Source organism: Lagenorhynchus albirostris, chromosome 17 (assembly GCF_949774975.1).
Source record: "Lagenorhynchus albirostris chromosome 17, mLagAlb1.1, whole genome shotgun sequence".
NCBI lineage: Eukaryota > Metazoa > Chordata > Mammalia > Artiodactyla > Delphinidae > Lagenorhynchus > Lagenorhynchus albirostris.
In genome coordinates this window covers 17,945,026-18,071,468 of record NC_083111.1, presented here as the reverse complement: position 1 = coordinate 18,071,468, position 126,443 = coordinate 17,945,026, and the positions used below count along the sequence as shown (strand labels likewise).

At 42.7% G+C, this 126,443-nt stretch overlaps 1 protein-coding gene across 2 annotated transcripts; it reads left to right on the top strand.

Annotated features, from left to right (window-relative positions):
* The first annotated feature begins 28,381 nt into the window (after positions 1–28,381).
* Positions 28,382–108,445, top strand: JPH1 (junctophilin 1). 2 transcript variants are annotated; one of them, XM_060127449.1, is made up of 6 exons: positions 28,382–28,971; positions 33,564–34,323; positions 88,580–88,698; positions 98,492–99,132; positions 105,873–105,969; positions 106,414–108,445. In XM_060127449.1, exons 1-5 carry the CDS (start codon positions 28,593–28,595, stop codon positions 105,951–105,953), a joined length of 1,980 nt encoding a protein of 659 aa, XP_059983432.1. In that variant the 5' UTR covers positions 28,382–28,592; the 3' UTR covers positions 105,954–105,969; positions 106,414–108,445. The 2 variants fall into 2 exon arrangements, with proteins under 2 accessions (XP_059983432.1, XP_059983431.1); XM_060127448.1 differs by having other exon boundaries at positions 28,383–28,971; positions 106,417–108,445.
* Positions 108,446–126,443: the final 17,998 nt, after the last annotated feature.

Genomic DNA, 126,443 nt, shown 5'->3' with positions numbered 1-126,443 from the left:
ACAAGTATAGTTGATTTACAATGTTGTGTTAGTTTCAGGTGTACAGCAAAGTGATTCAGTTATACATATATATATGTATATGTATATATACATATATATATGTATTCTTTTTCATATTCTTTTCCATTATGGTTTATTACAGGATACTGAATATAGTTCCCTGTGCTATACAGTAGGACCTTGCTGTTTATCCATTCTATATATAATAGTTTGCATCTGCTAATTAAACACAGAATTTTTAGAGCAGAACGACTTGGGTTCATTTCCTAGTTTTTCAATTTTCACGATTTTTGAAGTAGAGATAATTCTATTTCCCCCCATAAGGTTTTTGTGAGAAATAAATAACTAAATACAATGTTAAGCACTCAAAACAGCCTAGCATGTTGTAGACACTCCATATTATGCACAAGTTCAGTTGCCTTATAAACGTTCTCTTTATAATCATGGCCAAAATCATAATTTTATGCTAATCTAGTTGTTACTATTCACCTCTCAAAATTTAACGTAATAGTAAATTAGCAAAATTTCTCTTTCAGTAAATATGTATTAATATGACCATGAAATGAATGCTTGTATAATTCATCCAGCAAATGTTTATTGAGTACCTACTGTGTTCCAAGCATTGTACTGGGCCCTGGTAATACAAAGTTGTATAAGACCTGATACCTGGCACCCAAGATATGTCTGGTGGCAGAGACAACAAAATAAACAGACAACCACAGTGGAGATGAGAACTCTCAGTCTTAGAGTAAACAGAGGTACTAAGAGAAAAGAGAGGTAGGCATCCAACTCAGGTCAAAAAAGGCCCCCTAGAAGAGACAAAATTCTCATGAGGTCCTTCCTGCCTTTTACAACACTTTATTTGTTGCTCTCTCTAATTCTTGTATAATTTTTAAAGATTTTTATAGTGTCTCTTTATACCCTTAAGTTAATTCAAATGCCACAGCAGAAGTGATCCTTACCAAATTTGTTTTCTATCAGTTCACTCTTCCGAATAGAAGAGGAAAAAGCAAAATTGTGACATCAATCAGAGTGGGGTTTAAATTCTAGCTCCACCCTTAACCTGACCTCTCCTGAGCCTTCACTTCATCATGTGCAACATATAGGCATATAAAAATATATGATTGACATGGGCATTCGGTGAGGGACTGTGTATAAAGCACTTAGCACATTGCCTGAAAAACAGCAGTTGATTAAAGGATATGTGGAAAAGCCCCTCCGTGACTTTAACAGGGCATCATATCACACTTGCTGCTCTCTCTTTAGGCCTCAGAATGTTTACAACTACTGCATAATCCTCCTCTCCCATTCCTCTTCACAAGAACTTCATTTTTAATTCTCTAACTTCAGATTCCAATGTATACTATCCATTCCCTTTCCTTAATGTGCTCGATCACCTCAATATCTGAATAAATCCAATATTCTTGTTAGGTCCTCTGTCACTTGCAGCTGAAAGAGTCCTGACAATAAAGCCCGGGTCTATCAAACACTGAGCACTTTCTCCATCACATATTCCCAGCAGCCAAGCCATATAGGAATCAATGAATTGACTGATTACTGAATTGGTGTTTAACATTAAGTATTCATATATGTCCTTGGAAGTACAAATGCATACAGAGCTTCTGAAAGGAAAATTATCAATATGCATCAATAACCTTGAAAGTGGGCACAACTTCTATTAACTCCTCTCTTTGCAATTTAACTAAGGAAATAACTGCAGCAAATTCTGGTCCTAAATATCTATTTTCCCCTTCTTCAGTGGTGATAGAAATTCTAGCCAAGCACATGGCTGCTGAGAAGAAAAACTGCATTTCCCAGGCTCCGTTGTAGATAAATGTGGCATGTGACTATTTGCTAACAAATGGGATGTAATGGACATGCCAAAGGGCAAATCCTGGGAATCTTCCTGAAGGAGGAGGCAGTTGGCCTTGTGCCTCTTCTTCATCCCATCCTCCATCCTGCTACCAGGAGGCTGGATGCTGACTTGCATTTTGACGAATGGGGCCACACCCCAGGGATGGCGAGCCCTGAGCTGTCCTTGGGACGTTGGGAAGCAGAACCACCACATGAACCTCAGTCTGCAAACCTGCAAACTTCTACCTGAAAAAGAGATAAAGCATCTTTTTTAAGCCACTGTTATTTGGTGCTTTTCGGGTGCTATTATCTTAACCTATCCTCCCTAATACATCAACCTTGTAAAATATAGGTGGCCTTTATTTCTTTATGCTTCTATATTCTGTAATTTTTCTATAATGAATATGTGCCACTTTTACTTCTTAAATATTTGAACATTAGAATGTTATTAAATAGATGGGATAAGGAAACACGTTGGTGTTTTGTTTTGTTTTGAAATCACGATAGGGATAAAAATAGAACTGCTATATCTACTTCGATTGATCCGTAATCTCTGTTATTTTCCACCCTCATAAAAGCCACTCTTACGTGATATAAAAGCCTTATTATCCATTCACATGTTTATTCAGAGCTTCTACTAAATTTTGTGTGTGTTCTGTAGTGATGTGTCTTTGTACATCAATCACATTAGATTGCAGGCTCCGGGACAACAGGAGCCAGAGCCAGGTCAATTTATTTCTTCAGTATGCTTTTGTTGAGCTCTACCTGTCCCAGAAACAGTCCTAGATGAAGAACATAGGGAGTTAAAAGTCACAGTCACTGGGAACTCAAGTGTGGAGGTAGAAAAATGAGATTTCAACACAGTGTGGTAATTGCTTTGATATGTAAGAGATTATGACGGGATTATAGAGAAAGGCACCTAACATAGATAGGCTTCCCAGAAGAGGTGATGATCGTAACCCTAACTGGTACCGTACTAGAGCAATTACCAATCTACCCACTGCTGCCACTGGCTCACACTGCCTCGAGAGTGCTGATGGTTAAATTTGCAGAAATTTTGCAAGCTGGATATTCAACACAGCCATTATTAAAAATTAAATAAAATTAAATTGCATTTAAGAAGTTATTTTTAAAATAAAGCTAGCAAATACTCAAAACATCACTTTCAAATTATTTTGCTATGTTTACCATTATCTATACTCTTGAGTTTATTTATGTCTATTATATTTGTAGGATGGAAATCATATATAGGGGTGGGTGCATCTCTTCCTATCTCCCTGTTCAGTGATATCATGTTAGTAGCTTAAAATTGGCTGTGGCAGGAGTGTTTACACTATGGAAATTGACCAGTGCTATCTACCGTGTGTTTTGGGTTTTTTCTGGAGAGTTGGTTGTTAAATATTTACCAGCACACCATTGAATGTATGTATGTTATTTAGTATTCAAAAAATTGTCTTGACGGTGACGATGATCAGGAGAACTGGGGGTAAATTCGTGCTTAAGTTTGTATGTTCATCTCGTTTTGGTACCTTTTCCTGTCCCAACCAGCTTCAGTTCTCTTTCCTTCCCCATTTCTCAGACCCCACTATCCTTATTTCCTTTTCAGTCTCTTCACTCTTTTTAGGAAGAAAAGAAATGTGCACACATCTATCTGCCCACTGTTAAACACTGAGCATTTTCTCTAGCACATCCTCCCAGCAGCAGAACCATGAGCCAGTAAACACTGAATGAATCGATTATTGCATTAGTGTTTAATATTAATAGTACCGTATAAGCAAAAGGCATAATGTAGAATTTTCACATCTAAAACTCACTGACCACTTTCTTACGGTCTCATCTGATCCTCATGATAGCCTGTGAGGTAACTACCGTCCATCATGACTGAGTGACTGGTCCAAAATCCTAGAGCTAGTAAGTGAAAGAGCTACATTCAAACATGACTTTTTTTTTTTTTTCCTGCGGCACGCGGGCCTCTCACTGTTGTGGCCTCTCTCCAGTTGCGGAGCACAGGCTCTGGACGCGCAGGCTCAGCGGCCATGGCTCACGGGCCCAGCCGCTCCACGGCATGTGGGATCTTCCCGGACCGGGGTGCGAACCCGTGTCCCCTTCATCGGCAGGCGGACTCCCAACCACTGCGCCACCAGGGAAGCCCCAAATATGACTTTTCTGACTACTAGTCAAGTATTACTTTCTACAACACTGCTAGCTTTACACCAAAGAGACAAAGTTGGACTTTCAAGCTTTACACAGCCTAGGGAAAATATAGCCACTTTCTTAAAAAGTAGTCCACATAGATACTTCTATTGGAACACAAACTACCATATCAAACTACTGCTTATATGTCTTTCTTGTGTATTAGACTCTGAGCCTCTTGAGGTCAAAGACCCCATATTATTCATTTTAGTATCCCCAAGAATCCAAAATAGTGCTTGGCAAAGTGAGAGAGAGGCATGGACATATATACACTACCAAACGTAAAACAGATAGCTAGCGGGAAGCAGCCGCATAGCGCAGGGAGATCAGCTCGGTGCTCTGTGACCACCTAGAGGGGTGGGATAGGGAGAGTGGGAAGGAGGGAGATGCAAGAGGGAAGAGATATGGGAACATATGTATATGAATAACTGATTCACTTTGTTATAAAGCAGAAACTAACACACCATTGTAAAGCACTTATACCCCAATAAAGATGTTAAAAAATAATAGTGCTTGGTACACAAAAGATGTTCCAAAACTGCTTATTAATTGAGAAAAAGAGTAGATAAACACCACCAACAACAAGAGCAACAGCAAACAATGACAACAACAACAATAGTAATAATAAATTATAGCCTATTTAGCCCACTGCTCTAGAAATTCTATGTGTAAAGGTAATTTTATTTGACAAAATGTGATACTTACAAACCTGGACTGTGGATCATGGCTCATTAACTTGACTGTTTTTTATGTTCATTTTTATTGAAATTCTTTATTCATTTAAGTGTTTCTGAGTGAATGAAGTTAAAATGGATTTGATTGATATTGTGAAATAACAGATCACATACGCTCTCTGAGCCTGAGTCAACTTACCTATAATTATGGTTAAAATCTACCAGATATGCTGGATACACAGATATAGCTAGTTTGGGAAAATTCTCCGAGCTAAACAATTATGATTTGTGCACTTTCCTTTATGTCTTATGCTTCTGTCAACTTTTAATTTATCATATAGATCTGTTATAGCTGAATGATGTATATGTTTATGAGTTATCATTACATAAAGTCCTATTACTTATATTATCTATTTTGACAGGTATTTGGTAATTCTTTTTTTTTGTATTTTTTTAATGCATGTCAACTAAGCCAGAGATCTTGAAACCTTTTGACAAATTGAAATACTCTAGGTTTCTGGTTTTTTTAAGTACTTTTATGAATGACCACAAGAGGTCTCTATCTTTTTAAGAATAATCAATCCCCTGCCTTTTTTTTTTCTCTTGACAAATTAGAAAACAGAAATGGTGATATTCTCCAGAGAATATATTTAACTAATTAAGCTATCTAGTTCAAAACCAAATTTTCCAAAATTAGGGAAAAACATCTTATACATATGTAAAACAAAACAAAACAACACAGAATATCTCCACTTCTCCTTCTCCAGCAACATTAATACTAAGGACCCAGAAGCTATTTGACCTGCTCTGCCTGACGCAGGCCGGTTATCTGACCCATGTGAATTGCATAAGATTTGTAACTGGTATATACATAAGAAAAAAGGGGAGAGGTCCTTATTTAGAAATTACTTTTGAGAATTTTTACCTCCAATGTGAACAATTCCTGTTATCTGATATTCTCAAGCATCTACAAAACTAATTATCCCATTGAATAAGACAAAAGATAGCTCCTCAAATATCAATACACTGATTTGTTTAAAACAATTGCGATGGTTTCAACTAGTTTACCAGGGCTCTAATCAACTTGCCTTCTATACCTATCACTGTGCTTCTCAAAGTGTGGTCCCCTGACAAGCAGATCAATATCACCTGGGAACTTGTTAGAAATGCACATTCTACTCCGAAGGTGGAGCCCAGCCGTGGTGTTTTTAAAAGCCCTCCAGGTCTTTCTGATGCACGTTAAGTCTGAGAACTATCAATTTAGTGTATAACTGATGAACCATCTCAACTCTCAGTCCCTAGTTTGCCACATCTGTAAAATTGGTAGAGCAGAATAGTGCATGAAAGCCAAAGGCTGACTTATGGTATCTGGAAGAAAAGGTTAAATAATTTGGAACCACTTCCACAAAATAGCCGGGTAAAACCCCATGGTGCCAAGCCACCAGTTAGAGTTTACAGGCGCAAGATGCCAAGACTCCTTCGCTTTCCCCTCAGAAAATGTAGCTTACTCTCTGCAGGCTTCTAGGCAAAAGCCTCAATAACCTTAGAATGGCCCAGACTTGCTTTTGAAACTCCAAAATGCATCCCAGAGCAAAGAGTCATATTTAATACCAAGTGCAACTTACTAATTCAGGAGACTCTCACTGTGAGGTTACTGTAAACTTATAGTAATTTTATTCATTTCCTAGTTTCTCGAAGAATCACTACTAACGTTGACGATGAACTAAACTCTCTATTTTTTAGTAGAGAATTCACTTTGAGCCGTATTTCTGGTGGAAAGGATTTGACATATCTGTCCACCCACTCTTACCCATCTCGACTGGTGTACATTTCAGAATAAATACATGAATGGTGGACATTTCAGAATAAATTCATGAATATGGACCAGTATACAGTTAAAACAAGGACGCCTTTGCACTACACGGTTGCTAATATTTTTTGAAGTGTTTACTGTGTACCGGGAACTATTTTGAAGACTTGATATGTGGATTCTGTTTTAACACTTGCAAAATCCCTTAAGGCAGGGAGATATATCATCCCTGTCTTATAGATGAGATATTGAGGCACAGAGAGTTCAGGAAATTTCCCAAACTCACACTAATAAGTAAGTGTCAAAACGGGGGCTTAGCCCCACATGTTCATTTCTGGACTTCAGGCTGTGCTCACTGGAGTACATCACTAAAAGAATACTTTGGTGATTACATTAATATTATGCGAGTATCACTTATGGGGACAAAAGAAAGTAAGGAGGAAAAAAAGGAGTCGCTTCTCAGTATGCTCTACTGGTATATGAATAATAGCCTAACATTTCTTTCATTCATGTTACAATAATAAAGAGATCTATTCATAAATGTTTGATGAAAGCCTCTAGGATATTTAGATGTGAAAAAAGTGTATTCCACAGAGAATACTTATTGCTTATGTCTGAAACTGCAGCTTTTGATTAGTTATGTCTCCTAAAGTTAATGTTTTCCTACTAATTTACAGTATGCTTATGTACCAATCACCCGTTCATCATAACCACAGAATTGCCATTCTCTCGGTGGAGGATACCTTTTTCTTCCTGTTTCCCAATAAATGATCCAAGTAGTTTTCCAGGACACCTTCTTTTATCACTTTCTTTTTATGTTTAAAGGAATCTTTCCAGGGATTTAAGATCATTTGGCATTTAGCCTGGTAATTCAAATTAGAATATTTAATAATGCATTGGAATTTCTTCTTCCAATGTCCTTGCTTTTGTGTTCTTTTAGTCACTAAATAATAAGCAGAGAAGTTAATTTATGCCTGCATTGTCCCTGGCCACATGAGAAAAATGGCATTAAAACTCAGAATCATAAGCTTTAAAGAAAGAAAATGCTAATGTTTCAAGGATTGTTCTAAGTCAGATTTTGCTGTGTGAATGTATAAATAGGACAAGATAAGGTTCTGGGCAGCAGCAGATACCAGGCACCAAACAGTCATCTCTGTTCCTTTGGCACCAACTTCAACACTCTGGCATGATTTTTCTTCTTAACCACCCAACGCCACCAGGGATGTCGAGAGAACAAACACGAGAGCTAGTGCTATAAAAACTACTTCATTTATCTTGTTGGTCTTAATAAGATCCTAAAGAAGCATAATAGTGACAATAAAACACAGTGCTGAAGTTTACATTCCGATACGAAAGTCCAAAGCAACATTTCCTTTCCTTTTTTATGTGCTGTATTTTCCGAATGAAAGCAATACTGTGATCCATGGAGAAAAGATTCATTTAAATCCTAAGCATGTAACTGAAAGCGTGGAATCGAATCTGTACCTGTTAAAGCTACATGAGGAAGACAGGTGACACGTGGCCACAGTGAACCTGTTTCCAGTGACCCCCTGTGTGACATTGGGAACTGGCTGGAGAGACCAAGTGAACCACAGAGATCTAGAGAGAAGGAGCTGGGCTTTATAAGAAATTATATCCTTTTAGAGCAGGGAACTTTAGCAGAAAAAGGAAAACCGGTCAAATTCAGGTGATGCTTTGGTTTTCGAAACATGGAAAAAAGTCAGGCACACATATATGAGCTTAAACTGATTTCAGCCTAGAAGACGACTGCTGTATGCAAGGTATGAACATGTAAAAGCCCAATTTGGCCAATTCCACGTGGCAAAAGAATGTAAAGATGGTAAATCCACAACCACCCAGAGACGTGGCCGTAAATTATATGAAATTGAAATGTGTCTGAAAAGGGACACAGGAAGATGAAGCACTCGGAATCACAGAAATGGTGAGCGCCCAGGGGGGCTCGTCTGCAAAGGGAGACTTGAGGAGGTTTGAAGGGAGGGAGATGCCACTTCCTCCAAGACCTCCCGGAGCAGAGGTGCTGATTCTGTACAATGAAGGGGCTGAAATCCTATGGGCCCCGCTTGAAACTGATGACCAACGAGAGCCCTCTTTTTCACCTGCCTCCTTACGCATGTGCCTTGATGGCTGGCTGTGACAGCGGCAGATAACAGCAAGTTCTCAGGCAGACATGCAGGGAAGTTCTGGGCTCAGCTCTGCAGAGCCCTGAGCCAGCTGTCAGGAAAGCCGAGTTAGAATGGACCCCCCTGTGGCCAGAAGGGTGCCTTCGCTCTGCGGTGGGATTTGTGCCCCCCTTCTTTGCGTGCTAAGTCACAGCTCCAAAATGAAGCCGCTCCGTCAGCATCAACTTCTGTGCAGGTTTCCTCCAAACCCCTGAGCCAGCCTCCCCTAGCCAGCAGGCGTTGGGTGCCGCAAATGTGATCCTGTCTGTCGTTTCGTCCTCAGCAGAAGAGCGACATGACCATATTTATTGCTGTTGCTATTCTGGGGGCTGGGTGACGTTTTTCTCCCCTTGTGGCTGAGCACTGCCCGTTCATCTTTCACCACGCCCTCCAAGTCTGCAAGGCTAAAACCAGTGATACAAATAGATTCTATCAGGAGGAAAGTTAAAACGAGAAGTTCTGCAGTATTCCCAAATCTATTCGCTTATGCCTTGAAAAGCTATACGTTCTGTGGTCCTGTATTTTAAATGTGTACTGTTAGCACCACACTATTATCATAAACTGCTACTGGTGGTATCTTTGCTAAGGAAAGAAAACATGGACGGGCGGGGGGCAGGGCGGCGGTGACAATCTGGCTGATAAACACGGCTTGGAAATTTGGCAAATGTTGAGTTTTCCACTGTTGAGTGTTGGGAGTGTCCAAATGTTACCAGAACACTTGAAGCTTTTCGCTTGCTTCATACTCTTCCTTACTAAGACACTCCTCTTTTGTGACGCGAAAGGGACTAAATGACAAGCCACAGAAACTCCTATTAAGGATACAATGGTGCAGGGGCACAGGTGACACGGCTCCTAGAAAGTAACTGTATACAGACTTTCTAAATGAAGAACTTAGATACATAAATAACTAATTACCACATGCGTTACACGCTGCACCACGTGAGAGGGATTCTGACTCTACCACGGACCCCTGTGCGTTACCGAGTGGTCAGATCTTCGCCATAGCTTGTAATCACTCCGCGTTCGCGCTCACCTGGCGGATCGTCTGCGCTTGGCAGGAGTTATGTCTCTAGCTTTGCAAAAGTGACTTCAGATTCCATGAGCCCTGCTGCAATTCCACTCTGTAACATACAAGGCAGCAGAACATTCTAGAGGAGGCAGTGGGTTGCAGAGGTGGGCGCATGGGCTCCGGAGCCCGCTGCCGGGGTTTGTCCCGGCTAGCCAGCTGTGGGACTTCTATAAGCCTCCCTTTCCTCTGCAAAATGAGGACGATAACAGGAACCTCCTCCCAGGGGATTGTGAGAATTAACTGGGGAAACAATATATGTAAACACAGTTAGAGAAACGAAAAGGTTGAGAACAGGAGGCTTGCTGTCATCTTCGAGCAGGGACATTTAACCTCCCTCCAGCATGCTTCCTTTGCCTCAACTGTAGTTGGTCTTCAAACTGTTCACTCTCAAAATCACTATAGGCAATTGTGCTGCAGACTCAGAGGTTTCTGGCTGTCTGCCTGGGAAATACGTTTCCAGTATCCAGGGGGATATTTAAAGTGCACTCTCAGCTGGCAGCTCAGCTGATTTTCACCTGAAATGTCCGTAAACTATAGAAGTATTTCAGTAAAGGGCCTTACAACAAGGCCTAGTTCTTCCTGTTAAGAAAGTGATATATATAAGTACATATCACAACGATGGCTTTTTTGCCCTGGTATGGTTTTGGTCTTTCTTCCCTCTTTTCGGTTGCGTATTTCTGTACCATCACACCTCAGATGTGTAACAATGGAACTGTTTTATTTCTCTAGGACCAAAATTAACAGCTCTAGAGACTCATTTCCACTGATAGTGGAAAAACTCTTAATTTCGTCCCTTTCAGGGTAACTCAGCCACTCTAATAGAATACAGATCTCTTTGGGGGAAATATTCAGTCACTCTTCTCTTTCCCTCTGGTGGTGGTAGGGAGGGTGGGGAATGGATCTAATTTTCTGGTGGTTTACAATTCACCTGACCTCAAGAGAGGGGGTTTGAAAACAATCCCCTGGTCCTCAATAGTCTCCCCTGAGATGTCTTGTCCAGCTGGATCTTCGAAACTTGACCCCTGGCCTTTCTGCATGTGCTGAAGGTTTCAGAGCTGGCCAGTCCTTCCAGCATCAGGCATGGGCAGCATGTGGCCATCCAACCCTCCCCCGCTATGCTGACTCTGTCTTTGCTCTGACTGATCCTCTGAAATTCAACCACACCTTCCCAACCAGTCCCTGCCTTTGTAACACCCATCCAAAGCCTTACCTCTCACCACACCAAGGAAACCCACGAGCAGTCCACCTGCTCAAAATCCTCAACAATATCAAGTCAGGAGAACTCATCTCTCGCTTCCTCCGTATTTCAAGCCCCAAGCCCCAGAGCTAGTGAGACCTAGGAGGCCTGTTGTAGCTAATGTTCCCCAGGAAACCGCCTTTGAGATGCGCCTATAAAAGGTTTTTTGGCAAATGTTCTCCAGAACAACACTTGTAAGGGAATGAGGGAAGCTGGGTGAGCAGAGAGAGAAGTTACTACTGCCATGCATTTGCAAAGAAGCTGATAGTACTGGGAGCTCTGGAAGTGGGAGGGCATTTCAGAGTTGTTCCAATAGAGGCAAGGGGTCTAGACCTTTCTATCCCCAACAATGGACCAGTCATTGGATATATGCTGCCTTAGGGAGTTCTTTTGGCCTTGGGCTAGGAGGGCTTCTTTGGCGAAGGGCGATGCTTGGAGATGGACTCAGCTGCAAGGCGTCGGCCGCCAGGACTCACAGCAGCCGGGGAACGAGTACCTGACCCAGGAGGGGTATCTGGGCAGCACATCAATGTCCACTGCACCGCCATCTCAGGCCGCCTGCCCAAATATCCACTCCAGCCTCTCTATCCTAACGTGGCTGTCCTGTGTTGCTTCCAACTGTTTGATGAGGTGTTGCCATCCTTCTCCCCAGATGTCCAAGAGGGAAGTAGAATATGCAGTCCTTCCGCCCTCAGATTCTCTGTGTATCTGGGGATATGTCTGGGAATTTTTATTCCCACTCATCCTCTCCCAGACCCCTCTAAACTGCTCTGACGTCATAGCCTACATCCTCTCTAATCCATGTTCCACCGTAAAAACCCTGTGTTAAGTCTCCAACTGATGGCTTTGGGGAACCCGACAAATCATTTCTTTTTCTTTGCAAAGCCTGAATCTTACAAATATTTGCCTTGGCATCTCGTATACCTTTTCTTACGTAAAATTTGTTTTCAAGCTGGAAGTTTCCAGTTTAGTCCTTTGTACCTTGCCCACCCCTCTCCCTGGAGTAATGGATATTATTGATGGATGGAAGACTAGTGACACCTTGGAACAGTAAAACTTAACTTTAGTTGACATTTCATATAGATTAACCTGATCAACTTACAATGATAGACGACGTGATATTCTACCTTATCAGAAAATGCACACTTCTTTTCCTGGCTGCTCTTCGTGTTTGGTAAATTATACAAACTGTTGAGAGCTCTCAGTTTTACAGAGCCCCCACTCACACTTCTTTGAGAGCCGCTCTTTATATGCCTGAGGTCAGGGCTCAGGTCTCCCAGTGCTCTTAATATTTTCTTCCCACACCCCATAGGTCTGTGCACCTGACTTGGGAGGCTAGTGCTATAAGCCTTTTTCAGCCAATTGACCAGAAACATCTGGGAGGCAGAGGCATCTCAGTCATCTCTTTCTAATCTTGTCTGTCCTGAGTACCATAGCAGGAACCACAGGGACTTGTGACCACACCCAAGCTGGTCTCTCCTTTCACTCAAATCTTAATGATCCCTCTTGACCCTACCAAACCTTAGATTCCAGTGATCCCTTTTTAGAATGTTAGAAGGAACAATTTATCCTGTCTCCATGGCTCTATGGGAGAAGGAATAGTGCCCTTTTTTCTCCTCTAGGAAGTCTCTGGGAATAATCTGCTCTCATATTTAGAACTATTTTCCAAACAAAAGTCCACACACTTACGGGAGTTCACCTATGTATTCTAAGGGGTCTGGTAATTTCCTCTAGATTTTTCATCTCTGTGGAGTGTCACTTGATTTTGGTGGCTAATCTTGTGTTTATGTTCAAGCAGACTTTGCCATTGAGTCTTTCTACTTTAATTGTTTCTGACTAATGAGAAGAGAGGCAGATCTAATACGTAAATGATGTATATCCACCAAGCAATAGGCAAATGTTATACCAGCACTCTGTACAAAGAAAGACTTCCTAAGAAATCCTATAGAGGAGTCCTCAGTGGCATCCAGCAGGATGCATTTGCTGAATCAGGAGAAGCTGTGCCTCCGTGGGCAGTGCCATAACTTTTTTAAATGCAAGCAGCAATTTTATTTCATCAAAACGTCATGTCACACTAAATTCAGGTTGTTAATTTCAAAATTACCGGTTTTCAATTTATGTTGGTTTTATGTTGTAAATAAATTATAAGCATACAGAGATATACCTTATCTGATGGTTTATATATTTAAGTGCATATATACAAAGAATGTATACTTAAATATTTATAAAATGATTGAACCCACCATGGGCAAGAAGTCTGGATAAATGTTTGTTTTTCTTCAAAAGCTATCTGTGCATTTTTCAAGTTTGAAAAACACTATTCTGTAGCAGAGGGGGTCATATCTTGCTTCAGGGTGTGTATCAGAATCAATCAGGAGGGGCTGGTATTTAACACCCTTTTTATATTTTCTTTCCAATACTACACTTCTTCCTCATTTCATTTCTCTGCCCTACCCCCAGCTATGGGGGAAGTGCCTAGACAATCATCATTTCTTATGAGCTCTTAGAATAAGAACACAACCACATCCTGGTGCCTGCCTCCCTCCCCACCATCACCTCTTACCAAGATCCTCTCCCTTGCTCAATAAATCCAAACACACTGTCCTGTTTTCAGTTACTTCTATGTGCCAAGCTGTTTCTACCTCAGAGTTGTTTCCTCTTCTCCAGCTGATCTCCTCCTTACTTTCCAGGGCATCTCCTACTCATCCTTCAGAGCTTAGCTTACCTGTCACTTTATTGTAAATAATCCGAAAGTTCATATGGAACCACAAAAGACCCCGAATTGCCAAAGCAATCTTTAGAAAAAAGAACAGAGCTTGAAGTATCACACTCCCTGACTTCAGACTATACTACAAAGCTACAATAATCAAAACAGCATGGTACTGGCACAAAAACAGACACATAGGTCAATGCAACAGAATAGAGAGCCCAGAAATAAACCCACACACCTATGGTCAATTATTCTATGACAAAGGAGGCAAGAGTATACAGTGTAGAAAAGACACTCTCTTAAATAAGTGGTGTGGAGAAAACTGGACAGCTACATGTAAAAGAATGCAATTAGAACATTCTCTAACACTATATACAAAAATAAACTCAAAATGGATTAAAGACCTGAATATAAGACTGAACACTATAAAACTCCCTGAGGAAAACATAGGCAGAACACTCTTTGATGTAAATCACAGCAATATTTTGGAGGGATCTGTCTCCTCAAGTAAAGGAAATAAAAGCAAAAGTAAACAAATGGGGCCTAATTTGCTTAAAAGCTTTTGCACAGCAAAGGAAATCATTGACAAAACAAAAAGACAATCTACTGAATAGGAGAAAATGTTTGCAAATAATATGACCAATAAGGGATTACTATCAAATATATATAAACAGCCCATACAACTCAACATCAAAAAATCAAACAACCCAGTTAAAACATGGGGAGAAGAACTGAATAGACATTTTTCCAAAGAGGAAATGCAGATGGTTAACAGGCACATGAAAAGATGCTCAACATCGCTAATCATCAAGGAAATGCAAATCAAAAGAATGAAATTCTGCCATTTGCACAATATGGATGGACCTAGAGAGTATTATTCTTAGTGAAATAAGTCAGACAGAGAAAGACATAACTCTTAGAATGATGGATGGATGGATGGATGGATGGATAAATGGATGGATGCATGGGTAGTTGGCTGGCTGGCTGGATGGATGGGGAGGCCTTTCCTGACCTTGCAATCTAAACAAAAGTGTCCCTTGACATCCTTTTTTATAGCACTAATTTTTCTTCTATAGCACAGCAATTTGCAATGATATATTGATTTATTATCTATCCCCTGTAGTAATCTGTAAATTCCATGAGGGCAGGTCATTAATGACTTCATACTCGTTATAGGGCATTCCATTTAGAAGACACTCGCTATATATATGTTGAGTCAATGGACAAAAGGAAATCCTGAAGACCACATTCTTATCACTAAAATAGCTATAAAGAGGGAGAATAGACCTTTCCTAACATTTTGAAGTCTTTTAATTATTGGATTACATTCACCTGGTGCATTCCAAAGAAATGATAAATTTTAGGAAAAATAACGTGGCCTTTGAGATGAAAGAGACTCACAAACTGAAAAAGCACTTGCATATAGTTTCCTCAGACACCAATCAAAGACAAGACATATGCCATTATCAATATAAAAGTGACTCTAAAGGCTACAGATTATTTTAGTTACTTCTTGGACGGAATAGCTCTTAAGATGTATATAATTCAGCAGTCAACAAGCATTTACTCAGAATAGTAGAGCGTTAATGTCATTTATCTGACATTATTTTTAAAAATCTAGAAGTAGTCGTCCCAGGATCATGGATACATTCTCCTGCTATGTATTCAACTCTAAGCCCCTCCTATCTCAATACTGCTCTAAACCCCCAGGAGTGATGGACAAGAAAAGCAGCTAATCCAGGTGCCCCTAATCGGGAGCAGGGGGCAGGCCTGTGTGCCTGGCCGCCATAGTGCCCAGCTAGTCCAGGGCACTGGACTAATTTGCCAGCAGGATCAAGGCTACAATTCTAAACTACTGAAAACCTCAGGAGCTGGGGCTAGTGGTACTTTGCTGTGTGGTAACCCTAAACTCAGGCCTTATGCCCTGTCACTTATCCAAGATGGGTGAAAGAGATAGACCTCTCAAGGCCAGTGATCTCTAAAGACAGCACAACTCCCTGAGTTCACACTCCAGAGACACTGAGGAAGGAATGGAGACTTAACAAGTCCACCAACTGATTTGGTCTAGAGTTATCAGATTTCTATTAAGTTCTGGATTTCAAGGTCACCTCATTAACAGCTTCTTTTATTGCATAAGTATTCACTATCTATTGTACACTTATCCTTAGCAAGCATGCTCTTACACAGCACTTTTGAATTTCGACTTTTTTGTTTGTTTGTTTTGCGGTGCGCGGGCCTCTCACTGCTGTGGCCTTTCCCGTTGAGGAACACAGGCTCCGGACGCACAGGCTCAGCGGCCATGGCTCACGGGCCCAGCCGCTCCACGGCATGTGGGATCCTCCCAGACCGGGGCACGAACCCGTGTCCCCTGCATCGGCAGGCGGACTCTCAACCACTGTGCCACCAGGGAAGCCCTGAATTTTGACTTTTAAAGGATGAGAAGGATACAGTTTATAATTATTAAAGCACTTTGAGAGAGAATTCATGTGAGAAAGAAATATTAGGATCACTAGTATCAGGCAACTTTGAAATTATTTTATCAGTTTATGGAATCTAAGTTAGCCTACATGAGGCTACACAGCCCTACAGTAATGTTTCCCTGAAGACTCAGAGTATTTATTAAAATCACAGATTCCTGAGCCCCAACTCAAACCCACTGAATCAGAATTCACCATGGGAGTAACCTGGGCATGCGTATATATAACAAGTGCCCCTAGTGTTTGTCATCAGGGGATTTTTGGAAGTCACCCTACAGAAATGATTCTTCATCAGAAATATACTAGGGGCACTTCCCTGGTAACTTATGTACAGCAGTGAGTGGACCTGATAAACTTAAGGACCCCCTAAAATTTAGTCTCGCAGTTGGAAGAAGACAGTCTGGGTGATCTAGATGGCCTGAGTGATTTCTAACTCACCAACTGATTGAATAATTCATAGCCTCTCTACCTGAGTGTGACAGAGTGGACATTTAGAAACTGCCAGCTATATACTGTTGTCAGTCCCGCCATGTTTGACGCACCACCATTTCCTTCCTGAATGTTACAGCCTAGGCTAAATTATGCCTCGTTTCCACACCTCAGATCCATACTAAATATTCCTTTAGTACAAATACTTCATCAGAGTGCAGGTAAGAATCTCTTGTTGAGCATTTTCAAAAGATGCTTGTCCAGGTTTAACCCTCCCCTGGCAAAATCTCTGAGAGAGGCCCCATCACATACGTTCCCCAGAGATCCTAATGTATTTCTGTTTTCTTTTTTTTTTTTCTTTTGCGGCTGCACTGGGTCTTCATTGCTGTGTGTGGGCTTTCTCTAGTTGCAGCGAGCGAGGGCCACTCCTTGTTGCCGTGCGCGGGCTTTTCATCGTGGTAGCCTTTGGGTCACAATGCAGATCTGAGACCTGTGAAAGGAAGGAGGGAAGGAAGGAGGGCTGGGTAGAGGAAACACAGACTGCAGAATAGCTCTAAGAAAGTTCCAGCCAGGTCAGTGGGGAGCACAGAAAACATAACCTGTCAGAGGAGGCCTGTGTTGAGAAGGCATGAATCAGCTCTAGCAATCCCACTGTGCTGAGCTATTGGCTGGAGACAGTCTAGGTAGAGTCCTGGGTTTTCGGTGCCCCTTCCATGGAGGTCATTGACATGTAGCACAAAACTCTTTACACGTTCCCATAGATTCATCCACATGCGTCTACTCTGAACCTCCATGTCTCCCATCTTCCAGTCCTTTCCCTTCCAGGCCTCTGACCAGATGGCCAGGCTGTTGGCCATTGCCCAGAAATCTACATATTTTCCCACCTTTCACATAAAATAGGTGACCAGGTTCACCACTCACAGCTCTGCCCCTTGGAAAGATTTTCCCTCTCTGCATACTTTCAAGACCACTCCTGAGTGTGGCTGTAATGCAGCCTCCACTCATTTTCAGCTTCATCCACATAATAGCCTGTCTATCCATAAACCAAGTGCAGGCTTTTCTTCCTCTTTAGCTGGTAATCTTCCCATAGGTAAGAGCTGGGGAAGGGGTGCTAGTGCAATTCTAGGGGACATGGGGCTCTGGACCACCTGTTCTTGCAGCTTACTTGTGTCCTCTGGTTCTGCTCGGCTTGACCCTGGATATACCATGTTCATCTTACAATAGACTGCTTCTGGGTCTGTACAACTTTGTTTTGGCAGGTTCTACAGGACCCAACTCATCATAGGAAATTCTAAAGTAACAGTCATTTGGGGTCCCATGGTCAAGCAGTCGTGTGTTGTTTTTTTTTTGCCAAAGTCAAGGAACTGATTCTCAGAAGCTCTATATTCTCTTCTGCAGACGCTATGGCCTTGCTTCAGATCTCCACAGACCTGCACTGTGATTCTTCCACTGGGGCCTGCCACAATCTTCCTATCATATCTTTTCTCACCACTGACACCAGACGCCAGCACCAAAAGATCTGCCTGATCATATGGCCCAAGAGGCAGGGCCGCTTGCCTGGGCCTCCTGCAAAACTCTTTCCAGCTCTGAGCCCTCTCAAAGCTGCCAGCCTTCCACCCATGTCGCTCAGCATATAGGCTGGAGCAGTTTGTAAGTGTGGTGTTGCTTCCAGAATCCAAGAGGCCTACTGGGTCCTCTGCTTTTTGTTGTTGTTGTTGTATATCAGAGGCCACGAGATGCAGCGATTTGCCTTTTACTTTGGAGGGGATGTCCCAGGGTAGAGCATGGCCTTGACTGCAAACACCACCACAGATCTGAAGTCGCCACAGCTGGAGGCTCTCCGCCAAGTACCCTCCTCGCCGCAGGTTCTCTTGGAGGGAGATCTCAGCAGTGCACCCCTGCAGCCTCCCCATGGGGTGTTTCCCCTTCTCAGTAAGCTTTAAAAAGCGCTTGCTATGTGAAAGTAGTAAATGAGATGCAAGCGATAACAAACATTCTAGAGTGTGTTTAAGGAAAGGAAGAGGAATTTAAGCTGTATTTGGAATGCAGTCAGTATCTGAAGAATCCTCCAGGGCTCTAAGGTGTGTGTGCTGAGGTGATATGTGGATTGGGACAGCAGCGCTTGGCAAGGATACAACAGTCCCCAATGTCGCTCAGTTAGAGGGAAGCCTTTCCTATTATTGGCCATTGTTTCAAATCCCATTCCAGGTCTCTTGGTACCATTCATTCCCCAATTATAATTTGCGTTTCTTTACTGCCTAATAATGGATTTGTTTTTTTCTCTCCTTCAGCTATCAGTCACTTGGCAACTCCTTACTCCTTAGTTGTGCTTTCAGCAATATTGTGCACCTCCCTTCTTGGTTAAAAAAACATTTTTTATTGAGCTATAGTTGATTTACAATGTTGTGCTAGATTCCGGTGTACAGCAAAGTGATTCCGTTATACATATATATGTATTCTTTTTCATATTCTTTTTAATTATGTTATTTCAAGATATTGAATATATTTTCCTGTGCTTTGCAGTAGGACCTTCTTGTTTATTTTATATATAGTAGTGTGTATATGTTAATCCAATCTCCTAACTTACCCCTCCCCCCCTTTCCCTTTAGGGAAGTTTGTTTCTATGTCCGTGTTTCCGTTTTGTAAATAAGTCCATTTGCATCATATTTTAGATTCCACATATAAGTGATATATGATATTTGTCTTTCTCTGTCTGACTTACTTCATTGAGTATGATAATCCCTAGGTCCATCCATGTTGCTGCAAATGAAATTATTTCATTCTTTTTTATGGCTGAGTAATATTCCATTGTATATATGTGCCACATCTTCCTTATCCATTCACCTGTTGATGGACATTTAGGTTGCTTCCATGTCTTGTCTATTGTAAATAGTGCTGCTATGAACATTGGGGTGCACGTATCTTTTTGAATTTTAGTTTTGTCTGGATATATGCCCAGGAGTGGGATTGCTGGATCACATGGTAACTCCATTTTTAGTTTTTTAAGGAACCTCCATACTGTTCTCCATCGCGGCTGCACCAATTTACATTCCCACCAACAGTGTAAGAGGGTTCCTTTTTCTCTACACCCTCTCCAGCATTTTTATCATTTGTGGACTTTTTTAATGACGGCCATTCTGACCAGTGTGAGGTGATACCTCATTGTGTTTTTGATTTGCATTTCTCTAATAATTAGCGATGTGGAGCATCTTTTCATGTGTCTATCGGCCATCTGTGTGCCCTCTTTCAAGAAATGTCTATTTAGATCTTCTGCCCATATTTTGATTGGGCTGTTTGGTTTTTGTTATTGAGTTATATGAACTATTTGTATATTTTGGAAACTAAGCCCTTGTTGGTCGTATCATTTGCAAAGACTTTCTCCCAGTCCATAGGTTGTCTCTTCACTTTATGGTTTCCTTTGCTGTGCAAAAGCTTTTAAGTTTGATTAGGTCCCATTTGTTTATTTTTGCTTTTATTTCTAGTGCTGTCTTAGGAAACTGACCTAAGAAAACATTGCTACAACTTATGTCAGAGAATCTTTTGCCTATGTTCTCTTCTAGAAGTTTTATAGTGTCCTTGTCTTATATTTAAGTCTTTAGGCCATTTTGAGTTTATTTTTGTGCATGGTGTGAGGGAGTGTTTTAACTTCATTGATTTACATGTAGCTCTCCAGTTTTCCCAATACCAGTTGCTGAAGAGACTGTCTTTTCTCCATTGTATATTCTTGCTTCCTTTGTCGAAGATTAATTGACCTTAGGTGTGGGGGTTTATTTCTGGGCGTTCTATTCTGGTCCATTGAGCCATATGTCTGTTTTTGTGCCAATACCATGCTGTTTTGATTACTGTAGCTTTGTGGTATTATTGTCTGATGTCTCAGAGTGTAAAGCCTCCAGCTTTGTACTTTTTCCTCAGGACTGCTTTGGCAATTTGGCTGGGTCTTTTGTGATTCCATATAAATTTTAGGATTATTTGTTCTAGTTTTGTGAGAAATGTCATGGGTAATTTGATTGGGATCACATTAAATCTGTAGATTGCTTTGGGTAGTAAGGCCATTTTAACAATATTAATTCTTCCAATCCAAGAGCATGTGGTCTCCTTCCATTTCTTTAAATCATCTTCAATTTCCTTTATCAATGTTTTCTAGTTCTCAGCATATATGTCTTTCACCTCCTTGGTCAGGTTTATTCCTGAGTATTTTATTTTTTTGATGCAATTCTAAAAGAGATTTCTTTTTTTTTACTTTCCCTTCCTGATATTTCATTGTTAGTGTAAAGAAATGCAACCAATTTCTGTATGTTTATCTTGTATCCTGCTACCTTGCTGAATTCATTTATTACTTCTAGTAGTTTTTGTGTGGAGTCTTCAGGGTTTTCTATGTATAGTGTCATGTATTCTGCATATGACAATTTTACTCCTTCCCTTCCAATTCACGTACACTTAATTTCTTTTTATCATCTGATTGCTGTGGCTAGGACTTTTAATACTATGTCGGATAGAGGTGGTGAGAGTGGGCATCCTTATCTTGTTCCAGATTTTAGTGGGAAGGTTTTTAACTTTTCACCATTGAGTATTATGTTGGCTGTGGGTTTGTTATAAATAGCTTTTATTACGTTGAGATACGTTCCCTCTATACCCACTTTGGAAAGAGTCGAGTCTTTATCATGAATGGATGTTGATGTACTGCCCTTCTCTATTCAACCTTTCTAGGAAATGGTTATCCCATCAATTTTCACAACTTTTACCATCTTAATAGCAACACTCCCAAGTATGTTTTTATAGTCCCTTGCCCCCACCCCCAATTTGTGTTATTTAAAATTCTGAGTTGCCTTTCATCCATATTTTCAGAATAAAGCATTATGATTTTCACTGTTGCATGAGAGAGATGAACTCATCCTCTTTTCTCCTTCAATTCCAGGGACGTCTTTTCCAGGAGGTCTCCTCTATTCTCCCAATCACAGTCATGAATTCCCCTCATTCCTTCCCTCTGTACAGTGTCTCTTAAGAAGACCATCCCTTTAGAGATATCTGGAAGGATGCACCTTCTACATTATCCACAAAGCTAGACAGTACGCCCATGATTCCTGAGAATCGTTTCAACTATAGCAGCCCACAAAACTACTCTATCCTCTGAACCCTTATCACACTTGGTGCTTGTTTACTACTTATAGTTGTCTCCCTTGCACTTTTATTATTTTTCGTTTTTATCTCCTGCCTCTTTAGGTATGTTTTATACCCTTAAGAGCAAGGTCTGAGCTACTTCTCTGTCTCCAAACCTAACCGAGTCATCGTATATACAAGTGCATAGATATACGTACACACACACATATACACACACATAGAAATATATTTTACGGTTTGCTTCAGGTACTAGGTCTTCAATGCACAGACCTAGTACCTGAAACAGTCTACTCTGTGTCTTCAAGCTTACTATCTCTTTTAAGTCTCCCTTTAACCTGTCATTCACCTTTTTCATTGTTAGAACTTTTCTGAAAGCCCCCGTGAGCCTCATCATTGGACACATATGCTAAGTCTAGGGGACCACTGCTCATTAAAAAGAGCAGGCAGAGAGCCACAAGGGACAAGTCATGGGAAGAAACCAAAGACCTGCCCTTGAGACTTAAATAAGGCTCAGCTGGTGTTTTTATATCAGAATTAGACTATTTCTAAATTAGACTCTTGGGCCCTAGGGCAGGATTGCCTAGTTGTATAAAATAAGCCAACAAGTATCCAGTAATTACAGGAAATTTGGCTACGATGAAGCTAATGTTTTGGAAACAAAAGAGAGCCTAAGGAGGTTAGAAAGGGATAAGAGGAAAAATACACAGGGAATGAGACAGCTAAAGTGGTAGGAGAGGAAGAGGGAGAGGAGAGATAAGCTGAGAGAGATGGGTTTTACAGAAGCTGAGGGAGGTTAAGTGTTCACAAATATCAGACTGGTAGCTGCCACTCCTAGCAGGATAGGAATTGAAGAGATGCCATTGTATCTGTCAACTAGGAGGTCCCTAATGGCTAAACAAGCTTCACTGGACTGGTGAGGATAGAACCCAAATCGAGTGGCATGAGAATGAGAGGTGGGGAGGAAAAACGTGAACGTAACCTACTCATTCAGGGAAGTTTGCAGTTTCCAGAACAGACAGGAGACTTGAGGTGAAAGCGGGACCAGGAAATGAGGGCTGTTTTAACATAGAGGACACACGAGCACCTCTGTTGGAGGGAAGAAAAGAAATTAAAGTATATCCAAGAGAGAAGGAATTGACCCAGAACGTGGAGAGGAAAAGGGACATCTTTTCCTCTGGGATGAGGTCGTGAAGAAAGGAAGAAAATGAGAACCAATCTGAAGAGAAGGAAGGTGTTCCCAGGGGTTAGCTCTTTTCCTCCATGAGAGAGAAGACAAGTAGGAAAGAAAGAGGGGCTCAGGGATGGTGATGGGCTTCTGGAAGTTGCCTGGGAAGAGATAGGCCACGCAGTGTTGGAGGGGTTGCCTGAGGCTTGACACCCATGATTTGCAATGACAACTGATAAATGTGATTCTCTCCAGAAGGGGCTTCCTAGGAGCAGGGGATGAGAAACTGTGGCTTAGGCTTGGGGGCTGGGCAGGCAGATGAACTAGGAGGTCACTATAGAAAGGACAATGCTGAGGAAAGGATGCATTAGGGCCTTCAGGCAGGATAGGGAAGGGCCAGGAGGACATGAAGGGCATCAAAGGAGTGGAGACTTGGCTAAGAGTCCATGGCTTGTTCAGTGAATGGGAAAGACCAGCGAGTGTTGTCAAAGAGGGAGATTGTCAAGTTCTAGTTTTCAGTGTTGGCCTACGTATGGGTCAAAGTAAGGGCCACGCTATGTCTGAGGACTTTAAGATAAAGGCCATGATGCTGAGAAACACGACGGATGGTGAGGCCAGGATGAGGCTGCTGGGGACAATGGCAGGCAACAGCAGGTGGGGGAGAGCAGCTAAGCCTTTGGTCCTAGATAAACAAGGGGAGTGACCTAGAGAAGATGGATTGTCTGAAAAATACAGCACGGAGCCAGTTGCTGGCTTCCTACAGAGTGGGCCAGCATGAATGGTACAAGTCTCAAAGGGAAGGGCTACCGAAAGAGACCTGTCAGAAGAGAAACTCAGGGATTACAGTTGGCCTTCCTTATGCTGCATCAGATTCAACATCCACAGATTCAACCAACCGCAGATTGAAAATATTTGAAAAAAAAAAGAATTCCAGAAAGTTTCAAAAAGCAAAGCTTGAACTTGCCACGTGCTGGCAACTGTTTACATAGCATTTGCATTGTATTAGTTATTATAGGTGAATCTAGATAGGATTGCAAGAATATGGGAGGATGTACATACGTTATGTACAAATACTGTGCCATTTTCTGTAAGGGACTTGAACATCGTGGGTTTTGGTATCGGGAGGGGCAGTCCTGGAACCAATCTTCCACAGATACTGAGGACAACTATATTTACTTATCAACTAATTTATTTTTAGTCCTTGACCTGCATTACCAACTGCCTTTTTTTTTTTTTTTTTTTTGCGGTACGCGGGCCTCTCACTGCTGTGGCCTCTCCCGTTGCGGAGCACAGGCTCCGGACGCGCAGGCTCAGCGGCCATGGCTCACGGGCCCAGCTGCTCCGTGGCACGTGGGATCCTCCTGGACCGGGGCACGAACCCATGTCCCCTGCATTGGCAGGCGGACTCTCCACCACTGCGCCACCAGGGAAGACCCCAACTGCCTATTGAACATCTCTGAGATATATTTCTGGATCATCTTTTCCTATATGAACCTATCTTCCCAACCTCTATAATTTACTCTTCTTCCTCCATTTCTTTAATTCTAGCCAGTAGCATCACTGTCACCTGGACAGCTCTTCTAAAAAATAAATAAAAGTCATCTTCACCACCCCTTCTTGCTCTCCACCCAGCCTGCTTCCTTCCTCCATTTGGAAGTTCTCACCCTCACTCTAATAAAGAGTGGTTGGTAATTAAGAGAATCAGACAGACTTGGTTTAAATTCCAGCTCAACCATTTCTACCTCGAATGATCTTGGACACTTAACTGTTTTAAAGCTTATTTTCTTCTTCTGTAAAATGGTTATAACACTAGTTACTGGCATGGGTTATTATGAGATTTGAATGAATCAATGCACGTAAAGAACTTGGCACATAATCTGGCATACCGTAATTTCCTTCAAAGTTGTGAAGCTCATTAATTTCGTAAGTCGCTTCCTCTTCTGACTTCATGGTATCTGCAGAGCTTATGGCCATATTTCTTAACTTTTTATTTATTGTGGGCAAGTTTTTAAAATTTTTATGAATCTTTTATCACAGATATGCTAATAATACTCTTTTTGACATTTTACTGAAGTATAGTTGATTTACAATTTGTGTCAATTTCTGCTGTACAGCAAAGTGATTCAGTTACACATATATATTCTTTTTCATATTCTTTTCCATTATGGTTTATCATGGGATATTGATATAGTTCCCTGTGCTATACAGTAGGACTTTGTTGTTTATCCATCCTATATATAATAGTAGTAAAACTCATTTTGACTTATATAATAAATCAAGTAATTTAAATTCTACTTGCTTTTGTACACACTTTGAATCAATAAGCACACTTCAGACAACATACACCTCCAGATTAGCTTTCTGTCATTTGTAGTTTTATTAAAAATTCTCAGTAACTAATTCTAATATGTAAATAAATGAAATCACCAATCAAATTTTAAACACATCTTCCATTAAAAAAAGATAAAATTCTAAGCAAAACATCCTCACCAACATGTTGTTACTAGACATTCACACTCAAATGGCTTACTTTTTGTTACAAAATTTTCTAGAATGGAAATCTACAAGGCCACATTTTAAACAGTGGAGAAAAACCAAGCGCTAGCATGGCTGCTGGCCCCTGGGCTTTAATGGCCTCCCGCACCCCACCTGTCAAACCAACATTCATATTCTCTTCTTACTAATCTCCTCTTAAAGCTAAATTCAACTCAATGAGGACATTACTAACCCCAACTAGTAAACTGCAGCGTTATTCCACTACCTCCTACGTGCTGTGCCACCGTCCTCAGCACCTCTTCCTCTTCCTGGTTCTCGTTCCCTTGTCTTCTCCAACCGTTGCCATTGAACCTGAACACTGACGTTAATGAACATATCAGTCAGACTGGGGAAACACTGCACCGGGATGACAGCAGGTAAATGGAAGCATGGGTCGTATGCTCTGTATGTATGATTTTTTGCCAAAAATCTCTCAGTGAACTACCAAAAGTTCAATACTAATTTTCCCCTGTGAAGAAAGTCAGTGGCAGAGTCGAGTTAGGACTGATTAGTTGAAATGTAATAGCAGACACCTGGTGGTGGATTCTTTCTTTTAATGAAGGGTCCTTCCAAGGAAGACATCTATTAGGGATAGCAAGAGTAAAAGATTAAGGGATAAATGAGCATATCTTTTACTGTCCCCAGATCTCCATATTCTTCCCAGATGTGTTTGCACCAACGCCCTTTGTCCATCTACCATGGATGGACTACACATCCATTATAGATCCAGAAACTTACTTACTCTGTGCTGTGTATTTCAGAAAGTCCATCATTTGCCTGACAGCTAATTAGGAAAAGTAAAAAAAGCGTTAAATGTTTCCACCATGCTTGCAGACACAAGTTTAGCCCTTAAATGTTCATATATGTAGATCCTAACACACATGGGTGGGTCGAACATAAAAAGGCAAAGAAACAAAAGTTACTCTATGAAGAAATCCAGTTCAAAATGAGAAAAAAATATGTTGGCCTGAGCAATCCCACAGTTTCGCGTATCAAAAAGAACCCCAAAACAGATGGAAATGGGACCGTCTACACTAGCTCCTGATCCAGAAAAATGGAATTATGGCTCAGCTGCAAAATCCTGGGCCTTCGTTTTCCCAGTGGCCTAAATCAATCCCCAGCCCAGGACAAGATGCTGAGCAAGGTGCATAATTATTTCAGGCCACTAGGGTAAGCACTATTCCTGGCAGCTCCGCAGGCAGCGCCATGGATAAGGGTTTCTAATTCTCTTTGGTGATTTGGTTCTGTGTAAACTGAGATTTTTCTTTCAGTATTTCAGCCAGATAAGCAGGAAAGGCCAGCTCCAGTCCTGAGCTAGAGACAATCAAGGTCAGTTTCAGTTCCTTTTCTGTGCAGTTTAGTCTCCGTTTTCCCTGCTGCCTTCCCTGACACCTGTCCTTATATTTTTATCTGATTATCAAAACCTAGTGAGAGAACTTTTGGCAGCCTCTGGTGCTTACTGTGTCATCCAAAAGCCTCTCAGCCTAAGGAATACCAGGAATGCTCTGCAAAGCAGTGTCCTTGAGAAGCTAACCCAAGACCCCTGGCTATGAACCACAGAGAAGTGTCTCCCATGGGTATTTTAAGGGTAAGGTTGAAACCAGTGCCTGCTTTCCCCAGAGGCAATACTGACTTAGCAACTTGCCTATTAACGAATCTCTGATGTTTGGCTTTACACTGCACCCACAGTATATTCAGTTATTATCTAACATTGAAAGTGAAAGGTAAATCTTGTCATTCCCATTTGGAAGACGGTGAAATAGAGGTTTAAAAGTTTAAAAGAGTTGTCTAAAGTGAATTCAACAAAGCAGTGTTGCAGCTGGAAAGTAGATCAGCTGACACCTGTCTCCAGTTTTGTAGGTCAGGGACTCTTTGTAAGTTTAGAGCAGTGTTTTACTTACCATATTCCTCCTTGAAAGCTTCTATTTACTTTCTTAAACTGTGGATGCCAGTGGAGGGGTACCAGGTGTACATTCCAGACACTTATACAACATACACAGACTGAGCCGTCTGCCCTTTGGGTACACAGCTCCGGGCTGAAGAATTTCTAGGGTTGTTAGAAGAATAAATGAGGCATTAGAGGGAGCAGGCTCTGAGGTAGAAGCAAATACCCTATATCCCTGCAAAGACAGGTTAAAAACACCCTCTTCATTATTACAAACAAAAAAACTCACCAGTTTATTCTGTGCTTTTTCAAACTGCATTGCTCTCCCCCTGTATATTCATTAAATAAATGCAAACACATGTGCTTTGAAATGGGTAGGTGTAAAAGAACATTCTGCACAATTAGATCTAGGCTGTGGCAGACTTATCTCACATGCATACATGTATCTGGGGGATGTTAATTCACGGTGACAGCTAAGCATGACAAACGCAACAGTACACAAATTGGAAGGCCGAAAAAATGCAACTACGAACCCCATGCAGACAAACACGCATATGAGTTTTCCCTCAACACACACGTGGCCGCACTTATGGGCGCGTCACCACATTGATAAACCCCAAACACAAACACCTGGGCCTCCGCCGCCCGCGAGCTGCCTCCACACACGCGGCCTCGCCTCCTCCTCCAGGCAGGCGGGGACTCGCGCGCGGCCCTGGGCACAATCGCCCTCCCACCCCGCATCCTGCTGCGAGAACACAAGCGCGCCGGCCGGTCCCGAGCCAGCCCGCCCGCCGGGGAAGCGGCGGCGCCCGGGGCTGGGGGCAGGGCCCGGGGGGGGGGGCGGTGCGGGAGCGCCGCGGGGCCGGGCCTCGGAGCCCGGGGAGGGGAAGAGGGGCGGGCGCGGGGCGGCGCCCGGCTCACGTGGGCGGGTGGGAGCAGCTGAAGGTCCGCTCCGGAGCCCGGGCTGTCCTCTCGCGCGCTGCGCTGGCCAGGGCGGCGGCGGCGGCGGAGGAGGAGGAGGAGGAGGAGGAGGAAGGCGGCTGTGGCGGCGGCGGCGGCGGCGGCGGCGGCGGCAGCGGCGAGAGAAGAGGGGAGGACGGGGGCGGCGTCGGACTGGAGCCGAGCGGCGGCGCGAGCTGCCCGGGGCGCTGTCGTGAGCTCGCCCGCCGGGCCTCCACCCCCGAGCTACACCCTGCCGTGCCCAGCTCTGCCCGCGTCCGTGCCCCCGCGGGGAGCGCGCCGGGGCTGCCCCCCGAATGACGGGCGGAAGGTTCGACTTCGACGATGGCGGCACCTACTGCGGCGGCTGGGAGGAGGGCAAGGCGCACGGGCATGGCATCTGCACGGGGCCCAAGGGCCAGGGCGAGTACTCGGGCTCCTGGTCGCACGGCTTCGAGGTGGTCGGAGGCTACACCTGGCCCAGCGGCAACACCTACCAGGGCTACTGGGCGCAGGGCAAGCGGCACGGGCTGGGGGTGGAGACGAAGGGCAAGTGGATGTACCGGGGGGAGTGGTCACATGGCTTCAAGGGGCGCTACGGGGTTCGGCAGAGCCTGTGCACCCCCGCTCGCTACGAGGGTACCTGGAGTAACGGGCTGCAGGACGGGTACGGCGTGGAGACCTACGGGGACGGAGGTGAGCGGCGTCGCTGGCGGCTCGGCTGCTCCGCGAGCTAGTGCGGTGGGCTTTGCCCAGACTGCGGGGAAGCGGGGAGGACGCAAGGCGCACGTGTCCGGAAACCCGCCAAAACACCTGGGGAAGCCTCCCACCCTCTTCCCGCGCCCGCTCTTCCCGGGAGGGTGCAGTGGGACGCGACTGGTGCGCAAGGGTTGGATCTGACCCGGTTCTTGGAGCGGGCGGTGTGTGCACACCCTGGGGAGCAAGGCGTGAATATACCTGGCCGGCGCCGCGCTGCCACCGGGAGGGAGCGCGCCCGGGAGGGTTGGGCTGGAGAGGGGACGCTGTCACTTGAGCCCGTCACATTACGTTCCTGATCCCTCCCTCTCCCGGGCGGGTTTGAAATCACCACTCCCGTGGAGTTAGAGCGAACGCCCTGGGCTTGTGAGGCTGGCGGTCGCTGCGGACCGCTCCTGGGATTGGTTTCACGTGGAGTCGTATTTCGCTTCTGGTCCTCTAGTAGCCTAAAGATAGAAGCCAGAACCCCATTAACTAGGATGTTGGGGAATTGTTCCTTATCTGAGGTGCTTTTGGAAACATCCTAGTTATGGGAGTGGAGAGGCCACCTGATGCAGGTGGGATTCGGAGGATGTGGGGTTTTCTTTCTGTTTTTCATTCGGTTTCTTGAAGTATTGGTTTTCCATCAAAAGAAGGTACTCATTGTTGAGCTGCAGATAGCTGGACAAATTATGAGGAAAACACTTTAGAAATGAACAATGGAGTCTACGTTTTAAAAAATACAATTGAAAGGTATAGTTGCTAAGTTAACAGCTACTTTCCTCCTGAGAATGGCAGTACGAAATCGCCGGTTTGCACTAAGGTGTATGACCAAAATGGTATGCTGGCTGTGAGCAAAATTCACCTTGTTTTAATATTTAAACAATATTTGCAAAAGAAATTTTGTATATAAGAGGGCAGAGTTCCCTTTTTTTTTTCCAACCAGGAAACATATTATTGAAACAGGTATCAAAATCTGATGAATTTCCTTTTGTAATAAACTGAGAAGCATGCATGTCTTATGCTTTGGCAAAATACATTTTCATATACTAAACATAATCAGTTAGTTGAAGAGGGTTGTAGGAAGCAAGGTCAGAATTCTGCAGCTCAGAGTTGGAGGATATTAAAGGGATCCAGTTAAAAGTTTCTCCAGCCCACGGCAACCCCAGTCAGGCCACTGCTTATATAAAAGCTTATACAATTTGTACACTTCACTTACTCAGAACAGTTGGGCCGTGTTTCAAATGCAAAACGGCAGAATGGTAGGATTTGCTAAAAAGGACATCTTTTCATCCTACAGTATAAATGAAGGATATGGTTCTCATGGATTAAAGGGGGAGGACTTAAATACTTGTATATGGGCTGCATGAGTTTCAAGTTCCACAGTAATTAGGGCCCTTAAATGTTCTGAATGGGCATAGAGTGCCTTAGGTTGACAGCCTTACAAGCATGTTAGCTTGTGATTGGATTTTATTGGAGGCCCCGGGTCTACAGTATAACTAAATTCTATGCTCGAAAGTTGGAATACAAAACTTATCTTTCAAATGTGTGCATTATTTTATAACCTTTCAAGAAGGCCATGGATAGTTCTTTTACCACAGTATTTGGAAAGCTAAAGATAAATGTCTTCTTTCAAAGTTACTACTCATTAAACAAAATCTCTTGGTTTAGAGTATTCACTATACCTAGCAATCAATATATATATATATATGTAGCACAGTAAAGGTCCTCTATGTATGTGTTGTGGAAGCTCAAATAAGTGTCTAGGATGAGTGTAGATAATCAGCATCTTGTTTTAAAACTAACTTTTGATAGAATTTTTTAAAAACCTCAAAATTTGGCATCACTGTAGGACTGTGGTTCTCTTTTTCTACCAAAAACAAATCTAATATGCTACCAATTAGGAAGGGGAGAAAAAACTCTTAAAAATCACTATTGAATTCCTACTCTGTGTTTTTCTTTCGTATGCCAATCAGTTAATTAGAAAGTCCTGAATCATAAAATGGGGGTCTAAATTGAAGTGTATTGCTACAACTTATTTCATACAAAGATTTTGGCCAAAACAGGACATATCACTTCCCCTATTTTTACTTTTTGCCTCTGCACCACAAGTCCATCCCTAGCTACCCTTTCAGACCTAGGGAAAATCTGATTCCATGTATTTTGTGGTGGCATTAAACTAGAGGAAGGAAGCCATAATTCCATTGACAAGTATCACTCGGTTTATTTTATTAGTGATTTGTGTGTGAAGTGTTACTGAAATAGAAAGCCCCTGAATATTAAGAATAAATTAGTACCATGCTCATGAAATCCAAGTCTAGGTGCCCAGAATATTTGGTGCAAATTCTGATCCTGCTGTGGTTCCTTTTTTCACCTGTCATGAAGCTATTGAAAATATCTAGGAAGACACATTGTTTTGTTAATTATATGCATACTTGCACATGCACATACCCATTCACAGCATGTAGATTTAAGTTTGGCATAATAAAGTCTAAATTTGACTGGTATTCTTTCTGAACTGGATGCCTTCCACTACAAGCTTATTTAGTGAAAATGGCCATATCTAGAAAATCAGCTCCCAGACACAGAATCATAGAACATAACTTCAAACCCATGAAAATAATTTTGAAACGTGTGAACTATGCATCTATATTTAAGGGATTGCGAGGAACTAATTAGAACTTTATTTGAGCAGCAGGGAGCAGGTGGAAACCACCTGCTTCATAAAGAACTAGAGGCCCTTTTTTTTGCTAGGTTCATTGACTAAACTAAACCTGTTTTAAATTTCAGATGAGCCACTAACACTTTGACTGTAAATTGGTTTCTAGCAATTCTGTGGAGGAATTCTTCCATATACTGTTCCTCAACAGAATAGGATGGGAATATAGCCAATGCCATTGTTCTGCTTCTCAACTGGACAGTTAAGCAACACCCTAAACTTCCTAATTATTGCTGTTGCCTTAAACCACTTAGAGTTTTCAAGCAATACGTCGTTGGAAATTCTAAATACTTTTTGGAGATAGCAGTTTAAGGAAACTAGCTGTTAATTTCCCTTCAGTATTAGGAATTCCTAAGACAGTATGGTTGCATTTTAAAAGTGTAAATACTTCTTGATATCAAACAGTATGTTGGAAGTTGTTCTAGCAAAATTAACTTGTCATTATGTAGAAGGATACAATTATAGCATTCCTTGCTTATTTAAACAAAGTATTTAAAAATAAGGTAGTTTTAGTGCGTGTAAGTCAGGTTGTATAACTTTTATCTTAGAACTTAAAATTTTATCTATCAGGAAAAGGGAAAGTAAGTTGCAATTTCCTAATAATTCAGTTTCCTTCCCTGTTAAAGAAATAATTATTAAGGAAATAATTCAGTTTCCTTCCCTGTTTGGAGATGGCTAATATTCAGTAGAAAGCTTCTTGATCTGAAATGTTCTATTTGACTATCTTATCCTTTGGGGTTTATGCCCACCTCCTCAGAAGTTCTTAGGTGTCAGGTTAAGATGTTAAGACCTACCCAGAATATGACATTCACAGTACCAGACCCACTTCATATTTCATTGTCTCCCTGCTACTGTCTATTTATATACCAAAAATATATCAGAATGAACAGAAAGCGACGGTAGTCTTGAAATTAGTCAAAACTTTTGACTTTGGAGCCATTATGGCTTTAACTTTTAAGTGCAGTAATCAGCCCTTGTTAACACAATGATATAAAACTATAAGCAGCACTTCTCGGTATTTTAAAAACAACTGTATGGCATGCAATAGAAATCTTTTCACGGCAATATAAAATGGCAAGGTAGCTCGGTATAATCAGAAACTGAAAGAAGTCAAGACAGGCTGTTATCATGATTGGTATTCTGTGATATTGTGAGTTAGGAATAATAAAGAAGTAATTACATCTTAAAATTTCTACATAGCTTCTTTTGGGGGATATTTTAATTTAAAATTTTCCTTTAATTAAAAGGAAATGAACTTGATGTAGAAGAGAAAATTCTAAGTTCCCTAATCTTAACATTCAGTTCCTCCTAAGGTTATTTAAAAAGCTGCTCCAGATTAATTTTTAAACGTCTCCGCTAATTTATTTAATAGAAAAACTTACTGAAAACAAATGCTTTCGATTAGAGATTATCCTTTTCCTGAGAAGGCATAATATTCATTGAAAAAGTGATCTGGTGTCAACAAGGTTTTAGTGGACACTGTCAAGCACTCCTTTGCCCTGAGATGAATTCCGTAATGCTAAGTGTGGACGTTTTCCTCTGGCCTTATCTCAGTTTTCCCAAAGGTAAACAGTGCACGCTTTTTAGCCACCACAGCTGTATACAAAAAGCCTACATACAATTACAGAAAAGGTCTAGGCACAACATCTCAGGGACGGGATTCACAAATGGAATTTTAAAAGCATCCCTAAGAGTTGACTTGGCAATGTGCGGGATTAAACCTTGGGCCGCCGGGCCTGCGTGCAGGGCTCTAGCCGTGCGCGCCCCGCGCTCGCAGGCGCCAGCGCCCCCTCGGCCCCAGACTTACACTGTGCTCTCTTGCGGTCTCTCGAAGGTACCTACCAGGGCCAGTGGGCCGGCGGCATGCGACACGGCTACGGCGTGCGCCAGAGCGTGCCCTACGGCATGGCCACGGTGATCCGCTCGCCGCTGCGCACGTCGCTGGCCTCGCTGCGCAGCGAGCAGAGCAACGGCAGCGTGCTCCACGACGCCGCGGCAGCCGCCGACAGCCCGGCCGGCAGCCGCGGGGGCTTCGTGCTCAACTTCCATGCAGACGCCGAGCTCGCGGGCAAGAAGAAGGGCGGCCTCTTCCGCCGCGGCTCCCTCTTGGGAAGCATGAAACTGCGCAAGTCCGAATCCAAGTCCTCCATCTCCAGCAAGCGCAGCTCGGTCCGCAGCGACGCGGCCATGAGCCGAATCAGCTCCAGCGATGCCAACTCCACCATCAGCTTCGGCGACGTAGATTGTGATTTCTGCCCGGTGGAAGACCACGTGGACGCCACCACCACGGAAACCTACATGGGCGAGTGGAAGAATGACAAGCGCACCGGCTTCGGCATCAGCGAGCGCTCCAACGGCATGAAGTATGAAGGCGAGTGGGCAAATAACAAGAGGCACGGGTATGGCTGCACCGTGTTTCCCGACGGCTCTAAGGAAGAGGGAAAATACAAAAATAATATTCTGGTCCGTGGAATAAGGAAGCAGCTTATACCAATAAGAAATACAAAAACTAGGGAGAAGGTGGACAGAGCGATCGAAGGCGCGCAAAGGGCAGCCGCCATGGCGAGAACCAAAGTGGAAATAGCAAATTCAAGGTATGTACGCACAGGATGGGTGGTTCTGCCCGGGTCCTTCGCAGCAGTGGAATATCAAATAATATGTTTGTCAGTCCTTTGGTGACATCACCAAATAGGTTCTACAACTGCCGGAATCAAAGGTGGAAAATGATTAAGCCCAATAGAATGAGTCAGAAACGTACCTGCCCTCTTCTGAAACTTTCCGCCCTCAAAAAATGTCGAAGGCACATTGCGGTTCCCTTCCTCATATAAATTACTTCCCTAATACTGAACGTGATGGAGTTGACTCAGAGCCTGTGTACATTTCCCAGAGTCCAGAAAGTTACTTTTTTTAAGAAAGAAAAGTACCCCTGAAATACTTCCAGAGAGTGCACAGTGCTTTTGTGTGCTGGAAAGAAAATACCATCCACATGGAAACCCACCTAGTGTAGGTGAGTCCCTTTATTCTAATATTAAAGTTGGAGGTGTGTACAACTCCGCCTTAGAAAATTATCCTAATTTATAACATTCAAATTCTGTTTATTGATGCCTTATAGGTGAGATTGGTTTTGAGAAACTCTCCAGGATTCAGATTAGGCATAAATGTAAAGCTACGTGACAGAATCCAGCAGACATTCTTTGAACAGCAAAGCTTACCTACATGGGAAAGGCAGAGTGACCGAGGCTCAGCAGAATCCCCCCATTCTATGCAAGAAAGCCTAGATCACTGGTATATTGAAAGGAAGGGGGTGGGGAGAGCCTGACAAAGACAGATGGGACTGTCAGTGTGCCAAGGTTAAAAGAAAGAGCGGCAGAGGAGGGCTGGAGTGAGTAGGACACAGTGGTGAATAGTAGATTGAGAAGTGAGGTGTATGTGGGCACGCCCCTGAAGTTCTACCCATGATAGCCAGGTTCAGGCATCCAACCAGGGCATGGAGAAACCGACTGGGAAGAGAATTTTACTAGGGTTGGATGTCATATGTTAGTCAAAAAAGAAAGTGGGACGGTTATACGTGGAAAATTTTATTCTTAGGCTCATTTGAGCAGGTACTGACTGGCCCTAGTTTCGTGTGATTTGAGACATAACGTTTATCGTAGAATATTAAAAACCCTTGTCCTGCTTCAGTACTATCCTCGCATTGAAGTAAACCTTGTGAAACCACGAACTCTTAGCATGTTTTCAGGTTTTTATTCTTACCATTAAATTAATGAGCCCTCCCTTTTCTTTGGTGGAACCATGTGAAAATTCTGATGTTCAAACTTTTCGATGTACAAAAAATGGCGATTTCATATTGTTCAACTTAATACTTCTAGACTTCTGAAATTCTTTTTTTTTTTAATTAATTAATTTATTTATGGCTGTGCTGGGTCTTCATTCCTGTGCGAGGGCTTTCTCCAGTTGTGGCAAGCGGGGGCCACTCTTCATCGCGGTGCGCGGGCCTCTCAATATCGCGGCCTCTCTTGTTGCGGTGCACAGGCTCCAGACGCTCAGGCTCAGTAGTTGTGGCTCACGGGCCTAGTTGCTCCGCGGTATGTGGGATCTTCCCAGACCAGGGCTCGAACCTGTGTCCCCTGCATTGGCAGGCAGGTTCCCAACCACTGCGCCACCAGGGAAGCCCTGAAATTCTTTTTTTTTTAAATGCCCCTATTTTATGGCTGCTGTTTACTTCTGAGTGTCTGAAACGCTAATTGGAAAGTGGAGGCGGTCTTGGTTTTTGTATTATTTTTAGATATATATGATATCAAAGTGTTCAAGATTTCCATGTTTATCCCAACCTAACCCAATTTTAAAGATAATATTGCTCGTTAATTGGCGCAAACTTTCAAGAACGGTCTCTCCTATCTGCTGAGCATCTTTTATTGTAGATCATGGTTTTCTCTGATCACCAGGCATTGCATCTACTTGCTTTTTACTTTGCTTGTAGATAGGATACTTGGCACATCTAACCTTGCCAGCTTCCATGGCCCTCTGATAACTTTTAGAGCGAATTGATATACTTTTCGTTAGGCCCTAGTCTCTAATTTGAAATGTGCTCTTGGATTCTTCCCTTTTGTTTTCACCTAGTGATAATACTAGAGGTAATTCAGTCTTGGCAAGTGGAAGATAAACCTGTGCGGGACATTCTAGCAAATACCTTTCTTATGCTTGCTTTAATTATTGACTTTTATGATTAAATTGGAGGAACCTACATAACGAAAAGCTGTGATGCAGAGATCTCTGATTTTACCGGTATCGTAAAACTCTTATCCAAGTTCTAGGCACAGTCTCTCTGTCGAAAGTCTTTTGGGGTGGTATTATGTAGTTTGGGAGTAGTGTGTTATAATAGTTTATAATTAACAGACATTTAGCTTAAGAGCTTGTACTTCTAGCTAGTTAACGCCTTCATAAAGATTTCACTTAGCTGTTTACAGAATGCTCAGTTCATTATGCTTAGTGATGTAAGCCAGTCAGAGGACAAATATATTGCATGATTCCACTTATGGGCGAGATCTGTAATGGTCAAACGCATAGAAACAGTAAAATGGTGGTTGCCCGGGGCTGAAGGGAGGGAGAAATTGGAAGTTGCTGTTCCAAGGTATAAAGCTGCAGTTAAACAAGTTGAATCGTTCTAGAGCTCTCTACAACATTGTGCTTGTAGTTAACGATGCTGTAGTGTGTGCTTAACGTTTTAACGGGGTAGAGCTCATGTTAAGTGTTCTTACCACAAGGAAAAAAACACTGTTTTGATGACATGATAGGCAAAAAAAATTTTTAACGCCCGATTAACCTTTTGTATTTCACTTTCACTGGTTTAGTGTCTTTCCAGATTCCTTGCTTTAATGACTACTTCAGATACAGAGTTTTGCAACTTGCTCAGTCCTTCCTGACCCTTCTAGCAGTTGTTATTAATGGTTTTTGCTTTTAAAAATATCAAGAGTTTAAGAAATAAAGACACTTTTCCCCTTCCCCTGCCCCAGTGATGGCAGAATAAGAACTAGAAAGTAAGACTCCTGGCAGCGGCCACTGTTGAAATCACTAGTTCAACATTAGCAACAAAGGGAGATGATCTGTTAATGGTTATTGACCACTTCAGATTGCCTCCCTGATAGTGTTATTGTTGTATCACTGTTATTTTTTATGCTACAGAGATCTTTGTTTGTTTCTGAAATCCCAGGGAAATGGATCCACTTTTTTTTTTTTTTTTTTTTTTTTTTTTTTTTGCTGTACGCGGGCCTCTCGCTGTTATGGCCTGTCCCATTGCGGAGCACAGGCTCCGGACGCGCAGGCTCAGCGGCCATGGCTCACGGGCCCAGCCGCTCCGCGGCATGTGGGATCTTCCCGGACCGGGGCACGAACCCGCGTCCCCTGCATCGGCAGGCGGACTCTCAACCACTGCACCACCAGGGAAGCCCTGGATCCGCTTTTGCACCATCACCTTATTTTATCTGGAAACAAAGCCTAGCTTTGAGGGAAAATAATCACCTTCTGTGAAAATGGCTCCTCAAGGAAATCAGGAGACATGGAACCAGCCATCTTCGGCCCAAAGATTCAGGAAAACATGGTAGATCTGTGGATCTTTCCTTCATTGCAGACGGAGTGGTGTATCTTCCCAGTAAACACAGGAGGCTTATTTCTGAAGGCTTATTATGGACCCCTGTTTAATTCTTATAGATCAGGGAATATGAGGATGACAGAGAAGAGGTAGCAGATGGTAGAAATAATGCAGTAGAATCAGTAGTTACTGAAAGTTTCCTAGCTAGTTTGGCTAGCACTCAAAGAGTTAAAACTTTACAAAAATTTTAAAAAAAGAGTTAAAACTTTAAGGGATGCTAATAATTTGCCAACACCTATAACCTTTCTTTAGGTGTCTGTTCTAATTCCAAAAGTTTATATGATTTTATGTTAATAAGATTTTTTAAAAATGTTTTGTTCTCCTCTTGTCTTGGCCCAGAGAGTAAAAGTCATCACATGGGATTGAGAAAATGTCTCCACCTTGTTTAAGAAATGTGCAAGAGAAAGGGGAGCAGCTCTGAACATTTCAAGCTCCTCATTTTCAGAGGCAGAGACCGAGGCTCTGCCCAAGGTCACCCCACTGTCCCTGTCATTTCAGTCATTTTTCTCATTTGGTCATTTTTTACTCTGCTAACTCTTGTGTCCAATAATTCCTTAAGACATGTTCAAATGACTGTTTCTTGAGAAAAATATTTTAAGGAGGGATTTTAAGGTGAGGCATTTGGTTGAGGCATTTAAGTGACCCTTTGAGAACCACACTTCCATGGAAACGAATAGATAATTTAGGGAGGGGTGTAGACAGAGGAAGAGCTTTGTAGAATCTGGGCCTTAGAAGGAGTAGTTATGCTAAAGGGTGGAAGAGGTGTGTTGAAAAGGATGGGAGAGCTCTGGCCTAAAGCATCTGAGAACCACAGGTATTTGTTTATACTTGCTTCATTGTTATCAGATTAGAAGAAAGAAAACTAAGAAGGGAGGATAGAGCGGAGTGGGACAGTGACCCTGTGGCCAGCCTCACTGCAGCTAGTCGGGTGATGGGCTGGGAATCCCCCAGGACCACTGTGAAGTGCCAGTGGTGGGTCAGGCTGACGAGTGGGGTGGAGCTGTCTGCTCCCAACCTCTCCCCCACCATTAGTGCCACTTCAGGTGGTAATGGCAGCACTAGACAGGGAATGTGCTGTCCCCTGCCCAGCCCTGCTGTGCTTGGGGAATGGAAGCAGCCAGATAGCACGTGGAGAAGTTCAGCATCAAGGGGTCTGGTGAGCTTGTTCTGTCCGTTTGCAGAACCAGAGACTGGATTCCCTGTTTGCCAGTTTTGGACTTACATATTAAAATGACAGGGTTTTTTTTTTTTTAACCCTACAGGAAAAATATATTTCCCATACTTCTCTTTTAAAAAGGTACATTACAATTTCATGCCACTCTCCCCCTTTCCTCCATGCCCAGAATGACTCAGCCACTACAGCTTTCCTTCAGGGGAGTCTTTGCTCATCCCTCCCTCTGGCTGGTACCCAGGCCCGGCTCCCCTGGCCAGCCCCTCGGGCTGCTCCCCACTCTGCTTTAGACATAGAGCCTCTTCTTCACAGAGGGTTTCCCCACCCCTGCCCCTCCCACCCCACCCCTGCCCCTCCCACCCCACCCCCTCAGTCCAAATCCCCCCGTTGGTCTAAATCGTCATTGTATTTCAGTATTTTTGTGTAATATCTCTTTCTCCAGCTTAGATTGGAGAGCCAGGCCCCGAAGGCAGCTGGGCTCACTTTTGTATTACCAGCAGCTAGTTGAGATCAGGGCACTTTTATAAGAGCTCTAGTAAATATTTGATGAATGAGTGAATCACATCCTCACTACTTTGGGTACGTACACTGCCAGTGTTTCTAATTCCATTTTGCCAGACATTTTTAAACCGCAGTTCTCAGACAGGAAACCTAGCTCTCACAGTTCATCACCCTGTAACCTGGCAGTAGTCAAGGAAGTGCAGAAAATGCAAAAGTATGTGTTAGACGTGCCCTTTTCCCTAATTAGGTCAACATCATTAAAGTGTCAGAACTAAAGCATAGCCAGGGAATTACAGCTTCTAGTTAAGCCAAAATGTTAATTCCATTCGTCATGAGCTGGTCCAGTGATACCTGTGAGTGTCCGATAAGAAATTTCCAGGAAGTCATCTTTTACTAACTACAATGACATTGGCCTATCCTACTTAGTTGACATCACCAAAATTTGTGATAAGTCAGAACATAAGAGCTTATTGTCTTTTTAAAAATCTGTTTGCTGAATATTCAGCTGTCTATTTCCTTTTGAAAGGTTTTCTTGTCCAGCCATTTTTTTTCGGTCATTTTTCTTTAGCTCAAATAATAACATTCAGTGGAACAGTCCCTCACAAGATTACTTGACTACATTCACACTATTAAAGCCCAAAGTCAGCCATGAGCCAGTGCACTTTGTGGATCCAAATTAAACTTATTACCACCAATTTTAGGTAGAAGCTCAATCTGCCGAGTTATTGTAAAGGGCAGGGAATTTGAGGTCCTTAAATTCTGTTGGATAAAAGGTTTCTCTTTCTCTTTTGAAAATCGATATTATTATAGTTTATATTTTATCTTTATTTCTTTTCTGTAATATTAGAGGCTGTATCACATCTTTAAAAACAATTTTAGGTTACCTTTTCCATGAATGTTTTTGTTTCTTCTACTGGGGCTCTGGTTAATTTTCAACTATTAGCGTAAGTGATTTTTCATAGGAAGGCGGACTCCTTGTAATGCCTCATAAGTCACTTTAATGAAGAGACTGTTAAATAAGTAAAGAAATTTGAGGGGCACATCACCTAAAATGTGGGAATGTATGGCTGAGAAGAGCATCAGTTATTTTTTTTCAGTTGTGTCTCCCGTGTTCTTCCATATCTGCCTTTGCTGCCTGTCGCCCTTTTCCACCTGCTCTCACCAGCCCATGAGCAGATTCCAGAGGCTTGGTTAAAGCGCTCAGGCCTTGAGGTGCGGAAAAGCTTCTGTGTGTGGGGGCTGACGTTTGCCTTTTTCTTCACAGGAGGGTTGTTATAAGGGTTGAATGAAAGAGTGAGTGTCGTGGGACTTTAACCTGTAAATCCCTACATCTAGTTAATGTTTTAGAAAACGTGTCGATCCTACAAGTACCATTCCCAAAAGTGAAGGCTGATAGAAGACCAAGAAGCCAGCCTGAGATGGAGGTAAAGATGGAAGCAGGAAGGGAAGGAAGGCTTGGGAAGCGGAAATAGGGCTAAGCCAAAGGAACGGAGTTGAGTCCACCAGACTTGACCACCTGTGTGCAGACGTGCGTGTCCAGACTCACCCCTTTCCCAGCCGCAGTCGGTGTGGAGTCAGTATATTGTCAACAGGCAATGACATTTTTTAAGACTGAAGAGGAAATGAGTAAGGAAATGGCCCCGTGTGTTTCTGTCAAGCTAGGCTGGGGTCCTGATCCTGAAGACAGTGGAGGATAACAAAGACTTCATCTTCATATTGTTTGGATAGATTAGTGTCGGTCACCATTACCCTTTACGTGTGTTGTGGTTTCTGTATTGCACATCAAAGTTTGAAGTACCTGTTTGTCGTTTTTACCACAGATTGCCCATTTCCCATGGGAGCAAGTGAGGCACCCTAATTTCCTCACCTTCTTCTCCAGGCTGTTGAAAGAAAGACACGCTTCTTCCTATCCCGGGGCCCAGGACTTCTTAAGGGGCCGAGCAGTCACTGAGAATTCTGTGGGTGTGTGGAGAGAACAGCTGAAACCACAAAGATAACCTAGGCGTCAGCCCTGTCCTGCCCCTAAGCAGGGGGCAGAGCTTGGCTACAGTGCTCGTCCAGAGGCCGAACTGGGAAGACGGAGGAAGCCCTTGCTCTGCTCTTCCTTCTCCTTCAGCTCTGATGTTATATCACCTGGTGGCTTAACAGGTCATTAACACATGAAATGGGAACACATTGTATCACGAGCACCTTATAAAACATTCTTAGGCCATCTCGTTTCTAAATATATTTCTTTAAAAAAATTCTTCAGCCAGCCCTCCCAGGGCCAGGCCCATTCAGAAACCCTGAGGCATTGAGGTGAGCCTGAGTTTTAGTGATTAACAGGTAGGTCCAAGCAATACAGATTTAATGAAACTCAGTCTTGGGCCACCATGATATGGGAGAACCACACAGTTATCCAGGCTCTAGGGCCATTAGAAGCATTCCTTTTTAAACCCTGAACCGTGTAGGCGTGGCTCTCCGCTTGGAACAGGGAGGGCGAGGAGAAGATGCCATACGTGGTAGGAGTGGCACGTGAGGTCATAGTCAATTCTGCAGAGACCTGCTTGGTGGAAACCGGCTGTGAAGACTGGAGGGAAAAAAACAGTCCAGGGCGATGATAACCTAGGCTTGGGGGACCCACGTTGGCCCGGTTTTAACTGCAGAAATCTGAGTTCGCTCCAGACAGTCCAAATTTCGGCAGATTCCATCTCATTTAGCTGTGAAATAGGACACCTTCCTGATGTAGTCAATGTGGGGCATTAAGGCAGCAGCTACTTTTCACTACAGCTTCGATGAAGTGGAAACCACCCTGCTAAAACTGTTTTCCGGAAAGGCGGAGGTGTGATTGGGTTCAGGCCCCATCCCGTGTGCTCCATAGGAACGCTGGCTTTGCCCTGGAGAAGCTCTGCCTTGGGGCCAGTGGCAGGGTTCTGTGCTCATGCTAACCTAGCGGGGAGGCGCCTGCGAGCAGCAGCTGTCAGGCACCCTGCTCACAACTTTCCATCATGGATTAAGCTGACTCTACCAATCTCACTTTACTCAAGACACCAAACTGGACGCTTGCAAGACTAGTGCCTTGCAAATCTTTGAGATGCTTTTCTTATTATAGATGAAATATGAACATTGTGTTTAGGAACAGGATCCAACAAATGCCAAAGGTATTTATGTAAGTCACTCAGCCTTAGTCCAATGGCCTCTTGGGAGTACAACCAAATCAGCTTTTAATCATTTTGCCCTTCTGTTTCGGTGGGTGTTTCACATGTATTTGTATAATATGCTCAATTCAGAATAAGCTGCTTTATCAGAAATTTAATTAATGTGTAAGGAATCAAGATTGCCTCGAAAATAGTACAGCTCTTTGAAGTCAAATCTTCTTAGGATTTCCCTGTGCGCCCAAAGAAACTTATTCAAGCCAAGTACAATACAATTAATTTTTAATTCACTTTCTAGTATTTTAAAAATGATCCGTTGTGCCAGAGATTAACAAATCATTTTGTGATATTTTTTCGTTAGCGTCTAAAAACTTTTAAATGAGGTAAAATGTTTTGCTAAATTTTACAGTTATCAAGTCAATCAAATTTTGAGCTCAGTTGCTTGGTCCAAGTGTCCCTCTCAGTTTCATTTTTTTTTTTTTTTACATTGGTGAGGGAGCTTTTTGGAATTAGGATTTCAAGATTTCATACGTATACTTCCATCTATGGGGGAAAGGTCTGAGATTCATAGGGGGAGCCTCTTGGTCAAAACTTGTTGAGAAGTTAAAGTTTAGGGTTCAAGAGCGAGGATGGTGGGGTGTCAGGTGATGGGGCTCCACCCACCCTCCACCAGCCCTAGTCACTTGTTCACACCCCCTCCAGCTCATCCCAGTGATTTCAGAATCAGTTGAGCTATGGACTGACAGGCTTCTTTGCAAAGATGCAAATGCCCTGACAGTGTGGTACCTTTAGCCCTTATCTGTCGTCTGTTAACAAGTTAGTTAACAGTCTGGCCTGGATTCCCAGAAAAGACAGCCCATTTTATAAGGTTTGCTTCTTATCTCAGTGAAATATTAATTCCAGTCACTCACCAATTACATACTATGTAAATGTAAAATTATGATTAGGACCTAGTCCTTTCTGTCATAGCATCTGGTTGGTACAGATTGAAAAAGCAGTTACCTATTGGATGATAGGCACCTTGCTGTGAGTTTAGGTAGCACACAGGAGGAGCTTAATCATAGGCCGGGGCTGGAGGCGAGATTCCGCAAGTGGTAGCAAGCTGGGAACCAAAGGATGGGTGGATGTTTTCCAGAAGGAGGTGGAGGATGGTGCAGAGGACAGTGGCACTCGTGTATTTGGGAAGCTGTAAAATGTTTGGTATGGCTGGAAAAGAGGGCGCTAGGTGGCGGTTGTTGAGAGATGAAGTGGAGAAGTAAGCAGGGGGCTCACTGACCTGTAAGGAATTCAGGCGTTATCCCGAAGACAGAGGAGACCTGTTGATAGTTTCAGGCAGCAGAATTACATGATCAAGTATTAGAAAGATCACTCTGCAGGTGGTATAGAGATTGGCAAGTGGAAGGGGGCAGGCAATAAAACTGGAGACAGGTTAAGTAGTAATCGGCTGACCAGTAATCTAGGTAAGAGCCCATGGGGTGAGCTAAGCAGTGGCAGTGGAGGTGGGAAGGAAGTGCATGTATGGGCGAGAGCCTCCCAGGCAGACTCAGTAGGACTTAGTTGATGGTGTGGTGAACCAGAAGAGTCAGTGACTCGGGTTTCTGGCCTGGACAGCTAGAAGGATGCTGGTCCTGTTTATTGAAACAAGGGACCAGGGAGGAAGGTCCAGGTTTAAAGAGGAAGATGAGTTTGGATTTTTGTTTGTTTGTTTTGTTTTTTTGCGGTACGTGGGCCTCTCACTGTTGTGGCCTCTCCCGTTGTGGAGCACAGGCTCCGGACGCGCAGGCTCAGCGGCCATGGCTCACGGGCCCAGCCGCTCCGCGGCATGTGGGATCTTCCCGGGCCGGGGCACGAACCCGTGTCCCCTGCATCGGCAGGCGGACTCTCAACCACTGCGCCACCAGGGGAGCCCGGATTTTTGACTTCTTAAATTTTGAGATGCCCAAAAGACAAAAGGGGCCGTGGGCCTGGAACTCAGAAAGATGTGTACTTTATGTAAAGAGCTCAGACAGTAACCCTGAGGAACAGTGGCATTTAGGAGCCCTGCCGCGAAAGAGGAATTCCTGTACAGGATACTAGACACAGCTGTTCTTTAAGAGTTACCAATAAAGCAGTTCTCACGTCAAGTGCTTGGGAATCTGTTGCCTTATGACAATGCAATTCAGGTATCAGAACGTCCCTTCTTGAATTTGTGAAATTATACTTTCTAAGATTTGTGCTCAAGGGACATACCCAGCGAGCAAGATAGATCTGTTGGCCTGTTTCTTTCTTGGCAACGCACGGGAACAAAATATCACCATCAGAAATTATTATGCTAAAGAAACATCATTTGGCAAACGTTTATTTAGTGCCAGCCGTGTCCAAACATGGCACTAGGCCCTAGGAATACAGAGATGAATAAGAAACAGAACGTGTTGGTAAGACCAGATAGGCTGGCGGGTTCCTGTGTAGCAGGACAGGAGCTGGGAGCGAGGCAGGGCTGCAGGCTGGAGGGGCCCACCTGGAAGCACGTAACCCAGCCTGGGTGGTTTGTTGCAGACCGCTTCCCGTGCTCTTTGCACAGGCAGCTCCCTCTGCCTGGAATGGCCCTCCCTGCCAGGCCCCTTTCCTTTGCCTAACCCGTTAGTCTCTTGTGACCACTCTCAAGATGCACAGCGGGCCCGGACTAAATTAAGAAAACTTAATAAAATGTCTCTTCAGATATGTAATGTCACCCCTAACAATAGGAATGTAAAGTAACGGAAGAATGTAAAGTACAGAAGAATTTTATCATGGGGAAGGGAAGATAACGGTGCTCTCTTTAAAAAATATTAACCTGTTAAAATACTTAAATTATTTTCATTTAAATCACATTTTTTAATTTAAATTAAGATTTCTGCATAGAGTCTGTAAGATGATTTTTGACGGTAGCAGGAATCTCACTAGCAGCCTTTGGATACAGAAACGCCAAAGGAAGCTGTTTAGCAGGTAGTGAATTTTTTGGCAGTGTTTCCAGATATGGAAGCAGTGTAGACACTCTAAACGGTTCCCCCGTGTATAGCATGCATCAGTGCAAGCGCCCTTCCCCTTTTGCTCTGAGGAGAGCAATTGGGGCACTGCCTTTTAGCCATGTGCAGACAGACATGTCTCGAGTGGTTACCTGGTGCCTGGACCTGTGCTGTGAGCTTGTCATCTGTCATCTCACCTAATCCCCATGGCAACTCTGTGAGTAGGTAGGAAACTGAGGTATAGAAAGGTCACAAAACAAGTAGATGACCTATCAAGGGAGGATCCCAGACAGCATAACCATTGGAGCCCAAGGCTTTAACCTCCACAGGATTTTGAGAATTGGGGTAGGATTTTTTTTTTTTCTTTGACCCACATCCTGTCTCGGTTCCTAAAGGAAGATCTGTCTGGAAGCAGAATTATTTAGTCACATACTTCATTTGCCACTGTTTCCTTTAACAGACGTTATTCATTCAACAGCCACAGACCTTGTGCAGGAGACAAACATAAACCGATACTGTCCATATAGTATCGTAAATGCTGAGGTAAAGCTGTGAGCGTGCCTAGAGGAAGAGGAACACCAAATGCGCGTGGGGCTTACGGGAGTGGGGCTGAGCCTGTGCTGTGGAGATTAGGCAGCAAGCAGACGGTGGCAAGGATACTTCAGACCAAAGGAACATCCTGGGAGGCCAGAGTGGAGTGAAAGTGCATGGGCTGAGTTCCTGCAAGCAGTGGGACTGGAGGGCAGCACTCCCCAGGCGTGCCCCATCCACCCTGAGGGCAGATCCCGGCGGGCTGCTGCAAATTTCCTGGTCCTCCACCTGGGGCTGAATTAACTTTTCTTTGGCTGAGGCCCGGAGGTCTGCATTTCGCAAACTTCCCAGGTTACTCTCAGGCGCGCTGAAGATTGCTACATTGAGATACGATGGGAAACGAGGTGGTGAAGGTTTGGGAGCTGGGTTTTCCACTGCTGGCCTTGGGGAGTCTTTGAAGGAATTTGATCAGGAAACCATCTGCCTTTGAGATGGATTTAAATGGGGCCAAGACTGGAGGCCTGGTCTGTGGAGATGACAGAGACCCAGTCGAAGGCTGGGGTGGTAGAGAAGCAAGGGATAAAACGAGCAGAAATTGATGGATTGGAAGTGGTGGGTAAGGTAAGGAGCAGAGGCAGATCTAGGACATTGTGTGTCTGATACTCTAATGCCCCTAAATCAGGTTAGCAAAACGTTTCGTTCATTCCCAGAATATGGGTGATTTATTTCTGACATATTGAACAAGTAATCGTTCCAGGTCTCTTTTTCTTACCGATGCAATGGGAGTGAGGAAGTGGGAAAAACTGGACCAGGCAGTCACAGAAAGCCCCGGTCTGGGTCTCTGCCATCCTGTGAATTCACCTCCTTTGCCTGTTTTTGAACCTTGACTTCACGTAGCTCTACCAACGATGCCTCGTACAGAAACTACTCTGTGAGTAAATCACTCAGTGAAACACCACTGACATTTTACTCTTCCAACTCTAGACTTGTCTGCAATCAGAAGATGGTGGGCTGAAAGGGGAAATGACCTACTGTGTAAACTGTTAGAAGCAGGCTTGTAGCGAGGAACATCGAACCAAAATCAAAACGGTTTTGAATGACCCCTGACATACCAGTCAGTGTTGATCAAGTCAGAGGCATTGTTAGATGCTCACACACTTAGACCTGCACTAGCCCTGAAGGGGGAGAGGAAGCGTGAGCCTGACCCCGTGCCCCTCTGCCCACGGACACACAAGCTTTGAGCTGGTGGGAGGTAACTTGTACTCATAGAAGTGGTTAAATAATAGCACAGAGTAATACATTCAGTCAACTGTTAGCCCTCTGCCCCCGTTCCATACAAGTTTCGAAGAAGATTAAAATGTCTAAATGGTCAGTCTTATAGGTATTAAAAAGAAATAAATTGTTCATAAAACAGGTCCAAAGACTTTTTACTTGGCCACATATCATAGTAATATTTTGGATTTTGGGTTTTTTTTTTAAATGTTAGTGGATAAACTTGACAGTGAAAGCTCTTTTCAAAATTATGCTATTCTTCTTCTCACTAAATCGAATAACATTCAACTTGTTGTTGGAATGATTAAAATGTGCTACTAAAGTGAGCAGTCAATTCCATAAATGAAAACAAGGGGAAGAAGAGCTTATTGAAAGGTTTTTCCCTTTTTTTTGCTTTGGGGCCTTCAGTAATGCATTAACGGTGCGGCGTTAAAGTTCAGTCACTAAACTTCATTGTTTAAAAGTTTTCTTTAAATTACGGTTGCTATATTTGTAATCGTTACAGGACCTCCACTTGTTCGGTGCCCAGTAATAAGACCTTAAAGATATTTCCAGGGCAGTAGAAGGCATAAGCCAACAAAAGAAAGAAAACAAAACAAGTCCCAACCATCCCTCCCATAAATGGTGTCTGCGTGAACATGTATGTATAGCGATACTGGCCCTAAAGAAATGCCCAGTAATGAGAAAAGGGAGGAAAATTAGAGGGCGTGAATAAAGAGGGGTTCTTGGTATAACGGGCGTGTCTGATGCCAGGTGGAGTTGGTCTGGAGTGATTTCATAAGGAATTTGAGTCTTCGGCAACATTTTAAAGGGAAGCAAAGGCATGATTTGTCACAGAGGCAAACGGAGATTTTGCTAGGTGGGGGGAAGAATAGCATATCTGATGACTCACAGCCTGAAGAGAAAGAAAAACCGCTTAAAGGCAGTGAATATCGCCAGTGCTCATTATCTGTGGACAATATTGTCCTTGTGGCTTGCTGGAGTAGATCTTTCTTTTAGTTTCATAGCCTTGTTAATCATCTGATGTTCTGTGTTGATGTTGCCTAATGACTCCCATTGCTAGTAAAACCTGAAAACAAGGCTCTTTCATGGGCAAGCGCTTCCCTCTCACCCTCATCCTACCGCCAGGAACAATGACCCAGAAAGCTGGTAAATCTGGGGAGGGCAGTCGTGGAGCTGCTCTGAAATCCCTGAAAATTAATGCTGTTGGTTTGTAGAAAAGAATTAAAATACTAGGAAAGTAGGAGGCTGGAGACGCTGGACAGACCCCCTGCTGTCAGATTCAGGCTCCGGAGCTCCATCCCCTTTTGAGGAATCTTACAAATGTGTGTACAAAAATGTACTCAAACCCCTTCTGGATTTTGCACCACCCACTGGCGTGTGTAATCTAAGCTTCACAATGTTGTGCTTTGCAGTGGTGTAGAGCACAGCTGAGTCATGTCGGGAGAGGAGGACAATTAGATAAGGGGTGCTGACTATTAAAGGATCCTAAAAGCACTAATCAGGTGTTACGCAACACACAAGTGGAAGCTGTTTCAGAGTTCTGAGGAAGTGAGTGACATGAGCAAAACAACATGTGAGGAGAATGATTTTAGCTGCCCTGTGCACAAGGTGGATTTCAAGCAGCAGAAGTTAGGACAGCACCGTCAGGACGTGAATAAGTCAATCCAGGCATAAAGGACTGGATTCTTGAACTTTATAAAGGGGAACTCATCTCGTGTACAGGTAGTTGTGTACAAGGGAGTTCAGGCTCTGAGGGTCTGAGCATAGGTAGCTAAGAGCACAAGCAGACCGTGAATGATGATGGAGACGCTTTGGGGAGGAGCTTTCAGTTTATGGCCCCTCAAGGAGGAAGAAAAGCAGAGAGGTGAGATTCCTGTAAGAATGGTACTTCGAAGCCTTGTGCATTTAAGAGCTTCCAAAGGAAATGAAAACATCAAAGAAAGATATGCATTGTCACTTATAATAAGGAGTTGTTAGGAAAATAGAGAGTAGAGAGGGCTGGCGTAGAGAAATTGATAAAGGAGAGTAAGAGATAGTGGCCTGTATGTGGAAAGAAGCAGGGAATTATTTTATACTAAGGTAAGATAAACTAAGACAAGATGATGAACAAGGTTTGGTTGTGGTTATAGCTAACATCTCTATTTGCATAATTCCACTGTCTGAAATCAAATTAGCAAACCCGTTTTTTTTTTTACTCTATTAAGAGACAAGCCATCACCCTATCTAGTTGATTAGCCATACTCTAGTCATAGCTTTCATTAACTCTTCATGCTACCTAGTGGCTTCAACTAAGTCCACATAAGAGAATGAAATTAACATCCATGACTTTCTTCGCCTAAGATGCTTAGAAAAGGTACCTTTCATTTTTTCCCTATTTAAAATATTTTTGTCAACAGGTTTACTGGGAAAACTACATTTAGTACAAAATACTCAAATGGAAAAATCAGTAGGTTTATACCTTTAGAAACCCAATGAAGTAAACCAAGGATTCAAAAAAAAAATTCTTTTAAACAATGTACTAATGGCTAATTAACATACATGTTTCAGGTATTTTTCCTGATTAAAGTGATAGTTATATTCGGAAGTGTTTCTAAAACTATATTAAAAGGTGACCTGCATTACAGAAAAAATGTGTACAAAATGAAGGGAATAAGGACGTGACTTGCATGAAGATAACATGCCTTACTAGTTAAAGAGTGTGAAAACTCTGCAGTGGTTGATTTCAGGCCCCAAACCGTATCATCCACTGTGTACCTCTAGAAGGACATTAGTAGACATTTTCCCTACATGGAGTAGGTAGGACAGTGAGTGAGTTAGGAGTCCCAGGAAGAACACTCGGGTTCAGCTTAGGATCAAAACCGATGGGGGTGCTAGGGGTCTATTTTGTGCTTATGATGTTCCGTGATACCATCTACGTCTTTTCTTTCTCTGCCCTCCCCACTCTAACTCATTGCAGGTTTGTTCTGTTTGATCTCCTCTCTGGCTTGTAATAGAAAATCCACCTGGTCTCCAAGGGCTAGCATGTCCAGGAGCCCAGTCCAGGCTTCGTGCAAATCCTTAGCCAGCTTCTGCTGGCTAAGGGCCTTCTTCTCAGCAGAATCTGACCAACCACCTGAGAAAACACCACTCCTGCTGGAAAACGGGCAGGTGTGGGAGTGCTTGATCAGGTGCAGGGGTCTCTGTCGAGCAGTCTGATTTTTCCATTAAGAAGAAGCTGGGGGCTTCCCTGGTGGCGCAGTGGTTGAGAGTCTGCCTGCCGATGCAGGGGACACAGTTTCGTGCCCCGGTCCAGGAGGATCCCACATGCCACGGAGCAGCTGGGCCCGTGAGCCATGGCCGCTGAGCCTGCGCGTCGGAGCCTGTGCTCCTCAACGGGAGAGGCCACAACAGTGAGAGGCCCGCGTGCCGCAAAAAAAAAAAAAAGAAAAAGCTGGTTACTGCTTCTAGTCTGTCAAGGTTTTTCTTGCCTTTAAAACAGGAAAATATGAAAAGAAAAAATATTTTTAACTACATGATGACTGCTTCTTAAGTGAATCAAAATGTAAAGCTGTTTATATCATTAACTCTTCACATGTAAGTTGCTCTTTCAACACCATGGATTACATTGAATCATGCTTTATAATTTTTGTCTCTATGAGGACTGTGAATTAGCCAGAGATGTAAAAGTTTAAGCTTTCAAGTCATGGAGATTAAGAAGGGATATCTTTGCAGAAAAAAAAAAATGAAGTTTTTAGGCAAATTGGTATATTTACAGGTCCTGCACTAAATAGGTGTAAGGACCTTTAGGAACTGAAGAGAGTCTGTGCAGAACTGGATTCTCTCATGACATTTTCAGGGTTTTTTCTCCTAGTTTTTCTTTTCCTCCTTTCGCCCATCCGTTTCATCTCTGATTAGTATGAAATTCTGCTCACTTAAATTCTAAATAAGCTTTAGAAGTCTGAATTAATAAACACTGAACTCATGAGCTATAAAGCCATACCGAATTACTGAAAGTTTTTCCTAATAATTCAGCACAAATGAAATGAATGAAATGTTTACTTACACTGCACGCCTGGAAGGAAAATGATCATCATGCGTAGGTCTTTTTTAGACTTCAGAGGCCTCTTTGATGCTCATTAATATACACTGTATAGCCAATAAGAACAATTCAGTTTTTATGCCTTGCATGGAACCAAGCACAGGTGTCAGTCAGGATGATGCTAGCACTCTAAATACTTGGTTTTGATTGATTTGTCGTCTTTAGGTTGGTATTCTTCCTTAGAGATTTAGAATCCACAGTACAAGGCTAAAACCTAATCAGGTTTCTGACAGTTCCTGTATCAGCTCAGTACTGCATATATGTATCTTTAAAATCTCTGTACTGAGATTACTGCATAAAAATTGTTCGGTTTAATAGAAATGATCATTCATTACTAAAAGGTCTTTATGGTTCATGAGGCTGATTTCCTAGGGCTCAGCTACATAAACTGATACAGCCAATAGTTGTTGAATACTTCGACGTGGAGTGTTGTGCAAAGACAGCCCTTGCCGTCAGAGAGCTCATATACTAGGGCAGGAGGTTGAGGAGAAAACCAGCAAGTATTACCTGGTGCGATATAGCAAAGGACAGTATGCGTAAGAGCCCAACAGAGGGTCTTTAAACACCCGGGGGAACCACAAGGGACTTCGAGGGACAGCTCTTGAGAAGACAAGTTGGCTTTTCCAGGAAGAGAAAGGGGAAGAAGGGCTTTCCAAGCAGAGGGAACCACAAGGGCGAAAGCGTGGAGGCTGAAGAGCTCTCTTTTGTTTCTTCCCTGCAAAAAACCTCTATTGTCCTTTATATCCACGTGGTTCCAGGGCACAGAGAGGCCATCTAAACTGTTAGTGGCTAAGAACAGACACGGCAGCCCCAGTCTGGATTCAGGTCCTGGAGCTGCCAATGCTGTGTCCTAAGCAAGTGGTTCGAGCTGTCCAGGCCTCATGCCGCTTCAGCTGCACATCGGGAATGTGATAGCTCCTCAGGAGATTGTCATGAGGGTTAAACAAGGTAATCAATTGAAGTGGAAAGTGGATGATAACTTTCTCATGTTAGAGTCAATTTTTTTAAATTAATTTATTTATTTTGGCTGCGTCGGGTCTTCGTTGCTGCACGCAGGCTTTCTCTAGTTGCGGCAAGCAGGGGCTGCTCTTTGTTGCGGTTCACAGGCTTCTCATTGCGGTGGCTTCTCTTGTTGCGGAGCATGGGCTCTAGGCGCGAGGTCTTCAGTAGTTGTGGCACGCGGGCTCGGTAGTTGTGGCACGTGGGCTCAGTAGTTGTGGCGCGCAGGCTCAGTAGTTGCGGCACACGGGCTTAGTTGCTCCACGGCATGTGGAATCTTCCCAGACCAGGGCTCGAACCCGCGTCCCCTGCATTGGCAGGTGGATTCTTAACCACTGCACCACCAGGGAAGTGCCTAGAGTCAATTTTGTAATCATTTCCACCCTCTCCCGAATGTATTCTCTGTGTAGAGCAAGGGAGGAAGGTTGGTGCCCTGGGAGAAATCAAAATGAGAACGATAGGGACCCATCCTCCCGGAAATTTATAACCAAGTGACAGAGAGATGGGCATGTAAGCAACTAGCAAGGCGGCTGGAAATTAAATAAGAGCTACGTGGAGGTTGAGGCAATGTGTGGGAGCATCACCAGGTAGGAGGTTTGTTCCAAGGAAGAGGAGGAATTCTTGGGAAAAGGGAGGTTGGTGTAGAGTCTTTGCCTGCTGTTCACTTTGGCTTACTTGGGCTCGGTGGTGTGCGAATCAGGGCAGGTCCACCCAGGCCCGCTCCTGGCCCTGTTTCATTCCCTGTGGCCGACTTCACCTTGGCTCTTCTCCTGTCTACCTGGACGGCGTTCAGATGCTTCCCTTAGAACTGAAGCTGGAGAGGTGAGTAAGGTAGGCTTCTATGATCGGCCTGAGAGAGGTACAGAAAGAGCCAGTGCTGAGGACTTTCTCTCCAGTGCTAAGAGGTCATCTCACGGGTGAGGCCCTGGGCTCTGGAGCCCGTCCCCAGATTCCCCTTCCAGCCATTCGGCTGTGCCTGTTTCGTTGCTGTTGGTTCCAGTGGCTCCACCAACCCCCACAGTCAGAGAAGCTCCCTCAGATCGGCAGGTTGCCGTCCCCATCACTCCCCCAGGACAGACCAGAGTGAGGCCTGCATTGTGCCTGGGAAGCCTGATTTGAAAAAGCAGAGAGGCGAGCGCAACCCCTGCCTGCAGTGGGGGACCACCCTTCTGTGCTCTGCAAGAGAGTCCCCGTGTCTCCCAGGGGCTGCCAGCCACTGCTGGGGGGCGGGCGTCTACTGCCACACCCCACCGCCCACTGTCTTCCAACGGTTGGGTCCCAGCTATCCTATTTCTGGCAGAAATATGTCGGGGATGGTCGTGTGTGCCTGGCTCTGAACCATAGTTTGAGCTCTGAGAAAATGCCATCCCCTCTTTTTGGTCAGTCTGGTCCTGGGAAGAGAGGCTCGTAGGTCAACTCTTTTTTTTTTTTTTTTTTTTATTAATTTATTTTTGCTGTGTTGCGTCTTCATTTCTGTGCGAGGGCTTTCTCTAGTTGTGGCAAGCGGGGGCCACTCTTCATCGCGGTGCGCGGGCCTCTCACTGTCGTGGCCTCTCTTGTTGCGGAGCACAGGCTCCAGATGCGCAGGCTCAGTAGTTGTGGCTCACGGGCCTAGTTGCTCCGTGGCATGTGGGATCCTCCCAGACCAGGGCTCGAACCCGTGTCCCCTGCATTAGCAGGCAGATTCTCAACCACTGCACCACCAGGGAAGCCCCGTAAGTCAACTCTTAATTATCATGGTCGGAAGATGGAGGAAGAGGTGAATGTGATCTGGCTGTGTCGCAGAGAAATTCAGACAGGAGAAAGGGGGAAGCAGTTCACATAAATCTTTGACATGACAGCCTGATTTTTGCCCAGAGAAGTTTAGGGAATTCTTTTGAAATCTTTCTGTAACATGGTATAGCAGTGAAGAGCCCAGAGCAACTACAAGTTTGGCTTTGTCACTTTTCAGCTGAGTGGCCTCAAGCGAACAATTTCACCTCTCCAGGCCTTAGTTTCCTCATCTGTGAAGTGGGTGTGATGATTAATGATGCCTCCTCATGGGGTTGGAGTGAGTACTCCCATGAGTTGTTATGTATTAAGCGTTTGGAACAGTGTCTGGTACCAGCAAGTGCTGTGCAGGTGTGGGCTCTTATCATGGGGCGCAGAGAGAGGTTTTTGGTAAAGTTGTTCTCTTGCTGCCTCGTCGGGCATATCCAACGAGGATATGATGCCTTTTGAGGCACTATCCAGGGTTTTGAAGAAGTTCAAGTATTATAGACGCGTTCAGTTACTGGGTGAGTAGGAGTGCGTTGGCAGTCATAGGTCTCTGAGAAGGAGGGCTGTGGAGATTCTCACTCAGTTCTAGAATAGGACGAATGATTTTCTCCTAATACATCACACACAAATGTGAAGAAAGACCCCAGCCTGTTGTGTACAGGGCCAGGCCTCTGGGTGAGGTGCCTGAAGGCTGCCCCAGGGTATGTGCAAACTGTGGCCATAAAGACAGATTTTTGTGATGCAGGTTTCTGTTTTGAGACCAGCCCGATTCACCATTGTGTTTTGTCTGCCATGGAAGTTTAAACAGCCTTAAGCTAAACACCTGTGTCTTTGTCCTGGTCTCAGAGCCTTGCTAATAAACAGGATTTGATTGGACTTCTCTTTTCAACACAGTGGCCCACCTACTTCCCTGCATTTCTGTATTCCCACCTCATATTGCTTCAATCAACTTGTTTAGAAGAAACAGCCAGACTTGAAAGTATGAGAAAATAACATTAAAGTTGGATAGAAAATTCTCCTATACTACTTCTCCATTTAATCAAAGAAAAAAGAGTGTGCGGTGTCTGTTGTAAGATTATTAAAACGTCTTCACTACATTCTCTAAGCGTGTCTGCTTAGGCTTTAGGGAAACAACTGAAACCGTGCTTCTCTCCATATGAAGTTGGGTAAATTTGCCATTTGCAAAATGACATCAGAAGAATAAAGTAAAAAACAGGGAGAAGTTAGTACAGACCCACATGCCACTCGTATTGTGAAAATTCGTGGAAGACCCAGACCGCCCCCCCTTTATCTCAGTGAATACTGTTGGTGCTTCTGTGAGGGAGCGCTGCTAGGAGTTTGCAAGTGAGCCCGAGATAATGCTGGATCTCCAGCTGCTTAGAGCCTCGTGGTGGAACGTGACAGGTCACCGTGATCCAAGGTGAAGAGTAAGTGCCCGGATAGAATCAGGTTTTCAGAATCTTCAGTTCTGGGTAAAGTTTAAAAGAGCAAAGGGACTCATCCTTTTTGAGCATCAGGAAAGGCTTTATGGGGAGAGGGTTAGAGTTTGGTCTTGAACTACTAGAAGGATTTGGGCAGCAGAAATGGCTGGTGGCGGGGGGGAATGTGTTCTAAGCAGAGCAAAGAGCATGAGAAAAGGGCCCAAAAGCAGGTGTGAGGGCAACAGTAGCCCAATGGGGAACATCTTGTAATGTACCTGATTCCTGGTGTGCTACTGAAGGTTTGTGATTATCGTGCACTTTTCAATGAAATACCTTTGGGGTTATCACCTCTTTTAAAAATCAAAGCTTTAATTACCATTATAAATCTGCTAGACCATCTTATTCTTGCTAAGCACCTGTGTGTTAGCATCTTTCTTTAAAGAGGACCGTGCTCTAGCTAGTGGCATGCTTGTGATAGATACACACGCCCATTGCCGTGACTCCAGTTATGTTAGGCCCTGGTGGTCATTTATCATTTTAAACCTGGAAAGACATGACAGTCGGATCTAACTAAACAAATACACCATCTTCTCTAATAAGGTTTCTATAGAAAATCTACTTCCTCCTTATTGAAGGTAGCTGGGTTTAATGGATCCTGTGGTTTTAGAATAGATGGATTTCTTTGGGTTGGTTTGTTGGTGTCTTTCACAGTTTACACAGCAGCCTCCTTTCCGGTATCTCATAACACTCCCTTCACTGAGTGAGTCTGTGTTTGCCAAGCAGCAAACTCTTAGGTAACATTTTCACTCCGTGCACAAAAGAAGTGCATAGTTTGAAAGTCATTTTTTAAGGCCAGGTCAGCTCTGCACAGCTGAAATATTTACTAGGTCTTATCGGAAATGTGGGGGAAAAAGATTGTTCAAATAACCTAAGGAGTGTCTCGTTTCCTGACCTGTTTGTTTAGTGTTAACTAAGAATGAAGCACACATTCATCTCTGTTGAGAAATCGTCCACGGGCTTAACTTTCTTTTTGTGTTGCCTTCCTCATAAAGCATTTCCTTGGGCGCTCACATGTTCCTTTAACTGTCTCTGGCCTTCTAGCTCTTGCTTTTTCTTGCCTTCTGTTCACATCTGCCTTCTCCTGTTTCCCACTTTTCCTGCTTCTCCACTCAAAGTCAGCATCCACCGTCCTTCTGGATTGGCCCGTTTTTACCGCAAGGTCATGTGTAGATCCAGTTCATGTGATGGATGCTGACCAAGAGCCCACTCCGTGCTGACCTTACGTATGGTCAAGAAACGGGTTTTCAGAGGCGGCCCTTGCCCTCTGGGCAAGCCAGACAAGTAAACAGCCGATTAGCGGGCAGAAGTGCTGGTGCAGCTGAAATTCTGCCAGGGAGGGTGGCAGGAGGCTTAGCGGACCCACGGAGGAGGGGGGACGATGAAACCTGTCCCTGCGGAAGTGCCCCCCCTCCCCCCCATGTCCCCCGGGCCTGCCTTCTTTAGCTCCCTCCATCTTCCTCTCTCCGCCCTTGGCATTGGGTGCAGACCTCTGTTTCAGTACTTAACAGGCTATAGGTACGTACTTGTTTCTTTAAAAATGTCCAGCCACTTCTTCTTGATAATTGCATAGCTCAAAGTGCACAGCAGATCGAACACATCCAATAAACTGGGATTTCTCTGGACTTGGTTTTTTCATCTGTAAAGTGAGAATGGTGACTTAGAATTCTGACCAAGTTTTTTCTGGCTTAAAGAAAAAAGTTCAGTGATTATTAGTCACAACAAGTCCACATTTGTATTGAGAACTATTTAGGCATTCTGTCTTTATTTTGTGATTACACAGACATGGTTTAAAGTGAATTTCTTGGGAATTCCCTGGCAGTCCAGTGCTTAAGACTCGGAGCCTTCACTGCCACGGGCCCAGGTTCAATCCCTGGTTGGGGAACTATGATCCCATGAGCCGTGGGGCATGGCCAAAAAAAAAAAAGTGAATTTCTGTAGTAGGAATAATTTACGAGAATAAAAAGGAGAGAAAATAGGGTTTCTATTTGGAGTGGGGGTTTCAAATGTTTTTTTTTTTTGAAATTTAGTTATTTATTTTTGGCTGCGTTGGGTCTTCGTTGCTGTGCACAGGTTTTCTCTAGTTGCGGCGAGCAGGGGCTACTCTTCGTTGCAGTGCACGGGCTTCTCATTGTGGTGGCTTCTCTTGTTGCGGAGCACAGGCTCTAGGCGCGCGGGCTTCAGTAGTTGTGCTACATGGGCTCAGTAGTTGTGGCTCGCGGGCTCTAGAGCTCAGTCTCAGTAGCTGTGGAGCACGGGCTTAGTTGCTCTGTGGCATGTGGGATCCTCCCGGACCAGGGCTCGAACCCGTGTCCCCTGCGTTGGCAGGCGGATTCTTAACCACTGCGTCACCAGGGAAGTCCCTCGAATGGTTTTGAATGCAAAGGTTTGTTACCAGTGCCAAAGCAGTAGACTTGGATGAACTGTATAGAGGCAAGTTTCACTTCACTGGATGGAATTTTACTCTTCTTCAAAAGTCTCTGCTAAGTCTTAAAAAAGGAGAAACTGGACTAATTGTTAAAATGAATATGTGTACTAATGCAATTTAGTGACCTTTTCAAAAATCATTTTGAAGTGATTTCAGGGATTCTAAGATAAGGATTTGGGTTTTTTCTAAATTTAGAAGTCAATGATTTTTAAAGATTCTGACTCTTAGTTTAGGTCTTCAGGACTCATCACAATTAGTAGATAACTTGCTTCTTTAACTCAGAGCATTTCTTGTTAGATCATTTCTTCTGTATGCAAGAGCACCAAAACGTAACTGAGTTTTCTCCACCATCAGGGCATGTGTCAGCATTTGGAAATTGTAAATTCAGAATGGTTCCCTGTCAGCCCAGGGTTCTACCTCTAATTGTCATTGCAAGTGGTATTTGAGTCTTCAAAAGCCTGCCTTGATTGTTTTTTCCATTTTATTTTCATTTTAAAGCTTTCCTGGGAAGTAATTTTTCTTTTCTAGGCTTAATTCAGTTTAGCTAATATTTATCACTTTAAGAGCAGGCCCTAGAAGGCTCATTAGGAAGACCAGATATACACACAGTATAATTGACCATCCATGTAAGAAAAACTGTGCCAAGTAAAGTTTTTTTGTTTTTTGGTTTTTTTTAGATTGATTCATTTATTTATTTTTGCCTGTTTTGGGTCTTTGCAGGTTTTCTCTGTTTGCGGCGAGCGGGGGCTACTCTTCGTTGTGGTGCGCGGGCTTCTCATTGCGGTGGCTTCTCTTGCTGCAGAGCACGGGCTCTAGGTGTGCGGGCTTCAGTAGTTGCAGCACGTGAGCTCAGTAGTTGTGGCACACGGGCTTAGTTGCTCCGCAGCATGTGGAATCTTCCTGGACCATGGCTCGAACCCGTGTCCCCTGCATTGGCAGGCAGATTCTTAACCACTGCGCCACCAGGGAAGCCCCGCAAGTAGAGTTTTTAAAGCCAGATATTTTATCCCTACTTTCATGAGATTCCAGTGTAATAGAAAAAATAGGACCAATAAGTAAGCATATATCTGGCCAACTACATGAGTTTTAGAGAGTTACAGACATAATTGAAGTAACCACAGGCGGGTTAGGGAGACAAAGGTTTCATTTAAGAAGCAAAAGGCAAACAGTATTTAGAGGAAGAGGGGAACGCACTGGAAAGACCTGGATGTGCTCAAGACGAGAGTCGAAAGAAACCAGACTTCACGGTGACTGAGGGAGTTTCGTCAAAGGGACCCACTGACAGTGGGTGTGAAGCGTTGCCTGTCAGACTTGTTAACAGGATGGATTTTAAGTAGATCGGGCTCTCGTGGTATGCTTATAATTTGTGGTTTACAATTTTTTTAATTTTTCTTTATTTTGTGAATGCGTGATACACGCTCATGGTTCAAACTTCTAAAGTTACAAAGTGGAATAGGCTGAGTAGTAAATCTCTCTCCCGAAAGACAACCAGTGTTATTAGGACTTCATAAAATTTTTCTGATATTCATACATCCAGATACACACTTTATTCCCTTTGACGCAGATGGTTACATACCCCAAGTCCATAACTGCTTTCCAAAGCCTTTTGGGTGCAGATTCATTTTAGAATTCAGCTTATTGGATTTTAGAAAAGCAATATGGTGCATATAGCATAAATTACATAACACCCCCCCCAGGGGGTCTGAGCAGCGCTGAATAATAAAAGAAATGAATTCTCCAGGGAAACTGAATATTCATACCAGGTGGGATAAATAAGAACCGTAAATAGCCATAAGAACCATCAATGCAGCTCATGTCAGGTGCATTCAGGTGTTACTGTCAAATAAGTTTCGGCACTAAACTTACAGAAAGAAAATTACGGTTTTTAAAGGTTTTTAGGTCTTGGAATTGTATATATAGGATTATAACTGGAATCCACACTATTTTGTACTCTGTGCTTTTTTAAATTAACAGCACGTATTGGAATTCATTCCTTATCAATACATAAAGAGCTTCCTCATTCTCTAAGTAATTAAAACTGCTCATATGCTAGATTTCTTGCAGAAGATAATTTAAATACATATAGTGGTTTATGTACATACACGTGTATGTGTACATAGACATACAAGATTCATATATATTGGTGCAGTTAAGAGCACAATAAGGTCTAGGTCAAATTATTGACTTCTAATATTGGGCTGTTTACAACACTATGCTTCTTTTTAAAAATAATATAGTTAGAAATAGTAATAATACTAGTTTATGAAAAAAGGCAGTTTAGCCAAATAATCATATTACAACACTACAAAAAATAAGCAGTTTAGCCAATAGAGTATTAATGTACAACATTATAATTTGTTCAGTGTTGGGGTAAAGGGGGTGGAAAGCCTTAAGAATTAGAGTTTAATTTTCGGTGTTGCTTATGGGAATTCTTTGCCCGGTAGACGTGTTCAGGCTTATTTGTGATACCGTTACCTGCTGGGAAAGGCAAGAGGCTGTCTAAGTAATGGAGACACTTTTTGTAATTGGTGTGTCAGCACCAGTGACCAAGAGGAGAAAGACTGGTAATAGCATGTGCACTTGTCACTGTGCACCAGTGTTTGGGCACAGAAGCCTGACTAAATAAGGCAATGCCCAAGTGAGCCTTATCAGCGTTTGACCGGGATGCAGGCTAGCAGCTGATACACGTGCCCAGCCGTTCTCTGCAGGTCTCGGCAAATGTGCATTGATCACAGACATCAGCAGCTCCTACCTACCACGCTCAGAGTTCTTGTACCTGCGTTTTACTTCCTATAAAGATGAGTATGAAACGTTAAGTCCCTAGAGAGGAGAAAAGAGAGAGTTCAGTGTACTGTTCCAAAAATGTGTCACGCATGTAAGCATACTTATTTTTAGTGATGTGTCAGTGGAGAGTTTGTTTAGGAGTTCATTCACCATTCCTGGCTCCTGACGGCTTTTCCCCACCACCACCCCCAGCGCCTCCCCACCCGGCCTGAGGTTAAGAGACAGGCGGACTCTCCAAGGCTGGGGTCCCAGGGAAGGAGAGGTGTGGTCACGGCCACGACTGGATTCAGTGCGTGCAGGGGGAGGGCAGGGAAGGGAACTTTCAGTCACATCCAGTTGTGAGCCCACCCCTCTCTTCACTTCCTGGCTCTCTGCGCATTGCGGTGTTTATACTCTGCCAGTCTGTGTATTTATAAAAAGAAAACGGAGCATTTTTTATAGGCATCGGTCCAAGGGTTCAGTTCTCATGCCAACAATTGCCATTTTCAGTTTACGTTAGTATCCCAGCCTGCAGACTGGGTCCAGGCCAGGCTTGGTTGTACAGGGATGGGGTTGGGGGGGGTGGTGACCGCGTGCACGTGAGCGCGGGGAACGTTCCCAGAACTGAGGACGGAGTATTAGACCACCACGAAATAGAACTACGAGATTACAACGACCCTGTGGAAGCAAAGCTCTGAGCTGGGTTCATAACTTGTGTCCACCCTCTGACTGTCTCCTTCTCTGTCTTCCCTCTTGCCTCTCCTACCTTCCCCTCCTCCCACCCCTCCCTGTCCCACCCCCCACCTTTGCTGAACCCCTTAGTGTAGAAGGTTGAAGTAGTCACATTCCTCAGGTCCTGGCCTTCTATATGCAAGGCCCCCCTCGTCCCCTTTGTCTGTTTACCCAGGCCTGTCCCCTTCCACTCTAGAAGCACTCAGTAATAGACGTTTATTATGTCTCATTGATTCTGTATAAAGGGAAGAGTGTCATTTTCTATATTTTTGTAGTTTATATGAATGGCACCAAGTCACACAGCTCCTTTTCTTTATAATTATTAATAGATTAATAACATTCCTGTATAATTGTTTTAGTTCTGTTTATATTTTTTGCCCCTCAAGACAGCGTGTTAAGATTTATCCTTGTGGCCATATGTACACCTGGGCTGTGGGTTCTCAGCTGCACGGTATTCCAAAGTGTGCATGTACCGCGGTTCACTGACCATTCGCTTAGTGGTGGACTCTTAGGTTGCCTCAAACGCCCCATATCACTAGCAGTGCTATAATCAACATTGCGTTCAACTATCTTTTTAAAAAACCAAGATACAGTTCAGTAACGTGCTTCCAGTAAAATATTGTGCTACCTGTTTAAATTCACATGTATCCATTCTAAAGGTTTTCATTTAAAATCTTTTGCTACAGTTTAGAGTACTGCTGGTACCCACCACAGCATGAATATTCTTGGCATCTCTGGCCTAATGACACAGAAAAAATTAAAACTTCCTGATAGAGAGTGGAATGCCTTGCGTGGCTGGGCAGACAGCCTCTGGGTCTTCTGTTTTAGACTAAAATATTCACACATCTTCCCTAATAATAGTTTGGGTCTTTGACAGGCAAAACTTGGAGGAAGATTCCAGACTAGTAAGAAGGACCGGTCTTATCCACGCTGTAATATAAGGTCCTGCAATGTGGGAAGAACACGTGCTTTGGAACCAGGCAAAGTCTTGACTCCGCCTTGGACGAGTTAGTTAACTTCTCTCAGCCCTGGTTTCTTCATCAGTAGAAATAGGATTCATTGTGGAGCTCTCCCAGAGGGACATCAAAAGGATTAAATGAGCTAACGTGTGAGATGGATCTTGTGTTAACACCTGACGCATAGTGAGCCTTCCGTAAGGGGTAATTGTGGAACTTCGGGAAAATGTCCTCACCTCCGCTCGGGTTAGACAGCTTCACAGGCGTGTTTCGGAGGGTTTCTAAGAGCTAGCTTGGTCATCTCTGTGTCGCCTCTCCCCGTCTTCCAGTCCGTCACGAGGTCAAAGATGGCTATTGCCAGGCACCCCTGGGAAGGCTGAGGCTGGCAGTGGCAGCATCAGGGGTTATAAGAAAAGGACAGGGCTTCCCTGGTGGCACAGTGGTTGAGAGTCCGCCTGCCAATGCAGGGGACACGGGTTCGTGCCCCGGTCCGGGAAGATCCCACATGCCGCGGAGCGGCTGGGCCCGTGAACCGTGGCCGCTGAGCCTGCGCGTCCGGAGCCTGCGCTCCGCAACGGGAGAGGCCACAACAGTGAGAGGCCCCGTACCACAAAAAAAAAAAAAAGAAAAGAAAAGGACAGGGTGTAGGAGCGCGAAATCCAACAGTGTTTAGGAAGACTTCCCATGGCCTAAGAGCATCGAAGTAGGAATATGAGGGGATAATTGTGGGCTGAGTTAGGTCAGAGTTGGGGTAGGTCCTACTAACCACACAGGACACATAGGAGTGGATCTGGTGTGGGGAGCCGGGCCTAGACACTTGAATTCCGGTAATCAGAAGAACACTGAGCACCTTTTACAAAGAAAGTCATAAAAACAGAATGGTCGTCCATGAACACTTGCTTCCAAAGAAGAATGGGGCTATGTCAGCGTGTTGGGTACTAAGGCTGGGTCTGTTCGCCTGAAATAATTGGATAAACACATCTGTCCACTTAGTATTTTCGGCTCTCTTGACCAGATTGGCTCACTGAAGGATCGGTAGGGGTTTTGCTCTTACTATATTAAGGCAAGCCTTACACGCCCAAGTGACCACTGGTAACATTCTGATCCTGGGAGGACAATGGTAAGGAGAGTTGGTTTAGGGATGCTGTTTAATTTCCCGTTTTAGTTTTGTCTGTAGGTCGCAGAATTGACAAGAATCTTTATCTGAATGATCAACTTACTGAAAGTTCATTTTATCAGGATTATGTGTGACTTAAATACAAAAACCAGTATAGTAAGCAAACAGTTATCACACACTGGCATTTCCCCCCACACATACACACACCACATTTTAATTATTTTCTCGAGGAAAGAAGACGGGCTTTTTCATTAAACATACCTGGGTTCAGTTCTGATTCTGCTGTTTTCTGTCTACTTTGAATAGACCACCACCTATCGGAGCACGATTCCTTGTACATAATAGAATAATAACCTTGAAGGATTGTAGGGAGAGCCCAACACAATCATTTTGTTCATAAAGTGTTTCATAAAGTTCCTGGAATATGGATGTTTAGTGGTTGCAGGGCAGTACTGTACGTTTATTATCATTATTTGTGTGTGTGTGTGTGCGCGTCAACACACACAATACGGTAGTCTATAAATATTAAAATTTTAATTTTCATGTTTCTCTCGGGGACTTGAGGTAGTTTGTCAGCATAAAGCATAACTCTGGAACATTTGCTGCTTCGTCGCCCTTTGCTGTGTTGAACCCACAGCAGTCAGGGCACCGCCATCTCTCTCTTCCTCTCCTCGCTTTCCCTGTCCACCCTCCTTTCTCTGGGCTGTTGCTTCCCTCCCTCTCCTTCCTCCCATCCATTTCATCACTAGTAAGAAAAGTGAATGCAGTAATAGTATAATTAACTAAAAAAAAAATATTTAGGCAGCATCTAACATTCTGCTTTGCTGAAGAGGAGCCCAGTTCTTGGCAATCACATTTAAAAGAGCCGTCCCGGCCCACAATGCATCCTGAGTCCCAGGACGATGGCACGTCCCCCAAGTTTCTCCAGCTAAAGGCTGGTGGAGTGATACCTTCTGCCCAGCTCATTAGGAATATTAGTACTTTGCTTCCTGTATGGTGCTGTTCTCATGCCTCCTGCCATGCTGTCACCATGGGTGCTGGCCCTGGGGAGGCTGGGGTCATATAATGCAGACATCTCTGTTGTGGACCTGAGAGTGTGTGTGTGTGTGTGTGTGCGCGCGTGCGCGCATGTGAGTGTGATGTCAGCTTAACTGCTCTAGGCCTGAGCTGCCCGGTCTGCACAAATTCGTTAGAACTGAATGATCTCTGAGGTCTTTCTTAGTTTCCAGATTTTGCAACGTATGTTGATATCACGATTAATAATTCCAGGTTTAGTTAGAAGATTACAGGATGTTTGAAGACTGTGGCTAGCATTAGAGATTCACTTACAAAAATAAACAGCCATGAATCCTTGAGGACGTTTAGCCTTTATGATCATAGGTATAAACCTCTGTTGCTAGGGTTTCGGATCTGCGTTGTTGTCAAAGACATACAACTTCATTTCTCACTGTCCACATGATTGCTGTATGCAGGCCATTGTTTAGGGCGCGTTATCATAGGAAAGTTTTAGTTAGAAGGTACATTCGCCAGTCTTATTTAATCTGATACCTCTAACTTTATTTACCAAAGAAAAATAATTTAGATTTAGTAGGAAGACTATTATCACTCTAAAAAAAAAATTTAAAAACCAATAAAGAGAGGCCTAGATTTTACTTATATATAATAAGCAAATTTCCCTAGAAATAAACGTGTAGCTGCCACAGTTATTGAATATTCAAGTTGAAAGGAACTTTAGAACTCTTACTTTCCCAGGGGTCTTCAGGCTGTAGCTTCGGACCTTGGAGTTCTCAGGTTTTATGGAAGGGCTGTCCATAGGAAGCAGGGGGAAGCCGAGGAGGTGGAAATGGGCCGTTGCAAACCAGATCATAGGCACACTTATCTGATTTCATATGGGTGGGGAAAATATGTAACATTTTGTTATGAGAATGAATTAGAATTCTCATTCTAACCCCTTCGTTTTATTGATGAGGAAACTAAAATATCACAGGGAGGTGAGAGGCCTCTGGTCATAAGTAGTAAGGAATCAGCATAGAACCCGGATCTCAGGGCTTGGGCCCGTCAGCCATGCTTTCAGAGGACCGAACACGTTTAGCTGCTTCTAAGGACGTGAAAACCACTAGAGTCTTCGGGGTCATCTCTTCTCCTTCCCAATTTACCTCTCGTTCATCTCCAGACCTTACGCCTAGTGTCAAGTAAAAACTATTGTTGACGCAATTTTAGAACAGCTCTCAGAGAAACCGGATCCACACTGAAAAAGTTGGACAAGGCAGATCTAAGGCACAGAGCGCAGGCCATGCCAGCTCTTTGTTCCTCAAGGAAATGTAGACCTTTGTGACCCTACACAAGGAACATCACCTGGCCAGCCAGGTTACCGGGTCAGGAGTAGAGATGTCACATTCTCCACGTTCACCCGCTGGTGTTTCTAGAGTGGAAGGAGTGGCCTTATGGGCTTTGGTAGCTTCTAACTGGTGGTAATGCTGTGTGTGTGTGTCTGTGTGAGTCTTCAAGTTTTCATATCTCATAGTCCCACAGCACACGCGTTGACAACCAATTCTGTGCCTCCAGGACTTTTAAGTATACTAGCTGCGCAGGTCTGCACAGCTTGCAAATGCGGGGACCAGGACACAGATACAGGTCTTCTGACTGGAACCCCCCAGCGCCCCTGCTTCCCCTGGGTAGCTACACTCACTGTCGTCCCTCTCGAAGGGCAAGGGTGCAGTAACTTGGCACAGTATGATACCTAATGCTTGGTTTGGTCATGGTTTTCTGGCTGCATTTCATGAAGGTACAGAAATGTCGTATATATTGCTTCCTGTTGTGGAGAAAACAGGAACTTGTATTCCTTAAAGAAACGCTGAAAAAATCTTTATAAAAAGCGGCAACACTGGTTAGCTGTGCTGGGTTAGTACCAGAGTGAGTAAGGGAAGAGGGAGAATTTCCTTGCTGTTTTTTATATTTTATTGAACCATTTGAAGATGTTGCTTATTTAGAAACCTCATATCTGTTTAAGTTATTCAGTTAACTAAATGGATAGATAGTGTCTATAATGATGTTGAGTGTTCTATGCCCAGCTGTATCTGTATCATCTGTTTTTAGGGCTTTACATGTATCATCTGTAATCCTCATAATAGCTCTGCAAGGTTGGTTCTACCACTATTCCCAATTAACATATGAAGAAACAAAGGTGTCACAAGGCTAGGTCACTTGCCCTGAGTTACAGGCCGGCGAGTGCTAAGAGCTAATTCACATCCACGCAGTCTGATTCTAAACCTCATGCTTGTAACCACTATAGGAAGGGATTAGACAAACAGCAAGAAACTCAACTTTGAGTGCGTTCCAGTATGATGTAAGAGATATTTTTAGTTTGGCACTTTCGAAGTCTGTGAATCCTAAATAATGTGTCTACATTTATAGAGCAAGTCCAGGGAGACCGTGCAGTTTCCATTATGCTAATCTAATCCAAGGATTACATTTATGCTGTAGTTGTAACAATATGCTGTGGATTGAGGTATCGGGCTTTCAAGGCCAACAAAAGTCAAAAATGCTGTGACACCTAAGGACACATCGAGGGCAGTAGTAGGAAGGGAACAGTCAGAGCCTCCAGATGAAGGGAGACAACAGAGACCAGGATGGATAGCATGGTGGCCTCAGGGTGGCCCAGCAGGCAGAGGGCTTCATATGCCACCACCACGAGGGTTTGGGGTGTGTCACCCACTGAAACCCCAGTGAAAGACAGCAACACCTCAGCGTCTTACCAAGGTCTGAGGGAGATGTTGATAGGACAAAAAATCCCTTATCTTGGAGCAAAATCACAGGGAAAGCTAGTGCAGCTCATAAGCAACTTGTTGCTTGACAGTGTTGATTATACTTTTGTTTAAACCGAGAATTGTTTATCGCTAAAAGGTTATTATATACAACGATCAACTCATGCAGAAGAGAAATGTATATGTTAATTTAGTCATATCTGGAAGAGAATGTTCATCTTTTAGTAATTCAGATGATGAGAAAAACCAGGCGTTCATGGAGAGAATGAAAAGACCACCGTACGGAAGGTCTACAGCCTGACTAGGATTGGGACGAGGGGTGTGTGCGCAGTTCTTGCCTTCAGTTCAGATTAGCTCCCACCATTCACCAGCTGGTAACCCAGGGTAGGTTGCAGGACCTATTGCACATACAGTTTTTAGAACAGATAATGCAAGTTGAACCTGGCGTATAAAAAAATCACTCAGTAAATGTCAACAGTAATTATCATCATCATCAGTACTTGCTGGCTTAATGCAATAAATATATCCCAGATATTTGGATTTTCCCAGTGGTGACACTCTGTGGATTACAAGTCATTGAATTGACTAAGAGGAACCTGCACCTCTCCTTTGTTGTCCTGTCATATTGTGTAATGACCAAAGGCAGGGGCTGACCTCCAGGCCACAGAGGGCAGAGTTCACAGGTCACCACCCTGCTCACACCTTCCCAGCCTCAGTTTTTTAGCCTGTTGTTCAGGCTGTGTGAAGCATGCCCACCGCCGGTATAAACTTCTGGGACCTGTCCCATTTATTCACCCGTCCTTGTCCTCCGAAACCCAGACGTTGGCCTGTGCCCCCTTATTTTCAGCTCCTACCACCTGTGGTTTTATTTGCTTAATGGTCGTTCCTCTCCCAGGTTCCTTAAGAAATGTGATAGAATTTCCCTTAACTTCCCCTCTACTCTGTCGTTCCTAGAAATAATGTACTGGTATTGTAATCTTGGAGTATGTGTGATCTATATATGTGTCTTTTAGTTGGTAATTATCACAGAGAAGCACATAATATAATAAAAGTTGAACTAATAATTAGGAAGTTATTAAAAATAGTCTTCGAAAGTGCTAATAATCATTTAAACTAATGTTTTAAGGCCAGAATTGGTCTCTCCTACCTTGATCCTGACCTAAGAAGATGTCTTATCAAGACCTTTCCTTCCCTCTGTTCTCAGGGCAGGGGATGCTGGTTATGGGAGGAAAGTCCTAATGACTGTTGGAGCAGCGACCTTAAAGGATTCGAGGGTCCTTTAGGGACATTATACTCCCGTTCTCTGTTGTGATGTAGCCAAAATTATACTCCCGTTGGCAGCGTTTCCATAGCAGGTCCTTGAGCCAGTCTCATAACTGCATGATTTATTCTAAATAGCTGTGTGTAGTTGTGGTGGAAGAGTCCCTCACATTTTTTTTCATTGTCATGTTGCCTTTAAGAATGAGCTTGGACAATATTTTAGGAAAAGAAAAAAACACTAAGAAGACCTTAGGTTATTTTATTACCTGAAAGAATACCAGGGAGCCTGGGGGAATGCCTTTGGGAAAGAAAATGGCATTCTATCTGTCGAAATTGGGAATTAGCTCTCCTAAAGCTTAGAGCGGTGAGGGTAATATGGGATTTATTTTGAGTTGTGTTTCCATGATATTCAGAGCACAATGATAGTAACACTTGTGTGCCTTCTAGTAAAAACAGGCATCTCTGTTTTGATCTATTTTCTTCATCTCTGTTTTGCTACTATGTAGATAAATTTGAAAGCTTGTAGCCCAGACTACGTGTAACCAAATAGTCTACTAGGGCCCCTCCTTTGTTAGGGACATTTAAAAATGGTTTTGTATTAATTCATAAGTCTATGTGGGTGAATGCTTTTTTAACATGACATTTCTCAGATGGTTTCTTGCTCACTCCAGAAAACAGAAGTCTGTTATTTACCACCTGCTTGGGTAGTCAAGTTTATTCAGCAAAAATTCAAGTAGAATCCTGGCTGACCGCAGGTGAAGTCTAATGGCCCAAGTAGTCAAAGAAAATATCACAAAAGTAAATAGGCAGAAATCCTGGTTTCTGTACTTCAGCTCCCTGGATCGGCTAGATGAAGAGGATCTTATAATTAGTCTGGATTTTAATTCCACTGCCAGCAAAAGGAGTATGTCCGTACAGCATTGGTACGTTAAGGTCTCAAGGCAAAAGTCTCGGACTTGTAAAATATTCCCTTGAAAGTTAACTGTCTTCAGATTCTTCATAATAGATTTTGGCTTTTGGCTAGCTTTGAACTCTGAAAGTTTACAAGACCTCAGGTGCAGTTCTCTAGAAAACCGTATTTTACATTTTATTTAACTTTTAATGATTTTAAGGGGATATTTCCGGCCTATTCGTCTTCTCTGAAGCACGAGCATGACTCCAGTAAGGACGTACGCCTTCTGTCTAGCACAGAAGGGTATAAACCAATGGCAGGGGACGGAGGTGAGGCCAGTCAGAGGGACCGGTTAGAATCCGGGTGTTTCTAAGAATGTCCACTTTATCTAAAAGCTCAGAAACCTGAGAAAGCTGGCTTTTTATGGGCGTGCCGTTTCTCTTAACGCTCTCAGTAGATGCATTTTGTTTTACAAAAATTCATATCTGCAGATCGGCCTTTGAGAAATTACTCTGCAGATATTCCAGTCACACGCAGCCAGAGGAGCTGGGGGCATCTTTCCTTTTCCTTTCATTGTTGTTCGTGTGTCTCAGTTAGAGTTTTTGGTGACTGCTCCCTGGGTCCCTGCCATGTCTCCTCCCTGCCAGAAGCCCTCCCCCACTGCACCTTTTGGGTGGTAAACACCCGGGAGGCCGGGAATGGGAGCTAAGCCAGCATGTATGACACAGAAGCTCACGCAGCTTGTGCAAAGCCAAAGCACAATTGGATTATGTCAAAAAGGGAAGAGATGCCATGTGAATTTGCCGTGTTTCTTCACAGAGCAGGCCAATTTAAATATAGCCTACTACCGCAGCTTGTCCAGAATTAAAATAGCCCAGCACAAGTGGCAAATGGCAGGGAGCAGGGCTGTTTGCCAAGAGATGGCTAAGGGATGGGAAAACGGGCTTTTGAGATGGACTGTACAGGCTCAGATAACAACGGCGGATAGGACACCCTGGGATCCTACTTCATAACTTAAATTTCAGGTCAGCGTAAATGCCCAGAGTGCAAAAGAGAAGACTGGTTAAAACGCTCAGCCACTTAGAAGGCTACTTCAAATGTGCTATATTATTATTATTTTAAAATTAAATCTGGTCCCTGAATTCCCCTTCAGTGATTTCTCGTCAGAAGTCAAGGACAGTACCATTGCAATTAGGCTTTCCAGGCATAGGAGACATTTTGAACCCATGAATTGAATTACATAATAACCCTATAACAAAGCCTTATTTGAGCCTGGCGCTGCACATGATGAAATTATCATTTAAAAATATGAACAGCCCTGACTTTACTAGTTGCCAGAACAGTGACAGTAGTCGGTACAAGAGTTTTAGCTACCATTTCAGTTAAATTATTCATTCCTGAAATTTTTTGCTTGGTTCGTTGATTTTTAGATTTTCTTGATTTCAGCTGTCATGTTCCCTGGGATTCAACAAAACCAAAAAAAACATTTTATTATAGGATAGTTAAGTATTGGCCCCAAATGAGAACAAGCAAAAAAAACACACTCAACAGTGGTTAACGTTTGTTGGTGCAGATATATATTTCAAATCACATGTAATATACACATACTAAAATGTGTGTATATTATGTATTTATGTATATTAATGTATTCTTCCCCAAAAATTCACTGTCATATTAAACCTACCAAGCAGACATTTAGTGCTACTTTAGAAAATTTTAATGATGTGAGGGATTCGTCATCTGATAGCATTTAAATTTCAGACTTTGAGAACCAAGGTCTATGAGCTGGTTTCTGAAATCATGCTGGCGCCATGGAAAAGGTATTTTATTTTATTTATTTTTTTAACATCTTTGTTGGAGTATAATTGCTTTACAATGGTGGGTTAGTACCTGCTGTATAACAAAGTGAGTCAGCTATACGTATACATATACCCCCATATCTCCTCCCTCTTGCATCTCCCTCCCACCCTCCCTATCCCACCCCTCTAGGTGGTCACAAAGTGTCCAGCTGATCTCCCTGTGCTATGCGGCTGCTTCCCACTAGCTATCTGTTTTACATTTGGTAGTGTATATATGTCCATGCCACTCTCTCACTTTGTCCCAGCTTACCCTTCGCCCTCTCCGTGTCCTCAAGTCCATTCTCTACGTCTGCATCTTTATCCTGTCCTGCCCCTATGTTCATCAGAACCTTTTTTTTTTTAGATTCCATGTATATGTGTTAGCATACAATATTTGTTTTTCTCTTTCTGACTTACTTCACTCTGTATGACAGACTCTAGGTCCATCCACCTCACTACAAATAACTCAATTTCATTTCTTTTTATGGCTGACTAATATTCCATTGTATGTATGTACCACACCTTCTTTATCCATTCATCTGCCGATGGACACTTAGGCTGCTCCCATGTCCTGGCTATTGTAAATAGTGCTGTAATAAACATTGTGGTACATGTCTCTTTTTGAATTATGGTTTTCTCAGGATATATATTGCTGAGTTGTATGGTAGTTCTATTTTTAGTCTTTTAATGAACCTCCATACTGTTCTCCATAGTGGCTGTATCAATTTACATTCCCACCAACAGTGCAGAAGGGTTCCCTTTTCTCCATACCCTCTCCAGCATTTATTGTTTCTAGATTTTTTGATGATGGCTGTTCTGACCGGTGTGAGGTGATACCTCATTGCAGTTTTGATTTGCATTTCTTTAATGATTAGTGGTGTTGAGCATCCTTTCATGTGTTTGTTGGCAATCTGTATATCTTCTTTAGAGAAATGTCTATTTAGGTCTTCTGCCCATTTTTGGATTGGGTTGTCTGGGGTTTTTTTGGATATTGAGCTGCATGAGCTGCTTGTATATTTTGGAGATTAATCCTTTGTCAGTTGCTTCGTTTGCAAATATTTTCTCCCATTCTGAGGGTTGTCTTTTTGTCTTGTTTATGGTTTCCTTTGCTGTGCAAAAGCTTTTAAGTTTCATTAGGTCCCATTTGTTTATTTTTGTTTTTATTTCCATTTCTGTAGGAGGTGGGTCAAAAAGGATCTTGCTGTGATTTATGTCAAAGAGTGTTCTGCCTATGTTTTCCTTTAAGAGTTGGATAGTGTCTGGCCTTACATTTAGGTCTTTAATCCATTCTGAGCTTATTTTTGTGTATGGTGTTAGGAAGTGTTCTAATTTCATTCTTTTACATGTAGCTGTCCAGTTTTCCCAGCACCACTTATTGAAGAGACTGTCTTTTCTCTATTGTATGTTCTTGCCTCCTTTATCAAAGCTAAGGTGACCATATGTGCATGGTTTTATTTCTGGGCTTTCTGTCCTGTTCCATTGAGCCAAATTTCTGTTTTTGTGCCAGTACCATACTGTCTAGATTACTGTAGCTTTGTAGTATAGTCTGAAGTCAGGGAGCCTGATTCCTCCGGCTCTGTTTTTCTTTCTCAAGATTGCTTTGGCTATTCGGGGTCTTTTGTGTTTCCATACAAATTGTGCACTTTTTTGTTCTAGTTCTGTGAAAAATGCCATTGGTAGTTCGATAGGGATTGCATTACGTCTGTAGATTGCTTTGGGTAGTAGAGTCATTTTCACAATATTGATTCTTCCAATCCAAGAACATGGTATATCTCTCCATCTATTTGTATCATCTTTGATTTCTTTCATCAGTGTCTTATAATTTTCTGCATACAGGTCTTTTGTCTCCTTAGGTAGGTTTATTCCTAGATATTTTATTCTTTTTTGTTGCAATGGTAAATTGTAGTGTTGCCTTAATTTCTCTTTCAGAATTTTTATCATCAATGTATGGTAATGCAAGAGATTTCTGTGCATTAATTTTGTATCCTGCTACTTTACCAAATTCATTGATTAGCTCTAGTTGTTTCCTGGTAGCATCGTTAGGATTCTCTATGTATAGTATCATGTCATCTGCAAACAGTGACAGTTTTACTTCTTCTTTTCCGATTTGGATTCCTGGAAAAGGTAGTTTAACAATTAAATCGCAAGAAGTTATTTATCATATTAAAATGTGTTACTTACAGTGATTTACTGTAGTGTCTCAGAGCTCAGGGTGTGACAGAGGCCTCTCTCAGACCAGCGTGAGAACCTTTTTAATTTCACTTTTCCATGCAGGCTTAGTCATTTGAGTGGCTGTGGCTGTGATGTCTCAGAAAAACATTGCGGAGAAGTTCCGTATTTACAATTAACTGATGCCAACAGTGATCATCTGCCAGAGAGAAATTTAAGGGAAAAAAAGCTTGAATTTCACCCCCAGAATTACAGAGAGGTCAGAGCAGGATGGTGATGTGGGCAATATAAATATAGTAAGTAGGGGAAGAAAAATGACCATGGGACTTAGAATTAAGTAGACTTATGTGTGCTGCCCGGAGTAGCAAATAATTTGAAAGTATTTCTGGACGTTTGTTAATCACTAAGTACATTGAGGGTTTTTTTGAGGTAGCAGACATTAGGAGTTGATCATGAAATGACAATTTGGACAGCAGTGAAAGGAGACAGGCCAGGGGTGGTTATTTTAGAGAACACAAATTCACAAGTGATCTGAAACCCACAGGGACATGTCAGTAGAAAGACAAGGGACAGCAGGACGTTAATAGTATCAGTAAAAGCTCCTAACAGCAGAGATGTGGAGCAGCAAGCCACTCACCAGCTTCCAACTTCCTTGTCTTGCATGGAAAGAGGCTCCTTAACCTCCCACTCTGTGGAACAAATGCCATTTTCCAGGGAATTCCAGTTCTTCCTTGGGAGAAGCCCTGTCTGCAGGGCGGAGGGGTTCCCACATCCTCCAAAAGGAATGGAGGCCTCTTCAGAATGGGCTTGTTTTGGACTTGATGATTGGCTCTCATAGGCTTCTCCTCTCTCTGATGGCCTGTACGTTTTCAGGGTAACTGGTCAACCCAAAGGGACTCCTTTATATGAAGCTATAAAGAGGGCTTTCTGTGCCCCATCTCATTCATTCCAGAGCAGAGTGAAGAATGGGAAGTATCATCCTCCACTGTGTCCATTGCAGTCCCTTTGGGACTGCAATTATAATAGTGCAATTATATATCTATAATTATGTATATAATTGGTCCAATTATAAATATATGTTACACGTTTCCACCAGAATCCTCCAGAGCTTCTCATGGCTCTGAGGTTCTCTGCCTTCAGTACAAGTGGATTTTTAACATTGCTACTCCCAAGCCGCCATACGACAAGGGCGCATCCTTTTGTTATCAAGTCTGTTGTCATTCCAGTAGATACTGTGGTTCTGTTGAAAGGGAAAAAAGAACTACCTCCAGTACTCCTGCCATTGCCTGAAACTTAGCACATGCAGGTAATCTAACTTGGGAAGTATAGCCCATGCTGCAAGGTAAACCTGGAGACCTTTGGAGCAGCTGTCAGAGACCAGCAAAGCAGCAGGGAAGGCCCTGGACCTTTATGCTAACACTGGGCAACTTTCAACCAGGCGGTGGGCAGACTTTGGGGTTCGGCAGGTAACTCTTCCTGTCCCTCCAGAGTTCAGTCTGCTTTCCCCATTACAAGATGGTAGTCGGTAGATTTTGAATTCTTGGGCCTCAAAGGAAACCCCTTCCTAAGCGCCAGTCAGAGCCTGAATTTCTGCCTTGTTCTTGGGATGTGCAGCATTCCCTCTGTGCCTGGAATTCTTCTTGACATTCTTTGGAGGTGGCCTGAATCTCAGACTGGTAAGGGGTAGTTCCGTTTGGGTCAGTGCATTTGTCACTAAGGAATGGCGTCCAGGAAGGCACACCCCACATTCCCCAGTGGCTGCAGCAGGAGTTTATCCATCCCAGCGACGGGCGGGCGTGGCATTGCATCCCAGGCCCCCGAGGCAATTAATTCCACTCTGAAAAAAATAAAGGTTAAAAGTTCATCAGAGTGTTTCTAGAACAGAAACTCAAGCCAGCAACAGACTCCTGGTCAAGAAGATTCCAAGTATTGGAATATTATAGGTGCTATAAGGATGTATAATAGTATTGAAGCAGGTCATTAGCAGTCTATCAGAACTGAAAGAGAAGACTCCTATTATTTGAGCAGGAATTTAACATGATTCTTTTACTTATTTTATTTGAATTCTGCCTTGCATTTCCAGCACCATCTCTAACGAAGGAGAAGCACACATTTTTATCTCAACATACGTGTGTTCATCTTCAAAACTGCCTTTGCCCCCCCCTCCAAATTGTACCAAGTGTTATTTAAACGTACTAAACAGAAAACCAGTCATCCTGGCTTATATATTTGTCTCAGCCTCCATTTTTCTCAGCGTCCTTGGGTAAGCTATTATCTTACACATTGAGTATGGGGTGAACATTTTCTGTTCTCAGTTTAACACAGCAAATGCGTAAAAACAGATAAAAATCACAAGAAATTTTTTAAGATTCTCATGAGGAAAAAGAAGACAACTTTTTAAGAATTCAGGAAGAACTGGATGATCTTCTGATATTTCCTTTTAAACTTGGAGGCGTTAATTACTAATTTGGTGATTTGGGGAAGGCAACTATGATTTAGATGAATCTGCAGTATTTTTAACACCACCTAAAATGTTCCCGCGAAAGAATAACCTTGATGAAAACCACATCTTCCCTATAGTCTTTAGTAAGATGTTTTCTAAGCTGTATTTCATTTGAAAGTCAGCCAAAACGGGTTTTAAAAATATGTAGGAAAAGAAAGCCCAACATTTGCATTTTTCAGTGGAAGTTAAAAGTCTATTAATATTAAAGATAACTGAATAGAGAAATAAGGAGGGCAGCAGACTCAATAAGGTGAAAGCATGAATATAAGAAGACAGAACTATGGTTATGAAGGAATATTTATAGCAGAAAGAAAAGTTTATAACTAGAAGATGAAATAAATCACAGAACATTTGCTAAAACAAAATCTGCAGACGGTAGACAGCATAGTTAGCCAGCTTTGCCCTAAAGGTTAGGAGACCTGGCTTCTGCCCGTTCATCCCACTGAATTGCTGTGTGACTGAATATGTTTCTTGGTTTCTCTGAGTCTTAAATCCCTACAGAAGGGATAGTACTTCTCTGACCCCAGGGGAGGGACCTCGTAGACTCTCTGAGGCTTGTCTAGCTCTAATTGTGCTTTTTAATTTGTCTGGTAAAGCAGAACTTTCAAGAGTCCCTTCCTCAAATCTAGAAGGTTAACATAAATCAGAGCAAATCCTTTGTGCTCGTTATATCGGTGTCCCCAATATCTGTTGCAGCAAAAGACTAAAGATTTAAAGTGAAAGCAGTCAAGGACTTCTTCATTGAACTATGGAACGAGTCATTGTCACGGACCAGGTGTGAAATGAGTGGAGTCACTGAATTACAGTTCCTACAAGGAAAAATGAAGTGAATAAAACTGGTTTGCTGAGAGAATAACTGTACCCCTACTATCTTGGCTTTCCTCGCAAAGCAGTCCTGTTATAAACTCAACAACTCAACGTATGTTGAATATGATAAAGCTTCAGATGCAGAATGGCTTTGCGGAAGCCAGTCCCAAGCAAGTTCACGTTCATACCATTCAGCATCGCATGCCCAGGAGAGGAATGGATGCCTTTGTTGTTCACTGTCTTGGCAGGTCTAGACAGATCAAAGTGAAGTGGTAACTGGTGGATTTGGGATCTTAGGAGAGCCATTTTAGGTAATTTACAAAATGTATATTTTACTACCTAAGAGACTGTTTCAACTAGGAGTTCTCCGTGGTTTATGTCATTTTAAAGGCATGAAGGATGTCTGCTTCTTTGTTTTAATGCTTAAGCATTTATGAAATGGGATTGTTTTAGCACCACCAAGTACGCATCCACTGGGCATTTGCTGCAGTAAAGCGGAAGTTAGGTCTGTCCGTGACCCAGTCACTGGAGTCCATCAGTCCCTCGGTTGAACACTGCTGGTTGCCATCATGTGTTTCGACCACTAGGTAGTCTTATATTGCTCTTAGTCATGCTTTAATCTTTCGCCACAGTGACCATTGGTAAAGGACAGAAAGCATAACAGCACTGACATGGAAATAAAAACAGCCTTGACCTGACAATTCTCGTCAATTCTCATCACCACCCAGATCCCGAAGGTTGTAAAGTTCTTTTTAGGCACATCCAGGTGTTTCTGTTACAGCACTAAAAAGAAATGTAGCCGAGATTACATCTCATTTCGTTTTATAGTATATGCATCCATTTTGAAATAATTTGACCTGCCTTTTGTTACCAAAAGGCTGCTTGGCTGATAACTTGAACTAAAGATACACCCTTTAGTAGTAAGCCAGATTTAGTCAGAATAGGCCATTTCTATGAAATTTGCCATCAGAAAGAAGCCTTATTTCAAGCAATTAAAAAGCACCTAAAACTGTAATAACTGTAATAATAGTCTGCCTTTATATGACTTTACAGTCATCAGATTCACTTCACGTTGTTCACTGGATCCTAACTTAACCCTTTGTATTTCATCTGGCCCAGCGTCTATCACTGGCTATGTGCCCTTCCTCCTACCCAAAGCTCTGTGATGGGTACATTTCCATCCTCCTTGCTCAGATCTCTACCCTGCATCAGTGGCCCCTTCTTCCTTCTTTGCTTCTCTCAGAAAAGAGGCCCCTGCCAGAGGAAGATGCTGAATCATGTTGGCCTGAGATCAGGTCTTCCCAGTGCTGTTCAGCAATTCCAGTTTCCCTTTCTTGCATCCCTTAGAACTTTTGTGCAGTGCTGATTCCAAATCCTCACCTCTTTAAGCACCCAGATTTTCCCTACCAGCCCTAAATTTCAGCCAAGGACTAATAATGGCCATTTGTCAACTAAATACTCTCTCATTAGTACTCAGTACTTCATATAAATCACTTCTGATCCAGAGCATCTATACAAGGTAATATCATCCCCATTTTACAGGTAAGGAAACTGAGGCAAAAGTGACACAGCCAGGATGTGATAAACTGGGGTGTAAACCCAGGTCTGTCTGGTTTCCAAAGCCCAAAGTACTCTCTGTCTCTTTCAAGCTTAGAATCCTTTAAATAATTTTAAAACATTGGATCAACCCATCACTGTCCTTATGTTTTTTTCCTGTTTCCTTTCTTTTGCTTCATCTAGGACCCGACTCCAATGGTTGTTCCCTTCTCAAAGCTCCTTCATTTTCTTCTGTTCTCTGAGCATCCTTCTTCCCACCTTCCAACAGAATCAGCTCTCACCGATACAAGTAAAGTGTCTTTTTCCCTTGGCCCAGCTAATCCTCCCGGTTACTGTCCAAATTTCCTCCTTCCTTTCTGGGTCAGAAATCACCAGCATGTGGCCCACACCTGCTTCCTGTATTTCCTCTGTTCCTTCCTCACCGACCCCCTTCAGTCTGGCTTCTGCAGTGGCCTTCTTGTTAGAACTGCCCTCCCGGAGGTTCTCATCAAATTCAGCAGCTTCTTCTCAGCCCTCACTTTCTCCAGCACATCACAGGATTGACAAACGATCCCTCTCTCAGACTCTTAACTGCACTTGTTAATTCTAACTGCCCCCAAATCAGCCGATCAGTGCAGCTCCCCTAGAGAAGAGACAAATTCAGATCTGGCCCGCTTAACTCCTAAGAGGAGCACAGGATTTATCCAAGAACAATGTATCCAAGAACTTATGAATTTGATGGGCTCATCGATCTTCTGTGAGCTCATCGTCTGTGATCACGGTGCCCACATTCCTGTTCCTAACCTTGACCCTTAACTTCGCACTGCAGCCCTGTATTTCCAAATCGCAACGCTTGTGTCGTGTAAAATCCTACTTGTCTAAAACTGAGCTTGTCATCACCTTCAAACTGTCTCTCCTTCCCACCTGTACAATTTCTCTGTGTAGTAAAGCCATTCACCTGGACACCAAGTTAGCAACCTTGGGGTTAGCTTTTATGTTTCTCTCCTTCTTACCTATGTATTTATTCCACCAATATTTGTTGAGGACAGCCTCTGGGCCAGGCTTTATGTTAAGAGCTGGAAAAACAGATGTGGAGGCTGCCCTCGTGTTTCAAAGTTCTGACACTTTTTTCCTTAAAGTGTCCTTCGGCTCTTCCTTTTCTTACCGCCATTCCGCTCACTAGACTTAGCTTACCCTGGCTGGGATTAGTGAAGCAATTTCTCATCTGAGAGCCCAACCTTTGGTCTTTTCTCCTCACTTCCTCTGGACACATAGGATGTTCTAGAAATACTTGTTCATGGGTGATTTTTTTTTTAATTTTTAATTGTAAAATAGACATAACAAAATTTGCCATCCTAAACCATTTTTAAGTGTACAGTTCCGTCGTGTTAAGTGCATTCACATAGTTGTGCAGCCAATCTCCAGAACTTTTTCATCTTGCAGAACTAAAAACTCTATACCCATTAAATAACAACTCTCTGTTCTCCCTCCTCCCAGCCTCTGACAACCACCCTTCTACTTTCTGACTCTAGGAATTTGACTGTTCTAGGTTCCTCCTATGAATGGAATCATACAATGTTTGTCCTTTTGTGACAGGCTTACTTCACTTAGCATAAGGTTCATCTATGATGTAGCACGCATCAGAATTTCCTTCCTTTTCAAGGCTCAATAACATTCCATGTATGTTTATGCCACATTTTGTTTATCCATTCTTTCATTGATGGACGCTTGGGTTGTTTCTGCTTTGGGGCTATTGTGAATAATGCCACTATGAACATGATGGTACAGATATCTCTCTGAGACCCTGCTTTCAATTTTAGGGAGTATATACCTAGGGGTTGAATTGGTGGATCATATGGTAATTCTGTTCTTAATTTTGCGGGGATCACCATACTGTTTTCTACAGCAGCTGTACCATTTCGCATCCCCACCAGCAGTGCACAAGGTTTACAAGTTGTCCACATCCTTGCCAACACTTATTACTTTCTGGGTGGTTTCTTTTTTTTCTAACATCTTTATTTGAGCATAATTTCTTTACAATGGTGCGTTAGCTTCTGCTGTACAACAAAGTGAATCAGCTATACATATATCCCCATATCTCCTCCCTCTTGCGTCTCCCTCCCACCCTCCCTATCCCACCCTTCTAGGTGGTCACAAAGTGCTGAGCTGATCTCCCTGTGCTATGCGGCTGCTTCTCTGGGTGCTTTTTTTCATGGTAGCCATCCTAGTGGGTGTGAGGTAGCATCTCATTATGGTTTTGATTTGTATTTCCCTTATGGTTAGTGATGTTGAACACCTTTTCATGTGCTTATTGGCCATTTATATCTCCTTTGTAGAAATGTCTATTCAGGTTCTTTGCCTTTTCTTTTTTTTTTTTTGCGGTATGCGGACCTCTCACTGTTGTGGCCTCTCCCGTTGTGGAGCACAGGCTCTGGACGCGCAGGCCCAGCGGCCATGGCTTACGGGCCCAGCCACTCCGCGGCATGTGGGATCTTCCTGGACCCAGGCACGAACCCGTGTCCCCAGCATCAGCAGGCGGACTCTCAACCACTGCGCCACCCGGGAAGCCCCCTTTGCCTATTTTTTAATTGTTGTTGTTCTTCTTATTAAGTTGTAAGAGTTCTTTATATAATCTGAATACTAACCCATTATCAGATATATGATCAGCAAATATTTTCTCCCATAAAATGAAATTTTAGTCTTATTTAGTGGTAATGTTTTTGACCTGCAGAATAACCCTCATTAAAAGGACTTTTCTCTAAAAATTATTTCAAGAATAAAACATCCCTTAAATTTGTTTTTACATCAGGTTTTTCTAAATACGTAAATTATATGGCAAGGTAAATTTTAGATAAGTCTTATAAAACTCAGGATAAAGTAGAAGATAGCCAATTATTTGGCCTATTCCAGCCGAGGATTAGAAATGTGCCTTTGACCCGGCCTATCCAGAGAATATAGCCTTTAAGCTTATTAAGTTTGATAAAATGTTAGGGAATAAAGCCTGTAAAGTACTTAAGAATGAGGACTTATTTTCCAAGCTTGAAAATGTTCTGAATATAGAAAAAAATTCTGTAAAGGAAGCTGCATAGTAGGCTCTGATGTCCCCAAGTTATCACGTATGTCCCTAAGCATTCACACACTACGAGGGGCTGAAGTTCAGAAAACTTAGTATAACAAGTAATTTTTTTCAATATCCTGCCAGTCTCCAAAAAGGATTTTCAGGGCATTATAAGTCACATACATAGTAGCATCTCTGACCAGGGAATGTTAAAGCCATGTCTTTAGAGAAGATAACCATGCACATACGATTGAGGATAATTATACTCCAGGTATCCCGGTAGCTGTAACAAAAAGAGAAACAATAGATAACGTAGTTCTCATTGTGCAAGGAAGCACGCCAGTATATCATCATAGACCAGATTTTTCCTGACACTGAACTTTGAGGAATGTATTGCTCACATCTTTATGAACATGACAGTGATACACATAATGGACAGCATTTCACATTCTTCACATGAATCTTGGTTCATATCCTATCTTGGATATCATGGTTCGTCCTCCTATCTCCCCTTGAAAAAAGGCCAAGGGCATGGTATGAATTATGATTCTAAGAAGGCATCTCTAAGATTGCTAAAGTAATGTGGTTTAACTTCTGATCTCATAGACAAGAATCATCTGTGACTAGACTGGCCTCAGCCTGGTCTCTGGCTACCCACACTTTCAAAGCCTGTGTCGTCATACCTCTGCAAGAGTTTGGGCCCTTGAAAGGTCAAATACCAGATTTCAGTAGGGATACCATGCCCCTAAATTTACATTTTATATCTAAATAACTTGATAATGCTTTTAGAAAAGGAAGCAATGGACCACCCTGGCAAAAAAAGACAACTATTTGCTGAAGCTGTAACTTGTTTTTAACCAGGACCTAAGAACACAGTCTTGAAGTTATTATTCCAGGTCCTGTCTTTTACAAAACAAAAAAGCAACGTAGGAAGAAAATTAACATTCAAGAACTAATAAACGTAAAGATTGGACCCACAAGAAGTAGTCTTCCTAAACCACATTTACTGAGCTTTAGCTGAATCACTGTCCATTGCAGATTAAAATCATCTTCAGCTGTGCCAATGAATAGGTATGTGTGTGAGAGATGGACAGTTAGAAGTCCGGAGAAGCAGCTAAGGGGGCCGTTTGTGCCTTAGCAGGAGGAGTGTATGCTGAGTCTCGTGGGGTTGGTCTGACCAGAGAAGCAAGCAGATCGATACTGAGAGACCAGTTTCTTTCCGGTACAGGAACTCAGACATTATGCCTTTGCTTTTTAGCTGAGAGCTGTGGAGACACCTAGTTCCTGTTCATATCGAGAGTATTCCTTGCTTAACAGACTGATTTCTTCTTTAAAAGGGCTCCCACTGTATACACAAGATGATTGGTTTTTGCCAGTCTAGGTCTCTCATAAGTGAATAATGTCACAGTCCAAAAGGAAGGCTAACTAAGGTCATTTTTGGGCATTTTCTTGCACATGATGCCGTAACCCAGGAAAGGATTTTGGTTAGTGTCAGGCAATTTCAAGAAAACCAGAACGGAAATAGAATGGCAGGCTGCAAGGACAGAAGCAGGGAGATCAGTTCAGCCTTTGCAGGAACCCGGTGAGATGTGACCTGGGCAGGAGCGGTGATGAGAAGGAGACACGCGGGGTCGGGTGTGTATTTTGAAGGTCCTGCCGGCTGCCTTGCTGACCGTGGATGTGGTGTGTGAGAGCAAGGGAGGCAACCAGGATGACTCACAGGATCTGGGCTTGAGCAACTGGACGAATGGGGTTGCCGTTCACTGATGTTTGGAGTCTTACGTACAATTGCTCTCTTTTTTTTTTTTTTTGCCTGCATTGGGTCTTCATTGCTGCGTTCAGGCTTCCTCTAGTTGCGGCGAGCGGGGGCTACTCTTCGTTGTGGTGCGCGGGCTTCTCATTTCTGTGGCTTCTCTTGTTGCGGAGCACAGGCTCTAGGTGCGTGGGCTTCAGTAGTTGTGGCACGCAGGCTCTGTAATTGTGGCTCGCAGGCTCAGTAGTTGTGGTTCTCGGGCTCAGTAGTTTTGGCTCGTGGGTTCTAGAGCGCAGGCTCAATAGTTGTGGCACATGGGCTTAGTTGCTCCGCGGTATGTGGGATCTTCCCGGACCAGGGCTCAAACCCATGTCCCCTGCATTGGCAGGCGGATTCTTAACCACTGCACCACCCGGGAAGTCCAATTGCTCGTTTTTAAATGTTGCTAAGAATTTTCTTTACATATATGGGTATCAAAGCAAATCACATGTACAGCTCCTGAACCAACTAGATGACAGCCTCTGCCATCAAATTTTCAGAGTCAGGTCAGGAAACTTAACTTTGACTTAGTAAGTAACACATTTTAGAAGACATCAAAAATCAGCGTATTTTTTGAAGCAGTTTTTTGTTGGGAAGAAAATATGTAAGAAGTAGAAATAGAAAAGTATAAGTATTGTATACAGTTTTACCTTTAGCAAAATCCTTGTCCATTCTAGATGAAAATCTTTATCAGCTATGTCAGTGAACAGGTATATAAAAGATTGAAAGAAGTTGGGACAGACGTCTAAGGGACTTGCATCTACCTTACTAGTAGTAGGCCTATGTGCTGGGCGTGTGCAGTGTATTGTTTATATGCTTCTTTTTTTTAAAAGCACTGTTATGTTTAAGAAAAACTGGGAAAGCCAGACCATTTTGTTCTGAGTAAGGTGACTTGAGAGTTCGTGAAACACCATTTTAGTCACTAAAGAAAAAAGAAACTCAGATTCTCATCAAATTACTGATTGGAAAGAAACAAGTTGTAGTTAAGTTCTTAAGTACAGGTGATGCCTGCCATTCAGAAATTCCACATTGGTCTTCCCTGGTGGTGCAGTGGTTAAGAATCTGCCTGCCAATGCAGGGGACACGGGTTCGAGTCCTGGTCCGGGAAGATCCCACATGCCGTGGAGCAACTAAGCCCGTGTGTCACAAGTACAGAGCCTGTGCTCTAGAGCCCACGAGCCATAACTGCTGAACCCGCGTGCCACAACTACTGACGCCCACGCACCTAGAGCCCGTGCTCTGCAATAAGAGAAGTCACTGCCCACGCACCTCAACAAAGAGTAGCCCCCGCTTGCTGCAACTAGAGAAAGCCCACGCACAGCAACGAAGACCCAACGCAGCCAAAAATAAATAAATAAAATAAATTAAAAAAAAAAAATTCCACATTTACTGTTTCAGCTGTTGCCGAGTGACCTTTGCAGGGCTGATGTCCAGGAGGGGGTCACCTACCTGCTGTACCAGCTTAGCCAGTTGCCCAGGCCTCTCTGTATCTCTTTACCCCAAAATAGTAACTCTCTACAAAATTTTGGTTTATTTGTAATAGGACCCTAAAAGAAAGTCTACCACTGATGCCTAACTGAAAGATGTTGCTTTTCACTTACTTTTTGCTGCCTTTTATGTGAGAAAGTGTAGAAGATGATAATGGTATTTGGAGATTCCTGAGGGTCTGAAGATTTATGGATATCAGCAGTCTCTGGAACAAATGAAAGGCTTCTTGGGCACACAGGCATGCTCCTTGTTGGCGCGTATGTTTTCCATGTGACCAGCTACATGTAGCAGCCAGGCATCCACTTGGAGTTTTTTCCACCGGTCTCCCCAGAATGACTAGCGCAAACCTCCCTCCCCCTAAGCCATGAACAATGGCACGTCTTACCCGTTGGGTGAGTAACGGGGTCGTGTGTTGCTCCAGAACTGAGCCTGGGATTGGAGCACATGAATAACGTGGACCAGGGTCCAGCCCAGATTGTTCCCTGGGCAAGTTTTAATGGGCTGGCCGCACAACACTTTTTTTTTTTTTTTTTTTTTGCTGTACGCGGGCCTCTCACTGTTGTGGCCTCTCCCGTTGCGGAGCACAGGCTCCGGACGCGCAGGCTCAGCGGCCATGGCTCACGGGCCCAGCCGCTCCGCGGCATGTGGGATCTTCCCGGACCGGGGCACGAACCCGCGTCCCCTGCATCAGCAGGCGGACTCCCAACCACTGTGCCACCAGGGAAGCCCCGCACACCACTTTTGATGACAGCAAACTCAGATGGCTTCCTGTTCTCTTCTACTTCTTGTTATCAGGTCCAGGGCTACCAAAATCTCCTGAGCAGATACCTAGTTTCAGGCTTGAATGTGGTTTTGACCATCGTGCCAGCCATGCGGGAGCACTGACATGGGGAGGGGTGCTAGATGGAAAAGTCCCCCCTCCTCGTCTGGTCTTACAGGAAAGAACAAGTAAAAAAGTAAAGGGTTAAGGCTTCACTGATGCTGTGCTTCCAAAATATATTTGCAGCAAGGTTCATCTACATTTGCCTGTTCTCCAGTTTAGCGCATTGTCAAAGTGGTGGAAATACTACTGCCATTTTATTCCACTCCGTGGTGGTGGGTTGTGATTGTTTCGGAATAAATGGTGCTTGAGTTTTGTAAGTTTATCATCGAAGGGCTATCAGGTTTTATTATAGGGTAGGATAACTGTACTCTTGTGGCTTCATTAATTATGGTACCTAGACATAATTAGGCTCTAGCTAAGAATAGCAGATAAAATGGAAAATAATTCTGGGAAAAAAAAGAGCTGAGATTCTGAGAAACTGAAAGGACATAAGAGAGGGCATCCTCTGAGTCTCAGCACAACACGTGGGACTAAAGCGTCATCAGTGATGGCTCCCTTGCAGGGGTTACCACAGCCGGGTTTTTTAGGAATATGTTCTTATCCCCTTGATTTTTTTTTTTTTTTTTTTTTTTTTTGCGGTACGCGGGCCTCTCACTGCTGTGGCGTCTCCCGCTGCGGAGCACAGGCTCCAGACGCGCAGGCTCAGCGGCCATGGCTAACAGGCCCAGCTGCTCCGCGGCATGTGGGATCTTCCCGGACCGGGGCACGAACCCGTGTCCCCTGCATCGGCAGGCGGACTCTCAACCACTGCGCCACCAGGGAAGCCCTTATCCCCTTGTTTTTGCCTCTGTACTCCCTGCCTTGTAGACAGAGATCATCTAAAACATCCTCAACATCCTCCAAGATTCGTAAGTGACCATTTTGATGATCAGAATTTGATTCATTCATTTTTAACTAATAGACTTTATTTTTTTAGAGCGGTTTTAAGTTTACAGAAAAATTGAGGAGAAAGTACAGTTTCCATATACATCCTTTGCCCACACCCATTAATCCTTGTTACTAACATCTTGCATTAGTGGGCACATTTGGTACAACTGATGAACCAATGTGGAACGTTAGTATTAACTATAAAGTCCATACTTGACAGTAGGGTTCACTCTTTGTGTTGTACAGTTCAGAGGGTTTTGACAAAAGCATGATGTCATGTATCCCCCAGTAGAGGATTATCCAGCATAGTTTCATTCCCCTAAATATCCCTTTAGATCTACCTGTTCAGCCCTCACCCACTTTCACCTTGAACCCTTGGCAATCACTGGTCTTTTTACTGTCTCTGTGGTTTTGTCAATCCATTTATTTTTAAGTAACTACCCAGCTGTTCCAAAGGACATTCCTTTATTTATAAAGTGGGCCCTCAGTAAATACTGTGTGCCAGGCATTGTTCTGTGCCTTGGGAGTATAGTAGAGAACCAAAAATTAAAAAATGCCCAAAATAAAAAATCTCCCTTACACTTATATTCTAGTACATCAGTCCTCCAGGCTCAGCTGGGTCCTAAGTAGGAGTGAAATAGGATCTCCCCCAGTTAGCCCCACAGTCTCAGGTCAGACCCCTTTTTCCCCGTCTTTTCTGCCTGCGGTCTCGTTCCAGGAATCCCGTCTGCTGGCTTCCTCCAGATGCCACCTGGGTTTTCTCTCCTAAGACCAGCTAGGGCATGATGCCATTTCCCAGCTTCCTCTCCTGCTGTCTCTGAAAGGCCTGCAGGCATACCTCTTTTAGACTCCCCTTAAGCTTTTACCACTAGTTATCTATAGCCCTGCCTAGCGCTAATAAAAGAAAATAGTTCACAAAATTATAAGAAGCAGGTGCCCATGAAAATTGTCTAAATACTAGCTTGGATAAGATCTCCTCCTTTGGAAGAGGATGACCCAAAGTCTCAGCCTCCAAATGTCCTCTTCCTGGGCAGGCAGACATCAGTCCCTCTGCCTTGCCATAAGGAGCCCCATTCTTATCCCTGCTGCCCTCTCCCTAGCCCTTGTCCTCTAGAAAGATAAGCGGTTTCAGTGGGTGAGGACGGACCGGGGAGAAGGTGGAAGACAGAAGGACATCCCTTTCCTCTTTTCTGCTCCACCTCTCCGCCTGCTTTCGGTTTCACACAAGAAACATGCTTGAAGAACAACTAAATGGACTCCTTGGAAGCCTCCTGAGCACATTCTTCCCGCAGACCACTGGGCCTGCTCCTACAGGCTGGGGGGAGCCCATGGTGTGCGTCTGTTCCCAACTACACATTCAGCAGAGTCACGCTGCTAGTGTGACTTGGCCATGTTGGGAGCGTGGACACCACGGAAATCAGTCAGTGCTACAAATCAGTTTTACTGTTTTTTCCCCCAGAGAGCTACTTTACCAGCATACCACTGGGCAGATCTTTCTTAATCAGATCCTTGTATTGATTCTACCATAGACATTAAATCCATGAGCCCTGTATTAATTCACATGCTCTAATTCTACTCTCCATGGTCGGGGGGCGGGGAGGGGGAACGCCAACCAAAGTCAACGGGGGATTTCATCCTCTAAGTCTTGAACACCAGGCTTTGCCTTAAGCTGCGCAGAACTTGTTATACTTTCATACAACTGGTTATACTTCCATTAACCTTGAAAGAAAGATGGAGGCAATTCACAGGTGATTTCATCCGCTTGATTTTCATTGATGTCTCACAACAGTATGATGTCTCACAACTTTCTGTTGCAGATGTGGGGCGAGGATCACGGTTAGCATTTCTTTCCAGGCCCTGCCTGCCCCGTAGACCGTTTGCCCGTCCTGTGTAATTAACTAGGTGCCGCCCCTGCTGACGCGCCCTTTGTGCTCCTGTAGGACCGCGCACGCAAGAGCCAAAGCTGACGCCGCCGACCAGGCTGCTCTGGCCGCCCGCCAGGAGTGTGACATCGCGAGAGCTGTGGCCAGAGAGCTGTCACCTGACTTCTACCAGCCAGGTAGGACAGGTGACCTGTGATGGGAGGGGTAGGAGCATTGCCTCTGGTTTCCTTTTTTCCTTCTTTTCCTTTTAATCCAAAGGTCTGTGCCCCATGAATTTCAGCAATACTACAAAACAAGGGGGAGCTTAGAGTAACACGTGCCTGGAGCCCTAAGTGTTAGCGCTGGAGAGCTGGCTTCTTCCCCGGTGCCTCTGCCCACCCCCCAGCAACAGACTTTGAGCTGATAGCAGTAAACAAGACAGGAATCTAAAAGAGAGGTGGTTAAGAAATTGTGTTAGTGTGTTGGGGATCATCTCAGGTGCTAAAACAGGTACCTCAAAATCAGAAGCACGGGGAACCATCACGTTAGCAATAAGAGAAGAGCCAGTAAGTACTGCGACTTTTTTTTTTTTAATACACCTCAAAGGAATTTGGTTAGGACGTAAAGAAATATACCACTTAAAGACAGATGAATCTGCACAGATTAAGAGGAGAAAATCGTTCCAGATCATCTGGCTCTGATGTTATAGAATAGCAGTAAACAAATATTTACAGTGGGTTTCAATAGTTACCTCACTTCTTAGTGGTCTCCTAGTAGACTGCTTCCATCCCTTTAATATACTGGTGTTAACAAAATGGCAGTCGCCACCTTTTTTATATGTTTCTCCATTGTTTTAGAAACAGCATCTTCCTGTTGATTTGTAGGATCAATAGATTTCTGGGCAAGAGAGACTAAAAGAAATGTTCTAAGTTTCAAAATTTATATTGTCTTGGTAAAGTTTTTTCACATTGGTTTCTGTTAATCAAGCTGGATAAGTAGCACCCTGCACAACACACGTGTCCAATACCTGTTTGGTTCCAGTGAAGGTGACATAATATTGGAACCCACAGGGCATTAGTGTGACTACATGAACAAGGTAAGTCACAGTGAATAGAAGACCAAGTGTCCATGTATTCTAAAAGCTAGGAACGGGGCTATAATAAAGGATGGGAGAATGAAAAGGAAATGACAGGATTTTTTTTTTTTTTTTTTTTTCTGCAAAGAATGAAGACAGTAAAAGGCCATTAACAAGACTCAGTTTTTAGGAGGAGAGCTTAGGGAGGGGCCCAGTCCGGTTGCTGAGTTGATTGAGTTACCACAGAGCGACTTCTGTACTAGTTCGGCTCCAAGGGAGGGGACCAGTGATAATGGGCCTCTTCTTTTGTGTGCATCCTTTCTAAACCTCTGGGTGGGATTTAAGTCATTGAATACGTATATGTATTTTATTAAGAAAGGGAAGTTTTCCATTTTTTGCAGTAGGAATAAACACTCCTCTGGAAACTCACACACGTTAGCAGCTACGTGTCCTAGGGTGTGAGAGCTGGGGAGGCGATTCAGCCACCCAGGAGGGATCATCTTTTTCCTTCCCAGCAGTGAAGCTTCTGGGAGCAGCTCAGCAGTCAGGAGACGGTGCAGGTTCACATAGCAGCCCTGGGCTCGAGCTGCTTTGGAAGCAAACAAACTTGCTATTGTCTGCAGATGGTCATTTCTTGATTCTGTCGTTAATTGTGTTGGGGAATAGGGTCCCTGTAGCTTGCTATTAGGTGTTAACAAGAGGTAAATGATATGGGAGGCCATCTCAGTTTTCCAGGCTAAATGGTTTTAAAAGCTTTTTATGATGTGAAAGCATTTGAGGGGGGAAAACATATTGTGGGAAAATGTAATTCCACCCTTTCTTAGCTAAAACAGCTTCATATAAGCAAGCTGTCAGTAATGAATATATCACAGCGGCACGAGATGACAAGGGGTCTGTTTGAGACAGGAGCTAAGGGCAGCGGCTGCAATCCCCTTTGACCCGCAGCCAACACTTCCTTCGACAACTGTATAGAAAGCCTTGTCTGTACTGAGTATTATTGATCTTCTCACGGGAGCATAACTCATGCTTTCCACTCTGCATTTACAGGGTGATCAGATCAGATAGACATTTCTGAAAGGGCTTTCAAGTACTTTCTCTGAGTCAGGCTGCTTGTTTCATTTACATCTCACAGATACAAATGTTCCCTTTGTTTGGAATGGATGTGTCTTATATAGAAGTTGTTAACCCTGGGGAAAGAAGGATGTCTGTCATAGCTTATATTTCGAACACTTTCATAGTAAGTTACCTCTTTTCAGGAGCTGGCGGTATTTTCAGATATTCCCCATCTTAGTTCAGTCTTCTACTTTTAGTTCAAAACTGTATTATTCTATAGTTTAGTTTAAAACTACAGAAAAAACGTAGCCATGTAGAATGGCTTTATCACTCAAAGGGCCAAGTCGTAACATGTAAGACAAAGCGTATCAATGGATGTGTATGAATGTGTATGTCGATGATTGCATAGTACCCAGAAACCTAAATTGCCATGAGTGTGAGTGACACAGTGAGTTGTCCTCCAAGAACTTAGAAATGAGGTTGCCCTCCGGGCGTTAAAATGAGCCCATGAGACTGCACAGAAGTGTATAAAGTGATCGTAAGTGACAGCACGGCTGTAGCATAGCAAGATTTCCTTGTAACCTGATTGAGTGTATTGAAACCTCTAAAGACTCGGTCACCCCCCAAAGTAGCATAGAAGAAAGAGTCACAGAGGCAAAACTAGGCAGTGCCCATCCAAATGCTGTCTAGAGGAGAGCAAACCCATGGCCCAAAACCTTGGAGTACCGCAGTTGCATTGGCAAGGACGTTTCTGCGATAGGGAGGGATGCAGGGAACCGTTGCCAGCTGTGTGTGGCTTTCCTGGCGAGATCATCCGAGTGAAGAAATGGGTGCCTCAGGTTAGCTCAGCATGATGCCATTAGCTACTTGATTCATCTCATGCCTCCGTCTTGATTCCACATCCACCACTAACCTTCTGATTTTCGTTGAGCTTCTCGTGGAGGTCTGCCGACAGGGAGAGCACGCACTGGTGGTAATCAGTGCAGGTCTCAGGCCTCTGTGACATTTACCTTGCGCATTGTGAACTGATGAATTGGTCTTCTGGTGTCGACCATCAGTCTTGTGAGCTTTGGTGATGTGAGTCTGCCCCAAGGGATGGCTCTACTTCAAAGTGCTGATGAAATCAGGTTTTTAAGCCCGGAAAGCTGAGGTGAGACTTTGGAGGATCACTGAGCAGGTAGTGGGGAGTTGGACATGGTGGAGAATGATTGGGAAACTCTATGTATGGCTCATTTCCCCACTGTTTCAATTTCCTTTCCATCAAGATGCTTATTTTGTTTTTAATTTCCAGTGATGTTTGTCCGTTGTGGGGGTCACTGGTCATGGGTTAAAAAAGAGAATGTGGCAAATGTATTACATAGGGCCCTCTTGCCAGGTGGCCTAGGCAGCACCCTCAACGAGCTTTGTCTTTCTGTGTTTAAGTGTGTGTATTAGTCAGCTTGGGCTGCTAAAACAAAGTACCATGGACGGGGTGGCTTACACAATAGACATTTATTTTTCGTGGTTCTGGAGGCTGGAAGTCCAAGATCAGGGTGCCGGCATGGCTGGGTCCTGGTGATGCCCACCTTCCTGGCTCACAGATGGCCTTTCCCCAGTGCATGCACCTGGAGAGAGAGAACTCTGGTGTCGCTTCCTCTTTTCATAAGAGCATTAAGCCCATCGTGAGAGTCTCACCCTCGTGAACTAATCTAAGCTATCTCCCAAAGGCCACACCTCCAATAACATCACATTGGGGGTTAGGGCTTCAACATATGAATTTGTGAGGGGCAGGGAGACAAACAGGGTGTAACACACACACACACACACACACAGCGTGTTGATTACTTAAAGTGAAGTCTTTTAGTCTAGATTATTTTGAGACAGTGATAACTAAGCTCTGGTATGGATTAGAAGTCTTAAGAATTGTCCGTGCCTATCATTAATATGTAATACTTTTGGTTAAGAAGAAAGAAGCATCCTGGAATAGATGCCTTCTAAACTCACTTTCCAGGCCCAACATTCTGAATAAATTTTTTTCATAGAAAAAGGAAAACTGAATAATCCACTAGTTGACGTGAAATTAATAATTCATGGGTTTGCTGGTTATTCTTACCACTTAGGCATTCCAGTGTATCCCCTTCCACACAGTGTATCCCCTTGCCCACCATGTGCAAGGGGCCCTGGGCTGGGTGTCCCACGGATTGCAGACAACAGGGCTGTGGCTGTGTTCTCAGAAGTTGCGGTATTGTTACTGATGGGACTCTAAAGTCCTGTGGGAATGTAGCATTCTTTCCACATAGAATATAAAAGGGATCCTGCTATCGGTTATATAATTTTTTTAAAAATCTTTCAGTCTGGTCTTCTTTTACTGATTGGCAGTCTCCGCAGAAAAATCCTGCTATCTATTTAATGACTTCTGATGTTGCTACAAAGCATTTGGCATCAGCACTGCCCTGGTAGACATTTGTTTGGAGGAGTCTCCGTGGTGCTTCCTCTGCCCACAGCCGTTTCCCTGAGGCTCACCTATGAAGAACTAGCTGAACGCCCTGCTGTTTCCATCCGCCGTTCATGCCAGCCGTGACGTGTAACCTTTCTGTGTGGGCATGACACGTGCTCAGTGTTGTTGTTTCGTGTTGTGCAGCATGTCAGTGAGCAGGTGACCCGTCTCTGACATCGTCCCAATACTAAATCTCCAGGGGAGAAAAAAAATCCCTTAGGATTTAGAAATACTGTCTGTAAAAACAGACAAAAATGCTGACTGTGACAGCTATCAACACTTCTCATAATTTCCCTCCTTGGTGATATTCTGACTAGTCTTTTTAATGAACTGCTGCATCTCATCAACTTTATGCTGCTTGGCATTGCAACACTGACGCACATTACTACACAGACAAGTAGTAGTCACACCGTGTGCCTTCCAAGAAACTTGTCCAGGAAAAACTTTTGCCCTCTGCGTTATACTAAATATCCTGTTTTAAAAGCACTTAATCTTACTCTGTAAAATCTAAGTGTGTATCCTCAGGTAGCTGGCCAGTCCCCAGTTGACTACGCCACACTGGAACCACTTCCAGCTGGATGCAGGGAAGGGAGGCTGGAGTTGGGTCTACCTCTAGTCAACATACTTTTTGCCACACTGTAATTTTTTTTTTAATTTTTTTTTTGAGTCAGAAGTCTTTATTTCAAGGTCTCGCCCAGGTGCTTTTTTTCATTTATTTTAATTTTTATTTTATATTGGAGCATAGTTGATTAACAATGTTAGTTTCAGGTGTACAGCAGAGTGATTCAGTTATACATATACACGGATCTATTCTTTTTCAGATTCTTTACCCATTTAGGTTATTACAGAATACTGAGCGGAGTTCCTTGTGCTATACAGTAGGTTCTTGTTGGTTATCTATTTTATTTTATTTATTTTAATTTTTATTTTTTTATTATTTATCTTTGGCTGCGTTGGGTCTTCGTTGCTGTGCGCAGGCTTTCTCTAGTTGTGGTGAGCGGGGGCTACTCTTTGTTGCGGTGCACAGGCATCTCATTGCAGTGGCTTCTCTTGTTGCGGAGCACAGGCTCTAGGCATGCAGGCTTCAGTAGTTGCAGCACACGAGCTCAGTAGTTGCAGCACTCGGGTCCTAGAGCACACGGGCTTCAGTAGTTGTGGCGTGTGGGCTCTAGAGCAAGGCTCAGTAGTAGAGCGCATGGGCTTAGTTGCTCTGCATCATGTGGGATCTTCCTGGACCAGGGATTGAACCCATGTCCCCTGCATTGGCAGGTGGATTCTTGACCACTGCACCACCAGGGAAGTCCCTGGTTTTCTGTTTTAAATATAGCAGTGTTTACATGTCAATCCCAAATTTGCCATGCTTTTAAATGCCAATACTGGGTACATGAGAGTTAACCTGGAGCATTTGTTAAACATCAAGATTTCTAGGCTTCGATTCATACTTATTAAATTCTCTGGGAATCGCACCCCAGGTACCTCTGATGGGCAGCAAATGTGGACTGACTGCTTTGGAGTGCCTTTATTCCCTTATCCAGCCAATTTTTAACGCATAATAAAGCTGGGGGGGATTTTTTTCATCTGAAAGGTGGTGCTGGTAAATTCTTTGAGCTCAACAAGTTTTGAATATCATCAGAAGCCCTGTAAATAAAACTGAATTGAATACGCCTGAAAACCATGTCTTAGGAGATAGGGCACAAGAAATGCCTTTCCTAAGACATTTGAGACAGGAAAACTGTGCAAAGGAGCAATGCATGAGATTTCTAGAGATCTAAAGGAGTGGTTAGACCGGTATTTGAGAGTTCATAAACATAATAAATACATTCAATGGAATCCAAAATAAAGCTTGGTAAGTTGGTTACTACAAAATCCTCCAGTGGCCAAATCATTCTCTGCTTGGCCTATTAATGATAGCATAAATTAAGAGGTAGGCAGAGTTCTACTTACTCTTTACAAAGAGCGTTTGAAACTGTGCTTTGTCTTCAGGTATTTGTAAGTCTTTGTTCTTTTTCCAGATAACTAAAGCATATCACTTTTTAAAAAATTATTTTTCTTGGACCCGCTCTTACTGAATTGCCTGAGTTTCCTCCCAAATAAACGGTCTCTTGTCGCTGTTAGCGTTTCAGCAGAGTCTCATCCCTTGCTGGCAGCTGGCGCTTGCTGGGATCTGTCAGAGCAGCTCCCATTTCAGCTTCTCGTCTGCTTTCTGCAGTAAACGCAGGTGAGACCAGTGGTTACCCAGATAAATCCTGAACTTGTAAGCGTCACTGTTAGGGTCTCACCTTTTCAAAATGGAGCACATAGGCTTTGTGACAGCTTTATTTCTCGTGGTTCAGTGACTGTCTTCTCCTTCCAACGTCAAGAGTACACAACTAGTCGTGTTTGCCAGAGATTATTTTTTCCCGTTCTTTTCTGTTGTGTGTATTTAAACATTAGCTTTTAATATGACTTAATCTCAAGAGAGAAGGATTTGCAAAATTAACTTTTGCACTGACCCCTTAGACTGAAGACATTAAAAGTACTTCGTAATTTGTGTTTCAGAGTTAGGCGGCTTAAATGAAAAATGATTGGCTCCAAGAGCCTTGACTATTAATTACCTTTGCACGGAACACTTCCTACCATGCCTAGATGGGTATTTCAGTAATGCTCTACAATTGGATAACAGAGAAGCACAAATGAAACCAAGTTCTGATGAAATCTGGGGTAGAGGGGTGGGAGGAAAAAATGTAAACGGTACACTGCAGAGGAGGGGCTTCTCCATGAAAGGCCAGTATAAATGTTCTTCATGGGTTTTTGAAAGTAGGGGCAAGCCTGTTGATGAAGAATGTCGCTTTCTGGTGCTGCCGATGCTTCTTCCTCTTGGTGGTATGTCCCAGTCACAACACCAAGGAAGAATCCAGAAACAAAGACAGCACCTTTTGAATAATTGCAGTTGCCTCTTTTTCTTCACTCAAGTGAGATACATCTCTGTGCCAAGAAATCATACTGCCGTTTTTAATGGAGGATGTAAAAGAAAATTGCCGATTTTTTTAAAGGGGGTACTTAATCAAGTTTAGAAAAGGAAATCTCAGTTGTTGGTGGTGTTGACCTGTTTGGGAAATTTGAACCCTGTTTGGCTTTGTCTTCTGGAGGATGGAATATGAGATAATGCTCTTATGCTTTTGGCCCTGAGTACAAGCTATAAATGTGGGTCCTTGGGGATTCTCATTTCTGGGCTTAGTGTATTCCATGTTGCATTATATTTTATCTTAAGGATACACAGGAGCTGTGTGACTTTGGGTTTTTCAGCTGCTACAGCTGTTTCCGTATCAGTGAAATCGGACTATTGCCTGCTTCCTAAGATTTCGGTGAGGCTTTACATTCTGGAAAGTGCCTTGTATAATAAATGGTAGTCTCACAACATGGGAAGAGCAATTACAAGTCGGTAGTAATGTAATTTTTTTATTTATCTTTTTGAAATTTTTTATTTTTACACAATTTTCTTTTTCTTTTTTTTTTTTTTTTTGCGGTACGCGAGCCTCTCATTGCTGTGGCCTCTCCCGTTGCGGAGCACAGCCTCCGGACGCGCAGGCTCAGCGGCCATGGCTCACGGGCCCAGCCGCTCTGCGGCATGTGGTATCTTCCCGGACCGGGGCACGAACCCGCGTCCCCTGCATCGGCAGGCAGACTGTCAACCACTGTGCCACCAGGGAAGCCCTATTTTTACACAATTTTTAAAGGTTATTTTCTATTTACAGTTATTACAAGATATTGGCTATACCCCCCTTGTTGTACAATACATCCTTGAGCCTATCCTACACCCAGTAGTTCTTCTACTCCCCCACCTTATAGTGCCCCTCCCTCCCTCCCCACTGGTACCCACTAGTTTGTTCTCTGTATATCTGAGTCTGCTTCTTTTCTGTTATATTTCCTAGTTGGTTGTATCGTTTAGATTCCATAAGTGACACCATACAATATTTGTTTTTCTCTGACTTATTTCACTTAGCATAATGCCCTCCAAGTCCGTCCATGTTGCTGCACATGGGAAACTTGCGTTCTCTTTTATGTCTGAGTAGTATTCCGCGTGTGTGTGTATAAAACCTCTTCTTTATCCATTCATCTGCTGATGGAGGCAGTATGTACTTTTAACAATTTTAAGGATAATTGTTCTTCAGCCCCTCTGGGCTGAGAGGTGGGAGTAGAGACAGGAAGGGAAGCGAACAGATGCAGTGCTCTGGAGTTGACAAGAGCTGGTCAGCTCCTGTAAGCAAGTTGGTGGGTGATTTCTTCCTTGGGTACTCCAGAGATGACACTGTCAGCTCCTGCCCCTTTGCAGAGAAGAGGGCCAGCTGGACTGTGTGACCTTGACTTGCTGTGATGAAAAATGGCTGATGGGTGAAGTGGCGGCCAAAGGATGCACAGGACCCGGTTACTGGGGAGGGGCTGAGGGGCAAAGTGCCTAGAAAGAAGGGCACTGCCTTGGAGCATGTCTCTGAGGGCCCCAGAAAGGCCCTTTTCTGGACCACTGGCCTCCTTAAATAAGCGCTCACTGCCAGTACCATCTTGTGATGCACATTCTCCTTACATCCCCACTCCCCCCAACATCTACCCATAAAATAACAATGGCACCAGGGTCCCTTCTTTTAAGTGAAATTTTCTTCTATTTATGAAAATAACATATGATTGTTACACAATTCTAAAGTACTCAGAAAAAGAAAAAAAAAATCCTGAGACTACAGAGCCAAAGACAACTGCCTTGTCTTGACTTTGATGCCTGCAGAAACGCTGCTGATGCAAACCCAGGCTGTGAAGGGACTCCGAGTAAGTCATCTTATAAAGTGTAACCTAAAGCTCAGAAGTTGTTCCTAACTAGGCAGTTTAAATGCTCCTTTGATGAAGGGTCATTAAAAATATGTTATCTGCATGTTCTCCACCGACAGTGTAGAGACTTTATTAAACATTAATATATTTAAGTGTTCTAATATATTACATATTAAACATACGAGTCAGTTTATTTCTGTATATGAGTGTATACTCTGTATTTTAGTTATACCATGTAAATTGGAACGTTCAGATTAATTATGGTGCTGTCTCCAGTGCTCTAGCCATATGAATTCTGCCTCTGTATTCTACCAGCAGCAAAAAGCAGGACTGTTTCACTTTTGTGGCTATCACAATAGTGTACATAATGGTATATATTAACTTAAGAACTTTTAATCAGTAAATAATCTTTTCTCCCAGGGAATGAAACATCCTTATGCTTAGTCAGAGCCTCATAAATATGTTTAAAACAAAAAGAGAAAAGGCTAAGCTGATTTAGCAAAATAATATATGAGTAGCCATGAGGAACAAGCCTTTATGCCTTATTATTTTTTATCACCTTCCCTTGTGTTGTCCCCTTTCTCCCCAGGTCCAGATTATGTCAAACAGAGATTTCAGGAAGGTGTAGATACTAAAGAGAATCCAGAAGAAAAGGTCCCAGAAAAGCCACCTACACCAAAGGAATCTCCTCATTTTTATCGCAAAGGCACGACACCCCCAGCGTCTCCCGAGGCAAGTCCCAAACAAGGCGGCTCTCCCTCCCCAAAGCCCGTGAAGAAGCAGAATCCCAGCTCAGGGGCCAGACTCAACCAAGACAAAAGGAGTGCAGCCGAGGAGCAGGTGACGGCCACCGTCAATAAGCCCTTGACCTCCAAGGCTCCCACGAAGGAGGTGGGAGCGGCTGTGCCCCACTCCAGGTACTCTGGCCGTCACCACGTCCCTAACCCCAGTAACGGGGAGCTGCACTCTCAGTATCACGGCTACTACGTGAAACTGAACGCCCCCCAGTACCCCCCGGAGGACGTGGAAGAAGAGGAAGGGCCAAGCCCGTCTTCCTCGGCGCTGGTGCACAAGCCATCGCCCAACAGGTGGAGTCCCCCTAAATCTATGACAAAACCAGTTGCCAAAGAAAGCAAAGCTGAGCCAAAAGCTAAGAAGTCTGAACTTGCTATACCAAAGAACCCAGCAAGCAACGATTCGTGCCCTGCTTTGGAAAAAGAAGCCAATTCGGTAAGTCGTGCGAGACGTGTTTTTCTCTCACTTCTGCTCCTTTTGGTTCTTTCGGGTGGCAGCGTGGGGCATCTGCGCCTTGATGATGACGATTTGCACCTACGCTTAGCAAAAGTCCCTGGGAGCACCGGGCTGTGTAGAGTAGAGCCTAGCCCTGGTAGCTTGAGCCACAGTGGGCTCTCGGGCAGAAATTCCTCTGTGCTCACTCGGCCAACCCTCAGGCTTCATGCAGGTAGGCTGACGTGACTAGCTTGTTGCAGCTCCACTTTTACAAGCCTTTACCAGCACTTCTTGGTGAGCTTCATGGTAGCTGTTGAATTCCCTGGCGGTCCAGTGGTTAGGACTCTGCACTTTTGTTCCCGGTGGATTTAAGGTTCTTTCTTCGTTGTGAAAGAATTCGGAGACAAAGTGATAGATTTATTTAGAGAAAAACACACTCCACAGACAGAGTGTGGGCCATCTTGGAAGGCAAGAGGCTTCGAAATATGGGGTGGTTCATTTTTATGGGCTGGTAATTTCATAGGCTAATGAGTGGATTATTCCAACTTTGGGGGAAGGGCCGGGGATTTCCAGAAATTGGGTCACCGCCCACTTTTTGACCTTTTATGGTTGGCCTCGGAACTGTCGTGGCGCTGGTGGATGTGTCATTTAGCATAAGGTGATACATTACAACGAGCATGTAATGAGGCTTAAGGTCTTCTGGAAGTCACATCTTCTGCCATCTTGGACCTAGTTGGTTCTAACCAGTCTTTGTCATGTACTATGGCTATATCATTCTTTTAAAGGTTGTGCCCTGCCCCCTTCTGTCCTGCTTCACTTTCATTGCCGAGGGCCGGGGTTTGATCCCTGGTCAGGGAACTAAGATCCCACAAGCTGTGAGGCACCACCAAAAAAAAAAAGGACTACATGGTAGCTGTCTTATTAGCTCTGGCTGCTATAACAAAACTACCCTAGACTGGGTGGTCTAAACAGCAAACATTTATTTCTCACAGTTCTGAAGGCTCAGGAGTCCCAAGATCAAGGCACCAGCAGATTCAGTGTCTGGTGAGAAGCCACTTACTTCTTACTTCCTGGTCGATAGAACACAGGCCGTCTTTCTCCCTGTGTCCTCACGGGACTGAGAGGAAACAAGCTCTCTGGCGTCTCTTCTTGGAAGGGCACTAATCCCATCCTGAGGGCTCCACCCTCATGAGCTGATTCTCTCCCAAAGGTTCCACCTCCAAACACCATCACATTGGGGGTTAGGGCTTCAGTGGATGAATTTGGGGGCAGGGGATAGATCCAAATATGCAGTCCATAACAATAGCTAATTCTGAGGGCTGGGAAGGAATCACAGCCCACCTGCCCCCTGTGCCTGTGCTCTAACCAGGAGGAGGGCTCCACTGCCATTTGCTAAGTCCTTAACCTGCCTTTTGACTCTGCACCCACAATGGTCAGCATCTTTAGACAAAAGAACATCTTTTCTAGCTATTATGAATTATTCTCATAAATAGTGTGGATTTTATTTAATGGCCAGGCTTTGTAGCTAGAACTTTTTCTTTCCCATATGAGAAGTGAAATTTTTCAACTGTTTAAGAAAATCACTTTGGTCTTCTAACTCCTCCGAGTGTCAGTTCTCCTAAAATTTCAGTTTTCTGGTAGATGCTAGTTTTATTATGAGTCTGGAGCATTTAAGGCTTTTTGTTATTCAACCAGAAAGCTTTCAGTTATTGATAAATACCAACATCCTCATTCCATGAGATTTGTTAATGATAAAAGGAATTAGTATTTTATCAGATTCTGTAGAATTTATAAAATCTGAAGCTAAGTAATTTTGGATAAAAAGCTGACTGATCTGTTGACCTAGTCACATGCCTTTGGAAAAGATTGTAATCTAGGGAGGAAGCCATAGCTGACCCAGTATTTACTAGTAATTTCAGAAGCATATTTGCATAAAGGTGTGGATTAATATTTTGGCCAACAATACATCCATCAGTTTCTTACCTTTAAGAAAAAATTTTTCTTACTGTTCTATCTACTCATAGGGTTAGACATTGAAATTCATTTTTTAATTAACTTATATTTGAAATTTCTTAGGTTTATTTTGCTAATATCTATCATAAAAATTCTCACCATTTTAATTATCTAAATATGAATAAATCAGGTTAACTTTCTGAGAGTCAACCTCCATATAGATAAATGGTTTTCAAAACAATAACTTTGAGACGGTTCAGTGAGCATTCATCTTTTAAAATATTTTAACACTGGTATGTCAGTATCCTGATATTATAACTGTCTGTGCTAATATCATAACTACTGAATTTGTTAAGTGTGATAACTCACTTCTTATTTGGCTTTCAGCTAAAAAGCCTCACCTACGTATTAGTATTGGTTTGCCTGATTTACAAAGGGGAGATTCAGGCAATGCACGGCTATTACCGTTTATACCTTTGGGTACCCAGTAGTGGGGTTCAGTTGATTTCCAGAACTCCCCAAGGGGAAGCGTGTGCCCCAGTGTTCCTCATATTAGATGGGTTACCTAGTAGTCTTTCTGTAAAATGTTACTAATAGGTATATTTGGTAAATTCACAGCCTTCTTGTTTAGAAACAGCATCTGTCTTAACGAATGTGCAAAACAGTCAGATTCTGGGAGTTGGCCAAGCATCGTGCAGCTCTGCAGGCCGGTCTCTAGGGTTCCCCTAAACACCCCAAGAGAGAAGGGAGGCCAGCAGCTCTGCACCTCTGTCGGGAGCTGCAAGGCAGGACTGAGTTGGCACCTTCGTGCGGAGAGTTTCACAATTAACCTTCTCTTCCTTAATAACATAAAGCTGCCTCTCGCACCCCTTATAACTGTTTTCTTCACAGAGAGTTAGGAAGTGACAAAATCATCCTAAAGGTAGGCAGTGAATGGCCTTTAAAACAAAAGAGCACTGCATACAAGTTCGAGGTAAAGTTAGAAGTTTACAAATAACGTGGAAATTCACGGCAGAGTTCACACTAAAGCAGACATTTGAGGGGAAGCAGACTGAATCCATCTTTGTGAGAGATCCACCTTGAGTCAGCATCACCACGTGTAAGGTGGCTGACCAAACAACCTGCACAATTTCAGTCAGCCAGCTTACTGAGACAGGGTAGGCTAGTGGCTAGCGGTATGGCCTCTGGCGCCAGACTTCACAGGTTCACATCCCAGCTGCGTTACTTACCAGCTCAATGACCTTAGGCAAGTTTCTTGACTGCTCCGTGACTTGATTTTTTCATCTGTACCTGTATCAAGGGTTGTGGTAAAGATTAAATGAGTTGATACTTTATAAATTTCTCAGCACAGTGCCTAGCACAAAGTAAGTATTCAAAGAGCATTGACTGTTACTGAGTTTGCCTTAACACTAGTTGGAGCATAAATAGTTCATAAATATTCCAGTAGGTTTTGACCCACCCTCAGGATCACCCTAGATATTGATCTCCTAGAAATCCAGAGACTCTTCTGGGACACAGGCTGACACTTAGGGGAGGGGAAGCCCTGGCAAGGATCACTCTGCACCGTCCCTTCAGTCTGACTCCTGTGGACTCAATTCTATGGGATGCCAGGATTTTTTGTAGGATTTTGCGGTGTGGCAGCTAGGCTAGGAGGCAGTGGAGGTATCTTTAGAACCTTATCATCAAATAGACTAGTGAGGAGTCTTCTCTTTAGGAATCTCAACTCCTGAAAACTACCTGCACTTTTCTCTTAGCAATTACACCGATCAGCCTCAGAGTTTGAGATTTACCCGACCTTTCTTCTGAAAACCTAAGGCATCCCTATCCCTGTTAGATCAGGTTTGAAACACACACACACACACACATTCCATAAATACATATAATTAAACTTTGCTTTTTCCATGTTTTTGGAGAAGTTTGAGGTTTAACATAAACTATACTAACTCTTCAGAAAATTCTTCACAATTTTAAATGAGCGATAGTATCTTGAAGAAAAAAATTTTGAGTTACAACGTCTTTCCATATTTTGACTTCCTGCACTTTATTTTCTAACTGCCTGAAAGTTTCTTCCAAACAAGACTCGCACTTTGCCCTGCCACAGCTTCTTTTATTACACCTGTCCCAGTCCGTCTTGAAAATCAAGACTGATTTTTTTTTTCATTTTGCTATTTTAAGCTACAACTGGCCACCACAGTCATATTTATGAGACTTCACCTTAAAGCTTTCCACCCTGTACCCAGCCCAGGTATCTGAAGAGCACAGAGGTCACTGACGTCTTGGTATCTGCCTATTAAACATAGCATCCCAGAACTTATTTTTTACCTGGTTGCTGTTTGAGTCTTTTATTGCTGGTTTACCCTCATCTTCACTGAGTCATCTTTAAAAATAGCTTTATATAATGGAGCTATACTAGTAGGAGAAATATACATGTATTTGTATATTAGAATATATACGAGAAATACATGTTCAATAGTTAGGTATATAAATATATACACACACACAAGCCCAAAATACTAACCAATTCAAAAAGGTTAGAAATTCGTAGAACCTTATAAGGATTTATGAAATGGGACTTAAAGGTCCAGGCACACCTTAAGTCTTTGAAAGTAGCTTTACTGAAGGTACTCTATTATTCCGCTTTCCTAGCGTCCGTGTAAGTCACTGAACTCCACATTGTATTGCTCTGACCCTGTTACTTTTCCTCATCTTCTTTCATATCACTGTCTTTAGGAATTACGAAAAGAAATCCACTAACCCAAAAGAGTTGAGACGATCCCAAAATTCTTAACACATTCATGGCAAGATCTAATCAGTTTGTGTAGTAACAGCAGTTCCTTAATCTCCATGCTGAGTAATGATGTTGAAAGATCATCTCAATTATTTTCTGAGTTATAAGAGTTTCCTACATTATTGATATGTTCTAAGTTAACCATGATTGAGGAGTTACATAGGTTGAGAACACAACTCTACTAAAAGAACCATTGGTCATTATCAAGATTTGATGTTTTTCTGATACTACAGTATCATAGGATGTAGATGAAAATGCCATTTTAAAGAAGTTGATGGGAAATTATTTTTAAACTAAGGCCTGTGGGTTTAATAGAGATAAAAAGAACATGTAGCTCTGAAGTGAACAGACTAAAGTTTAATCCCAGTTCTAATTTGTTCAAACTGGCTTGAGTAACCTTGGGCAAGACATTTACCCTCTCGGAGCTTTGTAAAATGGAACTAATAGTCACCGTGAAGAATTAAGTGTTTGTTTTCCTCCCATTTACTTGGGGTTTAGGAACTAGGCTTTTTCTTCTTCCTAACAGTCCCTACATCAAGGGCACCCATTTTTATTCCTCCTCTCTCTCACCCTGATTTTATTCATCACCCTGTTCCTCATTTAATACAGTGAATATATCAGTTCAACCACCACCTCCATAGTACTTGGAAAAGTACCAAAGGATTGGTTTTCATTAAATATTGGTTGCCTGGATGAACTGGGCAGCCCTTATGTGTGGGTATAGAGTGGTAAACAAGGCAGTGCCCCTGTGGAACTCAGTCTAGGGGGAAAGATGACAGTTAACAAGAAACGACAGTAAAGTGTGAAGCATTAGGGTAAAGAACAGGGTACTCTGACCTCTACCAAGGAGGTTGTGACCTCATCCAGAAAGGAGATGTCCTTGAAGGATATGAGACTCAAGCCCTAGGTCCTGCGAGATAAGCACTGGACCAGTGGCAGTTCCGGTCTCCCTTGCTCACTTACCCACCCCTCCCCACAAAAAAAAATCACATCAATACGACATTTGAGGACTCTGACCCAGTTTCACTGTAGTCTCATTGGATAGTCAAATACAGTACAACTGTTTCCTCATCTGTAGAATGAGAATAAAACTACCTATCCAACCTCTCTTATATGGCAAGTTTTAGAACACTTTTTAGAACACTTTTAATGCTACTTAAGAATTAGACACTATTTTAATAGTAAATACCAAGATCGCATCTTTGTAATAAAGATGGCCAAGCACAGGCAAATCTAAAAAGATGGGTCATATAAGGTTTCTTTGTTTTTTTTTTAAAAAAAAAAGTAAATTTTGGGTACCTTGGGCTATGTGGTATTTATTTATAGCAGTATTTGGCAAAATAGGACTCTGATTTGTTAAAATGTAACCTGATTTCTGAAACGTTGTGGCTTTAAGCAGAGGAATTAAAAATTAGAGCTGCACAGTAACTTCTGAGAGGGCTCAATTTCCCACTTGCAGCTTTTACCTTAAGGAAGGGATAGTATCCAAAAAGAAACCCAGGAAAAGCAAGAGTCAAAGAACCTCATTTTGAGTTTTTCCTGAACTTTTCCAGAGCAGCCTCATTGTCTGCGGATTTCACTCTCCCCTCCTAACTGCCTTTATGAGGAAATGATTCTTCTTTATCCGACGACTTACATACACCTTAACAAAAATGCATATCTAATTCCCATCAGTTTTTAAACCCTTTATGGTGAGCTGTGTCTCACCCAGACTGTTGCCCAGTGTTTCGAGGTGAAGTCGATTACTTTTTAAGTCGTTTTTTAGCTTTAATCAAGACTGGATTCATCTTTAAGTGAAAGTTGAGAGACGGCTCCATTTAAATACAGCCTAGCTATTTTTAGTTTATACCTTTTGGAACTGCCGTCATTCTTCATACCTTATTTACTGCAGCTGTGTTGGGTCTTTTTAAATATTTTTGGTAATCGGTTTTGTGAGCTAATTTATCTACTGCCGTTAACATGGAAAAGTGACACTTGTTTTGTTCTATTTCGTCTCTAGGGCCCTAATTCAATCATGATTGTCCTCGTCATGCTGTTGAATATCGGGTTGGCCATTCTTTTTGTTCACTTTCTAACTTGATTGGAATTAGGAAAAGGTAAGAACAGCCTTCATTTCTCTATAAAATCACAATATATAACATTTTTTCCCCATATTCAATTTTTTTTTTTTAACAACTACGTATTGTCCTTCACTTTAATTGTGGCTGTGCCTGAATGCGATTCAACATAGTTGCTCAATGATGTAACTGTTTTGACCCTTCAGTGAAGTCATGACAACTAGTGGTGTTGGCCCACAGTTCTCTGCGGTAGTGTCATCAGCCCTTTAAATGGCACACCGCAGTCAGACTCAGACACAGGGAAGGAGGCTTGGAATTAGGATGGGATCACCGGAGAGAGAGAGAGAGATGAAACTGGGGAAATTCAGCCGGAGGACCCGTTCGGTCCCCCTGGGAATGCTTTGGGGTCCTCTGGGAGCTGAAGCAAGCAGCCATGTTGGAGAGCAAAACTTAATAATCATTCTTTTTTAAAATCTGCTGAAGCAGCCCCATCCGGCGAAGTTCCTGGCATTGGCTACTCCATCTGTCCTAGCAGAGTGTGACTAAACTGGAAATGTATGGAGCTGCATTTTTTTTTTTTTTTTTTTTTGATGGAAGTCAACAGCTGCCTTACTATTTTACCATCTGACGATTCTAGTAGGGAGCTGGGGAAACAAACGACTGCCCGAGGAATGCGGTCGGAGGATTGTGTTGCTGTGGCCATGGTTCCAGCATTCACTCCTGTCTCATTAGAAGAAGTAGGTAGCCGCATCACTCACCAGTCTTATGCCATGACCTGCTGCTTTCTCATCTCCTGGAACGTCCCGGGAGAGAAGGTTTCGTTGGCTTGTGCACGATTATGTTCATTTCTGCTGTTTATTTAAATCCAATGTATAGTCATCTTCAACATGCGGTCCCGGCTGGCTGAAGCGCACATGTGTCGCATCTCAAGGAAAAGAAACAACAGAATGCTAGAGAAAATGTGTTTATTTTGATAGCAATACATCATTCTTCGTGTCGTTTAGTCTTCCTAAACCTGTAAAAGGCTATTTAAAAGTTAGCAATTTGAAAGGCATTACACCTACCTAAAAATAATTTAACTTTAAACATTTTTAACACTACTGAGATGAATTATATACGCACTTAGGAGGTGCTAAATTTTAAAAGCTGAAACACGAGAGAATTCTAAGAAGTAGAGTCAAAATGTTGCATGGATTGCAGTAATCGGTGTTTAAAGGATTCAGTTTCATTGCTGACGTACTTTGCCAACCAAATAAAATCTTGTCAGTAGCTATGTTAATTCCCATGAAAGTTAAGCAAGATGCTATTAATAACTGCTTTTTTTTTTTTTTCTCCCCAAACTTAAATTTTTGTTGAATACGTTCAGGTAGAGCATAAAGCTTTGTTAAAATCAGTGCTTCTCAATTTTACGCCTTTCATGTTTTTCAAAGTCCTTTTGTAATTGTATTTCACATTTTAAAGGCTTAGACAATTTTTAAGTATCTGTCTTTTGCAGTCCTTTGTTATTCTGACATAATCTGATTTTTTTGCTGTTTTATAATTTATTCTTTATTACTCAGAAGCATGCTTATTTAGAGAAACTACGTGGTCTTTATAAAAATACTTATTTAAAAAGAAAATCAGGGGAGGTAAGTTATCTGTCCAATCTTGGTAAGACGTTACTGAGGAGAGGGAGCTCTTCCTAAACATTTTCACCATCTGCATGGTTTAATCAGATTCTTTTTACCTTATCTGCTACTGTTCCGACGCAGAAGAGACAATTCCCGTATTAGCACAGGTGTGGACTGAATGCTTTGTCACCTGCAGGGCAGTAACGCAGTGGTGTTTTTTGCAGAAGTACAATATGTTGAGAATCCTGGGTGTGACCAATATGGAATAAAGAAGAAAGCAGAAAGAGAGCAAATGAAAATTACAACTTGTATATTTATTTATTTTTTACATTTTGCTTTGACTTTTAAATTTAGGAAGTATACGTTTTTCCCCAAGAAACGTTTCAGTTCCTGTGTCAGTCTCAATATTCTCACTGCTCCTTCCTCACCCCATCGCTCTTGATGCTGGGAAAGCTGATTTTTTAAAAAAATTAAATAAAATATTTAATCTTAAGTGTTTATTTCGAATGTGTAATGCTTTGGAAAATAATGGGTAACAGATAATAAAGGATATGTTTATAAAGTGAGCATGTTGGTTCCATTTATAAATGTATGTATGATTTATAAGCTTTTTTAAAAACAAAGCTCAAATTGTTGGTATTTTTCTAAAATGTGCACAGCTGTATTTTACATGAAAGGCTCTTTCTAATGGGTTGTTATACTGTACTCTACATTTTGGACAGCACATGAAGTCTGCCAATGTACTTAATAAAACATGACTTTGTTTATTTAAAGTTTCTTGCTGTGAAAAAGAACTCCCTACCTGCGAGTTCCGTTATTTATAATCCTTGAAACCAAAATGTATAACGTACAGTTTTCACAACTGTATCTGCTCTAATAAAAAAAAAACGTTGGTTATTAATAAAGTTGCAGGTGTGTTTCCTTTATGAGTAAATTACTGTCTCGAGTTATGTGGAATTTTTGGCTGGTGATGGTGGTGAAAGAAAGATCTGCTGAGAAATTAATAATAGAAATGGGGGGGGGGCGCAGTGCTCAAAGAACCCACCTGGCAGAAGGTCTTACGCTGCACCATTAAGTTTTTTCTTCGTCTCTTTCATCTTAGGCCTTTGGAATCATTTTGCAAAGTAAGATTCATCGCTCTGCTTTACTGCCTTCGTTAATTGTGTTAGTGCCTTATCCCGGGTTTTGAGTCTGCTCCTGTTTTTAAGGAAAACTTAAAGATGAAGTAAGTCTCTCCTGCGTGGGCACTTTTCAGTTACAGTTTTCTGACCATTGTGGCCCAAAGAAATTACTGTGTTGCTCTGTCTGGCCTCTGCTGCTTAGGTCCAAAGTGCAGCTGAATAAACTTGCTGCCACTAGAACCTGCAGCCTTTGAAGCCATCCTCGGTGCTGGCCTCGGCTGGCTCCACGCATCAGCAGGCAGCCTGTGAAGTACAATAAACGGACCTTCTCCAGAACAGCTTCCCACGGAGCTGCCACAGCGCTTTTAAATTCCCAAGTGAGCCACTCCTGTTGAGGGCTGAGGTATCGAAGACCCCCACGTAAGCAATGCCCAGTTATCGCCTCTAGGTGTTAACGGATTTATCAACTCACGTGATTCATCTCCTAGCAAATCCTAAGGGAACAGAACACAGGACAGACTACTTTGGTGCAGGCGGGAGAAGCACAGGGTGCTAGAAAGATTATTGACTCCAGATTCGTGTCCAAACCACGTGTTTCAGTGGCTGAAGCCAAAGCTAGGGTGAAGACCGTGTGGTTGGGAGATCTGGAAAACACTCTGCGTGCCCTTTTCGTACAACAGCTATTCCAAGAGTCGTGGTGAGCAGCTCCCTGGGCTCAGCTCGCAGCCCTCCCCCAGGCTTTGCAAAGCGGTGTAGGCTCCTCTCTACAACTTCATAGGCAGCTGTGGACGTGGCGTATTCTGCCAGGACAGCGTAAGGATCCATCAGGCCGTGTTCGATGATCCCAGGTGTATCAATTATCTATGTCCAGCATGTCCTTCTTACCCCCAAAGTACCAGAAAGGACTTAGGATTCTGTCATAGCCTCTACAGGGGTCTGACATATGGGAGTAGGAGAAAATACCAGCGTATATAGAATGCAGTGAATATGGATGAAGTTTTGGCTGTGGTCATGACTGATGGAGGAATTCTTCTCTAATCTGTGTCCCTGGTTTCCTCATCTGTCAAATGGGTAGAACCACAGCACTGACCTCATCGGAGGAGGAGATGAGCTTATTTACCTTAAGTGCTTAGTACAGTACCTGGCACATAGGAACTGCTTCGTACATGTTAGCCTTTACTAATTGGAAGAACTAGGGGAGATTTTAATTCCTGTGTCTCAAACACATTAAAAAATATATAGTAAGATCCCACTAAAGGCCTCTTTATAAAGGTTAATTATGCCATAGGTCATATGATGTTCTTTAGTGGTAGTCATTGAGTCTCCCACTGGGAAAATCGAAGGCCACACTTACAGAGCTCCGTCTCTACACTAAAATGTGATTTTTAATATAGTAGGATACAAGACGTTTGCTTTACACAAAGAACTTTCTCGTCTCATTAGAGTCTTACAAGGTCCCTGTGAACGATTTCCTGCAGGTAAATGACTTGCCCAAGGTCATGTAGCCAAAAAGTTACGAATATTTGTATCAGAGTCCCAGTTATGACTCTAAATGCTGTGCTTTTTCATTTCATATATTGACTAGCATTATTCCAGACTGTCATACTCATCAGCCATGAAAAAGCAGAAAATACGATGAAATTCACAGTGTGGGTTGAATGAGCCCATTTCCATAAGTTCCTGAATGCTACTCAATTGATGTAACTATAACAGAGACTATCAAAAGTTCTGAATAAGGTACTTAGAATCCTAAATGTTACGTATATTTAAGTTTCATAACTTTTAGTTAGGTATTTCAATAAGATGTTGATTTTTGAACCTTAAAAAATACTAAATGTTATTAATAAACGTTTAGTTCTTAAGTGCTATCTTGCTTGGTATTTTGGAGTAAGAGGCATTTTACAAATGAACTTGGTATGGGTTGTGTTTGAACCTGATCTCCAGGATTAACCCAGAAACCGCACATAGAAGGCCTAAAAGATTTAGAGGTATATCACGATGTTCTTTTGAATACTTTATCTTAGTGTTCCATAGAATTTCCTTGGTATTCTCTCGGAATCCCAAGTCTCATTTAGGTAAACTATTAGTAGAATTAAGACAAAGTGAGGGCCAGAGATTTGGTCAGCTAGTGATTGATAAGGCTGTTTGCTTACTGTGGTGAAGAGTATTATCCATCTTTGAAAAGAATTTTGGAGAGAGGGTGTGGAGGCAGAGATAAAATCAGTGGAAGATGACTACAACGTTGAGGTACAAGTCTTTCCTTGTCTGCATCCCTGTCCCAAGCAAACTCATTCAGGAAATAATCAAGAACAATACTGAACATTCAGTGGAATTCATGACGATATTTGCTTCAGGGAAAGCACTGGAAGAGGGCTTTAGTTTAAGACTATATGTATCACATTCCTGCCACTTATTGCACATATTTGAAAGAAAAGAATCTGATAGTTAAGTATCACGTCCCTAATTCAGTAAAAGTGGAGGCAAAAGTGAGAAGTCACAAAGTCATCTAATCTTCTCATGTTCTAGGCATGTTTTAACAATCGCTCTGACCACTAGAGCAAATACCTAGAAATCAGGTAGCTGTTTCTGAAGGTGATAAAGGCCAAGAAGATGCTCAAATGTAGCATCATTGTGGAGCTAAGGGGTGGTGGACCCCATCACCTAAGAACTAGATGTGGCATTTGAAAAGCAGTTTTAAATCGGATAATTGAGCCAAATAAAAGTTAGGAGAGGTTAGAAACCTACAAATCCATACAATATTCAAAAGGATAAACAAGTATCACTTAAGTCTGTCGTTACTCATCAATCCGCTGAAACCAAGCAAGAATTTGGGAAATAATCTCAACACGAGAAAGCACTAAAGAATGAAACACATTTGTGCTTCAAATAAAAGTTTGGTGTTAACTACATCCAGCTGGTTTTGTCAGGATACAACAAGTAATGTGAGGAATTCTTAATTTTTTTTTAATTTCTCATCGTGCACTAAGAATATTTCCTTACTTTGCAATTTGGCTTTCTTTTATTAGAATTTTTGTGCATTGAATTACCTTTCCATTTTTTTCTAATAATCATGTCCATTTTTTCCTTCACAAAAGAGTATTACTAACCAGAATAGATCCTAGAAGACTATATGTTTAAGTTTTTATTGGTTTACTCTATAAATTTACCTGTATTTGTGTTGACTTCCAAAGACTACCTGAGTAAATTATAAAGGAAGTACTCGAAACCTATTTGCTGCCCTTCTTCAGGCCCTCAGGAGTTTTCACGCTACCTGTGTGTTCAGTACACTGCCCAATGCCCTGTGACCCGGGAGTCCCCAGCTCTCCATCTCACCTAATCGTAGCCTGGCTCCTTATCAGGCTCCCCACACCAGGGGCAAGCTTAGACACACACAACACACCAGTGCAGTTTGACAAACAGGTCAACTTAACTGAGGATGTGAATTCAAATAGAGAAGCACAAGAAGGGCTCAAAATCAGACACATCACTTTCTCAGATGCAGTTTTATGAAACCAGCGACACTTCGTTTTGAGTCATCCCCATATTCATAGGATATGCCAACACCAAACCTCTCATGTCCATTTTGGGACCCTCTAAGGATAGTTTTGGTGTCTGTAAAATGGGAACAATAATATCTGCCTCATAGTGTTTTTGTAAGAATCAAAATAGGTAACTTCGGTCAGGAGAGGTTAGAAGAGGTTAGGAGGTTAGGAGAGGCACCTGGTAGACTCTCAACATATAGCAGGTACGATTACACTTAACACTTTCACCTTTCTTAGCAATGTTTACTTACTCCTTCATTAATAAACTCCTAGGCCCAAGATGGACTCTTTTCTTGCCAAGGGTACCAGTTCAGCAAACCAAAACGTAGATAACTTTCTAGTCCCTGCTCCGCCTAACCAGAAACTCAATATATACAGTCAGCCAATCAACCCCCAAACACCAAGCCAACCTAGACCTTCTCACCCCAAAGTTGACTCTGCGGCTCCAGCCAATTAGATATGTTCAATTTCGCTTTTCCTTGTTCTTTATTCTTTATCCGATAAAAGCTTCCTACCTTCTGCCCCGTTTTGCAATTCTCCAAAAGAAAACTATGCTTCATCAAGTGTAAAATAAAGTTTGTGTGTATCACCTAAATTATTTTCTTTATTGTTCATGATTACTCAATTCATGTTTGTTTACATCCACTGAAATGAAATTCTTTGGCTAGTAAGTATCAGGTCCTGCCCAAAGGAATGTATCTGCACAGAGAATCAGTTGTACTTTAAATCATTTAAATGAGTTCCTTATGAAAAGCAAAGGGCAGACAGTTAAAAATCAAAGCTTATAATGATCATCAGAAGGTTTACTGGTGAGTATTGATGCGTTTCTCCTAAGAAGCTTAGGAATATTTAATAATACGGAACACTCGTTATATACACTAGGTACAACTATTCATTAGTGTCTATTAATCACAGAAACTTTATAATAAAAGATACAGTTAAGGCATACTAGAAACGAGCTTGACAAAGGCTTGCCGGAGTGATGACACTCTTAGCTGTAGGAGCCAGCTTCCTGATCCATGTAGAGCATCAAGATTTTCACTGATACACAGAAGTGTGTTAATGGGCCCCGCTATTATGTTTAATCTCTGTGGTTATGAACATAGGCAAGTGGCTGTGCCTTTAAATTAAAATATATTTAATCAGAAATAATAGCATGGCAAAAACAGCATCATGTCAGATCTCCCAGAGCTCAGTAGTTAGTGTAGCATCCATTAGTTTATAAGTTCTGTCATTAGTATTTATAGAAAAAGAACGGAAAAGAGGGTAAGAAGGTATCTGCTCTAAGCCGGTGGATAGCCACGTCCAGATAGCTTATCTCAAACCCTGCATTAAGCTAAAGATGGTTGCTTTTCTCCAAAGGGTAACAGGAAACAGTTCTCCTTGAAACACTGTATTCACTATTTTAAGGAAAACCTCACATTAGATGAAAGTCACCTTCTGGGACTTTAAATAGCTTTTATATCATTAAACACTTTTTTTCCCCTCTCACCAAATCTCATTCTATATTTACCACAGCAGGAAGGAGACTTGCAGTGGTTCTTAAACTTGAACGAGCCTTAGAATCACCTGGATGTCAAACGCTGCTGAGTCCCACAGCAGTTTCTGATTGAGTAGGTCAGGGTTTCTGCATTTCTAACGTGTTCCCAAGTGATGCAGATGCTGCTGGCCAGGGGACCATACTTGGAGAACCACTGCTTGGAATCAAGCAGTACACATGTGTCAAGCACCGACTACAGCCAAGGCCCTTGGCTTGTGGCAAAGAGAAGACAGAAGAGTGAAAAAGAATACATGCATACCTAATGTGTGTATAGCAATCATGTTATTTGATCCTTAAAACAACTCTGGGAACTACAAAGCGCTCTCCCCATTCTGCATACGAGAAAACCAAGGCCCAGAGGGGTGGAGAGAATTGTTTAACAAAACACAGCTGATAGAGAGCAGAGCCAAGACTCCCAGCCAGGTGCCTCTGGCTCCAAGTCCTGGATATCCCTTCCCCTACATCTCAGCGGCTCTCTCCTCTGGCCACCAAGAGATTAGAACACGGCGCAGGTGGAGAGCCCTTCTGGCTGCCATCAGGCAAGACAACATTGGAGGTTGAGTCCTCAGGATCAGTTGGGATCAAACACTGACGTCTCAGGCATTTTCTGTTACATGAATGAGAGTCATTCTCAGATCCATGTAGTAGTTTATCTATAGATATATCTCTCAAACCAGATATGAAATTGGACCTCATTCTCTAAGATTTGCACGCTCAGAAACTTCCGTTTTATCAGACAGTGCTCACATTTGCAAACCTACACATAACTCCCTCTGTCCATCTGTGTAGACTTTCTCCCCTCGTCTTAACAGAAGAATAAAACTACGCAGTTAAAGATGATGACAGTGTCTGCACTTACAGATTCCGTCATGTCCAGCCGACCTTCCTCAGAGACCACCAGGCTAGAAGAGGAAGCTCAGTTATCAGAGAGAAGACAGATATTGGCAGGAAGCGGGGGGGTGGGGGGGGTTAGGAAAACATCCTGATCCTTATTTTTTGTCAGGAGATGTGTGTAGGACTTAAGAAATCAGTCCTACAATCAGCGTCAGACAAGCCCCCTATCTGCCTCTGAGTTTATTTTCAACATTAGGATTTTCCACAAATGGCAAAAATAGACAATACGCAGAAGGGAGAATATACGCTGTCAATAAATATAAAAAGATGCTCAACCTGACGGACAGCCAGGGAAATGCAAATGAAAATAATGAGATTTTTTAAATCCTGTGCCTGCCACATCGATTACATTCTTAGCTGAAATGGAAAAAGGGCTGGATTTGGAGGCAGCACTGGATCTCAAGTCCAGATCTTCTTTACTTTCCAGCTCTAGGAAGCTTTCCCAGGTTCCATGGAATGTCCCTCCTCAATAACTCCAGACCACCTTGCTTGACTCTTAGCACTGCATTGCATAAATCACCTGGTTTTCAAATCTGTCTCTACTACTAGGCTGTGCGCTCCTCATGGGTGGGGAATTTGTCCCATGTCTCTGCCCCAACAGTGCCTGGTACACATATATGTCCAATAAGACTGATAAGTGAATTAGTAAAACTGAAATCACCTTGCCCACTTGGGCAGCTCACAGACTAGTGTAAGAGAGCCATCTTCCACAACTTGCCCTGAAGATATCACTCCCCCCCTTTTTTTTTTGTCTTACAGTGTTAATATTACTATGCTAAATGGGGGGGAGGGTGAATATTTTGTGGAAGAGTAAGAAGTTTTAGATAGTTTTAGAAGTTTAGATGTCACTCATTTCCATTTGGCAAAAACTATGGCTGAGTGCCTTTGTAAAGTTTGCTAAGCAATTTGATGATGTTTCCAAGAAAACCAACAGATCATCTATTGGTTAAGAAAATGATTTCTAATCAACAGGTATGAAGTTTCAGTAAAGCAAGACATTCTAGAGATCTGCTGTACAACATTCTATCTGTAGATAACGATACTCTGTTTTACACTCAAAATCTATTAAGAGAGCAGATCTTATGTTAAGTGGTCTTACCACAATAAAATGATTTTTTTAAGTGTTTCTTAACACCTTGAACGTTTTTCAGACATTAAGATAAGCGGATGGCAGAATAGATGCTGGGAGCTCATTTGGAGAGAAGAGTTCCTGATTCCTAATTTACCTTAGAGTGGCAACTGTGGAGGTGAAAAGAAATGGACAGATTACAGCAACACTGAGGAGATAGAATTAACTCGAAGTGGTGTCTGATTGGGTGTGGAGGTTGAGGGAAAATGTGGATTCAAGAACGACACCCAGGTTTCAGGCTGGAGCAGTTGGGTGCTTCTTAGGCCCCTTAACTAAGACAGGGAAGGTGGGAGGAGGAACAGGTGTGCACAGGTAAACTGAAGACACTGAATTCAGTTTGAGATCGGAGGCGTTTGGTGAGACAGGCCAAATGGAGAGAACGCCATTGGGTGTACAGGTCCAAAGTGCAAGAGAACGCTTTGCGATCAAGATACGTACTGAGCGTAAAGGGAAAACATCCACTGATATGCAATTATTTGCTCTTCTCTTTACAAATTATTCTACCTATTCATTACAGTAGGTTCCTCAACAAGACTACGTTCAGAATTTTTTTTTATTGTGGCAAAATATACCTAAGTTTACCATTTTAAGTATACAATTTAGTGGCATTATGTATATTCACATCATTGTACGTCCATTGCCACGATCCATCTTCAGAAGATTTTTTAATTGAGATATTTAAAATTTGCCTCCCTTCAAAACAATAACTACTTTGTCATTAATTTCACTAATTTGAGGTTTAATACAAAGGTGTTTCAAGTTACCATAATAACTTGTTTTATCACTGAGTCTGAGGTCCCTGAATATCACATCAAATGCACAATTTTTAAATCGATTCTATAACAAGGAATTTGGTGACTAAACTACTATAAATATCTGTGAATGCTTAAGCTATCTTCCATGAAGGGTCAAGACAGTTTTTCTTTATAAGGAGGAGCCTAGGCTTTGCCACCGAGTCCAAGGGCAGTAAAGGGGCAGCTGCTAATCACTACTGCACAAGCCCCTTCCTGCACGAGGTGGAATTGGCTGCTTTGTCCACCTTCCTGTTGTTTCAGCTTCCTGAGCAATTGAGCCCACTGCTGCACTCACAGATAAATTTAAAAAGCAACAACAAAAAGCAATTTAAATTTAAATCCACCAGTCATTTTTAATCATTATATAGAGAGCGCTACTATTTATTTACTGAAATTTAAAAAGAGAAAAAAAGGAATGAAAAGAAAGGGGATTAGGCTTCTGCAGGACCTAGGATACCAAAAAGGCAAAAACATCTCTTCTTCTAAAATGGTCTTTCATTTCTCTTATCCCCTAGAAAACAGAGAGACTACCTACTTACCCATGAACATATCTACTGATCTACAGTTAAATAATAAATCACTGGATAAACCAGAATTCTAAGTTGCCAAAAACCTTATTCCAAAAACTCAGCTGCTTAAAAAATCTACCGGGCTTCCCTGGTGGCGCAGTGGTTGAGAGTCCGCCTGCCGATGCAGGGGACACGGTTCGTGCCCCAGTCTGGGAAGATCCCACATGCCGCGGAGCGGCTGGGTCCATGAGCCATGGCCACTGGGCCTGTGCGTCCGGAGCCTGTGCTCCGCAACGGGAGAGGCCACAACAGTGAGAGGCCCGTGTAACACAAAATAAATAAATAAATAAAAAATTTAAAAATCTCCCACTAGGGTAGGGAATGATTATCAGACAATCTTGTCCCTCCTTGCCAAATTTTTGCTTTCTTGGGCTTTTTTAATCCTTGGACGTGGCCATGTGATCTAATTCTGGCCAGTGAAACTCTGCTGAGTCTTCTGGAAAACTTTTTGCTTTCCTGATAAAAAAAGATACATAGCAGAGAACTCAATGGTGCTGCAACATGCACTTTTGTTCTGTCTTGGGTGTAGATGTGATGTTATTTGCTATGGCAACCATATTGCGATCATGAGGGAACAAGCATAAGAACAAAAACTCAACAAGAACAGGGGAGCAGAAAGTTGGAAAGAGCTTGGATCCTTAATAACACTGTTGAACTTTTCTTGTTAAGTAAACAGTAAATTTTTATTATCATTTAATCCCCATTAAAAAATCTCAGCTACTATTAAAATGGTAGCAAAAAATAATTTCAACCTTACATATAGGAAAAGATAAAGTTGACAAAGGTTTAGCTACACTCACCAAGAAAGAGGACTCAAAATCAGAAGTGAAGGAGGAAACCACTGATACCACAGAAATACAAAGGATCATAAAAGATGAAATTTATATGCCAACCATGAAAATTACACGCCAACAAATTTGACATCCTAGAAGAAATGGATGAATTCCTAGAAATATACAACCTACCAAGGCTGAATCATGTCAAATTAGAAAACTTGAATAGACTGATTATTAGTAACAAGATTGAATCAGTAATGAAAAACTTCAACAAACAGAAGCCCAGGGTCAGATAGCTTCACAGGGGAATTCTATCAAACATTCAAAGAAGCATTAATACCAATCCTTCTCAAACTCTTCCAAAAAATAGGAGATGAGGGAACACTTCCAAATTCATTTTAAGAGGCCAGGATTACTCTGATACCAAAACCAGACAAGGACACCAGAAGAAAAGAAATTTATAGGCCAATATCTCTGATGAACATAGGCACAAAAATCCTCAACAAAATATTAGTAAACAGAATTCAATGATACATTTAAAGGATCATATGCCATGAGCAAGTGGGATTTATTCCAGGGATGCAAGGATGATTCAACATCCACAAATCAATCACTGTGATACACCACATTAACAAAATAAAGGATAAAAATCATATGATCATCACAATAGATACAGAAAAAGCTTATGACAAAATTCAACATCCATTTTGGTAAAACTCTTAACAAAGTGGATATAGCAAGAATGTACCTCACCATAATATAATACAAGGCTATATATGAGAGGCCCACAGCTAACATCATACTCAATGGTGAAAAGCTGAAAGCCTTTCCTCTAAGATCAGGAACAAGGCAAGAATGCCCACTTCTTGCCACTTTTAATCAACATAGTATTGGAAGTCCCAGCCATAGCAATTAGGCAAGGAAAAGGAATAAAAGGCACCCAAACTGGAAAGGAATAAGTAAAATTATCACTGTTTGCAGATGACATATTATATATGGAAAACCCTAAAGATTCCACCAAAAAAATGTTAGAATAAATTAATTCAGTAAAGTTGCAAGGTACAAAAATCAATATACAAAAATCTGTTGCACTTCTATACACTCTCAGAAAGAGAAATTAAGAAAACAATCTCATTTACAATGACATGAAAAAGAACAAAATTCCTAGGAATAAATTTAAGCAAGGAGGTGAAAGAGCTGTACACTGAAAACTCTAAGACATTGATGAAAGAAACTGAAGAAGATGCAAATAAATGGAAAGATATTCTGTGTTTATGGATTGGAAGAATTAATGTTAAAATGTCCACAGTACCCAAAGCGATCTAAAGGTTCAATGCAATCTCTATCAAAATTCTTATGGCATTTTTCACAGAAATAAACAATCCCCAAATTTGTATGGAACCACAAAAGACCCCAAATAGCCAAAGCAATGTTGAGAAAGAAAAACAAAGCTGGAGGCATCACACCCCTTGATTTCAAAGTATATTATAAAGCTATAGTAATCAAAATAGCATTTTATGGCATAAAATCAGCAACATAGATAAATGCAACAGAATAGAGAGCCCAGAAATAAACCCATGCATATACGGTCAATTATTTTGAGACAAACAAACCAAGAATATACAATGAGGAAAGAGCAGTTTCTTCAATAAATGATGTTTGGAAAACTGGACAGCCACATGCAAATGCATGAAACTGGACCACTATCTTACACCATCCACAAAAATTAACTCAAAATGGATTAAAGACTTGAATGTAAGACCTGAAATCATAAAACTCTTGGGAGAAAACATAGGCGGTAATCTCCTTGACATCAGTCTTGGCAATGGTCTTTTGATTTTGGCACCAAAAGCAAAGGCAAAAATTAAACCTAAAGCAAAAATAAACAAGTGGGACTACATACAATTAAAAAGCTTCTGCACAGCAAAAGAGACCATCAACAAAGTGAAAGGCAACCTACTGGATAAGAAAAAATATTTGCAAATCATATATCTGATAAGGGGCTAATATGCAAAATATATAGATATATCAATCAACACAATAGCAAAAAAAAAATCTGATTAAAACATGGGCATAGGATCTCAACATTTTTCCAAAGATGACATACAGATGGTCAACAGGTATATGAAAAGATGCTCTATATCACTAATCACCAGGGAAAAGCAAATCAAAACCACAGTGATATATCACCTCACACTTGTTAGAATGGCTATTACCAAAAAGATAAGAAATAACAAGTGTCGACAAGGATGTAGAGAAAAGGGAATGCTTGGGAAGTATTGTGGGGAATGTAAATTGGTGCAGCCACTATGGAAAAAAATATGGAGGTTTCTCAAAAAATTAAAAATAAAACTACCAATTCCACATCTGGGTATTTATTCAAAGAAAACAAAAACACTAATTCAAAGATATATGCATCCCTATGTTAAGTGCAGCATTGTTTACGATAGCCAAGACATGGAAATAAACTGTCTGCCAACAGATGAATGGATAAAGAGATGTGGTATCTATATACATACACATATACATACAGTGGAATATTATTCAGCCGTAAAAAAAGAATGAAATCTCACATGGACCTTGAGGGCATTATGCTCAGTGAAATAAGCCAGACAAAGACAAATACCTTATGCTCTCACTTATATGTGGAATCTTAAAGACAAAAACAAAAGCCTCATAGAAACAGACCAGATTCTTGGTTACCAGAGGTGGGGGTGGAGGTGGACAAAATGAATGAACAGGGTCAAAAAGCACAAATTTCCAGTTGTAATGTAAATAAGTCATGGGGAATATTATGTCCAGCATGGTGACTATAGTTAAGAATACTATCTTATAGTACATTTGAAAGTTGCAAAGAACAAATCTTAAAAGTTCTCAGAAGAAAAAAAAAATTGTACCTATTAATGGTGATGAATGTTAACTAGACATATTGTGGTGATCGTTTCACAATACATATAAACATCAAATCATGATATTGTACACCTGAAACTAAAGTTATATGTCAATTATAAATCAATACATAGCTAAATAAAAATCTCAGCTGCAAAAAAATCCCAAAGTTAGCAGAAGGAAAGAAATAATAAAGATCAGATCAGAAATAAATGAAAAAGAAATGAAGGAAACGAGAGCAAAGATCAATAAAACTAAAAGCTGGTTCTTTGAGAAGATAAACAAAATTGATAAACCATTAGCCAGACTCATCAAGGAAAAAAGGGAGAAACTCAGATCAATAGAATTAGAAAGGAAAAAGGAGAAGTAACAACTGACACTGCAGAAATACAAAGGATCATGAGAGATTACTACAAGCAACTCTATGCCAATAAAATGGACAACCTGGAAGAAATGGGCAAATTCTTAGAAATGCAAAACTTCTGAGACTGAATCAGGAAGAAATGGAAAATATGAACAGACCAATCACAAGCACTGAAATTGAAACTGTGATCAAAAATCTTCCAGCAAACAAAAGCCCAGGACCAGATGGCTTCACAGGAGAATTCTATCAAACATTTAGAGAAAAGCTAATACCTATCCTTCTCAAACTCTTCCAAAATATAACAGAGGGAGGAACACTCCCAAACTCATTCTACGAGGCCACCATCACTCTGATACCAAAACCAGACAGAGATGTCACAAAGAAAGAAAACTACAGTTTCTTTCAATATCACTGATGAACATAGATGCAAAAATCCTCAACAAAATACTAGCAAACAGAATCCAACACATTAAAGGATCATACACTATGATCAAGTGGGGTCTATCCCAGGAATGCAAGGATTCTTCAATATATGCAAATCAATCAGCATGATACACCATATCAACAAACTGAAGGAGAAAAACCATACGATCATCTCAATAGATGCAGAGAAAGCTTTCGACAAAATTCAACACCATTTATGATAAAAACCCTCCAGAAAGTAAGCACAGAGGGAACTTTCCTCAACCTAATAAAGGCCATATATGACAAACCCACAGCCACCATCATCCTCAATGGTGAAAAACTGAAACCATTTCCACTAAGATCAAGAACAAGACAAGGTTGCCCACTCTCACCACCATTATTCAACATAGCTTTGGAAGTTTTAGCCACAGCAATCAGAGAAGAAAAAGAAATAAAAGGAATCCAAACTGGAAAAGAAGAAGTAAAGCTGTCACTGTTTGCAGATGACATGATACTATAAATAGAGAATCCTAAAGGTGCTACCAGAAAACTACTAGAGCTCATCAATGAATGTGGTAAAGTAGCAGGATACAAAATTAATGCACAGAAATCTCTTGCATTCGTATATACTAATGATGAAAAATCTGAAAGTGAAATTAAGAAAACACTCCCATGTACCACTGCAACAAAAAGAATAAAATATCTAGGAATAAACCTACCTAAGGAGACAAAAGACCTGTATGCAGAAAATTATAAGACACTGATGAAAGAAATTAAAGATAATACAAAGAGATGGAGAGATATACCATGTTCTTGGATTGGAAGAATCAACATTGTGAAAATGACTATACTACCCAAAACAATCTACAGATTCAACGCAATCCCTATCAAACTACCACTGGCATTTTTCACAGAACTAGAACAAAAATTTCACAATTTGTATGGAAACACAAAAGACCCCGAATAGCCAAAGCAATCTTGAGAAAGAAAAACAGAGCCGGAGGAATCAGGCTCCCTGACTTCAGACTATACTACAAAGCTACAGTAATCAAGACAGTATGGTACTGGCATACAAAAAGAAATATAGATCAATGGAACAGGATAGAAAATCCAGAGACAAACCCACGCACATATGGTCACCTTATCTCTGATAAAGGAGGCAGGAATATACAATGGAGAAAAGACAACCTCTTCAATAAGTGGTGCTGGGAAAACTGGACACCTACATGTAAAAGAATGAAATTAGAACCCTCCCTAACACCATACACAAAAATATACTCAAAATGGATCAAAGACCTAAATGTAAGGCCAGACACCATCAAACTCTTAGAGGAAAACATAGGCAGAACACTCTATGACATAAATCACAGCAAGATCCTTTTAGACCCACCTCCTAGAGAAATGGAAATAAAAACAAAATTAAACAAATGGGACCTAATGAAACTTAAAAGCTTTTGCATAGCAAAGGAAACCATAAACAAGACGAAAAGACAATTCTAACAATGGGAGAAAATATTTGCAAATGAAGCAACTGACAAAGGATTAATCCCCAAAATTTACAAGCAGCTCATGCAGCTCAATATTAAAAACACAAACAACCCAATCCAAAAATGGGCAGGAGACCTAAATAGACATTTCTCCAAAGAAGATATACAGATTGCCAACAGACACATGAAAGAATGCTCAACATCATTAATCATTAGAGAAATGCAAAGCAAAACTACAATGAGATATCATCTCAAAGCAGTCAGAATGGCCATCATCAAAAAATCTACAAACAATAAATGCTGGAGAGGGTGTGGAGAAAAAGGAACCCTCTTGCACTGTTGGTAGGAATGTAAATTGATACAGCCACTATGGAGAACAGTATGGAGGTTCCTTTAAAAACTAAAAAGAGAACTATACGACCCAGCAATCCCACTACTGGGCATATACCCTGAGAAAACCGTAATTCAAAAAGAGTCATATACCAAAATGTTCACTGCAGCTCTATTTACAATAGCCAGGACATGGAAGCAACCTAAGTGTCCATCAACAGATGAATGGATGAAGACAACGTGGCACATATAAAGAATGGAATACTACTCAGCCATAAAAAGGAACGAAACTGAGGTATTTGTGAGGTGGATGGACCTAGAGACTGTCTTACAGAGTGAAGTAAGTCAGAAAGAGAAAAACAAATACCGTATGCTAACACATATATATGGAATCTAAAAAAAAAAGAAAATGGTCATGAAGAACCTAGGAGCAAGATGGAAATAAAGACAGAGACCTACTAGAAAAACTAGAGGACACGGGGATGGGGGAAGGGTAAGCTGGGACAAAGCGAGAGAGTGGCATGAACATATATACACTAGCAAATGTAAAATAGCTAGTGGGAAGCAGCCGCATGGCACAGGGAGATCAGCTCGGTGCTTTGTGACCACCTAGAGGGGTGGGATAGGGAGGGTGGGAGGGAGGGAGATGCAAGAGGGAAGAAATATGGGGACATATGTATATGTATAACGGATTCACTTTGTTATAAAGCAGAAACTAACACACCACTGTAAAGCAATTATACTCCAATAAATGTTTAAAACAATCTCAGCTTTTCTTATAATGAAAGTAAAAGAAAATAATTTCAACCTTATGAAAGTATGAAAGAGATTATCAACAGTATTCATGCTTGTCATTTGTATCTACTCTGAAAAATAAGAGACTGTTTTCTAAATCAATTCATTTCTGTGCTTGGGAAAGTGGAACCCCTTTAATATCAAAGGCCTCAAGAAACACCAGTGTAAATTCTTGAGTCCTCCATGGGCCTTCCCTTCCCCAATCAGCTCAGCGAGAACTGTCCTCTCTCCTCTACAGGATGACCTCCCTGCTACAGCCTCGTAAGTTGTGCTAATCAGACTCTATCCAGTTGCTGCCATCGGAGTGTGATGTGTGCTGGCCTACTGTAAAGGCTTCGTGATGTTTTCTCACTCCATTTATTCTTTGCAACAAAAAACTCTATGAAGTGGTCATTGTCATCCTAGATTTTACAAATTAAAAACCGACAACAAATCAGACTTGTCTATGCAATGGTTTGCACACAGCTAGTAGTAACAGAGCTAGAATTTGAAACCAGATCTATTTTTGAAGACTGTCTCATCGGGTTTGTGAGAACTAACTTCCTAGTTTCTTTTCACAGCTTTATCAGCCACCATTCCCTGGGGGCTGAAACCGGACTTCTCTCTGTTGGAGCTGCTGTTAGCTCCCCCCACCCTGCCTCCGGCTCGTCTCAATGATCCTCTCTCCCAGTCTCATTGCCACCCTTCCAGCTCGGCTCTTCATGACCACTGGCTGGTCGGATGGATGACAAGAGCATCCGAACCGGCCTCTCTGCCCCCAGTCTGCCCTTTCTATCGCTGCTGCTAGGACTCGCCAGAGGTACCAAAGCCAAAGCTTTCTCCAACTTAGCTCTGAGCCTGTGACCTCCTTATTAGAGAATGTACACCAGCTCCTTCACTGCCCTGAAAATGAGAGGAGACGGGGAAACAAGCCCCTGTGCATTCATGGAACCAGGCCAGACCCTTTCGATACAAGGTTCTTGGCATCTGAAGAAGAATTGTCAGAGGATGGTATATGGGAGCCAGTCCCCTGCTGGGTCTTGACTTTCCAACTGGCCAACACTTGGCCGTGAGAACTTGGCCAGAGAAGGAGCAGAGAGCCACTCAGAAAACTCACTGGAAAGAGAGAGAGAGAGAGAGAGAGAGAGAGAGAGAGAGAGAGAGAGAGAGAGAGTGTGTGTGTGTGTGTGTGTGTGTGTGTGTGTGTGTACAGCCACAGGCAAGACAGGCAGCCTGGAGAGATTTTGTCAGGCATGTGCCCTCCTGTCACTAGTGTGCAAGAGGGTTCCTGGGGTCCCTGAGTTCCAGGAGCTGCTCAGCGTCAATGGGGCACCCACGGCCCCAGCCCATCAGACATTCCGGCTTCATATCGACACAACCTCAGGCTGCTGTGCTCTATCTACTAAGACAGCGCTTCCGAGGCGGAGTCTCAGTTTTACAACTTAGAATTTTGTACACATAAAGCTTCTTTCATCATTCAAACGACAGAAAACCAATCCCAATGGAACTCTCCTGGTTGGAGATTTGCAGGTGCTGGGTTCTCTATTCTGCGTATTAGTGATCTTTTCGAGCAGGTATTTTTTTACATCCATCAAAAAGTGGGCACAGGTTAGAAAGACTGAGATCACTTAGGTGTCCTCCCGAGGCTTGAATTTCCCTTCCCACTCAACACGGAACCCCATTCTCAGCCAGTCCCTGCTAACTATCCTCTCCACGCTCTGCTCCTCTCTCCATGCGACAGAGCAGCTGCAAAGGCATTTAGAAGATGGTACCTCCCCCACTGGACGCTCCTCCCGTGCCCCTGAGCATCCCCACCAGCCACTGTCTACCACCCACACACACTCAGCTCTGTCCCACCAGGCATTAAGGAATGTGTCCATCCCAGACAAGAACTTTAAGGGGGTAGATAGAAGGTGGGGGTCAGGGACAGGCCCCAGGTCCTAGAAGAGCACACACTGGTGGGCTCTTGGGACCCATCAACCTTCTACGTTGATCTCTGCCCTCTCACCACACAGCACCCAGGGAACGTCTGAATCATGTAGACTCAGCTACAGCCCAAAGCTACAAGTTATCATCCGAACCCAGATGTCACAGATGGGGTTCTCCAAGAAGCCAGCGGAGACAAGGATTAGCAGGCAGATGTCTGCTAGGGATGCTCTAGGGTCAGCACCTGTGGAAGGACCAGGAAAGGAGAAGCAGGAGAGGGAGAGGCTGAGCTGTGATGCAGCCCCAAGGAGGACGTCAGTGGGCTGACCCTACAGACAGCTCGGGGGCTGAGCTAACCTTCCA

What these genes read in the sequence shown, in the direction of transcription:
- JPH1 (XM_060127449.1), top strand. Translation starts at nt 28,593, where the DNA reads ATGACGGGCGGAAGGTTCGACTTCGACGATGGCGGCACCTACTGCGGC. An exon ending in GGAGACCTACGGGGACGGAG is followed by an intron (nt 28,972 to 33,563) that starts GTGAGCGGCGTC and finishes GGTCTCTCGAAG; the next exon opens with GTACCTACCAGGGCCAGTGG. An exon ending in TGGAAAAAGAAGCCAATTCG is followed by an intron (nt 99,133 to 105,872) that starts GTAAGTCGTGCG and finishes TTTCGTCTCTAG; the next exon opens with GGCCCTAATTCAATCATGAT.